Source organism: Bos indicus, chromosome 11 (genome assembly GCF_029378745.1).
Source record: "Bos indicus isolate NIAB-ARS_2022 breed Sahiwal x Tharparkar chromosome 11, NIAB-ARS_B.indTharparkar_mat_pri_1.0, whole genome shotgun sequence".
In the NCBI taxonomy this organism is placed as follows: Eukaryota; Metazoa; Chordata; class Mammalia; order Artiodactyla; family Bovidae; genus Bos; species Bos indicus.
In genome coordinates this window covers 7,152-138,822 of record NC_091770.1, presented here as the reverse complement: position 1 = coordinate 138,822, position 131,671 = coordinate 7,152, and the positions used below count along the sequence as shown (strand labels likewise).

Sequence of the window (131,671 nt, the reverse complement as noted above, 5' to 3'; positions counted from 1 at the left end):
TTCTGCTGGTCACTGATTCTCAACACGTGGAAAGTTGGCTTTTAAAATGCAAAAAAATGAAAGAATGCCCATTTATTTAATTTTCTTTCATCAGAGGTTATAGCTCTCCTCATACAGATTCATGTACATATTTTGTTAGATTTATACCTAGGGTTTTTTTTTTTTGGTCCTCATGTAACTTTTTTATTTCAAATTTCAATTATTCATGACTAGTATGTATGAACTAGTCATGTATGACTAGTATGCTTCAACTTTGCTTTAATTGCTTGTTAGTTCCAGGATTTTTGGTCAATTATTTGGAATTAGCAGTTGTCAAGGGTGGGGCTGGGGGTGGGATAGGGAAGGAAGAATGACTAGGTAGAGCACAGCAGATTTTTAGGGTAGTGAAACTATTCTGTACACAGTGATGAGGGACACATGCTATTGTATATTTGTCCCGAATACAACACAGAGTGAATCCAATGTGAACTATGGATGTTAATGTATTGGTCTTGGTTCATCAGTTGTAACAAATGTACCACACTAACCTAAGATGTAAAGAATGGGGTAAACCGTGTTGGGGGGGCAAGGGAAATTTGTACTTCCCAGTTTTTGTGTACACCTAAAACTGCTCTAAAACAAAGTCCATTTTAAAAAGACTGTTGATAGGGGACTTTTGTGAAATGAAGATGCTCAGGGTTAGTTGGAGGGGAAAAAAGGGTTGGCATTAAGTGCTAAGAGGATACAGAAGAGAAAAAAGCACATTGGTTGGGAAGACTCCTGAAAAGGGATATTATTTGAGCTTTGTCTTGAGGTAATTTCCATTGGAAGAGATGAAGTAAGAGGTAAATGGGCATCATATGCAGACAGAAATGTATCAAGTCAGGAAAATAAAGCACATATTTGAAAAACAGGGAATTGGGGATTTTTTAGTTTTGCTTAATATGATGCCAGTATAAGGTTAATCATGAAAAAGAAATCTCAAAAGGTAGATTGGCCCACGCTATGATAGCCTCACTTGCTTCTGTTTTGGGGAAGGACTGTTTGACTCCTGCCCAAATCAGGGTCTACTTCACAGACAAGCCAAGGGAAGTTCTCTGAAGCCAGACATTTTCCCCAGGGAAGTTGTACCTTCCCCTGTTGTTCATGCTGTTGGCAGTCACCTGCTTTTACACATGAAGCATTACTAGGGGGAAAATTGAATTAAGGTAATAACCTTTCATTGGAGGAAAGGGCTGTTACTACAAAACTCAAAGTATTACCATGCATACTTTTTGACATAAAATGTCCATCGTATAGCAAAAGATAATCAGGCTGCAAAAGGAAATTAAAATGATAGATAAGGGACTTCTCTGGCAGTCTAGTGGTTAAGACTCTGAGCTTCCAGTGCAGGGGGTGTGGGTTCGATCCCTGGTAGGGGAACTAAGATCCCACATGCCTCAGCGCATGGCCAAAAAGAAATTAGCAAAATCAGGAAGCAGGAAAAACTGACCTGAAAAGGCATCAGATACTAGATTTTTCATATAAAGACTATAAAAGGCTATATATGTTTGTGGTAGGTTGATTTCCTCCAGTGGCCCCCGTTCTCCACCTTTCCCTATATCTGCATCCTTTACAATATGACTTTGCCGCTCCTCCCATCCAGAGATGGACTGTATTTCATTTCCTGTTTAATCCTCCTTAATCTGAGTTGGACTTAAGACTAACTAATAGTGTGCAGCGAAAATAGCATGCCACACTATGAAAAACATGATAGAGGTCCCTTAAAAACTAAAACTAGAGTTACCCTATGATCCAGAAATCCCACTCCTGGGAAGATATTTGGAAAAGATGAAAGCTGTAATTTGAAAAGATACACACACCCCTATATTCATGGTGGCACTACTTACAATAGCCAAGACATGGAAGCAACCTAAATGCCCAACGACAGATGGATGGATAAAGAAGTTGGGGTACATATACAGTGGAATACTACTCAGTCGTTAAAAAGAAAGAAGAAATGTCATTTGCAGCAACATAGATGGGCCTAAAAGTATCACACTAAATGAAGTGTTAGACAGAGATAGACAAATACCATATGGTTTTACTTATGTGTGGAATCTAGAAAAAGAAAAGAAATGAACAAACATAACAAAACAGAAACAGACTCATAGATACAAGGAACAAATCGGTGGTTGCCAGAGGAGATGGGAGTGAAGTAAGGGAAGGAGATTAAGAGGTACAAACTTTCAGTTCAAAAATAGGTAAGTCATAGGTTTATAATGTACCGTATAGGGAATTTTGCACTGGGTAATAAATCCTTTGTTGTGAGGAACAGTCTTGTGCATAATAAGATGTTTAGCAACATCCCTGGCCTCTCCCCACTAGATGCCAGTAGCACTCCTTCCACACTTGTGAAACCAAATATGTGTCCAGACATCACCAATGTCCTCTGGAAGGCAAATCATCCCCATAGTGAGAACCACCGGTCTAGAGTGATTAATTCCCAAAGCAGGAATGCTTGGGACATGAAGATAGTTTAATTAAAGTTGAGACAGCCATTTGGCCACTTAGAACTTCTTAGGCCAGTGAATCAACAGATAAAGAAAGAGCTTATTATACTGGCTGGAGTGATTAATTGTAATGATCAAGTCATCCTGCTTGTACAATGAGGTTAAAGAAACTCAGGAGAATTCTTGGAGGTATTCTAATTAATTCTATGTCCTATTATTAAAGTCAGTAGAAAACAAAAACCCATAAGCAGTACTATTAATGGCCCAAACCCTTTAGGGATGAAGATGTGAGTTATTCACCAAGAAGGAGTCAAGAACAGCTCAGGGCAAAGGGAATGTAACAAAAAGTAAAGGGAGGAGGCAGTTATTAAACACAACCGTGTGACCAGTAGCAAAAATGATTGTAACGGTTATGAATATTTCATCCTCGATTTGATATAAATGTGTATAGTGTTAGTCGCTCAGTCGTGTTGGACTCTTTGTGACCATGGACTGTATGTAGCTTGCCAGGCTCCTCTGTCCATGGGATTCTCCAGGCAACAATACTGGAGTGGTTGCTAGTTCCTTCTCCAGGGATAACTGTGTATATGTACACATAAATGTGTGTGAAATATAATTATGTGTACATAAAAAAAAAATATGAAATCTTCCTTCTCTCATTTCCCTACTAACACATAATGTATTAATAGTAGTTAACTTTACTTCTCTTTACTCAAGTTATTTGATATGAAAGGAGGAGTGTGAGTGAAAGAAAAGTTAGAAGAATAAACATAACCCAAAGATGAAAAAGAGACTTTTCATCTTTTTTAGGGAAGAGGGTTAACATGTTTTTGGCTGAACATGGTGTGGTAGGACCATAATAGGCCAAACTATGATTTTGCTATTGTCTTTTCTTTTTTTGGCCATCCTGGGCCTTTGCTGTGGTGCCTGGGCGTCTGTCTCTCTAGTTGTGATGTGAGGGCTCAGTGGTTGTGGCAGGCAGGCTTTGTTGCCTCATGGCATGGGGGAATCTTAGTTTCCCACCTATCCATTCATGTTCAGTCGCTCAGTTGTGTCAGACTTTATTCAACCCCATGGACTGTAGCCCACCAGGCTCCTCTGTCCATGTTTCGGGCTGCCAATGAGTGAGCGGCTTGCCATTCCCTGCTCCTAGTTCCCCGACCAGGGATCAAACCTGCGTTCGTTGCACTGGAGGCAGTGGATTCTTAACCACTGGACCACCAAGGAGGTCCCCACTACTGTCTTTAATCTGGATGGAAGTTAAGTACCAGTGAAAGAGGTACATATGGGTGCCTAGTTGAAGTGTGTGTTGGTGATTCTGTAGTGTGTCGTCTTGGCTGGGCTGCTCTATGTTGTGCAGGATTCCTATTCTTGCATATTTCCAGTTAGAGTGGGCCATAAGAGAGATTTTGCACAAAATTCGGAGGGTGGAAGTGAAATAGCAGTCATATTGTTTTTACGTTCAGAAGGTCAGTGAAGGGGTGACAGATGTTGGTGCAATACATGCACATTTATCTGCTAGTTCACCTTCTTGCTATGGGGCAACAACCAGACCTTTAGCTGACCCACCTTCCCACAGATCTGCCTTTAGCTTCTCCAAATTCTGGGCAAGGTATGTTTAACTTCAAGATAAAGGGCACAAGATTTTCCTTCAGAGCACCCGCATCACAAAAGTTGGGTGTGGTAAGAGATGAAGATAGGTTCTGGTTTGTCTCCTAGGGATTCTAGCTCATTTCTACTCTCCCTCTTTACATCCAACTCCCCTTCCTGAGTCCTTGCCTTGAAGATCTTAAGTTCTAGACTCAGAGAAAAGCTTTACACAGACTATTTTTAACAGTTCCTACGATTGCATAGGGCCAATTGCCTGTAAATCTGTCTCCTAGTGATTCTGCTTCTCTGAGAGAAACTTGATTAATAAGATGGCCTTTCATAGAAAACTAGACAGGACTGAAGGGGAAAGTGGGTAACCGGAAGACAAGTCAGAAGAAATTACTCAGAGATACTCCCCCTTTAATAAAGGAATCTACGAAAGAGACTATTAGATTTAACAATAATAAATCAAAATGTCTAAATATAATTAACTTTAACCACAAGAAGAGAAGAGAAAGAGAAAAAGGTGGATGAAATATTTCAAGGGAAAAGGCTAGGATTTTTAAGAACCGATGAAACACATCAATCTACACATCAAGAAATGTGTATACCATTGTTCATATATGGTTAGCTAATTTCACAGGATGTGTTTTCTGTATTCAGCTTCACATAAATTTAATACTTATTCAGATCTGTCTTGTTAATTCCATGAATATAAGCAAAATCTCTTTATTAGAGACCAGTAAGTGTTGTTTGAATTAGAAATTGTTCTTTCTAGGAAGATGGAAAGATAGGGCTTTGCCATACTTTATAAATATAGTTTACCAAGATGAGCTAATATTGGGCCACACTTAGAAGTTATTAATGTCCTTATGTATCTATATACTAAAACATTTAAGAGAAAAGTTAAAAAAAAAAAAAAAGAAATGTGTATACATCACTCAACAAATACCAAGCAAGATCACTAAATGAAATTCACACCTGGGCACATCTCAATAAAACTGCAGAAAACCAGAGAAAAGTTTTAAAGTAGCCACAGAAAAAGAAGTAAATTTGATGGCTTGATGGAATGTTACTCAATAATTAACTAGGAAAACAAAACAACTTTAAACATCTGTGTACCTAATAAAATATCCTTATAATATATGAAGGAGAAGAACTGGTAACCCCAACATCATAGTGAGGGATTTTTAACATCCTTTACTTGACTGATTTATTAAGTGGACAGAGAAAAATTGGCAAGGATATAGCTAATAAATGTTTCGAAGTTAATAGGCTAGACCTAATGGACAGGTATTAACAGTTCTGCATCCAACAATGAGAGAATTTTATTTTCTTAAGCACACATGGAGTATTTATAAAAATTAATCATGTACATAAAGCATCAACAAATTTTAAATATAGATATTATACAGACCATGGCCTAGGTCACACGATAGTTGAACAAGAAGTGAAGGATGAAAACTTCAGACTGAATCGCAGAGCAAGAACCTAACCAGAGCCTGTGTTTAGTCTTGGACCCCTACCAACAGCTATCTCATCATTAAAGAAACTTAAAACCTGTTTTTAGTTAAGCTGTATAGCTGAGTTTTCATTACATGCAATCAAGTTCAATTTCAACTGAGTAGGTATCCTTGACCCCACTTAGCATTTTGATAAGTGCAGGCTTCACAAGTACAAATTATTAGACTCTAAGCTCCATGAGAATAGACACCCCAGGTAGTATATCTGTAACTTTGCTCAGAAGATAGCATGATATGTCAAGCATAACGATCAATAAATCTTTCCTGAATAAACAAATGAGTGAATCAATGCTCCCAAGATTAAGATGCTGGGGGTGGGATAGATAGAGCTCAGTACATACTTTCACTACTGGAAAAATAAACATCACGTTTCTACTGCAGATGAATGTAAGTGATATCTTAAAATAAAGACTATTTTTGTTTTTTTTTTGCATCAGAAAATGCTTTCACAACTGCTGAGAGCTGCCACCGAGTTCATTATCTTTGCAGAATAATAATGAAGAATTTGGAGGAAGGTATTTAAGAAACAGGCTTCCCTGGTGGCTCAGTAGTAAAGAATCTGCCTGCCAGTGCATCGGACGAGGGTTCCATCCCTGGGTCAGAAAGATACCCTGCAGAAGGAAATGGCAACCCTCTCCAGTATTTTTGCCTGGGAAATCCATGGACAGAAGAGCCTGGTGGGCTACAGGCCATGGGGGTCACATGACTCAGTGACTAAACAAAGATAGTTAAGAAGCAGGTGTAAGGAAGATCTGATATTCTGAAATGCCTTTTTTTTGGTGGGGGGGCGCCCTGTGGGGCTTGGTGATCTCAGTCCCCTGACCAGGGGTTGAACCCTTGTTCTTGGCAGTGAAAGCACAGAGTCCTAATCACTGGGCCACCAGGGAACTCCTCTAATATGACTCAGTGACTTCTGAATTCTACCTTTGAGACATACGCCTGAAGTGTACTATGGACCGATCCCAACCTTTACCATCTGAGGCTGTCAGAGAGCATGAACTAGAGAAGATGGAGCCTGCCATGCGTGTCAGTATCTTCATCTCATTTGGAAGCAACATTTTGAAAGCACTTTTGCAAAGCCAGGGCTGATATCCAGGTGCTTGGGGGGGTTTTGGGAAAATTCCAAAGAGTGTGAATAAAACAGGTATTTATTTGTAACCTTAAAGTGTACCATATAGGGAATCTCCCCACCCCCAAATTAACTCCAACCTGATGTCCCCATTCTGCGAGATACGCAAAAATCATAATTGTATTGGGGTCCCCCCCACCATTACCTTGAGCCCCACAAGCAGTTAGGAACTTGACAAGCTCACAGGAAGATTGAGGAAAAGGCCCCCAAATCCTCCACTTAGAATGATCACCTCGGAGATCGTTTTTGTCCAAGGTTGACCAGTCTCTCAGTCACATCATTTTTGTTATGGAATCTAAGTCATATCTGAATCTTTCGCAACCCCATGAATTGTAGCCTGCCAGGGTCCTCTATCCATGGGATTCTCAAGGCAAGAATACTGGAGTGGGTTGCCATTTCCTCCTCTAGGGACTCTTCCAAACCTAGGGATCAAACCCAGGTCTCCTGTATTGGCAGGCAGATTCTTTACCACTGAGCACCTGGGAAGCCCAGGTCACATTAGACCACTGAAAATTTTGCCATAATTGGGAATATGGTTTACTGAGCTTGTTCTTACTGCCCTGGGGCAAAACAAAGACGTGAATTTTTCTTAACGTTAAACGTATTCTTGGTGTTAAAATGTCCTTTCTTTTACAAAATAACCATAATAAGGTTTGTTAAAGTCTTTATTTGGCAAAACACTGACCCCTTTATGTAAATTACCATTTTCATGTGTGTGTGCGTGTGTGTATGTGTGTGTGCGCGCACGCGCACGTGCATTGGTGATGAGCATTATTGTAAAAAATAAACAAAGCCAGATACTAGTTAAAGCAGTGAAAACATATTTTATTCGGTAACTACTGACCAGAGAGGAAAGAACTGAGCTCCATTTCGACTTGTGCAGAAGTGATTGGGCACGTTAAAGGAAGAATGTAGGATGAAGAAACATATATTGTATAATTCAATTTAGATCGAATGTTTAGAAAAAGCAAATCTATAGATAGAAAGTAGAGTAGTGTCTGCGTCGGGGTAGGGGTGGCAAGACAGGACATAGGCACTTGGGTTGATGGAATGTTCTAAAACGGAATGCTCGAAATGGCTGCACAACTTGGTAAATTTACTGAAAGTCGCTTAATTGTACATTTAAGAATGGGTGGATTTTATAGCATATACTTTACCCATAAAGCTGTTTTTTTTTTTTTTTTTAAACACAAAACTAAGTGGCAGCGGCAGGGGCAAGGCAAACGTGCAAAATTACAAAGGGTTCAGTTCAGTTCAGTCGCTCAGTCGTGTCTGACTCTTTGAGACCCCATGGACTGCAGCACGCCAGGCCTCCCTGTCCATCACCAACTCCCAGAGTCCACTCAAACCCATGTCCATCGAGTCGATGATGCCATCCAACCATCTCATCCTCTGTCGTCCCCTTCTCCTCCTGCCCTCAATCTTTCCCAGCATCAGGGGCTTTTCAAATAAGTCAGCTCTTTGTATCAGGTGGCCAAAGTATTGGAGTTTCAGCTTTAGCATCAGTCCTTCCAATGAGCACCCAGGACTGATCTCCTTTAGGACGGACTGGTTGGACCTCTTTGCAGTCCAAGAGACTGTCAAGAGTCTTCTCCAACACCACAGTTCAAAAGCATCAATTCTTCGGCACTCAGCTTTCTTTATAGTCCAACTCTCACATCCATACATGACCATTGGAAAAACCATAGCCTTGACTAGACGGACCTTTGTTGGCAAAGTAATGTCTCTGCTTTTTAATATGCTGTCTAGGTTGGTCATAACTTTCCTTCCAAGGAGTAAGCGTGTTTTAATTTCATGGCTGCAGTCATCATCTGCAGTGATTGGGTTGGGCAATTCTTTTCATTAATTCTTTTAATTGTAAATTCTTTTAACCCAGCTGGATCTGCCTGCTGGCCATGACGGAAGTTAGACCCCTCTTCCTACAGAGACTCAGCAGCAGAGGCTTATTTTTCTGATGATTACATTTCAAATGAATGGCTTTTAGGTCCCTGAGAAAGACACTCTGGTATTGTGGGAGAACCAAAGGAACACGGGTCAGAAAGAAGCTCCCACTCACCAAAACTAGAGAAAAGCCTGTGCAGCAATGAAGACCCAGCACAGCCATAAATAATTAAAAAAAAAAAAAAAAGAAAGAAAGAAAGCTGGGTTTGGTTTAGTCTTCACCTTAAATGTTTTATCTGACATCTCTGAGCATGTCTAGATTCCAAACACATAGCTTAAAGGAGCATGCCTCCTGCCCTGCCTACCACCCACATGGTCACTCCCATTAGCTACAGTAAGATCTAAGATGGTAAAGAACTCACCTGCAATGCAGGAGACCTGGGTTCCATCCCTGGGTCAGGAAGATCCCCTGGAGGAGGGCATGGCAACCCACTCCAGTATTCTTGCTTGGAGGATTCCATGGACAGAGGAGCCTGGTGGGCTACAGTCCATGGGGTCACAAAAGAGTCAGACAGGACTGAGGGACTGAGCATTCAAATTCTAATGTAACTCCAAAATGCTAATTATTGTTACTCCAGACAAAATGTATCTGCTTTTGAAAGATTTCTAGAAATGTATCACATCCAAAAGTGGGGCATGCCTGCAGAATAATCCACCAGTGTACAACTCCTGTCCATGGCTTCATTCAACTTAGAAAAAAAGAAATGTGATTTATTTTTCAATATGTATATCCACATTTCAAATTTTAAAATCTAATTGCAATTGCTTCTAAATGCACTGTTGTAGCCATGAGTTCCGGGAAACAAACTCATTCAGGACAATGCAGATAGTGGAGTGCAGTTTATTACACCAGCGGGCCCAAGGCAGAGTCTACTCTTAGCCAAGGACCCTGACCAGTTTTTATGAAAACCTTATATACCCTAAGTGTACGTGGCCAAACCCACCTCCCCAAATTCCCTGAAACTAGTCTGAACAAAGGAAGACAAAGATATTTTCAAAGTTAACCCGTGATTCATGTCTTAAGCCTAGGTAGTTAACCGTGGACAATTATCAATAGGCCTGTGGTCATACCCCAATCAGCATAACAGAATTTATGATTCTATTTGGTTACACAGATAATTAGGGTATTCTTTTAGACAATGGAGAGTCTAGGTGTGAGCCCTGGGGTTCTTCCATTCAGGAGGCCTGGTTTTCTAGTTGGTATGTTGTTTCCATAGATACTGGGCATATAGCTCAAAGTCCACAGTCCGGCCCAAGATGGAGTCCTGCTTTCAAGATGGAGCCTGTTCTGTTTCCTCCTACAACACTACAAAACACATTTAACCCACAGGAAGTCAGATATCTGAGAGGACCAATCAATCCATCATGGTAGTGAAAAAAACAAGGACATTTCTTCAAAACTAAGTAGCACACTAGGCCAAAATGGTCATTTAAAAATTTCTTTTCTAAAGACGGGGGCTTCCCTGATGGCTTAGTTGGTAAAGAATCCGCCTACAATTCAGAAGACTCCAGTTGGATTTCTGGGTCGGGAAGATTCCCTGGAGAAGGGAAAGGCTGAGCACTCCAGTATTCTGGCCTAGAGAATTTCATGAACTCTCCGTCCAGAAGTGTAAAGAAATATGATAGCTGTTTTATTTATAAACTATTCATATGTGTTTTGCATATAGAATAGTGATTGTTTTGATTCTTTTAGCGAGTGTTCTGTCATTATTAACCAGAGAGGTAAATTTAGGATTAAATATCAGAAAAGGCTACATGCCAAGCTATTTTTCTCAAAAAATGATTATTATTTTTTTTTAAATGTCGTCTTTCCTTTTGATTCTGCATGTTAAACGTTGTTGGGTTTTGTGTTGTGGTTGGTCGCACAGTAGTGTCAGACTCTTTTCCCGCCAGGCTCCTCTGCCCATGGGGTTCTCCAGGCAAGAACACTGGAGTGGCTGCCATGCCCTTCTCCAGGGGATCTTCCCGACCCAGGAATCGTTGTTGTACAAGAAGAGATATTCATTACAACCTTGAAGGAGAAAGTACATTTTTCCATTACTTAAGCAACGAAGGTTTTTTCTTTTTTTAAATGACGACTCGGCAGCCGCGTGCGGATAATGGCTTTATGGGGCCCGTTCGGTAGGGCACGTCTGTAACTCCCTATCTTCTGGAGGCGAAGTCTCGCAGAGAAAACCGCGAATCGCCGCGGACCGGGCCGGGAGGCGCGGAAGGACAGCGGATCCCCCGGGACGCCTCCCCCACGCTGACTACTCCAGGCGCCGCCCGGCCCCGCCATAAGAGACTGCCTCCTCCGCCACTTCGCAGGGGAAGCGGGAGAGTTCGCTCTCGAAGGTGATTGACGGGCCGCGTCCTCCAATGGCCGGCGCGCTCGGCCCCGGCGGGCTGGGCAAGGGCCGCGGCACGCGGAGGAATCTCTCCTGCCCTTTAGTCCCGGGCTAGGTGTTGCGGCAGGCGCCATTTTATCGAGCCGCCTGTCTCGGGTGCCGCCATGTTGGTGAGGAGAAATCACCGTTACGGCCACTGTCCAAATCCCCGCGTCGCTGCGCGCCGCCCGCCCGCTCCCAAGCCTCAGCCACCGGCGGCGAATAGAGACTAAAGCGGCAGCGCCGGCAGCGCGGGGCCGTGGCCCAGTGTTTGCAGTTAGAGCCCCACCTCTCTGGCGTGGTTGTTAATAGACTGGAAAGTCTGTGTCTGTGTCGCTCACTAGTAACCGTGAGTTTTTACCACTTCGTCACCTCCCGGCGGCGGCCGGGAACAGGTACCCGCAGGCGGCGCAGGGATTCTCCCCGCGCCCCGCCGCCGCCGGCCTCGCAGACCTGCCCTCCAGCCCCGCCCCGTTCTTGACCAAACATGACAGACTCTGAACATGCAGGGCACGACAGGTCGGGAACCCTTCTTGTCTGTCTTTCTGTCGGCGGAGAGGAGGGGTCTGGGGCGGCGGGAGCGGGCCGGGGCCGCGCGCCTCCTGCATGACTTAGACGTCTCTGTGTGGCTCCATCCGTTCCCGTGACGTGCGCCCGGACGGAAAGCCCGGGCCCGCGGCCGCGGGGAGGCCGGCCCGGCCGCGCCCGCCTTCCCGCGCGGGGGCCTTCCCGGCCGGCCCCGCCCCCGGTCGCACGTGCGAGCCCCCCGCCCCCGGGCGGGCTCGGCGGCGGCGCCGGGCGGCTGCTGCGCGCGGCTCGGGGCTGAGGTCCAGCCCGCGCTCGGAGGAGGCAGCACCCGGTGCGGGCTCCGGCCTCCCTGCACAACGAGGACCCGCCAAGAATTGTCAGTAACTGGTGATTTCTTTTGACTTCGACCCTAGCTCCTGAAAATAAACATGCGTGTTTTTTTTTTTTTTTTTTGATCTCTTTTTAGGAAAAAATTTAAGCAATCCCAAAAGCCGTGTATCTGTTACAGGCTTACCTCTCGCAATTGGAAATGGCAAGTTTCAGATGTTGAATACAAAATAGTTAAGATTTTGCAAGCCTGCTCAGTGTAGCACAGTTTTCTCCTACTGTGCGAACTCCATGGATCGTCCAGTCTAGCCCGATTTTCTAAATACTATGTATCATTTAAACATTTATCTGAGATTTGGGGTTTTTTTTAGTTTTTACTGTGACTTAAGAGGCCCATTCTTGGTTCCAAGGAATGGTTTGGGGGTGTTTACATATTTTAAATAGTGCACTTAACTTTTGGTTAGTTTTTTAATTTCTGTTGCTATCCAACTTAATAAAAAAGAAAGGGTGTGCTTTCATTCATTAAAACTGCTGGAACAAAATCCATTGCATCTGATTCTTGTTTAGAATATTTAAAAGATCCAGAACCTCGCAAATTACTCCTTTGCAAATGAATTAATCAAAAGTGTACATTGTACTCTAGGTTGTATACAGATTGCTGAAATTTTACTTGTGGAGTAATGTGACCTGCTTTTGGTAAAGTATACCAAACACTTTAAAATCTAAAAGCAGAAATCACAAACATTCCAGGAATTTGAAATATCAAAACATCTGACAACCTTGAGAGGAATAAAAATGTTATTTTAACAGTTTTGGTACTGTAATAATCAATGTAGGTCACCAGAAAGCAAGTCAAGTAAACATGTAATTTTTAGAAAGTCAAAATGCTCTTAGAAAAATTACGGGCAGGTAAGCTTGCACTTGACACATTTTTCATAATTATTTTCCATTATCCTGTTACTAAAATGAGAAAATTCTTGAAAGGGGTTAATCAATACTTTGACAAGTTTCGCACTCTGAGGATCTGTGGACAAACCAATGATGGGAGTTTTGCTAATGCAGCCTAAAATTCATTCTTTTGTGTGGAAGAAGGAACTCTGTTAGTTCACAGAGCAACTTCAGTATGTAGAATTATGTTTTCTACATAAGGAAGAAGCCATGTTGCCAAATTTACAGATCTTGATTTAATTTGCTAGTAAGGACCAGTGATGCCAGACTTCAAAAAAAATTTGTTTTAAAATACGAATCAAAAAAAAATTACTGAGTCAGAAGTTAAAAATTAAATTTTAAACAGTTCTTTGTAAGATATATATAACCAGATTAGTAGTAGGAACTAAAGATTAAGCAGTACTGTATTTAGTATTTTTTTTTTTTTTTATTGTTTTGTATTAGGATTAAGAAAACTTTTCTGGTGATTTCTGAAGCAGTAAGATTAGCTCAGTTTTAATTTATCCATTTGTTAAATGACAGTATTTTTCTGAGGCAAGAATATAGATTTTTCTTTTTCACACCTGTTTTGGTCAACCTGTACGAAAAATAACTATTTAAAAACAAAGTGAACTAGGAGTTGGGAGAAATGGTTCTAACTCCCAACTTTGCCATCTTCAGCTTTGTGAACTTGAGCAAGCTTAGTTTCTTAATGTGCAGAGGGGTTAGAGGTTCTCATCCTTCTCTGCGGACCTTTTTAAAAAGTATTGAAGTCATTTCCATTGGTCTGAACTGAAGATTTCTTAAAGCTCCTCAGGAAGGTCTGAAAGGTGAAAAGTGAAGTTATTCAGTTGTGTCCGACTCTTTGTGACCCCATGGACTGTAGCCTACCAGGCTCCTCCGTCCATGGAATTTTCCAGGCAAGAGTACTGGAGTGGGTTACCATTTCCTTCTCCAGGGGATCTTCACTACCCAGGGATGGAACCCCGGTCTCCTACCTTGCAGGCAGACACTTTACCATCTGAGCCACCAGGGAAGCCCTTAGGTAGGGCTGCTGCTGCTAATTCGCTTCAGTCGTGTCCGACTCTGTGCGACCCCATAAATGGTAGCCCACCAGGCTCCCCCGTCCCTGGGATTCTCCAGGCAAGAACATTGGAGTGGGTTGCCATTTCCGTCTCCAATGCCTGAAAGTGAAAAGTGAAAGTCAAGTCGCTCAGTAGGTCTAGTATGTACCAAATTGAAAACCAGTCTACGAGATCAGTATTAATCTTAGCTAACCATCAGAATCACTTTGAGGAATAAAGATTTTTGTCCTGCCCAGAGCAACTGAATCAAAATCTCTAGGGAAGGATTGTAATCTGTAGTTTTTATAAGGTCCCTTGGTAGTACTTAAGAAATTTGTGGGAAAAAATGGACTAATCTGTGGAATCCCCAAATATTCTGTTTCCATGTTATAGTTACTTTATACTGTGGGAAAAAATGGACTAATCTGTGGAATCCCCAAATATTCTGTTTCCATGTTATAGTTACTTTATACTGTAGTAAAAATTTCCGTGAATTAGGTGGGAAAGATATATGACTTATGGTATTTGGAGCTTGGTATTTGTCTCAATTCTGATACTTTGAAAATTAAGGTATATTGTGTGAGTGCAGGAAAAAAGTTAAATCTGATTTTTATTTTCAATTGCTATAATCATACAAATTAAAATATTACTATGATAGTTTACATGAAATTCTACGTGTAAGTGGAAATTCACAGAATGCACAATTTTTTTCTTTTAAAAAATTGTTTTATATGGTGAACATTTTGCATAAAATTTGTTTGCCCAAAGAGTAAACTTATTAAAAAATGCCCATTTGTACTTTCCTTTAAATAGTTTCATTCCTGGAGTGAAAACATTGTATTTTTATAAAGTGTTATGAATATAAAAATACCTATAAATAAACTTGTGGCTCTGTAGACTTTTAGTAGAGGACTTCTGCTTAGAATTAAATCATTGAAGGGAGAAGGAGTTGGGCAAGACAAAGGGAGATAAAGTTCTTGTCTCTCTTTGCATTCAGGTCTTCCCTTTCATCCAGTTCTTTTAAGCACAACTCCAGGTGCCTACCTTTATATTTCAGCTGAAATGTTGACCTAATAAAAACAACTCAGAAATAACTCTTAAAGGCTTGATACTGTGAGTCCCTGCTGAACACATCTGCAGTTGAGAAGGAAAGATAAAATATACACCCAAGTAACTGTTACATAATTTTTAGAAATATGCTAAAGGTAAAAAGTTTTATAGGCCCTACACTAGGAAAAAAGATAATTTTAACATGAATTGTATGAAAGTTTGTGAGTCTCAGAGTCTAGTTGATAGGAGGTGTGGGTAGTACTTTGCTTTGTGCTCCTCCTGGGTTGTGTCTGACTCTGCGACCCCATGAACTGTAGGCCGCCAGGCTCCTCTGTCCACGAGTTCTCCAGGCAAGAAGCCTGGAGTGGGTTGCCATTTCCTACTCCAGGGGATCTTCCTGACTCAGGGATCCAACCTGTGTCTCCTGCATTGCAGGCAGATTTCTTCACTGCTGAGCCACCAGGGATTCCCAGTACCTTCCTTTGGAAGGAGGGTATTCTTTGCCCATTAGGAACAACCTTCCCACCTTCCCATTCTCTCCCTGCTTTCCTTTCTTCCTCATGTAAACCCAGAATAGCAAAACTCCAGCTAGTCAGAACTGTACTAGTTTATATGAACTGTTCCTTTCCCTCCCTCACATAGTGATTGAAACCTGACACCAGAGTGTGAAGGGATGAGGATGAAGATGGTTACACTTTTCTTTTGTAACTGGGCTTTCCTTTGATTCTCACATTAATCCCATGAGGTAATACAGTATTGCAATGCTCAGTGATTTGTCTGAGGTCCCACAAATAGAGCCCTGGTGAGAATTCAGGAGTACAAACTCCTACCTAAAATGTTATTTTTAACTCTTCATTAGTTAAGCATGGGGAATTAATTCAATAAATTCTAGCCTTTAGTTCTTGAATTGTTTGGGATTGTAATGTGGTATATTTAAGACAGCCCTGTATTCTGAATAAAACCTTGGTTCTGATCCTAGTTTTTCCTCTAGGTTGGTTAATGCTCTTTTCTTTTCCATGACTATTTTTCTTGTTTGTGAAATAAGGTGGTTGAACTGAATTACTTCCAAACTCTTCTACTTTAAGAAGTCAGTAATTTTAATAAAAAAAAATTGCAGATGGCTTTTCTTACATTGGAATTCACTTTGATGCCTTACACATCATCTGGTTTGCAAATATGTTTACTGGAGTAAGTGTCTCCCCTCACTAGGCAATTAATTAATTTATATATTCTTCCAGTTTTATTGAGTGTGATTGACATACAACACTATAAGGTTAAGCAGTACAGCATAATGATTTGATTGTATATACATGATGAAATTATTATGGCAGTAAGTTCAGTGACCATCTATCATATAAATACAAAATTAAAGAAATAGAAAACAATATTCTTTTCCTTCTGATGAGAACTCTTAGAGTTTACTCTTAACTTTCATATATAACATCCACCAGTGTTAATTACATTTATCTTATTGTACATTACATCCCTGTGCGTGTTCATGGATGCTCAGTCATTCAGTCGTTATCTGACTATGACCCCATGGACTGTGCTCCTCTGGGGTTTCCCAGGCAGGAATACTGTAGTGAGTTGCCATTTCCTACATAACAGCCTTAGTACTTATTTATCTTATACCTGCCTTCATCCGATTCCTCCTCCTGCTTCTGTTTATTTTTAATAAACCCATTTTTAAGTGTACTGTTCAGTAGTGTTAAGTATATTCACATTGTGGTGCAGCCAATCTCCAGAACTCATCTTGCAAAACGGAAACACTATTATTATTTTTGATTCCCGAATCTACTAATTTACTATCAAAACTGTCAAAGTGAGTTTTTCTTTAGCAAATGTAAAGCACTCAAGGTATACCTCATGTTCAGGTTTGATGTGGAAAGCACTTTGACTTTTATGAAGACGTTTTTCTTCTAGCCCCTCATGAATTGTTTAATTCACTTTTAAATTTTGTTCATTAAATTTTCATTGAAAAGACTTCTATGCCAAATATAGTGTTAAGCATTGGTGGAAAAAAATCTGAATATAATATCACTGATCTTGCTCTCCAGGATCTTATGATCTAGTAGGAGAAACAGATTGATAAATACGTAGTTATTTTTAACACCAGAATGGAGGTAGAGACTGCGTGCAGTGGTGGCATAAATGGGGCCTCAGGGAGGTATGAAATAACTGGGTCTGGAGGATGAGTAAAAGTTTGGCTAAGCGGAGGCAGAAATATAAGAGAAGCTTGAAGAAATGAAATGGCATGGTAGGGTCGGGGATGATAAAAGTGTTAGTATGTGAAATGTGGACAACAGACTTTGGGGAATGAGGAAAAGGATGAAACGAATTAGGAGTCAGATCAAGGATGTAAAGATCTCATCAAAGCTTTGTAAGCAGGAAAATGATCAGATGATACGATACCTGGGGGAAAGAAGAAAGTATGGAAGGGGAGATCAGTAGAAGAAGTTAGGTAGCTTTCAGTCATTCTTATTAAATATCAAGCACCCTGTATTTAATATGTATTATTCTGGACAGCAGCAGTAAAGAAAAAATTCTTTACCTAGTGGAGCTTACATTTTCTTTGGAGACAGAGAAAGACACTAAACATTAAAAACAAATGTGTTAGATAAGCAGAAAGGGAGATGGGGCGTCCTTTGCATTTAGGAAGGATGTTTCTATTTTAAATAGAGTTATTTAGGGAAGCACTTAATGAAAAAGAAGCATTTGAGCCAAGCCCTCAAATGAAAGCAATCCAAGTGTAGTACATCTGGGGGAAGAACACTCCAGATAAAGGGAACAGAGACTGGAGCCAGGAATGAGCTTCATGTAATTAAGAAAAAATCAAGGGAGCAGTGTGGCTACGGAGAAGGCAAGGGCACCCCGCTCCAGTACTCCTGCCTGGAAAAAACTATGGACGGAGGAGCCTGGTAGGCTGCAGTCCATGGGGTCGCTAAAAGTTGGATACGACTGAGCGACTTCACTTTCACGCGTTGGAGAAGGAAATGGCAACCCACTCCAATGTTCTTGCCTGGAGAATCCCAGGAACGGGGGAGCCTGGTGGGCTGCCATCTATGCGGTCGCACAGAGTCGGACACGACTGAAGTGACTTAGCAGCAGTGTGGCTAGAGAAATTTTGAGCAAGGGTTGTCGTGCATGCGTGCTGAATTGGTCGTGTCAGCTCTTTGCAACCGCTGGGACTGTAGCCTACCAGGCTCCTCTGTCCATGGGATTCTCCAGGCAAGAATACTGGAGTGAGTTGCCATGCCCTCCTCCGGGGGATCTTCCTGACCCAGGGATCGAACCTGGGTCTCCTGCCTTGCAGGCAGATTCTTTACCACTGAGCCACTAGGGAAGTCCTTGAACATGCTAATAAGAGACAAAGCTAGATGGGCAAAAGGGCAGTTGTGTGGGGCCTTGTAAGCCATTGTAAGAAACTTAGACGTCCCTCTAAATAGTTTGGGGACCACTAGAGGATTTGAGGAGCCTGGTAGGCTGCAGTCCATGGGGTCGCTAAGAGTTGGACAGGACTGAGCGACTTCACGTTCACTTTTCACTTTCATGCATTGGAGAAGGAAATGGCAACCCACTCCAGTGTTCTTGCCTGGAGAATCCCAGGGACGGGGGAGCCTGGTGGGCTGCCGTCTGTGGGGTTGCATAAGTTGGACACGACTGAAGTGACTTAGCAGCAGCAGCAGCAGAGGATTTGAGCAGAGAGGGGCAATAGTGTGGTAAAGAGTGGTTAAAAAAAAAAAAAAGGTGCTGCGGTGACGCCAGGGAGGTGCAAATGGTTGGATTTTGGTATGGTTTGGAGGTAGAACCAATAGGATTTGCTGATGGATGGATGTGTAGCATGAAAGAAGAAAGAAGGCAAAGCTACTGTGAAAATGTGGAAATGCAGAAATTGGGCAATGAAGACCTGATCAAAATAATTGGCAATGAGAAAGCAGACAAAAGGCAACATTCATGAGATTATTTCTTAGAGTTGACAGAACTGGAGATAAATTCCATTAGGCTTGACTCTTGTTCTCCACCCTGCATAGTCCTGTCACTCATACTTGGCACACGAGGTCTGCTTTCCTCATTAGGTAAGCTGCCTGGCCACTTAAGAGATTTGAGTTTGTGACCTCTTGTTATGCAGCGAAGTGTTCACGAGAAAAGACTGGCGATCTAACTACCACAAAAGTTAAGAGGTGGGTGCCTTTGAATTTGCCAGGTCAGTCCTTCAGTCTGGGGCTGTCAGAATATTCTTTTGTGCATAGATGCCCCTGGAGGTGTATAACACCTTGGCCCAGGTTTAGGTTTTCAGATTCAGAAATTGATCAGTCTCAGAGCAGATTAGACATGGGGATGTTAATTCATGCTCAAAAATATTAACAGTGGCTAGCATTTATTTTGGAGAAGGCAATGGCACCCCACTCCAGTACTCTTGCCTGGAAAATCCCATGGATGGAGGAGCCTGGAAGGCTGCAGTCCATGGGGTCGCTGAGGGTCGGACACGACTGAGCGACTTCACTTCCACTTTTCACTTTCATGCATTGGAGAAGGAAATGGCAACCCGCTCCAGTGTTCTTGCCTGGAGAATCCCAGGGACGGGGGAGCCTGGTGGGCTGCCGTCTCTGGGGTCGCACAGAGTCGGACACGACTGAAGCGACTTAGCAGCAGCAGCATTTATTTGGTGCTTACTGTGTGACAGGTTCTGTTCTCTGTGCTTTTCATGAATTTAATCTTCACAACAACCTTGGGGAGTAGTCCCTCTTTTTACAAATGAGGAAACAGATAATAAGAGATTAGTAAATATCCAAAATAAGCCGAGTAGATCACTGGGAGCGCAAATAATCTGACTCCAGAGTCTACACTTTTTGTGGTTGAGTAGACATCTTCATCACAAGAAAATATGTATATATATGAAGAATTCCAGTTAGCTATTAGATAAAAGGAGTCCCAAGTTAATCATTAAAATTACAAAACTACATAAAAATAACAATCTGTTTATGAAAGTGTTACAAAAGTAAAAAGCCTAGATTTAGGACTCATGATACTCAATATTATATATATATTGCTGTTCATAATGAACTCTCATTTGGACCGTATAGACAGAACAGATATTAATGTCTTCATTTTATAATTTAGGAGACAGATTTAGAGGATACAGAACTTGGCCATGGTGACTGAGCAGCTGCATGAGAAACACAGCCTGTGTCTCATAGCTTTCAGTTCACTACTCTGTGTTGCCTCCATTTTCTTATAAAGTTAGGAAATCTGGTATCAGATGCTGGGTTGGGTTTGGGACAACTAAAAGGGTTTTGTTTTGAAGTATTACTTGATCATGGAAAATTTTCATCTGAGTTCATTATAAATTTATCTTACATGACTAAGGGTTTTTCTATGTTTTAAAAGTGAAATTTATAAAGAATACTGTTTTTTCACATTATTTTTAAAGAGATTATGAAATGAGTTAAATGAACTAACTTAAATCTACACATTTTTAACTATAGAAAACACAAGTTTCAAACTGTTACGGGCATTCATTGAAGATTCGGGAATTAATTGAAGATTCGTAAGAGGTCAGAAGAACCAACACCTCTTTGCTTGAATACTGGCAGCTGACAGTAAAATGTTAGATTGCTGGTGCTTGTGTCTGGGGTTAAGTTCTTTATAACCTCTGTGCCCTATAAAGGAGGTTGTGGGTTGATTTCTGTACTCTTGGAGTACTTGGGAATCTGTTTTAAAATTATGTTTTATGCAAGCAAATGAAAAGTAAAATAATGCATGTAAGTTAGAAATACCTACATATTTGACAGTATAAATGCAGATACACACATTATTTTTTTTTCTGTTGCTAAATGTCCAAGTGCGAAAACCAGTATTTGACTAAAGCTAGGGCTGAAGCCATAGATTAAACTTTTGGAATATGTGGATAAATCTGAAATATTGTCCCTTAAATTATTATAATTTGTTATTAGACATTTTGCTGATCTCTCTTTTAAAATAGGACATGGGAGTACAGTAACAATCATTTTAAGCACTGCCTGTTGTTAGGTTGCTCCTGTGACTGCTATTGTAATGCACACGATAGTGAATAGAGGATCATTTTCCACTGAGATTAGTGGAATACAATATAGTTGAGGGAACTTTTTTTTCCTCTAACATTTTCATATATATATATATATATATATATATATATATATATATATATTTAATTATCTGGGGCAAACATGATTGATTATGCTGAATATAACTGGAGTTTTTTCTCCTCATGAAATTCAGTTCAGTTCAGTCACTCAGCTGTGTCCAACTCTTTGCAAGCCCACGGATCACAGCACACCAGGCCTCCCTGTCCATCACCAACTCCCAGAGTTCACTCAAACTCATGTCCATCGAGTTGGTGATGCCATCCAGCCATCTCATCCTCTGTTGTCCCCTTCACCTCCCGCCTTCAATTTTTCCCAGCATCAGGGTCTTTTCGAATGAGTCACTTCTTCACATCAGGTGGCCATTGGAGTTTCAGATTCAGCATCAGTCCTTCCAATGAATATTCAGGACTGATTTCCTTTAGGACGGACTGCTTGGATCTCCTTGCAGTCCAAGGGACTCTCCAGTCTTCTCCAATACCACAGTTTAAAAACATCAATTCTTTGGCATTCAGCTTTCTTTATAGTCCAACTCTCACATCCATACATGATTACTGGAAAAACCACAGCTTTGACTAGATGGAAATTTGTTGGCAAAGTAATGCCTTTGCTTTTTAATAAGCTGTCTAGGTTGGTCATAACTTTTCTTTCAAGGAGCAAGCATCTTTTAATTTCATGGCTGCAGTCACTCACCATCTGCAGTGATTTTGGAGCCCCAAAACATAAAGTCTGTCACTATTACCATTGTTTTCCCACCTGTTTGCCATGAAGTGATGGGACCAGATGCCATGATCTTAGTTTTCTGAATATTGAGTTTTAACCAACATTTTACTCTCCTCTTTCACTTTCATCAAGAGGCTCTTTAGTTCTTCTTTGCTTTCTGCCATAAGGGTGGTGTCATCTGCATATTTGAGGTTACTGATATTTCTCCCAGCCATCTTGATTCCAGCTTGTGCTTCATCCAGCCCAGCATTTCTCATGATGTACTCTGCATATAAGTTAAATAAGCAGGGTGACAATATACAGCCTTGATGTACTCCTTTCCCAATTTGGAACCGGTCTGTTCCATGTCCAGTTCTAACTGTTGCTTCTTGACCTGCATGCAGATTTCTCAGAAGGCGGGTCAGGTGGTCTGGTATTCCCATCTCTTTAAGAATTTTCCACAGTTTGTTGTGATCCACATAGTCAAAGGCTTTGGTGTAGTCAATAAAGCAGAAGTAAATGTTTTTCTGGAACTCTAGCTTTTTCGATGATCCAGCGAATGTTGGCAATTTGATCTCTGGTTCCTTTGCCTTTTCTAAATCTAGCTTAAACGTTTGGAAGTTCACAGTTCACGTACTGCTGAAGCCTGGCTTGGACAATTTTGAGCATTACTTTGCTAGCGTATGAGATGAGTGCAATTGTGTGGTAGTTTGAGCATTCTTTGGCATTGCCTTTCTTTGGGATTGGAATGAAAACTGACCTTTCCAGTCCTGTGGCCACTGCTGAGTTTTCCAAATTTGCTGGCATATTGAGTGCAGCACTTTCACAGCATTATCTTTTAGGATTTGAAAAAGCTCAATTGGAATTCCATCACCTCCACTAGCTTTGTTCATTGTGATGCTTCTTAAGGCCCATTTGATTTCACACTCCAGGATGTCTGGCTCTAGGTGAGTGATCACACAATTGTGATTATCTGGGTCATGAAGATTTTTTTTTTTTGTATAATTCTTCTGTGTATTCTTGCCACCTCTTCTTAATATCTTCTGTTAGGTCTGTACAATTTGTGTCCTTTATTGTGCCCATCTTTGCATGAAAAATTTCCTTGGTATCTGATTTTCTTGAAGAGATCTCTAGTCTTTCCCATTCTATTGTTTTCCTCTATTTCTTTGCATTGATCACTGAGGAAGGCTTTCCTCATTGAGCACTGGAAAAGATCTATACAGTCAGCAAAAACAAGACTGGGAGCGGACTGTGGCTCAGATTATGAACTCCTTATTGCCAAATTCAGACTTAAATTGAAGAAAGTAGGGAAAACCACTACACCATTCAGGTATGACCTAAATCAAATCCCTTATGATTATACAGTGGAAGTGACAAATAGATTCAAGGGATTAGATCTGATAGACAGAGTGGCTGAAGAACTATGGATTGAGGTTCGTGACACTGTACAGGAGGCAGGGATCAAGACCATCCCCAAGAAAAAGAAATGCAAAAAGGCAAAATGGTTGTCTGAGGAGGCCTTACAAACAGCTATGAAAAGAAGAGAAGCGAAAAGCAAAGGAGAAAAAGAAAGATATACCCATCTGAATGCAGAGTTCCAAAGAATAGCAAGGAGAGATAAGAAAAATTTCGTCAGGCAAAGCCTAATTTTGGATCTAAGAAAAGTCTGATCCTACCACACTCACCAAATCCCAGAGCCCTGGTACCTCATACTATAGTTAATCTGGTTATCAATCAATTTGGGATATTGGACAATTACATAGCAGATATCCTTTTTGGATATTATTGGGTCATAGGCAGTTTTACCTGGCTCATCTTACAGATTCATCCAAAAAGATTTCTTCAATTTTTTGTTTTGACATGATGCTGAGAAAATTGTTTTCTGGCTTTCAGATTCTAAGAGTATTTTATTTGCTGAGATTTGTTTCTGTTGAATCTCTAGCTTCTCCGATCTACATCAGAGAAAGGATAAACTGAAAGGGAATGAAAGTAAGTGAATTTTAGCTTAGTGAAGTAGCTGAGATAGGAAATGACATATAAAAAAATTTTAGGGAGAGGCCTAGTGGTTAGGATTCTAGGTTTTCTAGGTTAGGAACCCAGGCCACGGGCCTGGGTTCAATCCCTGGTTGGGGAACTGAGATACTGGAAGTTGCGAGACAGAGCCAAAAAAACAAACAAACAAAAAAAAGGGAATTTAAAAAGTGCAGTCTCAAAAAGAAATATGGCAAGCTAATTCAGTTTTAATGATGTAATAGTCTCTGCTCATGGCATAAAGGATGTTTGAGGAGTGGTGTGTTTTTCTCTCAGGATATTAGGTAAACAAGTTTAAGGATGGATTAAAAATTCTAATTTCATAAGTTAATACACTGCAGTACCTCTTCTGGCGGGCCTTGGATGTGAGCAGGGAATTAAGGGTTGAGAAAGATTTTATAGAAAACCAAATTTGTGAATTTTTTTGAAGGAACCTTTTTTTTTTTTTTTTTTGACGAAACTCTTAAAAAAATGCATAGCATGCCTTCCTGTCTTACTCGATAGACTGTTACTGATTTAACCTTTTTTTGGTTGCTTAACATGAACATGTGTTGTTGTCATTATCTCTTGAAATACTAGGTATTCTACTCCATCTTGTATCTTGCTGAATTCAGGAGACTTTGGAAATTCGGAAGCTTTCACACAGACTGTTGTTGCTGCCTGTTGCTTAATGATAGGATAAGTATTATAGAAATACCCTCAGGAACAGACTTCAAACTTGGTCTAGCTTAGATTCCTTTCCCCTTTTACTTGTTTTGGATAGTGTTTCATTGTTATTCTCTGAAGGAAAATAAAAGAAATTTCCCCTTAGAATCCATGCTCCAGGGATTTATAAGCCTTCCCAATTTGTGTGGAAGTACCTGTAGTCTTGTTGTAGCCACGCGTTCCGGGAAACAAACTCACTCAGAAGGACAGTGCAGATAGTGGAGTGCAGTTTATCACACCGGCGGGCCCAAGGCGGTCTCCTCTTAGCCAAGGACCCCGACCAGTTTCTGTGAAAACCTTATATACCCTAAGTGTACATGCCGAAACCCACCTCCCCAAATTCCCTGAAACTAGTCTGAACAAAGGAAGAGAAAGATACAATCAAAGTCAACCGGTGATTCTTATGCCTTAAACCTGGGTAGTTAACAGTGGACAATTATCAATAGGTTTGTGGTCCTTCCCCAATAAGCATAATAGACCCAATAAGCATAATAGAAAGTATGATTCTATTCGGTCACACAGATAATTAGGGTATTCTTTTAGGTGATGGAGAGCCCTGGGCCTCTTCCTTGCAGGGGCCTGGTTTTCCAGTTGGTATGTCGTTTCCATAGATAGTGGACATACAGCGCAAAGTCCACAGATTGCCCCAAGATGGAGTCCTGCTTTCAACATAGAGCCTATTCTGTTTCCTCCTTCAGTCTAGCATACCCATTTTATTCACATGCCAGTATTTCAGGTAGATCACAGAAGAAATGGAACTTTTGTTGAGGGCTGTCTAGTAGGTACAATGCTAACTTATCCAGTTCAGTTCAGTCGCTCAGTTGTGTCTGACTCCTTGCGATCCCATGAATCGCAGCACTCCAGGCCCCCCTGTCCATCACCATCTCCCGGAGTCTACTCAAACCCATGTCCATCGAGTCGGTGATGCCATCCAGCCATCTCATCTTCTGTCGTCCCCTTCTCCTCCTGCCCCCAATCCCTTCCAGCATCAGGGTCTTTTCCAATGAGTCAACTCTTCGCATAAGATGGCCAAAGTACTGGAGTTTCAGCTTTAGCATCAGTCCTTCCAATGAACACCCAGGGCTGATCTCCTTTAGGATGGATTGGTTGGACCTCCTTGCAGTCCAAGGGACTTTCAAGAGTCTTCTCCAACACCAAAGTTCAAAAGCATCAATTCTTTGACCCTCAGCTTTCTTCACAGTCCAGCTCTCACATCCATACATGACCACTGGAAAAACCATAGCCTTGACTAGACAGACCTTTGTTGGCAAAGTAATGTCTCTGCTTTTGGATATGCTATCTAGGCTGGTCATAACTTTCCTTGCAAGGAGTAAGCATCTTTTAATTTCATGGCTGCAATCACCATCTGCAGTGATTTTGGAGCCCCCAAAAATAAAGTCTGCCACTGTTTCCACTGTTTCCCCATCTATTTGCCATGAAGTGATGGCACCAGATGCCATGATCTTCGTTTTCTGAATGTTGAACTTTAAGCCAACTTTTTCACTCTCCTCTTTCACTTTCATCAAGAGGCTTTTTAGTTCTTCTTTGCTTTCTGCCATAAGGGTGGTGTCATCTGCATATCTGAGGTTATTGATATTTCTCCTGGCAATCTTGATTCCAGCTAGTGCTTCTTCCAGCCCAGCGCTTCTCATGATGTACTCTGCATATAAGTTAAATAAGCAGGGTGACAGTATACAGCATTGACGTACTCTTTTTCCTATTTGGAACCAGTCCATTGCTCCATGTCCAGTTCTAGCTGTTGCTTCCTGACCTGCATATAGGTTTCTCAAGAGGCAGGTCGGGAGGTCTGGTATTCCCATCTCTTTCACAATTTCCACAGTTTATTGTGATCCACACAGTCAAAGGCTTTGGCATAGTCAATAAGGCAGAAATAGATGTTATTCTGGAACTTTTGCTTTTTCGATGGTCCAGCGGATGTTGGCAATTTGATCTCTGGTTCCTCTGCCTTTTCTAAAACCAGCTTGAACATCTGGAAGTTCATGGTTCACATATTGCTGAAGCCTGGCTTGGAGAATTTTGAGCATTACTTTACTAGCGTGTGAGATGAGTGCAATTGTGCGGTAGTTTGAGCATTCTTTGAGATTGCCTTTCTTTGGGGTTGGAATGAAAACTGACCTTTTCCAGTCCTGTGGCCACTGCTGAATTTTCCAAATTTGCTGGCATATTGAGTGCAGCACTTTCACAGCATCATCTTTCAGGATTTGAAATAGCTCAACTGGAATTCCATCACCTCCACTAGCTAACTTTATCTCACTTAATCCGTAACTCTGGTGGTAAATTGATTAATCCCTTTTTGTAGATGATGTTCACGTCACTCAGTGGTGTCTAATTCTTTGTGACCCCATGGATTGCAGCATGCTAGGCTTCCCTGTCCTTCACTATCTCTCGGAGTTTGCTCAAACTCAGGTCCTTTGAGTCAATGATGAGGAAATGAATATTAGGGGTTGAGATAATTTGTTCAAATTCATATACCTAGTGTATAACTGAGAAGCAGAACTTGAACCCACATCCTTCTGGCTCTAGAGCTTTTCTTCTACACTACTATGATTTTTTGTTTGTTTGTTTAAGTATTTGGTTGTAAAATGCCACAAATTTAAAGCATTAAATTGTCCTTTTAAGAAGTCTGTTGTTGGTTATTTTTCTTGTTTAACACTCCTAATTTAATTTCCAGGTTCAGGTGATCTCACTTTGCCAGAGTCCTGGGTTCTCGTTAAATAAGAAAGGTTTTTGTTTGTTTGATTTTGGTTTGGGTCAAAGCCAACTACCTTAAGTATTTCATGTTCATTTCTGGATGTTTGTGTTGGGCCCCTTCTTGTTTTAATTGAATGTGGAACCTTGGTAATAACATAGCAATTTTCATTTTTTCCAGCATTCCTCTCTTTTCTTCCCCTCTTCTGACTTTGATGTAGAGAATTTCACTTAGTAGGCTGTTACCTGAACTGCACCACTTTTAACAACTTGCTGAGGACCCTGAAATGAAATAGGGAGACCATTTTCCAGTGCTCATGATTTGATCAAGTCTTTTTACCTCTTTTTAAAAATCTTTTCAATAAATTTGCTTTTTTACTCTTACCTTTAGAGCACTTGAAAACATAGTATTCAATAAAAAGAAAACCCTATAGCATTTCATAACTCCAAGCTCTGTTCTGTTACTCCAACTGGCATAACATGGTGGCTCTGTTTCCTGACAAATGTTAAAATAATGCCTGTGGAATTGAAGTAACTCATGTTTACTGGTTTTTTAGTTAATTTTTATTGGAATATAACACATTTACTTTTACATGTCAGAAATGCAACTTCTGGACCTCAGTAGTTTCTCTGTATCATATCTTAAAACACCACCTAAATCATGAAGTTTCTTTTTCCTAAAATTTAGTATGAAAAATTTCAAACTTACAAATATGTTGAAAAAATTTTACAGTAAACACCTTCATATGCTATGTACCATTTGTAGCTATTAGAGCAACAAAGTTAAGAAGATATTAACTGGGGTATTATCTGGGAATCAGATGGCTTAGACTGGATTCTAGCTGTGTCATCTGTTGGGCTGGCCAAAAAGCTCCTTCAGTTTTTAAGTAAAATAAAAGACACATTTTTCATTTTCACCAAGAACTTTATTGTACAACGTATTCACCGTTTTGTTCCACTGTGCCGTGCAGTGCTTAGTCACTCAGTCATGTCCAACTCTTTGCAACCTGGTGGACCATAGCCCACGGCTCTTCTGTCCATGGGATTTTCCAGGTAAGAATACTGACGTGGGTTGTCACTTGCACCTCCAGAGAATCTTCCCAACCCAGGGATCAAACCAACGCCTCTTGCATCTTGTGGGTTGGCAGGCATATTCTTTACACTGTGCCACTTGGGAGTCCTTGTCATTTTCCAGGCGACTTCATAATTGCATCTTCCCAAAAGTTTTTAATTTTTTGAGCAAAGAACTGTTCCAGGTGCCTTTTATAGTCAGGGTATTGAAATTTTTTCCATTAAGAGAATTTTGTAAAGACAAAAATAAATGGAAATTCGAAGGTGCAATGTCTGGTAAATGTGGCTGATGAATCAGAACTTCCCAGCCAAGCTGTAACAGTTTTTGCCTGGTCATCAAAGAAACATGGTCTTGCGGTATCCTGATGGAAGATTATGCATTTTCTGTTGACTACTTCTGGATACTTCATGCCGAATGCTGCTTTCAGTTGGTCAAATTGGAAGCAGTACTTTTTGGAATGAATCATTTGTTTTCCGGAAGGAGCTCATAATAGAGGGCTCCCAATCCTACCATATATACACCATCATCGTCTTTGAATGAAGGCTGGCCTTTGATGTGGTTGGTAGTAGTTTATTTTGCTTGCCCCATGATCTCTTGTGTTCCATATTGTTGTACAGTATCCACTTGTCATTGCCCATCACAATTTGTTTTAAAAATGGAATGTTTTCATTATGTTTAAGTAGAGAATCACAAATAGAAATACAGTCAAAAAGGTGTTGTTTGTTTAACTTATGTGAAACTCAGATATCAAAGTGATTAGCATAACTTAGCTGATACAAATGATTTTCAATACTTGATTTGGATATTTTCAGTATGTAAATTTATCTTCTGCGTGGTATAACGTTGGTTGTTCTCGGTTAATATCTTGATTTGATCACCATCAACTTCAACTGGTCTACTTGACCATGAAACATTGTCCAGCAAGAAATCTCTAGCACGAAACTTAGTAAACCACTTTTGGATGTGTTCACTCAGTCACAGCACCTTCTCCATCCACTGCACAAATCTTTTTTTGTGTGTTTCACTTGCATTTTTACTTTTCTTAAAATAATAAAGCATAGTATGCCAAAAATGCTGCTTTTTTCTTCCATATTGAAATGGCTACACAAAAATTCACCGGTGTTGATTTTTTTTTTTTTTTAGTGCATGCTGATATGTCACCTGTCACAATGCAGTCTAGGGGAATTGTTTCTAATGAAGTTAATGACAACTCAGCATTACTAGAGCCATCATACGGAAAAAACCGAGCAAACCTTTTGCCCAACTTAATACTAACAGAGTTAGTTAAGCTCTTTGTCTCCCTTCTTCACTAGTTATATGGGGATAATAATAGTTATATTTGGACCTTGAACAAACCTGGTTTGAACTGTGTGGGTACATTTTTACTTTTTTTTTTTCAATAATAAAGACTACGTACTATGCAAACTTAGGTTGGTTGAATCTGCAGTTATGAACCTTGAGGTTTCAAAGAACCTCTGATATAGAGGGCCAACTGTAAATTATGTGCAGAGGGGTCACATCACACATTGTTAAGGGTCCACTTTATTTCATAGAGTTAACATGAAGGTGAAGTGAACTGATCCAGCATGCATGGCAGCCTTGTAAGTGCTCAGTAATTGTTAAATATCATATTATATATGATGATATAAATTTTTTATTTTTTCCTACAAATTTGGATTAAGATATTACTTTACTTCAGAATTAATACTAGTTTGTTATGAACACAGCTGGAATTGAAGATAGGTAAATAGTGAAATAATTAGATGATAGAAAGTATAGACTAAAAATTGCTGAGAGATATTTTTATCTGTTAAAGTCATGTATCCATAATATTCTGATAGCCCCAAGCTTTTTAAAGGTTCTGGTTCAAAGCAATATTTTGGCCTTTATGGGGAAACAGAGTTAACTTATTACAGCTAAAATGGAATCATTTACATTTTCTGTTTGTTCATATCTAAATTTGAATGATTGCGGGACTAAAACAAACTGGTACTGTAGTAATGCTTCTTTAAAAGGTAGCCTTTTAAAGAAGGCTTTATTTGTATTTTCTATTGTTTTTGTTCTCTATTTTGATTTCTGTCCTCACATTTATTATTTTCACTCTTCTTATTATTTTCAGTTTTCCCCTTTTTTAGTTCTTTAGTTGAATGTAGAGTCCATTTGTTTTTGATCTTTATTATTTCCTGAAAACGTATTTAAATAAAAGCATAAGTCTCCCTCTGCTGCTGCTGTTGTCATTGGCTTCTCCGAAGTCTCCCTCTAAGGACTCTTTTTCTTTGCTCAGGTTTTTTAATTTAATGACTTGGTGGTATGCTCTGTAAAATGGTAGTATGCACAGTATAAATTTATACTGGGAAGTTCACTGGTATGTTACATTGTTTGAATTTAGATGTTTCTTTATTATGTTACTGATATATTAATTACTGCATCAGATAATTATGTCTTCTTTGAATACTTTAAGGCTTAACTGATCGGGATTATGTGCTGCTGTGATAGAGAAGATTAGCATATTATTTATTCATATCCTTTACTATATTTAAGGGAAATCTTGATCCTGTTCAAAGGAATGGGCTCAGCAATAATGAGATGACATTTTAAAGGTATAATTCATGGGAATGTTTGTAGTATTCACAGAGGGTTGCCTGAAGGATAATCTATTCATTTCTCTATATGAGTAGTTTTCAGCATTTTTGTTTGTTTGTTTGTTTTGTTTTGTTTTTGTTTTTTGCCTCAAGACTGTTGGAGAAAAAACATTTCCATTAGTAATAGTGTGTATACTCGAGTGTAGTGCTCTAGTGTCAGAATTCCCATATATGTTCCATTCTTCTTTTGGACTCATGCTGGATTGTCACAGTGGCATCCTGCTTTTCCTGCACCTGTTTTGTCTCTCCTCTAGATCTGTTTTTCACTCTCAATTAAATGTATATTTCAGAATAGAAATCTAGTTGTGAAGTTGCTCAGTTGTGTCCAACTCTTTGCGACCCCATGGACTGTAGGCTTCTCTGTCCATGGGATTTTCTCGGCAAGTGTACTGGAGTGGATTGCCATTTCCTTCTCCAGAAATCTAGTTACATAGCGTCCTTTCCTAGAAATACTTCCAAATGTGTTTTCATTTCTCTAGGATACCCTCCAAACATGGTAAAAGTAGTGCATGACCTAGTGCTACCCCATCACTCCAGTGTGATGAGCCAGCTTCTGCCCTTTTCTCTATGACCCAGGGACACTGGCCTTGTCTCCCTTCCTATCTCAGTTCTACAAGGAAATGTTGTTTATCCTGTTTTCTTTGTCTGCCAGAGACCCTCCCCTACCCCTTACCTCCTAGGCTGACTCTTCCTCTCAATTCATTCATGGCTCCCTCAGGGAAAGCCTTCCAGACTTCCCTGACAGATGATTTCCTCCTATTGTGTCTACTGGTAGCACTTTTATCTCCTTCATGTTAATATATGGCTATTATATTTATTTGTATGATTCTTTGATTGATGTTTGGCTCCCCCATCACTAGATTGAAAACTTCATGAGAGAAGAAAAGCGTATCTTTTTTGTTTACCATTGTATCCCCAATTAGCAGTGAATAAATATGTTGAATGAATGAATGGTGCTTTTTTTTTTTTTTTTTTTGCTAGGAGGACAAAAGATTCTTATATAATTTTTGAAAATTGTTGCTCTAGCTAGATGTTGTGGTTCTCATCCCTGGCTTAAATCAAAACATCAGATGGTTGTGGTTGAACACTTGGACACTATTACTTTATTTCCTCATATAATTGCTTTTTCTCAGTTGAAGTTTGGCAGTATGACCTTGGTTCAAATTGGGGTATACTGTAAATGATAAAAGGTTGTATTGGTTGTATGGACACTATTGAGGATACTGTCCATTACATCAAGTACTGCCTATTGTATCCAATGATATTGTCTTTATAAGGGCTCAGAGGAGAATTTCTCTTTTTTCCCCCAAGTGTTTAAAATTCTTTTTTTATTTTTTAAAATTTATATTTTAATTAGAACTTTATTAAAAAAGAAAAATTAATCTGTTAATCTGCTTGCTGGGTAGGAAACAATTTCAGTGTGTCTCCATGCTGAAAGTGGAAGGGATAAAGAGGGATATAAAATGTTTATTACATGTTGGGAGGAATTCTGGGTATTAAGTTCTAATTGGTTAATTTGGGAAATGGAAGTCCTTTTGATTTTTTTTCTGCTTATGTCACAAAAGCACAGGCATTACTTTATGAGGCTGTCTTAGGAGGGTTATGAAAGTATCTGTTAGGCTCAGGGGCATACAGTTTAGCTCTTCTGTATATACATGCTGGGAGCTTGGCAAAGTTTTAACAGAAATCTCCCCTTACTCCTACTCAGATAAACAGCAAGTTACATGTTTACTGCTGTGTAGGTTTTGGTCTTTGTGGGAACTCTGCCTTGGTTTAACTGAATTCCTTTGTCTTCTGTTATAAAAATTGATTTTTGTATCATCTGATGAAATAACAGCGGTGCAGTGGCACATCTGTCTTTGGAGACAAGGCACTGAAGGAAAAGTAAGAGTAGCCATGACTGTTAGAAGGAGAAACTGAAAGGCACTTTAGAATGATGACCAGAGACGCCTTTCCTGGCCAGCGGGTCAGATGATAAAACTCCCTTCTGAGTTCACTTTTGACAGCCAAGTTGTCTTTTAGTTTGAGTATAGATTGATCAGCTTCCACTACGGAATTATTCCATGAGAAGCAGGAAGTGCTAGCTATATATTATATATTTTTCTTGGCTTGCCAGGAAGAAATCCAGGGCTATGCAGTTATCTACAACCACTTGGATCAGTGACTTTAGTTTGTTGTTCTTTTAGGACTTTACGATATTATCTTCTCAGTCAATGTAAATAACACACTTTTTATTAATTTTTCTAATTATATGACCCCCTTAGTTGAAGACAGAGCCCTAATGATTCCGACTTTAAGGGAGTAACTTTTTTTTTCACTGTAGGGTGGTTAGTACCCCTTCAGATCAATGTCCATTCGTCCCAGAGAAGAATGGTCTCCTGAAGGAGATGGGAAGAAAATATCTAATTATTTCATTGCTATATATATATATATATATATATATTACCTATATATGCAAGTTAGGTTATTCTTCCTTTCTTTTTTTTTGGCCCCTCTGGCATGCAAGATCTTGGTTCCCCAACCAGGAATCTATCCAGTGCTCCCTGCAGGAAGTGCAGTCGAACCACTGGACCACCAGGGAAGTCCTGCAAGTGAGGTTTTGATGAAGTAAATATGATAAAGAGTGTTGTTGATACAGGAAATAAAGATTAGAAGGACCACATATAGTTTTAAAAACAAAAGAACAGTTACTTATAACAAAAGTAGGGAAGGAATTCTGTTATCTCTGGAGTACAGATAACATATATAGAACTAAACAAAATTTGCAAAGGTTGTCATATGACTATGAATGATATTAGGCTAATTAAATATGTAATTTTGCCCATATTTTTGTATAAAGTCCCATTCCTGAAAGAATTTGTATTTTGTTAGAGACAGACTAAGTGCTAAGACTGACTTGGAGAAAAAAACAAGCCAAGTGAAAATTGTCATGGCTGTAGATAGTCTTTTAAAGGAATAAGCTAGTTTCTGTAAGCCAAATACATTCTAGAGGGTGTAAGAATGTATTGGGTGAAGGATAAGCATAGAAGTGATCTGAAGGCTTGTAGATATACAGATTTTACCACTGGTAATTTGTAAGGAGAAACCTTTTTCTGGAACACATAAGATAAACCATCTAGTTTTTTAAGTGTTTAAAACATTTTTTAAATGTTCAAGGTCCAGTTTGGGACCTTAACCGTTTGTAAACAAACAAACAAACAAAAAATCACAAAAACTCAGGTCAGGGAGCTCTTCCATGACACCAGTATAGCCAACCAGTATTTTCTTTAAGGGAAAATACCTAGTTTTGGAGGTTAAGGTAGGGATTTAGGTTAAAGCTTAATCATTAGAGGATCATACGTAAGCCATACAGGTTGAAGGAAACAGAGTAGGCACAGGCAAATGCCAAACTCAAGCAAGCTTTTTGTGACACCTGCTACAGCTTCAGCAAGTAAGATTCAGACTGCTTATTTCATACGCAGATGACACATGCCCAATCAGCATGGGGTCAGCTCCTCACCTCCCTTGTCTGACAGGTAACACTGAGACCAAAGAGGACAGAGAGGCGTGGGCAAGGTGGGTGACAGGGCACTGTGTCACTGAGGAGCAGTTTCTGTAGTGCAACTTTGCAGTTTCTTAGTTTACAGCTATATGGTAAGAGGTGGGCAAAGTGGAAAATCTAAGGCCTCACTGAAACCAGGGAAGGTGGATGAGAAATTGCCTTACAGCAGCCTCCCTCCACATAAGGAGGCAGGTGAGAAATAGCCTTGCAGCAGCACTTTCCTTTTCATAATTGGGAGGATCACAGGGCGTCTGCTCAGGCTTACATCAGCCTGTGATTAAGCCTTGCCTGTGTGGCCTGTGTGGAGACATGTATGGTGGTCAGGGGGGTGCTGGCGCAGAGCAGTTTCCCAGCATTATCATCTATGCTGAGGGAGGAAGTGACAGAATGAATTAGAACAAAGCAGGAAAAGTGCTACAGGCAATAGTTTTCAAGTATCTAGAATTTGTGTTCTCTTGGTTTTAGGATAAGCAGTCTACTTCTGTCAGGTTGTCTACTCTGAAAAATGTCTTTTTTTTTGTTGTGAACAGCTTATCCCAAAGAGCTGTGTTCATGAGTTGCTGCTGCTGCTAAGTCGCTTCAGTCGTGTCCGACTCTGTGCAACCCCAGAGACGGCAGCCCACCAGGCTCCCCCGTCCCTGGGATTCTCCAGGCAAGAACACTGGATTGGGTTGCCATTTCCTTCTCCAATGCATGAAAATGAAAAGTGAAAGTGAAGTCGCTCAGTCGTGCCCGACTCTTAGCAACCTCATGGACTGCAGCCTACCAGGTCCTCTGTCCATGGGATTTTCCAGGCAAGAGTACTGGAGTGGGGTGCCATTGCCTTCTCCATGTCCATGAGTAATATCTTTGTAATATCATCCCTCCAGAGTACTTGTATACTCTTTTATTGAGGTTTTGTGTTTCTTCCAGAAGACTCAGCAGGATCCTTTGTGTCTGTCTGCTTAATCGCAGGAGCCTTTCAGTTCAGTTCAGTTCAGTTCAGTTGCTCAGGTGTGTCGGACTCTTCCCAACCCCATCGACTGCAGCACACCAGGCCTCCCTGTCCATCACCGGCTCCCGGAGATTACTCAAACTCATGTCCATTGAGTCGGTGATGCCATCCAACCATCTCATCCTCTGTCATCCCCTTCTCCTCCTGCCTTCAATCTTTCCCAGCATCAGGGTCTTTTCAAATGAGTCACTTGTTCACATGCCAAAATATTGGAGTTTCAGCTTCAACATCAGTCCTTCCAATGAATATTCAGGATTGATTTCCTTTAGGATGGACTGATCTCCTTGCTATCCAAGGGACTTTCAAAAGTCTTCTCTGACACCAGAGTTCAAAAGCATCAATTCTCCGGTGCTCAGCTTTCTTTATAGTCCAACTCTCACATCCATACATGACTACTGGAAAAACTACAGCTTTGACTAAATGGATCTTTGTTGGCAAAGTAATGCCTTTGCTTTTTAATATGCTGTCTAGGTTGGTCATAACTTTTCTTCTAAGGAGCAAGCATCTTTTAATTTAATGGCTGCAGTCACCATCTGCAGTGATTTTGGAGCCCCCCCAAATAAAGTCTGTCACTGTTTGCACTGTTTCCCCATCTATTTGCCATGAAGTGATGGGACCAGATGCCATGATCTTAGTTTTCTGAACGTTGAGTTTTAAGCCAACTTTTTCACTCTCCTCCTTCACTTTCATCAAGAGGCTCTTTAATTCTTTTTCACTTTCTGCAATAAGGGTGGTGTCATCTGCATATGTGAGGTTACTGATAATTTCTCCCAGCAATCTTGATTCCAGCTTGTGCTTCATCCAGTCCAGCATTTCTCATGATGTACTCTGCATATAAGTTAAATAAGCAGAGTGACAATATATAGCCTTGACATACTCCTTTCCCAATTTGGAACCAGTCTGTTCCATGTCCAGTTCTAACTGTTGCTTCCTGATCTGCATACAGGTTTCTCAGGAGGCGGGTCAGGTGGTCTGGTATTCCCATCTCTTTAAGAATTTTCCACAGTTTGTTGTGATCCACACAGCCAAAGGCTTTGGCGTAGTCAATAAAGCAGAAGTAGATGTTTTTCTGGAACTCTAGCTTTTTTGATAATCCAACGGATGTTGGCAATTTGATCTCTGGTTCCTTTGCGTTTTCTAAATCCAGCTTGAACATCTGGAAGTTCATGGTTCATGTACTGTTGAAGCCTGGCTTGGACAGAAATTTTGAGCATTTCTTTGCTAGCATATAAGATGAGTGTAATTGTGTGGTAGTCTGAACATTTTTGGCATTGCCCTTCTTTGGGATTGGAATGAAAACTGACCTTTCCAGTCCTGTGGCCACTGCTGAGTTTTCCAAATTTGCTGGCATATTGAGGGCAGCACTTTCAGAGCATCATCTTTTAGAATTTGAAATAGCTCAACTGGGATTCCATCACCTCCACTAGCTTTGTTCATAGTGATGCTTCCTAAGGCCCACTTAACTTCGCACTCCAGGATGTCTGGTCTAGGTGAGTGATCACACTATCATGGTTATCTGGGTCATGAAGATCTTTTTTGTATAGTTCTGTGTATTCTTGCCATCTCTTCATCGTATCTTATGCTTTGTTAGGTCCATACCGTTTCTCACCTTTATTATGCTCATCTTTGCATGAAATGTTCCCTTGGTATCTCTAATTTTCTTGAAGAGATATCTAGTCTTTCCCATTCTATTATTTTCCTCTATTTCTTTGCATTGATCACTGAGGAAGGCCTTACCACTCCTTGCTATTCTTTGGAACTCTGCATTCAGATGGGTATATCTCTCCTTTTCTCCTTTGCCTTTAGCTTCTCTTCTTTTCTCAGGTATTTGTAAGACCTCCTCAGACAACCATTTTGCCTTTTTGCATTTCTTTTTCTTGGGAATGGTCTTGATCACTGCCTCCTGTACAGTGTCACTAACCTCTGTCCATAGTTCTTCAGGCACTCTATCAGATCTAATTCCTTGAAGCTAGTGCTCACTTCCACTGTATAATCATAAGGGATTTGATTTAGGTCATACCTGAATGGTCTAGTGGTTTTCCCTACTTTCTTCCCTGCTTTCTTTAATATTTTCAGTATCTCTAGTCAGAATTCTAAATATGAATGAGTGGTTTTAAGATATAAAAGGTCTTAACACATTTAGGAGCTTAAGCTGGTCGAGACTGGTGGTAAAAGAAAGGATGCACACCTCTAGGTTTTATTATTTGCATTTAGAATTTTACATACAGACAGTAAAATACACACTTCTTAATTGAATTTTTCAGACTTGATGAATTTTTACATGTGTGTATGTAGTAATCACCATTCCCATCTATAGAGAATATTTTAATGTACTATACAGGCTCCTTAGTAGTCTTTTTTTTTAGTTATAAACCTCCAAGAGGTAATTACTATTCTAACTTACGTCACCATCGATTAGTTTCTTGAAGTGCATATAAATGGAATCACACAGTAGTCTCTTATGTCTAGCTTCTTTTGCTTATGTCTGCAGATTCATCATATTGTGTTTAGTGGTACAATATTTAATTTTTTCTTTGCTTTATGGATTCCATTATATAAATAAAGCACTGTTTATCCATTCACTTGTTGATGGATATTTGGGTTTAAAATTTTCTACCATTATGACTAAAAGTGTTAAAAACTTTCTTATGCTTGTCCTTCGGTGAATATATGCACTCATTTGTCTTAGGCTGTAAGATACTATAGTATTATAAAAGCTCAAAACTTTTAAAATTAAAATAGCCAGTATGCTGAACCTGTCTCACATGAAATTTTCACATCAACCTAAATTAGACATATACCTCTGATTTTATGATAGAAACTGGGGAAGAATAACACGGACTTCACAATCATCTTAGGGTGATATTGTGTGCCTATTCTAAACTGCAAGGGTTATGGATATTTTCCATTCAGTCATTCAGTAAACAGCAAGGCACTGTGCCAGAGCCTAGAGATACAGCTATGAAAGACACAGTCACATACTCTGCTTCACCAAACAATAAGCGAGTCATTCATATATAATATATAGAGAGTGCAGATATAAACAACTGAGAATTGTTAGGCGAGTACTTAAGATGGAGGACTTCCTGGTGTCTCAGCGGTAAAGAATCTGCATGCAAGCAGGAGCCACAGAGAGGTGAGTTCGATTCCTAGGTTAGGAAGATCCCCTGGAGAAGGAAACCGCAATCTCCAGTATTCTTGCCTGGAGAATTCCATTGACAGAGGAGCCTGGCAGGCTACAGTCCCTGGGGTTGCCAAGAGTCAGACATGACTGAGCAAGTAACACACACACACCTTCTATGTACATCAGTTGATTAATTTGCATTTTAAAATGTTGTTATTGAACATTTGGGTTTCTATAAGTATAAAAATGTCATAATATAAAAATTTGTAGATTTTTGCTTTTGCTGTGAATATTTTTTACAGATTTAAGTTGAGGTATTTATTCTGCTTTTGTGGTTCATGTTTTATTACTTATCTACTATTAAAATTTGTTTTCTTATTAAAGTTTACTCTTATCATGAGAACTAATATACATAGCTGTCTGTGGGCCAATAAATTAAAAATTCCTTCCAGTAGTTAGAATGTTTGCTTCCTAAAATATTTTAGTTTCTCCCTTCTGTCCTTCCTTCTTTTCTTTTTTATGGTAGCTTAGTAGATGGTATTTGGTTGATGCAAATGTAATTGCAGTTTTGGACTGTGAATTTTAAATCATTATAAGTAGACTCCACACATCTTTATTAAAAAGGGAACCATTACAATCAACACTTTTTTGCCAATGAGAAATGAGTTTGTTTATTCCTTTAGTATAGAAATCCACGCTTAAGCATTCAATGAACTCTTAGAAAACATTTTATGCATCCTGCTGTTTGTGGGTGTTTTCCCTGCAAAAAGTTGTCTAAGTGCTTGAAAAAGTGGTAGTCAGTTGGTGAGAGGTGAGGTGAATATGGCAGATGAGGCAGAACTTCATAGCCCAATTCATTTAACTTCAGAAGTGCTGGCTGTGGGACATGCAGTCAGGTTGGGCGTTGTCACTGAGAAGAACTGGGCCCATTCTGTTGACCAAGGCTGTCTGCAGGTGTTGTGGTTTTCAGTGCATCTCATTGATTCGCTGAGCATACTTCTCAGATATAATGGTTTCGTCCTGATTCATAGTGGACCACCAAACAGTGACCATCACATTTTTTTGGATGTAAGTTTGCCTTTGGGAAATGCTTTGGAGTTTCTTCTCAGTCCAGCCATGAAACTAGTTGCTGACTGTAATATAAAATACACTTAAATGGTTTGTTGTTGCATACAATAAGAGAAGATGATACTTCAAAACGATAATTTTTTTTTTTGGGTCACCCACTTATCAAGCCTTTTCACTTTTCCAACTTACTTCAAATGCCAAATGACCATACAATGGTCTATGTTGAGTTCTTCGGCAGCTTCTTGATTAGTTGTAAGAGAATCAGCTTCGATGATTGCTCTTGGTTTTTCATTGTCAACTTCCAGTGGCCATGCTGTTCATCTTTGAGAGTCTCGTCTTTGCAAAACTTCTTGAACCACCACTTCATGTACATTCATTAGCAGTTCATGGTCCAAATGCATTGTTGATGTTGCGAGTTGTCTCCGCTGCTTTATGACCCATTTTAAACTAAAATAAGAAAATCACTCAAATTTGCTTTTTGTCTAACATCATTTCCATAGTCTGAAATAAATATAAAATAAGCAGCAATAAGTCATTAGCAAAGAAACATAAAGTGAGAAATGTACATTAAAATTATGTATAACATAGCCACATTTACTTAAGAATGTATTCCAGTATCAAATGGCAAATTTCAACAATGCAAAACCACAATTGCTTTTGCAGCAACCTAACAATTATTGCAGTGTTACTTTTGAACAGTATTGCATTATACATTCATTCATTTGTTTGGTGAGAGTCAATGCTTTTAATCTAAATCAAAGTTTGGCAAACTATAGCTGCTTAAATTGCTGCTTACATTCTTGAAGGGTGTTTTTAAAAAAGGAGGATTTGCAATGGAAACTATATGTGGCCTGCAAATTTAAAATATTTACTATCAAAAAATAAAAAATAAAAAAATAAAATATTTACTATCTAACCCTTTATAGCCCACTCCAGTACTCTTGCCTGGAAAATCCCATGGACGGAAGAGCCTGGTGGGCTGCAGTCCATGGGGTCGCGAAGAGTCAGACACGACTGAGCCACTTCACTTTCACTTTTCACTTTCATGCATTGGAGAAGGAAATGGCAACCCACTCCTGTGTTCTTGCCTGGAGAATCCCAGGGATGGAGGAGCCTGGTGGGCTGCCGTCTATGGGGTCGCACAGAGTCGGACACGACTGAAGCGACTTAGCAATAGCAACCCTTTATAGAAAATTGGCCAATCCCTAATCTTACTGAGTATAACTTAAAATCTTGACTCATTTTTCTTTTCTTTTGGAAATGTTTCTATAATATTCCCTTTAGAGTTGACATTTGAAAATTGACACTTTCATTGCCTTTTACAGAGAAGATGGTGAATTAGAAGATGGTGAAATAGATGATGCAGGATTTGAAGAAACACAGGAACAGGAAGCAAAAGAGGATGAAAAGCAGAAAAATCAGAAAGCCTACCGAAAATCAAGGAAAAAACACAAGAAAGAAAAAGAGAAGAAAAAGTCCAAAAGGAGAAAACGTGAGAAGCATAAGGTTAGTTAGAATCTATTTTTTGTTTCTTTGGTAAATTTTTATGAAATGTAAAACACTACACTGAAAATTAGTGAGTATAAATCATTGCCTATTTTCTTATATATGGATTAGATCTTTTGATTTATGTGCTTAATAGATTTTCTTAATATAAAGATTATGTGAAATATCTTAAAGATTTAAAAATAGTCAAAGTAAATTTTTAATACAAATTAGAATAAACCTTTTAGATTGATAGAAAATTGTGTGCAAGAATACTGAAAGCTTAAGGAAAGAAAATTTCATTCTCCACAGATGTAGATTGTCAGCACTGGCCTTGTTTGCCCATTCATTTATTTATTCATTCATAAGTATTACTACATGCTTGCTGTGGACATCTCTGTGCTGTATGCTGGGGGTTACAGTCATGAATGAAACAGTCTCTGCTCTTACAGAGGTTACACTGAAACGAGAAGGAGAGAGGCATGAAACAGCTGAAAGCCAAATGCTATCAAGAGAATAGTTGAGTGCTGGGTACAGAATGATGTGGATTAGGGTTGAGCAGAGAGAACTTATATTGACAGAGAACTAATGTTGGCAGTAGTAGTGGGGTAGTTTTTTTAAACTCCCCGAATTTCCCCCATAAAAACAGCAGTTAGGATGGCAAAACCAAAAATGCATTGGCAACATCTACCGAAAAATGAAGTAACAAGTTACCTCCACAAACCTCAAAAGTACAAAAGGATAAAGCTAAACCACAGACTCAAGACTAGAGTAGGATCAGCAGCTGTGTGAAATGAAGCAGAGAAAAGGTAAAGAAATTTCCAGAAAACAGATTACCAACAGGTATTCATCTCAAATGAAAGAGTCCCCAGTGAATGTGGAGAGCCTGTTGGCCAAACTGAGACACCTCACTGGAAACCGAGAGGGGCCTGTACTAGTTTCCAATTCCTGTGTGCGTATAAGGTGACCGGGTAAAACTGGATGGGGCTGGGATGGTCTGGGTCTCATGAACTCATAATGCTGATCAACTAGATTTCTTCTAGAACAGAGTCCCACCCTGAAGAGACAGCTGCTGGGAGTAGAATCTAGATTGAGAGGATAAGAATAATAGGGCTAAGGAAGGAAAAATGGGTTAGCGAGCAGGGCTGGCTTATCTCAGAACATATACAGCCATATTTTTTCGTGCTTCATGTTAACAACATGAGAGTGAAGCTGGGGCAGTTTTCCTGGTCCATTCTTACTTTGATACGTGAGCAGCAAGATTGGACCATGATCACATTCCACACAAGTTACTGTTATTAAAAAGAAGGAGGAAAATGGAGAGAATGACATTCTTCCAGAAAAGAAAGAGTGCCCACAAAGCACGAAAAACTTAACCTAATATTTCAAAATGATTTTTAAAAATTACGAAAGTAATACAAACTATGATCAGACAGCATCAGTAGAATTTGCAGGGGGATCCTTTGATCATTTAGGCAAAAAGACCAAGTCACTGATTAAGAAAGGGAAATCAGATTTATATAAAAAAATTTTTGATGTCACCATTTTGTGCCAGAAGATCATGGAATAACATATTTGAATAAAATGTGAGCCAAGCATTTTATATCCAGGTACATACCAAATTTCAAATATAATGTCCTCAGAAAAACTGTATATAAAAGAAATCAGGAAACAATGTCATAAGCCTTCTCATAAACTCTACTAGAGAACAAGTTCAGATATCCAAAATGACTGAGTGATAAAGCAAGAGTGATCTATATACACTGCATATTTGTCTATAAAACTAAAAGTAAATACTGAACATAAGCAGGGCAGAATATTATGTATCGAAACATTATGGCTATAGAAGGTGTCAGGAAAAGCAGAAGAATACATCGTAAGCAAGATAACTTTATTGGTAGCTTTATAGTTATTAACTGAGAATTTTAAAATATACCTCAAATTATTATCCTGAGAATGAAAGAGAGGAAAGAAAAGAAGAGGTTACTACCTAATGTCAACATTAGTTCTTCTAGTAAACAAATAATATGCAAAGAAGGGACAGGGACTCAGGTTATTGGAAAAAAGCAGTCTGAAAGAAGTAATTGAAACAAAAATACCAATACCTAATACCAAATACCTTCCTAATACCAAAAGATACACTCCCCAACAATGCAAAATCTAATTCTAAGCTATGTAAAAGAGAAAGATTTAAAAAATGGGTAAAGAAATACCAGGCAAATGCAAAGAAAGAGAAGGCAGAAGTCACAGTGTTGATATATGAAAAAGTCAAGGAACTTCCCTGGCAGTCCAGTGGTTAAGACTCCATGCTTCCAATACAGGGAGCATGGGTTCGATCCCTGGTCTGAAAACTAAGATCCTGCCTGCTGTAGGGGTGTGGCAGAAGAAGAGTCAAATTTAGGTCAAAAAGGTATTGAACAGAGTGCCCTGTTGAGGTGGGTAGGGGAGGGGATTCAAGAGGGAGGAGACATATGTATACTTACGACTGATTCACATTGTATGGCAGAAGAGAACAGAATATTGTAAAGCACTTATTCTCCAACTAAAAACAATTTTTTTAAAAAAGGCATTGCAAGAAGCAAAGAAGGGTATTTTATAATGTTAAGGATTATAATTCATGAAGCTATGTTGCTAATATTTTATATTCCCTTAAATATCAATTTTAATAAAGTAGGAACTATAGGAACTGTGAGAAGAAATAGGAATAGTAATATAAAGGAGATACACTAGTAACCTCTCTTATCCCAAAGACATCAATCAAATGGATGAAGAGTTGATAAGGATATTACAGAAATACTATAAACATATAGTAAGCTCTGAATCCTGAGAATATATCTTCCTCTCAAGTATACTTGGAATATTCACAAAAACAGACCATGTCATAGGCAACAAACTCCAGTTAATTCAGTAGAGTATAAATAATATAAAGAGCAATCTCAAACCACAGTGCAATAAAATAAGACATTAATAACAAAGTCAGAAACCAGAAATGCCTTTGAACACAGATTAAAACTGCAGAATTTCAGGAATATAATGATAAAACTTTGACATATGGAGGATAACTAAAAAATTATCAGAAGAAAAATTATTATGGTATTAAAATCTAGAAAACAGAAAAGAGAGAAACAAAAAGGAAGAACTTAAAATTACAAGCAGAATTTAACAAATTAAAATGTAAAGTCAGTTTTATAAAAGAATCAGCAAGATATATAAATTATTGACCAAACTAGTCAAGCAAAAGGGGAAGCAAAAACAAAGTTAGATATTTTGAGGCTGCTGCTGCTGCTGCGAAGTCACTTCAGTCGTGTCCAACTCTGTGCGACCCCATAGACGGCAGCCCACCAGGCTTCCCCGTCCCTGGGATTCTCCAGGCAAGAACGCTGGAGTGGGTTGCCATTTCCTTCTCCAATGCATGAAAATGAAAAGTGAAAGTGAAGTCGCTCAGTCGTGTCCGGACTCTTCGCGACCCCATGGACCGCAGCCTACCAGGCCTCCTCCATGGAAAATCCTCCATGGGATTTTCCAGGCAAGAGTACTGGAGTGGGGTGCCATTGCCTAAGAACTTTTGAAACCATCATGCCCTGGTTCATTTTTAACAGTTCTTCCTTTAAGTTATCTATCTTCGCTCATAGAGAGGTACTTTCAACATTTTGCTTGAAAATCTTGAAAAAACTTGAAAAACTTGAAAAAGTTCATTAGGCTTATTTCCTACTTTCCGTTTTACTGAATGTAACAGTGTTGCCAGGTTTCTGCACTATAGAACGGAGATCTTCCTTTGCCACTCCTTTATTTACTTTTGACTGTGCTGGGTCTGTCGGAGAAGGCAATGGCACCCCACTCCAGTACTCTTGCCTGGAAAATCCCATGGATGGAGGAGCCTGGTGGGCTGCAGTCCATGGGGTCGCTAAGAGTTGGACAAGACTGACGACTTCACTTTCACTTTTCACTTTCATGCGTTGGAGAAGGAAATGGCAACCCACTCCAGTGTTCTTGCCTGGAGAATCCCAGGGACAGGGGAGCCTGGTGGGCTACCGTCCATGGGGTCGCACAGAGTCGGACACGACTGAAGCGACTTAGCAGCAGCAGTGCTGGGTCTGTGGCTGCATGGGCTTTCTGTAGTTCCGGCAAGTGGCGGCTGGGGCTGCAGTAAACGGGCTTCTCATTGCTGTGCCTTCTCTTGCAGAGCACAGGCTCCAGAGTGCGTGGTCTCAGTAGGCGTGGCCCCCGAGCTCTAGAGCACAGGCTTAGTACTTGTAACACTCCGGTTTAGTTGCCCTATAGCATACGGAATCTTCCCAGACCGGGGATCAAACCACTGTGCCACCAGGGAAGCCCCTCCACTTTTAATAAGATATCTCTCTTTCCTTTAAGTTACCCCAAATTTCAGAATTTTACTAATGATCATTAAGGGTGATCTAGGCTTTCACTAGTGCTCCTTTAAGGTCATTCCAGTATCTATTCCTTGCCTGATTCCAAAACCAGTCCTGCCTTTTAGATGTTTGTACTGGCAGCACCACATTTCCAGAATCTGTATTAGCTAACTATTGCACAGATTGCTACTCCAAACTTAGAAGCTTAAAACAATGAAAGTTTGCCTCTCTGTTTCTGTGGGTCAGAAACGTGGGTATGGCTTAACTTTGTGATTCTGGCTCAGCACTTCTTGTGAGGTTGCAGTCATTTCCTCGTCCAAGTTCAGTCACGAGGCTCTTGGCAGCCTCAGCTCCTCAGCATGTGAGCCTCTTTACATGTCACAGCAGCGTCCTCATGGTTTGGCTCACTTCCTCCAAAGCAAGTGAGCCAACAGTGAGAGCAAGCGAGAGCACCCACGATGACAGCTACAGTCTTCTTCTTAACCTAAGCACTTTGGACAAAATCTGTTTACTAGAAACAAGCTTCTAAATTTAGGCCTCACTCAAGGGGAGAAGAATTAATCTTTACCTCTTGAGGACAGGAGTAATAATTTGTGGACTTTACCTTCAACCCCCAAAGGAGGAATATATGGGGTGACCCTAACATATTAAAGCACATTAATGCTCTGTCATTAAAGCAGTGTGATACTGGTACATGGAAAAATAGACAGTGAAACAGAAAACTATTTTCCTCATTTGTGGTAGATTTTTGAAGGACAGGTAGGAATTAGTTGGTTGACTGAAGAGACACAAAGAATACAAAAGCAAAAAGGTGTGAAAAGGCTGCCATGTTCAGGGAAGTCACTGAAGTCTCTAAAGTCTTTCTGGCACTGAATATTTGAAGGGTTCACTAAGTGGCTGTCCTGTTAATTAGCTTTCTACTATCCGTCTTTTGCCCTCTTTACTCACCAGGATGTGGTATCATGCTGTTAAAGAGTCCCACAGAAAACATAATCATTTAGACTTGAACTTTAGTACTTAGCAACCAAGTGGATTGAAAGAAATAATCCACCAGTGTATTATAAGTAAAAAACAAAATTAAAGGAACACTTTCAAACACTAAACAGATACTAAACAATACCCCAAAAAAAGAAACACAAAAATTCTGAAATAAAAAGTATACTATCCTTTTCACTTAAAAATGTAATAATTTTAATTACTCTCTTCTATTTCTAGCTATTTTTAATGTAGTCCAGTTGCTAATTTCAGGTTAATAATTACTCTTATTTATTACTATATATGAACCACATAGTGTATTTTTTTTTTATAATAGCCTACCTAATGGCTTCTTAAATCTGTATTCTAGACTCATTTTGCGGGGGGATAGCCTGAAGAATGAGAAGGCAATGGCAAGCCACTCCAGTAGTCTTGCCTAGAAAATCCCATGGATGGAGGAGCCTGGTAGGCTGCAGTCCATGGGGTCGCTAGAGTCGGACACGACTGAGCAACTTCACTTTCACTCTTCACTTTCATGCATTGGAGAAGGAAATGGCAACCCACTCCAGTGTTCTTGCCTGGAGAATCCCAGGGACGGCAGAGCCTGGTGGGCTGCTGTCTATGGGGTCGAACAGAGTCGGACACGACTGAATCGACTTAGCAGCAGCAGCCTGAAGAATCTTCTTCTTTCAGCAGAATCTTCTCTTCTCTGATGGCTCTTCCTGAAGCAAGGCCCTTGTTTGAACTTCTTCTTAGGCGAGTCTTCTAAGTGTTTTTCAAATGAGAAGTGTTGTCTTGAGCCAGAGCTGACTTCTGCTAGTAACACAGCAAATTTGGCCTTTAAATCAATAATATTTATTTCAAATCCTAACCAAAAAGATTAGATACTTAAGCTTAAAGTGTTTCATAGCATAATTATAAAAAGATCTTCATATCACCTATGATATCAACAGAAACAGAGCAGCACCACAAAACTAAACCCTGGAACGTTTAAGAACAATGTAGAGGAAAACAGTTAGTCATCTTAAGTGAGCATGTAAGAACGGAATAGAGGAAAACAGATCCTTCCATCAAAAGTATCAAGAGCTCAATTTAGTTTGGCACATTTTTACTGAGTTTGTTCTAGACCTTCATGCTGGAAATGCAAGGACGATAAAATATAGAGCCAGTGTCTTTGTTGATAAGAACTTTAAAAAAATTTTTTAAAGAGGATGCTCAACCTGGGAAGGTAATTGAAATGAATGAATAATTCATTTGGAATAATTGGAATGAATGAAATTGCATTCATACTTGAAAAAACTTATTCATGATATTTGTCAATCACTATCAATTACTTGTGGTTTGCATTTCATCTTTGTTCAATTTTGTGGACTGGATTTATTTTATATCTATAATTTGGAATGTTTTGGTATCTTTTAGATTTAGAGTACTTATACAATAGATTAAGAACTCTAAAGCCGTTTTAGGTAAAAAAAATAATAATTCATACTCAATTCATGTTCTAGGACCTTTTTGGTGATGAGGAACCAATTTTATTTCCTTTAAGATTAACTTAAATTTAAGATACCTTTAGAGCATATTTTCTGTTTTAAGTCCTTGGGCCAAACGGATGATGGAGAAAATGCTGCCATAAAATCTCTGAGAAAAGAGGAATATGTACTTTCCTTCAGAAAATTTTAGAGAAGCTGGGGTGGAGGTGGTCTTTGGAGCAAGAATTTTTCAGTTAATACTTCAGAACCTACTAGGATAATACAATCTATTGGTTGGCCCCTCTGGTTGAAATAAGCTTATTCAGTTACTAGTTAAATTTTCTTCCTTTTGTAAATTTAACAGTTTTGGTTTTTCCTTCTTTTAGCATAATTCTCCATCCAGTGATGATAGTTCAGACTATAGCCTTGATTCAGAGGTCGAACATACAGAAACTTCCCACAGAAAAAGATCTGGTTTCTACAGAGATTATGACATTCCATTTTCTCAGGTATTTCTTTATTTTTATTGTAAAATATATGTATATAATATGTATATAAAATATACATAGCATAGAATTTACAGTTTTAACTATTTTTCTTTCTCTAAAAATTGAAGTAGAATTGACCTACAACACTATGTTAGTTCCAGGTACACAATGTATTATAATAATAGCATTCATTATTTCTGTACATTACAAAATGATACCATCACAAGTCTGGTTACCAGACTTTCACTTATTTCACTTAACATGATGCCCTCTAGGATTTCATTCTTTTTTATGGTCAAGTAATATTCCATTGTATATGTGCTACATATCTTTATCCATTCATCTCTGCTGTCACCTACAGAGATATTACATTATGTTTTCCCTGTGCTGTACATTTCATCCCTGCGACTCACGTATTTTACAACTGGAAGGCTCTACCTCTTAATCTCCCTGGCCTATTTCTTTTATCCGCATTCCCCTCTGGCAACCACCTGTTTGTTCGAATCTGTTTCTCTTCCGTTGTTTGCTCATTTGTTTGGTTTTTAGATTCCACATATAAGAGAAATAACACGGCATTTATCTTTCTCTGTCTGGGTCATTTCACTTAGCGTGATGCCCTGTAGGTCCATCCACCTTGTTGCACGTGGCAAGGTTTCATTCTTCCTTATGGTCGAGTAATATTCCATTGTATATGTGCCACATATCTTTATCCGGTCATCCATTAATGAGCACTTAGGTCGTTTTTGTATCTTGGCCACTGTAAATAATGCAGCAGTGAACACAGGGGTGCATATATCTTTTCAAATTAATGTTTTTATTTTCTCTGGGAAAATATCCAGAAGTGGAACACTGGATCATATGATAGTTCTATTTTTTTAATATTTTGAGAAACCTTCGTACTGTTTTCTGTGGTGGCTGCACCAATTTACATTCCCACCAACAGTGTACAAGTGTTCCCTTTCCTCTGCATTTTCACCAATACATGTTATTTCTTAGCTTTTTGATGATGGCCATTCTGCCAGGTGTGAGGTGATATATCCTTGTGGTTTTGATTTGCATTTCCCTGATGATTAGTGATAGTGATATTGAGCATCTTTTCATGTGTCTGTTGACCACTCATATATCTTCTTTGGAAAAACTCACTATTTTCACCATTTTAAAATAACAGTTGCTCAGTGACATTAAGTGTATTTACCGTGTTTTGCAATGATCACTTCTATCCGTTTCCAGAACATTTTTGTCATCCTAAAGAGAAGCAGTATCTGCCAAACAGTAATGCCTCATTTCTCCCCTCCCCCCTCCTGGTATCCACTATTCTTTCCATCTCTGTGAATTTGTCTGCTCTGGGCACGTCACACACTGTCCTTTTGTGTCTGACTTTTTTTACTTAACATAATTTTTTCATCTTTGTTGAAAAAAATTTTTCCATCTATGTTGTATAGTATGTATCAGAATTTCCTTATGTTTTGAAGCTGGATAATATTCCATTATAGGTATATACCACATTTTGTTTATTTATTCCTTTATTGATAGTTATTTGGATTGCTTCCACCTTTTGCCTGTTGTCTATGAATACGGGTGTATAGACATCTCTTTGAGACTCTGCTGTCAATTCTTTGGGGGTGTAGACCTAGGAGTGAAATTGCTTGATTATATGTTATTTCTGCATTTAACTTTCTGAGGAACTACCAACTGTTTCCCACAAAGGCTGCACCATTTTACATTTCTGCCAACAATGCTTGAGACTTTTCTAATTGTTCCACATCCTTGTCAAATTTGTTATTTTCTGTTTTTTGTTTGTTTTGTTTTGGATAAGAGCCTTCTTGTGCATATGTGTGCAGTCGCTAAGTTGTGTTTGACTTTTTGCAACCCCATGAACTATAGCCCACCAGGCTCCTCTGTCCATGGGATTTTTCTGGCAGGAATACTGGAGCAGGTTGCCATTTCCTCCTCCAGGGGACCTTCTCGACCCAGAGACTGAATCCTCATCTCCTGGATTTCAGGTGGATTCTTTACCACTGAGCTGCCTGGAAAGCCCAAGAGCCTTCTTAATGGGTGTGAAATGATATCTTTTGAATTGCTGCCTTTTAAAGAGAAGAATTAAGCTTTCAATTTCATTCTTTGCTTTCTGATATTAAAAAAAATATTCTATAAAACATGCTACAAATTTCAAATCTTTGAACATAAAGAATACATCATGTATTTGTTTGCTAGGGCTTCCATAACAACATACCACAGACTAGTGGCTTAAACAGCAGAAATTTACTTTTCTCACAGTCCAGAGGCTAGATCTGAGTTCAAGATTGAGGGGCTGGCAGGACTGGTTTTCTCTGAGGGCCACAAAGAAAGGATCTGTTTGGCTTTTCTTCTTGGCTTGTAGACTTGTAGACCTACTCACTGCTTTGTCCTTGTATGGTCATCCCTCTGTGCACGTGGACCCTTGGTTCCTCTGTGTGTTCAAATTTCCTCTTAGACAGAGAGCAGTCAAATTGGATCAGGACTCACCCTAACATCTTCATTGTGACTTAATCACCACTTTAAAGTCCCTTTCTCCAAACACTCACATGTTGAGGTATTGAGGGTTAGGGCTTCAATATACAAATTTTGTGCCATCTACCTTTTCAAGTGCAAATGTTATTTGATGTATTTTAAACAGAAAAAAAAAAGTAAAACATGATATACTTTATATCTTCCTTAAGTATATTGCACTGTATGAGCAAAACTTCAATATAAATAATTACTTTGTGCTGGAAAAATCCTGGCGCTCTCAGGAGTACTGAGGAGTATTCACGTCAGTGTGCATAAACCTCAAAATCCACAGACTTACTGGGGATTTCTAAGGTTTCCACTTTTTCCAGACTCTGGACTTCTCCTTTTGTTCCCAAAGGTTAAAAGGATAGTCAAAAGTATTGTTGAACCTGTCAGATGATTTTTTATGATGGGCCAATGCTTTCAGAGCAAAAACAGCTCCAAGTACTGCTCACTTCTGGGGATTTTCAGCTACTCTATGAATAATGGTCCAGAAATCCTTCACTAATTTGTTAGCTCTCTGATGTCTATAGTAGTTTGAAAAAAAATTTTTTTTCTGCATTTTTCTTAGGAGAAGGGCTGATCTGAATTAAATTACCTAATCTGGCATTAGAAAAGAAAGTTCAGGATCATTTCCTTCACATACGCTTTAGGGTTGACTCACTGATATTAGAAAGTATATCCTAAAAATCTTATTTAATGAGATAAAAAGTAGGTACTATATGTAAGTTTTACTCTAAAAGGCAATAATAGAATATAGTATTAGCATCTAACTATGAAATTGAAATGCTTAATATGTTTTCCTTTTTCCTCATCCTTGTTCAGGGTCTCCTGTACTCTTATTTCATGTTTATAATGATAGCCTGTATTACAGAAACCAAATCTGCCCCCACAGACATTCTAGCAGGTATATAGCCTAATAATCAATAAGCAAAATGATTGGAGAAATTATATCTTTTGGTAGAATTTATAGTCTTTTTCGTTTCTTTTATCTTTAGGAGGGGTTTTAAAAATACTTGCTAGATCCTTGCTGCTGAGTACATTTTGTTCATTCCAGATGATGAACTTGTGAAGCACGAGGAGCTCTTCTTCTCTGGGGCTGCTCTGTAACCCCTCAGTCCATTTAGCACTTCCAGGAGAGCTTGGGTGGTGCCCTGATGTAAACACTAAGCACTGCAGCAGGCATGTTAGAGTCTGTCACTGCAGAAGGAGCCCTGAGATGGGAGATTTGCATCATTAGAGGGATAGGATTATTTGCAGTTGGGAAATCAAGTGAGGGATGAATTGAAAGTTTAGGGGTAATTCTGCTTGAAAAACTAGGAATTATGGAGATTATTTTTGTAAAGGCTGTGAAAAAATCAAGAGAACTGGATTACTATTAATGCTTAAAAGCTTTTGTGGAAAGCATCTAATTTCTAGAGAAAAATTCAAAGTTGTCCATTAACAGTAATCTTTAGTAATTAAGCATTGAAATATATCATTGAAAAATTAATATAATCACATTTTTAATAAAAGGAAATGTAAGTACCATTCAATGAATTAATCTTCAGCTTAATCAAAACAATTCTTTTTTTGTTTTAATAGTGGGTTTTTAAAAAATGTAAGAAACACTGCCTTTTGGCTATGATCCTAAATCCACTTCTGAATTTCTGAAGTGCTAGACTGAGAACAGTTGATAAACTTTAAAAACGTTGCTTTAGGAATGTTGGAAGTCACGGGAGGCCGGAAAGCCGGCACCTGGCACCATGTGTACTAGGGGTCCACTGGAAGGCGAAGGCCGGGGCTGACTGGGCCGGGCGTGTGCGGTGAGGGGCTGGCCGGGGCTTCGTTGCCATGGAGCGGGATGAGGATCAGCTGTCCGTGTGGCCCACTCTCAAGACCGAGGGGCTGTGTTTCCTTCATGTAAGAGAAATTAAGGAAACAATTCCATTCACCATTGCAACGAAAAGAATAAAATACTTAGGAATATATCTACCTAAAGAAACAAAGAACCTATATATATAAAACTATAAAACACTGGTGAAAGAAATCAAAGAGGGCGCTAATAGATGGAGAAATATACCGTGTTCATGGATCGGAAGAATCAATATAGTGAAAGTGAGTATACTACCCAAAGCAATCTATAGATTCAATGCAATCCCTATCAAGCTACCAATGGTATTTTTCACAGAGCTAGAACAAATAATTTCACAATTTGTATGGAAATACGAAAAACCTCGAATAGCCAAAGCAATCTTGAGAAAGAAGAATGGAACTGGAGGAATCAACCTGCCTGACCTCAGGGTCTACTACAAACCCACAGTAAAGACAGTATGGTACTGGCACAAAGACAGAAATATAGATCAACGGAACAAAATAGAAAGCCCAGAGATAAATCCACACACCTACGGACACCTTATCTTTGACAAAGGAGACAAGAACATACAATGGAGAAAGTGAAGTGAAGTTGCTCAGTCGTGTCCAACTCTTTGTGACCCCATGGACTGTAGCTTATCAGGCTTCTCTGTCCATGGGATTTTCCAGGCAAGAGTACCGGAGTGGGTTGCCATTTCCTTCTCTAGAGGATCTTCCCGACCCAGGGATCAAACCCGGGTCTCCCACATTGCAGGCAGCTGCTTTACCCTTTGAGCCACCAGGGAAGCCCAATGAAGAAAGGACAATCTCTTTAACAAGTGGTGCTGGGAAAACTGGTCAACCACTTGTAAAAGAATGAAACTAGAACACTTTATAACACCAAACACAAAAATAAACTCAAAATGGATTAAAGATCTAAATGTAAGACCAGAAACTATAAAACTCCTAGAGGAGAACATAGGCAAAACACTCTCCGACATACATCACAGCAGGATCCTCTATGACCCACCTCCCAGAATGTTGGAAATAAAAGCAAAAATAAACAAATGGGACCTAATTAAACTTAAAAGCTTCTGCACAACAAAGGAAACTATAAGCAATGTGAAAAGACAGCCTTCAGAATGGGAGAAAATTATAGCAAATGAAGCAACTGACAAAGAATTAATCTCAAAAATATACAAGCAACTCCTGCAGCTCAATTCCAGAAAAATAAACGACCCAATCAAAAAACGGGCCAAAGAACTAAACAGATATTTCTCCAAAGAAGGCATACAGATGGCTAACAAACACATGAAAAGATGCTCAACATCACTCATTATGAGAGAAATGCAAATCAAAACCACAATGAGGTACCATTTCACACCAGTCAGGATGGCTGCTATCCAAAAGTCTACAAGCAATAAATGCTGGAGAGGGTGTAGAGAAAAGGCAACCCTCTTACACTGTTGGTGGGAATGCAAACTAGTAAAGCCACTATGGAGAACAGTGTGGAGATTCCTTCAGTTCAGTTCAGTTCAGTTCAGTTGCTCAGTCGTGTCTGACTCTTTGTGACCCCATGAATTGTGGCACGCCAGGCCTCCCTGTTCATCACCATCTCCCGGAGTTCACTCAAAGTCATGTCCACTGAGTCAGTGATGCCATCCTTCCATCTCATCCTCTGTTGTCCCCTTTTCCTCCTGCCGCTAATCCCTCCCAGCGTCAGAGTCTTTTCCAATGAGTCAACTCTTTGCATGAGGTGGCCAAAAGACGGAATATCAGCTTTAGCATCATTCCTTCCAAAGAACACCCAGGACTGATCTCCTTTAGAATGGACTGGTTGGATCTCCTTGCAGTCCAAGGGACTCTCAAGAGTCTTCTCCAACTCCACAGCTCAAAAGCGTTAATTCTTTGGCGCTCAGCTTTCTTCACAGTCCAACTCTCGAATCCATACATGACCACTGGAAAAACCATAGCCTTGACTAGATGGACCTTTGTTGGCAAAGTAATGTCTCTGCTTTTCAATATGTTAACTGAAAATAGAACTGCCATACGACCCAGCAATCCCACTGCTGGGCATACACAACAAGGAAACCAGAATTGAAAGAGACACGTGTACCCCAATGTTCATCGCCGCACTGTTTATAATAGCCAGGACATGGAAGCAACCTAGATGTCCATCAGCAGAGGAATGGATAAGAAAGCTGTGGTACATATGCACAATGGAGTATTACTCAGCCATTAAAAAGATACATTTGAATCAGTTCTAATAAGATGGATGAAACTGGAGCCTATTATACAGAGTGAATTAAGCCAGAAAGAAAAACACCAATACAGTATGCTGCTAAGTTGCGTCAGTTGTGTCCGACTCTGTGCGACCCCATAGATGGCAGCCCACCAGGCTCTGCCGTCCCTGGGATTCTCCAGGCAAGAACACTGGAGTGGGTTGCCATTTCCTTCTCCAATGCATGAAAATGAAAAGTGAAAGTGAAGTCCCTCAGTCGTGTCTGACTCTTCGCGACCCCATGGACTGTAGCCCACCAGGCTCCTCTGTCCATGGGATTTTCCAGGCAAGAGTACTGGAGTATACTAACACATATACATGGAATTTAGAAAGATGGTAACGATAACCCTGTATGCGAGACAGCAAAAGAGACACAGATATATAGAACAGTCTTATGGACTCTGTGGGAGAGGGCGAGGGTGGGATGATTTGGGAGAATGCATTGAAACATATATAATATCATATGTGAGACGAATCGCCAGTCCAGGTTTGATGCCTGATACAGGATGCTTGGGGCTGGTGCACTGGGATAACCCAGAGGGATGGGATGGGGAGGGAGGAGGGAAGGGGGTTCAGGATGGGGAGCATGTGTACACCTGTGGCGGATTCATGTTGATGTATGGCAAAACCAATACAATATTGTAAAGTAATTAGCCTCCAATTAAAATAAATAAATTAAAAAATAAATTTATATTAAAAAAAGAATGTTGGAAGTCTAATACAATGTCTTCAAAATTCAAAATCGATGTTAATTGATTTTCTTGATTGCTTCAGTTAGTATTTACTTTTTCTCTATTTTATAATTACTAGAAAGGACTTAATATTTCTCTGTATTTTATTAAAAATGCAGTCTCATGTTGGTATTCTGCCAGGGTAGTATTTTATATCACATTTAAAATGTACTAAACTGAAAATGAGTCATGGTCTGACTTTTTCTAGATCCTCAAGTTGTAATTATGTGCAATTTTTTTCTTGCTTTCTTATAAAAAAATTGACAAGATATGATAGAAGTAATGAAAATATTTCGGTGAATAGAGAAGTACTTGCATACTATCACTAAATAAACTTCTAGGACTACAATGTATTTTTTATTTTTACATGCTTTAGTAAAAAGCAATAAAATTCATAATGGATAAATGCAATTAATAGTTTCTAATGAGCAATTTATTCATTAGATATTTTTCATTATTAGGGACATCTGTATTTTTTTCCTATTAAATCTCATATACAAGTGTTTCCTTTTTACAAATTTGACCTTACATAATTTTTATTAAATATAATATGCTTAAACATGTCATTTGGGAATTTTTCAATCTTAAGGAGACTCTGCATATTTTCTACCCTTTCTCCAAGCTATTTTACTATTTTTTTTTTCTATTTTCAAAAAGACCTCTTTGGGTTTTTGGAGAAGGAATTCGTGTATGTTGATACGGATTTTAAAGTACTCTTGTGGATACAAATATTGAGGTATGGAGCATGAGAAATGTAAGACATGGGCATGGAAAACAAAGTGAACAAGACACACTCACCAGCAAGGTTTTATGAACATTACAGTGTTTAATAACATCAGAGTAGCATTTAGCTTTTTAAACTTAGTTTTAAATAGTTCCATAGATAAATTCTAACCACAAGACAGAACAACTCTTTTCCCTTTTTTCTCCCAGCTTTCTGGGGATGGAGGGGTGGGGGAAGATGTCCTGTGTTACGATCAACTCCTCTATATGTAACTGAAAAATCCTGACAATGGTTATTCATTTTCACTTAGCATGGACATATATCAGGAAGCTACATGGCATCAAAGAAGAGTCAACATAACAGAAAATTTAAAAGTAAAGACTATGATGAGTACAGTACCTACAGTGATGACAACTTTGGTAGCTACAGTCAGGAAACAGAGGAAGATTTTGCCAGTCAGCTGAAACAATACAGGCAAGCTAAAGAAACCTCAAATACTTCTTTAGGATCATCTTTTTCTAAAGAACCAGGGAAAAAACAAAGATTGAAAGGAATTCAGCAAGGTAAGTTTGAAATTGTCTGGTTTTGACTATGAAAACTTTATTAAGATAAACAGGTAGCTATGAAATAAAAACTTAAATTTCTTAGCCCTTTGTAATGGTCAGTTTATTCCTGTGGTTCCTGAATTTGTTTTTCTTTATTTGGTAGACCTTGAGGACAAAAATCTATAGATATTTCAATCTGCATGATATCTTAAAATTTGCATTTAATAGATTTCCTAATATTTTTAAAGTATATAAAATGTAGAACAACTTTCCTGTTATGTCTTTTCCCCTCTCTTCTATATGGTATCAGTATACTGAAAAAAAAATTACCTACACTTTTCAACAGTTACCTTGTGTTACTTTATATTTTAGACCCTATAAAGACAGAATCCTAGAAAGCTATTCTTTTATTAGAGTTTAAAATATAGTGATCCTCTTTGCTGTTTAAATATACTCAAGACTATAGACTTTTTAAAGAATATATGTATTTTATTGAAATATAGTTGACTTAAAATGTTGCAGGTACACAGCAAGATAATTCAGTTATACAAATACACAAATACTATTTTTGAAATTATTTTTCATCATAGGTTATTACAAGATACTGATTATAGTTTCCTATGCTATACAGTAAACCTAAATAAATGCTAGAAATCTAGCATTCTACTCATACTAAGCCAAACAAGTGAAATCAAAATGTCATAATTTTTTTGTTATGTAAAAATTCATAATTTTCTAAACTATATGTATTATACATGTTTATACATATGTATGCAAAAGCTTTTCTACTATACTTGATAAAGGCTTGAGAAAGAACATCAAAAAATAAAAATAAAAAAGAAGAGATCAAGAAATTGGAAAACATAAACTAAATGAAATGGGGGCACTGAATATGAAATACAAAAAGTGAAACAAACTAGATAAAAATAAAAGATCATCATATAGTCCAGTTTAGTCAGTTCTGTCACTCAGTTGTGTCCAACTCTTTGCGACCCCAAAGAGGAGGACTGCAGCATGCCAGGCCTCCCTGTCCATCACCAACTCCCAGAACCTACTCAAACTCATGGGTGATGCCATCCAGCCATCTCATCTTCTGTCATCCCCTTCTCCTCCCACCTTCAATCTTTCTGATCATCATGGTCTTTTCCAATGAGTTGGTTCTTCGCATCAGGTGGCCAAAGTATTGGAGTTTCAGCTTCACCATCAGTCCTTCCAATGAGTATTCAGGACTGACTTCCTTTAGGATTGACTGGTTGGATTGCCTTGTAGTCCAAGGGACTCTCAAGAGTCGTCTCCAACACCACAGTTCAGAAGCATCATTTTTAAACACAACTGCTCATTAGAAACTTATCTGGAGCTCTGGAGAAAAAAAGCAATACCTGAGCATTTGTATTTTTCAAAAAGTTTCAAGATAACTCTGATATGCATCTGGAATTTAAAAAGTGATTACAGGTCTTTTTGTTAGATCCTAGTTTGGGTGATATGGAGTTCTATTATTTTTCTGTTGACCAATCATGATATAATGGTATTAAGTGAGTAACAGTTACATAATCACAAGAGTAAAAGATGTTTATCAGTTTTCACAATCAATAGCCATACAAAAAATAAAAGAATTACAATTGCAAGCCATAATGGGAACAATGGAAACATAATGGATTAACTTAACAATGTAAAATAACTACAATTTGCCGGGCAGGGGGGGGGGGGGTGGGAGTCAAGCAGAGTGGTGTAGTAAATGGAAGTGCATACATGCATATGTTTTCATCCACCCAACCAAGGACTATACACATTTTTCTGAATCAGAAATAAGAACAAAACCTAAAGAAATTTTTGGAATGATAACCTATTCATCTGTTATATTGAGGTACATCATCCCTGGGAAAACCAGGACAAGTTTCCATAGAAATTATGGATCACATAAGGGTCAAATTAGCCTTAAAAATTGTCTAGTTAGCATGTCTGGTTCAAGAAAACTGGTGCAAGATGAGGCTGAGGTGAAGTGGTGAAACCCAAACCCTACATAACTTTTTTTTTTTAATTTTTAAAAAAATTTTAAAATGTAAATTTAAAATTTTATTTATTTTTATTTTATTTTTTTAAAATATAAATTTATTTATTTTAATTGGAGGCTAATTACTTTACAATATTGTATTGGATTTGCCATACATCAACATGAATCCGCCACGGGTGCACACGTGTTCCCCATCCTGAACCCCCCCTCCCACCTCTCTCCCCATCCCATCCCTCTGGGTCATCCCAGTGCACCAGCCCTGAGCATCCTGTATCATGCATCGAACCTGGACTGGTGATTCATTTCACATCTTTTAATTAGCACTGAAAAAAAGAATCCATTATGAGTAAATTTGGTTATTTTTATGGCTTTATTTTTTCTTGATTTCCTAGCAAAATTCCTTTGAAAAATGTGAACCAAGGCTTTGTTGAACTAAAGAGAAAGGAATTTGTCTATACATGTGCTATTGTAATTAGCACGTTTGTTCTGGAGTCAGACATAGTGGTGTTGGGGATCATTCCACTTGGGGAATAAAGGGAATGTGGAGTCCTTGTTCATCCCTTCCTACCTGGGGTTTTTCCTTTCAGACTCTTTCTTTTTGTTCTGTTAATGAATTGACTATTGCGATTTATTCTGAATTTCATTTTTTCCCCCAGAATTATGAAAGTAATATATGGACAAATGCAGAAAACTTTTTCTATGTGTAAAAAATGATAACACATAAAGCAAAGACCAAAGATAAAAACAATTTGAATCTCTACACTCAGGGACAATTACTATTAATATTTTTGGCAAACATTCTTCTAGAATTTTTGAGAATTATTTTTAACAAAAAACTATACACTGTTAAAACTCATTTTTTTTTCTCTCTGTGAATTGTATTTCTGTCATTCTTACATTAATGAGTAGATTCTAATGCCTACATTCTAATAGATGCACCATAATTTATCTATTAAATTGCTAAATTTGTTTGTTAGTAATTATTTGAGATTTAAGTTGCATCCATTTTTTAAAAATTCTGTGATTAACCCTGCATATTTATACATATCTCATCTTGGCAAACTTTTTTCCTAATAATAAATGCTGAAATGTAGAATTGAGTCAAAAGGCATAGGCACATTTGAAGATTTTTGACCCATATACCAAGCTGATATTCAAAAAAGTATTATAGCAATTTATAACACTTCTGCCAGTGTGCAAAAATGCCAGTTTCTCCAAATCCCTACTACCGTTATTCTTTGAGGTGAAAATTGGTATGTTAATTTTTAATTTCTTTTAATGAAGTGAAACTTTTTTTCATGCATTTATTGGCTGTTTTGTAGATTTAAGATCATTGCAAAACTTAATAGTTCAATATGACTTTGGTAAGATGAGAAATCACTTTGTATTCTAACTTACTGCCCTAATATATAATTTTTATAATTTAAGTATTTTTATAATTTAAGTATAATTTAAGATACTTTTAAACATCAAGTTTTTCAAAAGTAAAAGACAAGTATGAATTTTGCTTGGCAATATATGTGATATCCAGAATTATCAATAGAAACAATTTGCTACAAATTAATCACTAATAATATTTCATTGTCTTCCTTAGAGAGGAATGTAATATTTAATTCTCTTAAAAAACAGAAACCCTCCTTAATTGTGTATTCTAAGGAGCAATGAGAAGGATAAAACTAGATTTGACTTCTCCAGCCATGTGTATCCTTGTTCCTTGCCTTCCTTACGTTGCTAACATCACTTGAGAAACAAAACAATAAGGAGCAGTACCTTAAAGTAAAATGTAAAGATGGAATTAGTTTTTTCATTGAATCTAGAGGGAAAAAAGAATGCACTGTACATTGTAGACTATTTAAAATATGCTGTTCTCTGTAAACTAGTAGGTTGGTGTGCTGTTTTATTTATAATGTCTAGAGTACATTTTAACTTTTGTAGGTACTGAGCAGAGGGTTAAAAGTTTTAATGTTGCTCGTGGACGAGGTTTGCTGAAAAAAATCAAACGCAAAGACCGTGGCGGAAGGGTCAACAAAGGGCCAAATGTGTTTTCAGGAACTGATGACTATCATGAGGTAATGAGAATTTATATATATTGAGGATTGTACCTTTTAACTTACGTGGCTGCAAATAAAGCATTGTGATTTTAATGCTACTTTCCTAGTAAGTGAAAAATTTCTAGTGCAGATCAAATGAATATAGATGAATTTCCAAATAAAAGTTTTGTTTTACTTAGTTACGATGCTAGTATACAGGTGCACGTTTAGGTGGCATTGAAATAAAACTGCTAAACTCGAGAGCACTTCAAAATAAAATTGATACGTCTGAAAGCAAACATTTTTGTTCTGTAGGTTCTCTGTTGCACTTTTCCTTCCTAGGGGTCATCTTCCCTAGATGGAAATGGCAGTAAAATGCTTGGTAGCTCAATACGTGGCAGGACCAAGAAGGGAGACAGTGGTAAATTCACTTACTTACTAGCATTGAAATCCTTGAAAGAGAAGAAAGGAGGTATTAATGTTTGGAAGGGTCAATTTATGAACCATGTGTATAGTAGAGACTGAATAAATGTATGTTGAATTGAACTGAACTCTGAACAAATACATTTCAACCTTGTAGTGACTTTCTAGATTAGAGTGATCCAGTTTCTGTATTCTGCCATTGTTCCAGTAAGATTTGATTGAATTATGCAGAGCAAGGGTGGGTTATCAATAGCTGTAACCCTGATTGATAGAAAAGGGATAGTAACATTGTAATTGGAAAATGCTCAGTTTTCTAATCTCTGGGTTTAAAGATAACAGGCAAAGATTTTTTAATATACTCCTTAGTATACTGTTTAGGGAGTTGCTAGCAAGTATGATCTTAAAACAAAGTTTAGGACCAAATAAATGTGTGAAACCCAGCACATACTACTCTACTCCGGGTGATTCTTAGTCAACATGAACTTTAAAGATCTGAGCAGGTTAGGCAGAAAGAAGTCTGTATGACTTTGTTCAACCCATCATTTCTAAAATTTACTTCACCATGAACTTTTTTTTCCCCACACACCTACAAACATTCACTCTTAACTCACTATTCTGTGGAATAACAGCTTTGCAAATAAGCTTAGAATTTCTGGGAAACTAACCTGCCTCCCCATCTTTCTAGGCAGCTGTGGTTGTCTAGGATGTGCTGCTTTCTCTAGACCAAATCCATGGGAATACTTTCTGAGTAAACCTTCTCCTACATTCAGTACTTATACCCCATACATGAAAAAATGTTAGCTTCCAAGAAAGTATGGTTTTGAGGGAGTTACTGCCTATCTCTGAGCTTCAGTTTGCTTAACCTGTTGTATTAGAGTACAGTATTAAATTAACTCTAATGGCCCCTTCAAGCACTAACATTTTAGATGTTTCCAGATCTAGCTCGCAACTAAAAAATTTCTTCATCTTGTAATAGAAAATCAGAATAAATTCTTTCTTGTGCATTTATCAGATTTAGGACATTTTTCCTTTCCTGAAGAATCTGCCTGTCAAGCAGGAGACGCGGGTACTGTCCCTGGGTTGGGAAGATCCCTGGAGAAGGAAATGGCAACCCACTCCAGTATTCTTGCCTGGAATATCCCATGGACAGGGGAGCCTAGCTCACTATAATCCATAGGTCACAAAGAGTCAAACATGATTGAGCGACTAAAGGGGTTCCCAGTTGCTGCTACTGGTAAAGAACCCACCTGCCAGTGCAGATAGACATAAGAGACATGGGTTTGACCCCTGGGTTGGGAAGATCCCCTGAAGGAGGGTGCAGCAACCTACTCCAGGATACTTGCCTGGAGAATCCCATGGACAGAGGAGCCTGATGGGCTACATAGTACACCTTGGTGCATTTTTCAGTGGGTTTTACTGGGGGGGGTCATTACCTAATATTTTTACTTTTTGATTTCAGAGTTATATTCCTCAAGTTGGCTTTTTGACTTCTCATGGTGCACTCTTTGGCTGCCTATTTATTACAGCCACAATCCTTGTGGAGAAGGCATATATGAACTGGTCATTTATATCTACTTGTTCTAAGTGAGCCTAGAAATAGAAAATGTTTCTAAAAAAAGTTTTAGTTCAGTTCAGTAGCTCAGTCACGTTCGACTCTTTGCGACCCCACTGCAGCACGCCAGGATTCCCTGTCCATCATCAACTCCTGGAGCTTGCTCAAACTCATGTCCATCAGTTGGTGATGGCATCCAACCATCTCCTCCTCTGTCATCCCCTTTTCCTCCTACCTTCAATCTTTCCCAGCATCAGTGTCTTTTCAAATGAGTCAGTTCTTCACATCAGGTGGCCAAAATATTGGGACTTTAAGCTTCAGCATCTGTCCTTCCAATGATTATTCAGGACTGCTTTCCTTGAGGATTGACTGGTTGGATCTCCTTTCTGTTCATGGGACTCTAAAGAGTCTTCTCTAACACCACAGTTCAAAAGCATCAATTCTTCGGCACTCAGCTTTCTTTATGGTCCAAATCTTTCTTTATGGTCCAAATCTCTCTTTATGGTCCACATCCATACATGACTACTAGAAAAACCATAGCTTTGGCTAGACAGACCTTTGTCGGCAAAGCAAGGTCTCTGCTTTTTAATATGCTGTCTAGGTTGGTCATCGGAGAAGGCAATGGCACCCCATTCCAGTACTCTTGCCTGGCAAATCCCATGGACTGAGGAGCCTGGTGGGCTGCAGTCCATGGGGTCGCTAAGAGTCAGACACAACTGAGCGACTTGACTTTCACTTTTCACTTTCATGTATTGGAGAAGGAAGTGGCAACTCATTCCAGTGTTCTTGCCTGGAGAATCCCAGGGACAGGGGAGCCTGGTGGGCTGCCGTCTATGGGGTCACACAGAGTCGGACACGACTGAAGTGACTTAGCAGCAGCAGCAGCAGGTTGGTCATAGCTTTCTTCAAGGAGCAAGCGTCCTTTAATTTCATGGCTGCAGTCACCATCTGCAGTGATTTTGGGCACCCCCCAAAAATAAAGTCTGTCACTATTTCCATTGTTTCCCCATCTGTTTGCCATGAAGTGATGGGACCGGATGCCGTGATCTTCGTTTTTTGAATGTTGAGTTTTAAGCCAACTTTTCACTCTCCTCTTTCACTTTCATCAAGAGACTCTTTAGTTCCTTTTCTCTTTCTGCCATAAGGGTGGTGTCATCTGCATACCTGAGGTTATTGATATTCCAGGTTATTGATATTCCTCCTGACAATCTTGATTCCAGCTTGTGCTTCATCCAGCCCAGTGTTTCGAATGATGTACTCTACATAGAAGTTAAATAAGCAAGGTGACAATATACAGCCTTGACATACTCCTTTGCCAATTTGGAACCAGTCTATTGTTCCATGTCTGGTTCTAACTGTTGCTTCTTGACCTGTATACAGATTTCTCAGGAGGCAGGTAAGGTGGTCCAGTATCCCCATCTCTTTAAGAATTTTCCAGTTTGTTGTGATCCACATAGTCAAAGGTTTTGGCATAGTCAGTAAAACAGAGGTAGATGTTTTCCTGGAACGCTCTAGTTTTTTTGATGATCCAACTGATGTTGACAATTTGATCTCTGGTTTCTTTGTCTTTTCTAAATGCAGGTTAAACATGTGAAAGTTCATGGTTCACATACTGTTGAAGCATGGCTTGTAGAATTTTGAGCATTACTTTGCTAGTGTATGAGATGAGTGTAATTGTGTGGTAGTTTGAACATTTTTGGCATTACCCTTCTTTGGGATTGGAATGAAAACTGACCTTTCCAGTCCTGTGGCCACTGCTGAGTTTTCCAAATTTGCTGGCATATTGAGTGCAGTGCTTTCACAGCTTCATCTTTTAGGATTTGAAATAGCTCAACTGGAATTCCATCACCTCCACTACCTTTGTTCGTAGTGATGCTTCCTTAGGCCCACTTGACTTCACATACCAGGATGTCTGGCTCTAGGTGAGTGATCACACCATCATGGTTATCTGGGTCATAAAGATCTTTTTGTATAGTTCTTCTGTGTATTCTTGCCGCCTCTTCTTCATATCTTCTGCTTCTGTTAGGTCCATACTGTTTCTCACCTTTATTGTGCTCATCTTTACATGAAATGTTCCCTTGGTATCTCTAATTTTCTTGAAGAGATCTCTAGCCTTTCCCATTCCATTATTTTCCTCTATTTCTTTGCATTGATCACTGAGGAAGGCCTTACCACTCCTTGCTATTCTTTGGAACTCTGCATTCAGATGGGTATATCTCTTCTTTTCTCCTTTGCCTTTAGCTTCTCTTCTTTTCTCAGGTATTTGTAAGACCTCCTCAGACAACCATTTTGCCTTTTTGATTTCTTTTTCTTGGGGATCGTCTTGATCACTGCCTCCTGTACAGTGTCACAAACCTCTGTCCATAGTTCTTCAGGCACTCTGTCTATCAGATCTAATACCTTGAATCTATTTTTCACTTCCACTGTATAATCATAAGGGATTTGATTTAGGTCATATCTGAATGGTATAGTGGTTTTCCTTACTTTCTTCAATTAAAGTCTGAATTTGACAATAAGGAGTTCATGATCTGAGCCACAGTCAGCTCCTGGTCTTGTTTTTGCTGACTGTATAGAGTTTCTCCATCTTTGGCTGCAAAGAATATAATCAGTCTGATTTCAGTATTGACCATCTGGTGATGTCCGTGTATAGCGTCTTCTCTTATTTGTTGGAAGAGGGTGTTTGCTATGACCACTGTGTTGTCTTGGCAAAACTGTTTGCCTTTGCCCTGCTTCATTTTGTACTCTAAGGCCAAACTTGCCTGTTACTCCAGGTATCTCTTAACTTCCTGCTTTTGCATTCCAGTCCCCTATGATGAAAAGGACAGCTTTTTTTTTGGTGTAAGTTCTAGAAGGTCTTGTAGGTCTTCATAGAACCATTCAACTTCAGCTTCTTCAGCATTAGTGGTTGGGGCATAGGCTTGGATTACTGTGAGATTGAATGGTTTACCTTGGAAACGAACAGAGATAATTCTGTCATTTTTGAGATTGCATCCAAGTACTGCATTTCAGACTCTTTCGTTGACTACAAGGGCTACTCCATTTCTTCTAAGGGATCTTTGGCCACAGTTGTAGTTATAATGGTCATCTCAATTAAATTCACCCATTCCAGTTCATTTTAGTTCACTGATTCCTAAAATGTCAATGTTCACCCTTGCCATCTCCTGTTTAACCACTTCCAATTTGCCTTGATTCATGGACCTAACATTCCAGGTTCCTATGCAATGTTGTTCTTTACAGAATCAGACTTTACTTTAATCACCAGTCACATCCACAAATGGCCATTGTTTTGCTTTGGCTCTGTTGCCTCATTTTTTCTGAAGTTATTTCTCCACTTTTCTCCAGGAGCATGTTGAGCACCTACTTACCTGGTGAGTTCATCTTTCAGTGTCATATCTTTTTGTCTTTTCATACTGTTCATGGGGTTCTCAAGAAAGAATTCTGAAATAGTTTGCCATTCCCTCCTCCAGTGGACCACGTTTTGACAGAACTCTCCACCATGACCCATCCATCTTGGGAGGCCCTACACGGCATGGCTTATAGTTTCATTGAGTTAGACAAGGCTGTGGTCCATGTGATCAGTTTGATTAGTTTCTGTGATTGTGATTTTCATTCTATCTGCCCCCTGATGGATAAGGATAAGAGGCTTATGGAAGCTTCCCATGGAAATAGAAAATGTTTGTAAATAAAATTTATGTGGGTTTAAGACATTTATTTCTGCTTTATTGACTATGCCAAAGCCTTTGACTGTGTGGATCACAATAAACTGTGGAAAATTCTGAAAGAGATGGGAATACCAGACCACCTGACCTGCCTCTTAAGAAACCTATATGCAGGTCAGGAAGCAACAGCTAGAACTGGACATGGAGCAATGGACTGGTTCCACATAGGAAAAGGAGTACGTCAAGGCTGTATATTGTCACCCTGCTTATTTAATGTATATGCAGAGTACATCCTGAGAAATGCTGGGCTGGAAGAATCACAAGCTGGAGTCAAGATTGCTGGAAGAAATATCAATAACCTCAGATATGCAGATGACACCACCCTTATGGCAGAAAACAAAGAACTAAAGAGCCTCTTAATGAAAGTGAAAGAGGAGAGTGAAAAAGTTGGCCTAAAGCTCAACATTCAGAAACCTAAGATCATGGCATCTGGTTCCATCACTTCATAGCAAATAGATGGGGAAACAGTGGAAACAGTGGTTGACTTTATGTTTTTGGGCTCCAAAATCACTGCAGATGGTGATTGCAGCCATGAAATTAAAAGACACTTACTCCTTGGAAAGAAAGTTATGACCAACCTAGACAGCATATTTAAAAGCAGAGACATTACTTTGTCAACAAAGGTCAGTCTAGCCAAGGCTATGGTTTTTCCAGTAGTCATGTGTGGATGTGAGAGTTGGACTATAAAGAAGCTGAGTGCTGAAGACTCAATGCTTTAGATTGTGGTGTTGGAGAAGACTCTTGAGAGTCCTTTGGACTGCAAGGAGATCCAACCAATCCATCCTAAAGGAGATCAATCCTGGGTGTTCATTGAAAGGACTGAAACTCCAATATTTTGGCCACCTGATGTGGAGAGCTGACTCATTTGAAAAGACCCTGAGGCTGGGAAAGACTGAAGGCAGGAAGAGAAGGGGACGACAGAGGATGAGATGGTTGGATGGCATTACCGACTCAATGGATATGGGTTTGGATGGACTCCGGGAGTTGGTGATGGACAGGGAGGCCTGGCGTGCTGTGGTTCATGGGGTCACAAAGAGTCAGACACGGCTGAGCGACTGAATTGAACTGAAGACATTTAAAATAATCCTATTGGAGTAGAGTATAATCAGTTTCTTTGCGTTTTCATGGGATACACACGTGTGTGTATATGTGTATATATATGTATATATGTGTATATGTGTGTATCTGTATATACTTTTTAAAAAGAAACTCAAAGATTATGTTTTCCTGGTATTCTGATACTTTTTTTTTTCCCCAGACATCTGGTGAATTATATCATTCATCAGTTGTGAGCTCTGAGGATCAGATTTAACTTTACCTATCTATTGCCTCAGGCATTTGCTATGAGAGATTTCAGTAGATTGTGCTTTGTTCTCCATAGTCTAGCAAATTGAGGAAAAAGGGAAAACTGATATCAATTCAGAAAAGTAAATAGTTATGAACCTCCTACAGTGTGCAAGGCACTGTGCCTGCTAGGAGCTTGAAAAGCAGTGCTCTTTTATAGAGCTCGTAATTTGTTGTTAGTCAGCCTTCTTGTACTTGCAGCAAAAGTTGAATAGGGGCCTGAGGAGAACTAAGGAAAGCAAGTAGGGCTGTGAGATTTCCTATCATATACTGCTGCTGCTGCTAAGTCACTTCAGTCGTGTCCGACTCTGTGTGACCCCATGGACGATAGCCCACCAGGCTCCCCTGTCCCTGGGATTCTCCAGGCAAGAACACTGGAGTGGGTTGCCATTTCCTTCTCCAACGCATGAAAGTGAAAAGTGAAAGTGAAGTCGCTCAGTCGTGTCCGACTCCTAGCTACCCCATGGACTGCAGCCTGCCAGGCTCTTCCTTCCATGGGATTTGCCAGGCAAGAGTACTGGAGTGGGTTGCCATTGCCTTCTCTGTATCATATACTAGTTTTTCTTAATTTTCTTAAATTTAAAAGTTAAAGGTAATATATCCTCAATTTTTTTCCCTAAAGAAAATACAAAATAACCACACGCACAAGCAATCTATAACTCTGTAGAAATTCATCTAGAGGTACACAGTCTTAAAGGTAGGGGTATATTCTTTTAGTTGTTTTTTTCTTTGTCTTTATTATTATAAACTCGGATCACTTTTTCACTTGGTAAGGTATTGTGAACATTTTGTGTCCCCAGATTGTCTTTCCATCTCATGATTTTTTAAATGACTTTATAATATTCTAAATGTACCATAATGTGTTTTATTTGTGTTCTAGTTTTAGATGTGTAGAGTATTTCCTGCTTTTGTTTGTTTTACTTGTAAATAATTCTGCAATGGTTATTTTTGTGGATAAATCTTCATGTGCCTTCCTGGTAATTCCTTCAGAATTTCATGCTGAAAAGTACAAATTTTGTGTCAAACAATATCGGTATTTTAAGTTTTCAACCAACTATACATGAAAGTGCATATTTTATTGTGTCTTTGCCAAAACTGAGTATTATTATTAAGTTTAAAGTTCTCACAATTTTATTTTGAAAAATGTAGTTAGATGTCTTCATTAAATTAGAGACAGGGTTGTTTGCAACTACCAGTACCAGTAAGCAGTTTTCCAAAAGCATGCTTTCATGCATCGCCTCTCTCCAGATAAATAAATAGCATCATAATGTTCAGTGTTCACCACTTTTAATGATCAGTGTGTACTGCTTTCTAGATCCATTTCAGTATGAATTTTAATGTCTTTTTAAATACTTCATATGTTTTATTTAAGTAAATTTTTTTCTTGCAGTATAGTAAACCAGGGAAAAAATGGAAGATTATGACTCAGGAATTTATTAATCAACATACAGTGGAACATAAAGGAAAACAAATCTGCAAATACTTTCTGGAAGGGAGATGTATTAAGGTAAATTTATAGGGGTATCATAAATCACTTTAACTTCTGAAACAATCTTTAAAACTTAAGGTCATTTTAGGGGGTAGTGAGTGTTTTCTCATATAGTTGGAATAAAACTAGTTCTTCAAAATGGATCTTGTATTGAATACTGTATAATTCATATAATTATATTCTGGGACAATAATATAGCTTGTTGAAATCAGATTTTATTTTACTGACACATGATGCTATGTGGCACGTACTGCTCAAATTGGCTTACTAATATTAAATGTTTTCATGTTTACAATGATGCAGTAAAGTTCAGTTACTGTTATTATTCTCATTTTAATCATGGTCAAACCAAGAGGTTAAATGAGTCCCCAGGGTAGCTCAGCCAGACATGGTGAGTGCTGGAGCCAAGCAGTGTCCTCTGAGGTCATGTTCACTGTTCTGCCTCTCCGCCCAAAGCCACTTCCACTATCCTGGGCAAGAATTCTAAGGGATTGTTTGAATTACTGAGCTCATTATTTAAAGATTGGAGATATGACCATGGTTCTACCATGAAACACCACAGAGAAAATTCAACTCAATGGTTTCTTTTTTTTTCTCTTTTTTTGTGAACAGGGAGATCAATGTAAATTTGATCATGATGCAGAGTTGGAGAAGAGGAAAGAGATCTGCAAATTTTATTTACAAGGATATTGTACCAAAGGAGAGAACTGCATTTATATGCATAATATCCTTTATTAAAAATGTTAACCAAAATATTGCAGTTTTCTAGTGTCATTGAGGCTTTAAAAATCTTAAGTACAATCTGGAAAGCCTAGTTTGGTTTTATTTATTTATTTATTTTATTTTTTAACTTTACAATATTGTATTGGTTTTGCCATATATCAACATGAATCTGCCACAGGTATACATGTGTTCCCCATCCTGAACCCTCCTCCCTCCTCCCTCCCCGTACCATCCCTCTGGGTCATCCCAGTGCACCAGCCCCAAGCATCCAGTATCGTGCATCGAACCTGGACTGGCGACTCATTTCATATATGATATTATACATGTTTCAATGCCATTCTCCCAAATCATCCCACCTCTCCCTCTCCCACAGAGTCCAAAAGGCTGTTCTATACATCTGTGTCTCTTGCTGTCTTGTATACAGGGTTATTGTTACCATCTTTCTAAATTCCATATATATGCGTTAGTATACTGTATTGGTGTTTTTCTTTCTGGCTTACTTCACTCTGTATAATAGGCTCCAGTTTCATCCACCTCATTAGAACTGATTCAAATGTATTCTTTTTAATGGCTGAGTAATACTCCATTGTGTATATGTACCACAGCTTTCTTATCCATTCATCTGCCGATGGACATCTAGGTTGCTTCCATGTCCTGGCTGTTATAAACAGTGCTGCGATGAACATTGGGGTACACGTGTCTCTTTCAATTCTGGTTTCCTCAGTGTGTATGCCCAGCAGTGGAATTGCTGGGTCATAAGGCAGTTCTATTTCCATTTTTTTAAGGAATCTCCACACCATTCTCCATAGTGGCTGTACTAGTTTGCATTCCTACCAACAGTGTAAGAGGGTTCCCTTTTCTCCACAGTCTCTCCAGCATTTATTGCTTGTAGACTTTGGATCATAGCCATTCTGACTGGCATGAAAGGGTACCTCATAGTGGTTTTGATTTGCATTTCTCTGATAATGAGTGATGTTGAGCATCTTTTCATGTGTTTGTTAGCTATCTGTATGTCTTCTTTGGAGAAATGTCTATTTAGTTCTTTGACCCATTTTTTGATTGAGTCATTTATTTTTCTGAAATTGAGCTGTAGGAGTTGCTTGTATATTTTTGAGATTAGTTGTTTGTCAGTTGCTTCATTTGCTATTATTTTCTTCCATTCTGAAGGCTGTCTTTTCACCTTGCTTATAGTTTCCTTTCTTGTGCAGAAGCTTTTAAGTTTAATTAGGTCCCATTTGTTTATTTTTGCTTTTATTTCCAATATACTGGGAGGTGGGTCATAGAGGATCCTGCTGTGATATATGTCGGAGAGTGTTTTACCTATGTTCTCCTCTAGGAGTTTTATAGTTTCTGGTCTTACATTTAGATCTTTAATCCATTTTGAGTTTATTTTTGTGTATGGTGTTAGACCTAGTTTGGTTTTAAATTTAAAATAACACATTATGTAAACCAGATCTCTTCAGCCTTTGCACTTCAGAAGGTCAACTGAGTTTTTTTCTTTAGGGAAATGAAATAACTTCCCTTTGGAAAAAAAAATCTGAAATAAACATACTTTAAATAATATTTATAAGTATTTCAAGAGGCTGTGCTTTCTGAAGGAGTTGGCAACATATTTATTCTGTGAATTATTATTTAGTTGCGTTCATAAGTAATAAATTATCATTATTGGAAATTATGAAATTCAAGTATTGTCAAATCTTACCACCTAATGATAAGCACTACCCTGTATATTCTTCCCTACTTCTGATACATTTAAATTGTATTCCTGCCTCTACCCATGTGGCATTTCACTGTATATGGTCCATATATATATATATGATTCGTGTTGATGTATGAAAACCAATTTGTAAAGCAGTTATCCTTCAGTTAAAAATAATTTATATATATATATATATATGAAACATTTCCTTCGGTAAAGACCTTATTATTTCCCAAATGGTTAGTTCATTGTCTCCTCTTCACAGATTTAAAAGGTCACCTGCCCATATTCTAAGTTTTCAGCGAACATAGTTCTGTTTCTCTACTATACCATTATACCTGGTGCTATCTGACCATTCTGCTCTGTAATAGTATGTTTGATACTTACTAAGGGCAAATACTCCTTTTGTATCAAAATGTTATAATAAATTTGTCTTATTCAAACAATTTATTTTTTAAGATTTGATGTATTTCTTTAGAAACCAGACACCTTATTGAACTGTTTCTGAAATCTTTCCATGTATTCTTATATTTTTCTCCATAGTCATGCCATCTGTGGCATGACAATTTTAATAGTATTGGCTACACTTCCAAAAAATGTTAAATACTAGGTATTGTGAAGCATAAAACATGTTTCAAAGGTAATGCCCTTTTGCTTTGGCTTGTGGCTACAATTTTAAGATTGATTTTTTAAAAAATAGAGTTAAGTATGTAAATCCTTCGGCTTCCTAGGTGTCTCAGTAGTAAAGAATATGCCTGCCAAGCAGGAGATTCGGGTTTGATCCCTGGGTCAGGAAGATCTCCTGGGGAAGGAAATGGCAACCCACTCCAGTATTCTTGCCTGGGAAATTCCATGGACAGAGGAGTCTAGCAGGCTACAGTCCATGGGGTTGCAAAGAGTCAAACATGACTTAGAGACTAAACAACAACATCTAATATATATCCTTATTTTACTAAGAGGTTTTAATATTAAAAAAACTTGAATTTTATCAGTTGTCTTTTGTATCTGCTAAGATAATCACATGATTTTTCTTTCTTGACCTTATCATTGTGATGATTTCAGTAATAAATTTCCAGAAACTACTCAGAAATTCCCAGAACATATACCAGCTGAAATGGTATATTTTTCCCTATACTTCTAGATTTAATATTTTCTTTAGATCTTTGTCTCCAAAATGTTAAGATTAGCCTGTGGTTTTGATTGTTTGGATATTTAACTTTAACATTACATATCAGACCCCTTTATTTTCTTCATAGATATAAACATTTGCTGAAAATTTATTTGTTCAGTATTTTGTTTTATTGTGGAAAGTAACAGAGTTTACATAATTAAATTATACCATAGCCATTATAAATAGCTATAGCCATTTTTACTTAAAAAATTGTTTTCTTGAAAGAGAGTAGAGATATATATATATATATACATATGTATAACTGAATCACTTTGCTGTATACCTGAAACTTACACGACATTGTAAATTAACTATACTTCAATTTTTAAAAAATGGTTATTGAAGAAACCTCAGTGTCCATTGCAGCTCTACTTACAATAGCTAGGGCATGAAGGCAACCTAGATATCCACTGACAGATGAATGGATAAAGAAGTTGTGTTACTTATACACAGTGGAGATTACTCAGCCATGAAAAGGAACTCATTTGAGTCAGTTCTAATGAGGTGGGTGAATACAGAGTAAAGTAAATCAGAAAGAGAAAAACAAATATACGTGGAATCTAGAAAGATGGTACCGATGAACCTATTTACAGGCGATGGAGACACAGACACGGAGAACAGACTTGTAAACACAGCAGGGGAAGGAGAGGGAGGGACAGATTGAAAGAGTAACGCAGAAACATATACATTATGATATGTAAAATAGATAGCTGGGGGAATTTGCTGTGTGACACAGGGAGCTCAAACCTGGTGCTCTGTGACAACCAAGAGGGGTGGGATGGGGAGGGAGGTGGGAGAGAGGTTCAAGAGGGAGCGGACATAATGTATACCTATGGCTGATTCATGTTCATGTACGGCAGAAACTAACACAATTCTGTAAACCAATTATCCTCCAATTAAAAAAATAAAATTGGTGTAACTAACAAAAAAGAATCCACCAGCCAAGGCAGGGGACACAGGTTCAATCCCTGGTCCAGGAAGAGTCCACATGCTGCGGGGCAGCTAAGCCAGCATGCCAAAACCACTGCGCCCCGTGCTTTGCTACTGCCTAAGCCTGCACACCCTAGAGCCCGTGCTCAGCAACAGGAGAAGCCAGCGCAGTGGGAAGCCGGTGCCCCACAGCTAGAGGGCAGCCCCCAGTCACAGCTAGAGAGAGCCTGCACACGGCAGTAAAGGCCGAGTGCAGCGAAACATGAGTGTAAGTAAATGAGTGACATTTTAGAGGAAGTACTAGTGGAGTTAGCTAACTATCCAAGCTCTATTTATATGTAACATTTTCCTAGCATGGTACTCTCAACAAACTATTGAAACCCTAACATGACTCTCTTGATGAGTGGTGAAAACAGCTAGAATTTGCACTAAATTTTAGACATAATTTATTTACAATGGTAATTTGGGAGATGATTTGTAAATCTTGATCCAGAGCTCTTTTTAAGGAAGTCTGTGTTAATTACCCACATTACTAACTCTACTATTATAGAAGACATATATATCTATCACTGACAGAAAAAATAATACAGTTTGTACAGTCAAGTTTTTTAAAACAAAAAAATTAAGCTCTTAAAAAATTGTTTTCTAGTTCTAATAGAGTAGAAGAGACTTAAAATTTCTGAATGTTCTGCGACAGCATACTTAAAATATTTAATCTTAAAATTAAAAATTAAATAATCTGTGACTTGAAAATTTAGTACAATATATGGTAATAAAGTTATATTGATTTCACAGTTGTATTTTTTGTTTTAAAATATGAGAGTTTGATTTTACTTGGTCTGTTCCTTAATATTTTTATTTACATGAATTTCCATGTAAGTTTTATCATAGTGGAGCAAAATGTTACCAAGGAGACAACTGTAAATTTTCACATGATGATCTGACTAAAGAAACAAAGAAACTTTTGGACAAAGTGAGTAATATTTTTGCACCTTGATTACAGATTCATTAGACTTTAATCATGTTTTATAAGTCATATTTTATGCCTGGAGAATCCCATGGACAGAGGAGTCTGGCAGGGTACAATCCATGGGGTCGCACAGAGTCAGACACGACTGAGCAACTTCACTTTCTTGCTGAGAAAGCAAGGACTTATTATTTTATGTTTTATTTTGTTAATGTAGTGTGTTAGAAAAGCAGGAATATTGGACTAAGAATTAAGAATATTTTGTTCTTATAAGATTCAATTGTGATGTACATGAAACACTTTGTACCACTCCTAGTAAAGAGTAAAAGCTCAGTTAGTGGCAACTATTACAGTTCTTTACTTATTAATGATAGCAAATAATATAATTGCCTTAACCTTAAAAAAAAAAAAACTTTTGTTCTAATCATTGTTCTGCCATTAAAAAACAGTCCATCACAAATTTTTTCAACCAGTCCATCATAAATTTTATTTTTCTTGGTTGAGCTCTTGTTCAAATGTCATTTACTTTCCAATTTTATTTAGATATAATTGGTATACAACACTGTATAAATTTAAGGTGTTCAACATAATGATTCAACTTACATACATCATGAAATTATTGCAAGCTTAGCAAACATCCATTATCTCAAAGAAATATGAAATTAAAGAAACAGAAAAGATTTTTTTCCGTGTTGAGAAGGGTGTTAGGACTTAACACCCTCAACAGATTTCGTGTGTAACGGTCCAGCGCTGTTAATTATACTCACCGTGTTGTGCCTCACATCCCTAGTACTTACTTACCTTATAACTCGAAGTTTGTACCTTTTTAGTGCCTTCATCCAGTTCCTCTGCTTTTGGTAACCACAAAATGTGATCTCTAAAAAAGCTAATTTACTTTGAGAACTATCCTTTACCTCTTTGAACCTCATATTCTTTATAAAAAAGTAGTTCACTATCTCCGATCTATTTCAACTTTAATACTATATTTTTCTGTTAACAAAACTAGTTTATTCAAGTCTTCTCAGTTTTAAATGTGAGGAAGAAAGCTTGTTTGGAAATAGTAAATCTTGGCCAATTATCTTTAGGTGTTGAATACTGAAGAAGCTGCAAATGAAGACGAAAGAGAATTAGAAGAACTTAGAAAGCATGGCATAACTCCTCTTCCCAAACCACCTCCAGGAGTTGGACTTCTGCCAACCCCACTGGAGCATTTTCCCTTTTCTGATCCTGAAGATGGTTTTCAGACAGATCTCTCTGATGATTTCAAGAAAATTCCATCTCTTTTTGAAATAGTTGTAAAACCTACTGTGGATTTAGCACATAAAATTGGAAAGAAGTAAGTTAAATTTGCATTCCTTCCAATGAATATTCAGGGTTGATCGCCTTTAGGATTGATTGGTTTGATCTCCTTGCTGTTCAAGGGACTCTCAAGAGTCTTCTCCAACACCACAGTTCGACAAAATCAGTTCTTCAGCACTCAGCTTGCTTTATGGTCCAACTCTCACATCCATACATGACCACTGGAAAAACCATAGCCTTGACTAGGCAGACCTTTGTCAGCAAAGGTCCAATATCCATTTAGAGATGTAATGCTCTTATTTGCCTCTTTTCTTTGAACTAAGAAATATTCTTTTGTCCACAGGCCACCAGCATTTTATAACAGTGCCTCACCACCAGGACCACAATTTCAGGAAAGCAGCCCACATCCTCAACATGTCTATAGTTCTGGGTCCAGTCCAGGTCCTGGCCCTAACATGTCTCAGGGACACAACAGTCCTGTGATCCACCCAGGCTCCCCCGGACACTGTCCTGGCCTACCAGTGCCACAGAGCCCACCTTTGCTGCCTGGCCCCCCAGGAACTGTGGGCCCTCACGGTCAAGCCGGAGTACTTGGTCAACCGGATACGCCTTTGACACCACCAAATATGAGTGGTGCTTACCACTGCCCGGGCTTTCCAGAACACGTGATGAAAGTACCTAGAGAGAATCACTGCTCTCCAGCCTCATCGCACCCACCTGGTGAAAGGCAACTCAGTACCAGCTATGAGTCCTTACAAAATCCCGCTGAGTTTTATGATCATTACTATTCACAGCATGCTGTCCATAATTTTCAGCCACCCAGTCACTCTGGTGGTAAGTTTACCTTTCTAAATAATTCATTTCTAACTTAAAATATCTGGAGTCCTATGTTTCTTTAGCAACAAGAAAGGCATGTGTGTTTTAAATAAAGGAGAATATGATGAAATTGAAATATTAAAATGTGTTTTCAATTTAACCAAATATTTGTAACAGTAGACCTTGAGATAACTTTAAACAGTGCTTACTGTTACATGATAATCTGATAATCAAATGTGATATTGTTGTAACTCAGTTTCTTACAAGGCTCAGCAGTATTTGCCTCCTGGAGTTTTGCACTCAATCAGTGTCTTGTGTCTTTTTGTGCTGTGTATATAGACGGGGTGTGGCACGGTGACTTTGCCCAGCACCAGGCTCCAGTTGTTCCAGACTCACCTAACCGCGGAAGTGGGTCTGACAGCAGCAGTAAGGTGGCAGGCCATGGTGCCCTGCCTGCGCTGGGTCTCCTCCCTGCTGTCCAGAGAGCTCTTTTTGTCAGACTTACTCAGAAATACCAAGAAGATGAAGAGCCAAGCAGCACCCAGCCTCAGAGGGCACCGAGCAAGGAAGAAGGTGCGTCAGGTGTCACGATAGTGTCATATCTATTTGGATCTACATATTCTATTTCCAGCTACCGCTACTGTCTTCTTGGGATTGATTGTCATTTCCAGTGCCATTGATGCATTAGTAATTAATTGCAATAGGTTTGATTTGAAGCAATAAATCAGACTGGAGTGTGAGGCCTTGGAAGCACACTTGTTATTAAGCTTTGCTTTTGAAGAGAAATAGAACAGAAACAAGATAGCCTTGAGTTTAAGAATTTTAACTTGTAACTCAAGTTCAAAATTATTTGGTGATTAGATTTTTATGGGCAGAGGCTGTTTCCTTCAGGTTCTGCTATACTATTAAAGGATATTATTTTTAATATAAAATATTATATTTTAAGTTTCCCTTAGTATTTTTGATACTGATAAGTCTACAGCAATTAGTTAATTCAGTTAAGGGGAGAAAACTTGAAATCAACCAGTTGTTATTATGAGTTAAAAAATTGATATGTTTGGCCACTCTTAAACATGAAATTAAGGGCTTCCCTCGTTCCAGTGGTTAAGAATCTATGCTTCTGCTGCAGGGATCAGGGAAGTTCACATGCTGTGAGGCATGGCCAAAGATGAGCAAAACATGAAATCTATGAATGACTATGTAAAACTGGATAACGCTAGTAGTCACAAGTTATATAAACATTGTTACATTTGGAAACATAGTATTAAACCTTCATTTATTTACCATGACAGGGAAATGAGGAATTTCTAATAAGTTAATTTCCTGTATAATTTATATTTACTCCTTTAGGTGCTAATTTTAAGAAATAATCATTTTAATGTGAATCTTTCTTTAAAGTGTAACAAAGTCTTATATTTTCATAAAGAAAAAAATTAAAACTTTTCTAAATGACATAACATTTTATATATAATACTATAAAATTGGTAATGTTTTATAAGGCTTGTTTTCTCGGAATCAGAAAAGATCTTAAACAGATTTTTTTGTGTTTGTGTTCATTCTTGCAAATTTTATTGCCTTTGTGAATTTATTTGTCCTTTGATAAAAAGCTGATAGGAACCTTTTAATCATTTTCTAATACCTGCTTTCCACTGACTTCTCTGCTGTTCTACTTTCTTTCTGTTCCATCTTCATTCTTATTCCAAAAAGAATTTAAGACTGTTTATAAAATATGTTTATATGAAAGTGAAAATTAAATAGCATCTTACCTATTTGGATCGGATTTGGATTAAGTACTAAATTCTATGAGGAGTGAAACTCCTACACAGAAATGTTTAAAATAACTACAGTTATTTTAAATAACAACAGTTGAAAGTGAACCACAGGTTTAGCTCTAGACTTCCTGGAGGTCAGAGAAAAAAAAGAGAGATCCAGTGTCTAGAAGTAGTTTTTTTCAGACACTGAGGTATGAATTAAAGTTTTTGCCATTGTGATATAGTGTATACTATTTTAAAGGCACATCCTCCCCTAAATGAGTGCTTGTTCTGTAGCATTCTTCTGTTCAAACTAACTGTGTAATGCTAAATTTCCATATGACAGAAATGCATTGGTGAGCAGTGAGATAAAAGTGAGAATATATGTGCTACTCTATTGATTCAAGATGTTCTATGATACACATAAGGGTGTGTGTGTGTGTACATATATATATGTACATGGCTAATTCAGAGATAATCTATGTATGTTTTAATGGAGAGGAAGGAGACCCACCCTCCTGAGGCATCAGTTTTTATTTCCTTTTCTACTAGAGGGAAGACCTCTGATGGTTAAGCTTCTTAACATTATGGCTTATGCTGAAGTTACATAGGCTTTAAGAGTAAGGCCCAAAGTTCTTATAAAGTTAAAGTATGTAAATGTTATGGTGTTAGTTGCATTTTTTGCTTTTAATTTAGTGTTTGAGTAATATATTCACAAGGTCAAACATTTAAAAATATATGAGAGAAAAGCCTGGGGCCCATATATGCTCAGTTCCCTTTGCTTTCCTAACCATCATTGTTAGTGTTTTGTTTTCTTTCCAGGTTTTTTTTTTTTTTTTTTAAATAGCTCTCCCTTGTTATCTGATAAATCCAGAGGTATGAAATTTAAGGGGTTGCTTGAACTAAAGAGGGCTTCCCTGGTGGCTCAGATGGTAAGGCGTCTGCCTGCAATGCAGGAGACCCGGGTTTGATCCCTGGGTTGGGAAGATCCCCTGGAGAAGGAAATGGCAACCCACTCCAGTATTCTTGCCTGGAAAATTCCATGGATGGAGGAGCCTGGTAGGCTACAGTCCATGGGGTCGCAAAGAGTCGGACACGACTGAGCGACTTCACTTTCACTTTCACTTTGAATTAAAGAGAGCCATTATCTGGAGAAGGCAATGGCACCCCACTCCAGTACTCTTGCCTGGAAAATCCCATGGACGGAGGAGCCTGGTAGGCTGCAGTCCATGGGGTCGCTAAGAGTCAGATACGACTGAGCGTCTTCACTTTCACTTTTCACTTTCCTGCATTGGAGAAGGAAATGGCAACCCACTCCAGTGTTCTTGCCTGGAGAATCCCAGGGACCGGGGAGCCTGGTGGGCTGCCGTCTATGGGGTTGCACAGAGTCGGACATGACTGAAGCGACTAAGCAGCAGCAGCAGCAGCAACACATTTTGGTATTTCTCTTTTAGAGTGTTTTCCCTTCTCCCTCACCCCTGTCTTCCCACACCTTTCTGAGTTCCCTTTGGCCAGCTGGAATGAAAGGTCCAGAGTTTTCTCTGACTGGAAGGACATTTTACATGTTCTGATGCCACACTTCTTTCTTTATCGAGTGCAGTGACTGAATTGTTAGTTGTTATATCACATCTTATCTTGTTCCGGTGTTGAAACTGTCATTTCTATGATGCATTGTCTTGAAGTTAGACTACCCTTATTTCAGAAATAGTCTATGTGTTTTTTAATCTTAATTAAAGCCAAATATGAATGCTTCACTCTTTACAATAGTTTTTGTCTGCATTTAGATGAAACTGTTAACTGGTACTCCAGTAGTGAAGAGGAAGAAGGGAGCAGCGTCAAGTCAATACTGAGAACGTTACAGAAACAAACAGAGACTTTGAGGAGTCAGCAGCAGCCTTCCACAGAGCTTGGCACTCCTACTGACCCAAGACTTGCTAGAGAGAAGAATAAAGGAAACCAAGTCGTCGACCCTAGACTCAGGACTATCTCAAGGCAAGACATTAGAAAATCTTCTGAGTCTGCCCCACTGGATCTCAGACTTGCATGGGATCCCAGGAAATTAAGAGGGAATGGAAGCGGTCATGGCAGTTCTTCTGCTGGTGGAGCCAAGTTTGATTCACACCATGGCAACACTGGCCCTAACATCAGACACAAAAGAGGAGATGATGATGATGAAGATACAGAAAGAGAACTGAGAGAAAAGGCTTTCTTAATACCTCTGGATTCTTCCCCTGGTGTGATGCTGCAGGACCCAAGGTCACAACTGAGACAGTTTAGTCACATTAAAATGGATATTACCCTAACCAAACCCAACTTTGCCAAACACATCGTGTGGGCTCCAGAAGACTTACTACCAGTTCCTTTACCTAAACCTGATCCAGTCTCTTCAATCAATTTACCTCTGCCCCCTCTTATAGCTGACCAGAGGCTCAGTAGGTTGTGGAATACAAAAAGTGATCTTCGTCAAGACACCGTGCCCACTGATAGAAAACTAGTAGCCAAAGCCAAAATGAACACAGCAAACAGAGAAGGCTACCCAGACCAATTTGGAGACTCACATAGTTCAGGAAGTAAATTAGGAGATCCTAGGCTGCAAAAAAATTTTGATCCTAGACTTCACAGACTGCACAATACAGAGCCTCATCAAGCAGTTATGAAGGACCCCCATATGTCTAAGACTGCCCCTCCTTTAGGGACCAGGTCAAACCTGGGGTCATCACAGCCCTCAGGGGCAGTACCTAGCAGTTCTGGTCCTGGGGCTTTACCTCCATATGCCCCCAAACTCTCATCTTCAACTGGCCTTCCCCTGGGAACTCCGGGTTCAGTCCTTAGCGGTATTAGTTTGTATGACCCCAGGGAGCAAGGTTCATCCTCTACATCAGAGCTAGCAGCAGAAAATGTAGAGAACCAGAAAAAAAGCAGGAGTTTAAAATGTAGCGACAAAAATGAGCCTCCTCCTGGAGAATCAATCCTACCACAGAAAATGGCTCCAAATGTGGACGTCCCTGTTGACCGCCCAGCTGACCCACAGACGGATGTTCGCCGGAGTTCCGGTACCGTTCAAGTCCCAGCAGTGCACAGCCTTCCAATCCAGGCATTAACAGGCTTAATCAGACCCCAGTACAGCGATCCCAGGCAGTCAAAACATCTGGGACAGGTGAGCCCCACCCCCGGTGATGATCCCAGCAAAGAAACAGATGACAAATCTCTGAAGGAGGTTTTTAAAACTTTTGACCCAACAGCTTCACCATTTTGTTAGCTGTTGTATAAACAAGCAGTTCTTTTCTCTCTCCTGACTGTTGGCAGTCCCCTGCTGTTTTGTAACTGTTTTACCTCTATAGTTTATTTATTTTTAAATTATAAACACTTTTCAGCTGCTAGTATCAGAACCACACGAAGTTATATCCTCCAAAGCCTGTGGTATTTTATATAGTATTTTTATAATTTTAAGAGACTGTAGTCATTGACATAGAAACCTATATATCATGTTAGTTTCAGTAAAAGTACTTTTATTGTAAATAAACCATCATGAACTCAACACTTTGCCTGAATATATGCCACTTGTCTTTCATAATCAGTGTTTAGATAAATGATCACCACTTTTATATGGTTGTTAGTTTCAAGCAATATAATGTACATTACTTTTCAGAAACAGTATTTTGACTAGGATCCTCTCAAATTTGTCAACACAGAACTGACTAATATGTAATGCTAACTGCTAGCTAAAATGTAAAGTGAAGTAAAGAAAACATTTTTTTAATCTAATATTAGCAGAGCAGTTCATGTTTAAGGGCATCACTTTTATTATTACTGGCAATATTATTTGTGTAAATGAAGCATTTGAATGTCATATCTTTTAAATGTATTTTATGGTATACTGTATCATAGAAGTTGGAGATATATAAATAGAATGTTTTGCTAAAGTAAAAAATTTCCAAATTCTCTAACATAACTTTTTAAATTTAATTTTTCATAATAATAGTTATGAGTTATTGCTGTTAATGTTATGATGTTTATGCATTTTGATGTCTTTGTCTTTAGCAGCATAATTTATATTACTTTTTCAAATTGTGTAGCTGCAATAATTGTATTCATCATGACTTTGGCAGTTTTAAACAAAATTTTCAAAGATCCAATGTGTCTGTAGTGATTTATTGCACTGATAATGTTTTAAGTGTGCAGGTTCTATATTTTTTCTTAAATAGCGAGAAAACACAGAGATGGTATAGTCAACTGTATATGGCTATCAATAAAGACTCTCTTTCGGATCTTACCTGGCTGGCATTCTATAACAGAGGAGACTGCTTGGTGTTTTAATGTATTTAATGTCCTCATAGTTTGGAAACCACCTCAGTGGATTCGAGATTGTACTTTTATGAAAAATAATTTGTATTCATTCTTGTATATTTATTGCAGTATATAAATAATGGCAACCCTACTTACTTTATACATATATTATTTATAACTAAAACTAAGAATTACACTTAAGTCTCAGGCTAAGTGTATATATTAATATCTTCAACTAGAGGTATTGGACAGTGTTTGCTAGTAACAACTCCAGTAAGTAATTTAAAAGGAGCATTTCATTGTAAAAGGTAATGGAAGTAGAGGAAATCAGCTCTTGAGAAGTGATTTTTAAAATATACAGCCAAATTTTTGTGTGGGAACCTAAGGCTCAGCACATGGCTTAATACTAATGTATATCTTTCCTATTCCCGTCTTCACTTTTTGCTTTTTTTGCTCTGATTCCATGCTGAAATGAGGTTGCAGTTAAGTGAACAAGAACAATGCCTGTCTACCTCAGAAGTTCATTGTGTTCTAAGTGGAAGGACAGTTGTTCAAGGGAATGTGAGTTCCTACTATTTTTACTTTGGTTACGTTGTTGCCTAAAATGATTCTGGATAACATTTTATAGTTAAAAAATGAAATTTACAGCTATTATAGAAAGTATTTTCTGACTTGCTGTCCTTTGGAAGCAAGTCGAAGGATAATTGATTAGTAAAAAAATCCTTTATGAATGTTCATATAAGCTACTTGCTGAATTAATTAGAAGAGAGAGAGGGAGGAAAGAACTTATGAGGGTTAGAGGTTTATGACAGGGAATTCATATGCTTTTTCTGAACTGATTTATAGGTGTTTTATCTCAGCGTCTAGTTTGTTATCTGTGAAATGGGTATGATTATGACTTCACAGATTTGATGTAAGGAGTGAATGAATTATTATTTTAAAGTATTTGTAAATATAAAATTGATTTATGACTTTCATACACATAATCATTACATTCCCACTGGGTTTGCATTAAGTTGTACAGATTCAAAAATAATATAATGCGGTTTGTGTGGTTCATCAATTCTGTGAAGTTTCAGATGATAGTAAGACACAGTAGAATTGCCTGAGAAGTTGTTTCAGGGAGTATTAACCCATCAAGTTAGTAATTTCCTTGAACATTTTGTGTATCAGTAAGTCACAGGACTTTTTCTACTTTAGAGCTCTATGGGCTTGCAGTGTCTATTCAGGGTCTGACATCCATGTTCACTTTAGACAGGTTGGATGTTGACAGAAGGTGAAAATCCTGTGATGGTCTGTGTTGTGTTTTCCTCACTTACGTGTTATGACTTCGTGTTCTGTGACTCACGTGTTTGCTTCAATCGTAGCATGTGTGGTGTGGGTGAAGTGGCCACCTCAGTCAGTGGGGGGCTGTTGGCTTTTAGAAACAATGAGGATATTTACTCCCACCTCTTAATATGTATTTCTGCACGCATGCGACATTGAGATCTTTCTTAGTGATCACTTGTTGGAAAAAGGTGCATTTTTCTTTGGTTAATGGCATCTTGAAGTTTGGAAATTCCCAGAGACCTGGAGGTTAGGGCTTGTCAATGTATTTCCATTTGCACAGCACAGAGTCTTGTGATAGAGACGCTGTCCCTGAGTTCACTCTTCTGGGCTGAGGACTGCACCTCGCAGAGGCTGTCTGGGTGAAAGGCTGTACCATGGAGGGCTGATCTGCAGTCAAGCAGTCTACTGATAGTGCCCCTGCCTCCTTCAGTATTGGGCCTTCTGGGAATTTCTAGGATGAAGAGTTATAATCATCTCTTCAGAAATGGTTTGGGAGCACTTGATAATATTATGTTCAAAGTTTAGTAATCATTAGTAAATTTGCTTAGTTTAAATAAGGCTTAGTTTAGGAAGTGTAAGCCTTGACAAAATGTAACCGAAGAGTGTCTGAGTGTTTGAAGTTGTTTCTTCACTAATGTCTTATGACTTCGTGTTTGTGTAATGCCTTCTCCCCCAAGGAACTTCATGTGATTTGCAGAACCAGCGTCAGTAGTTACCAATTGCTGTACTGCTGGGGTTATGTTTCTGAGTATGTTATTTATCAGCAGGACCTACCAGTTGTAACAAAACCCAAATTTAACCTGGCTTTCTTGAAAAGGATACAGACCTAAGAAAGGACTTTAAGTTAATGACAACATAACATTTAGAATTTCTGATTTTAAAATAAGAAATGAAAAGTATGTCTTAAAATTTATGCTTTTGGAGGCTGAACCCATATGTGTCTGCTTGTTCTTCTGTTTCCGCACGGCAACAAGCCTAGTTCTGTGCACACAGTAGGTGTTTTGTTAAGTGCTTCTTGATTGCTTCCCAACGTCCATCTGAGTTTAGATTTTGCAGGTGCCTCCATCTGTCAGAATAGATGTGGTAGAGCCACTCCAGGATTGTATTAGAAAGAGTGTGGTCATTAATTATGCCTCTTTGATTAGACATAGGGCACCAGCCTTCTCTTTTCTTGTCTCTTCTCCCCACCACCCACCCAAACAATGTGAGCGTAGGGTTAAGGCAGCTTTTATTTAAGAGTTAACATGTTTCTACAATAATTCATGATTCTAAGAGTCCTCCAAGCTTTACAAGATGATTTTACTACTTCATTGTGGAAGTTTGACTAGATCAATAATTTATTCCCATAGATCTATGAAGGATTCTTTCTGTACTTTGAAAGAACTGCATACGAAAGTCTCATGTTTTCATTTTAAACTTTGTTTCTCTAATTTTCCCCTTCCGATTCTCCTCAAAATTCAACCAGAATTATGAAGATATGCCCAACCTAGTGAATTTCCAATAGCATTTTATTCTAACACCATGAATAAATTTGAGTCTTGTGTTTTGTCCTTAAACACGCTTCATTACCCTTTGGAATACAACAGTCAGTTGTTACAGTTGGGAAAATCACTGTGGGCATAAAGAAAATCTGTTTGTCCCAATGACTGTGAGTTCTTGGAATAATATATTATAGCTTGGTTTATCATTGAATCTCTTGTTTTTTAAACTTAGAATTTATGAGAAAAAGGTTATTATAGAGCTAGTTATAGCATTTTAGAAAAAAAATCAACCTTGTAAATTATCAAGCTCCTTGTTCCTTGGCTTAGTGAAAGTGAAAGTGAAGTCGCTCAGTCGTGTCCGACTCTTTGCGACCCCATGGACTGTAGCCTACCAGGCTCCTCCGTCCATGGGATTTTCCAGGCAAGAATACTGGAGTGGGTTGCCATTTCCTTTTCCAGGGGATCTTCCCTACCCAGGGATTGAAACCAGGTCTCCTGCATTGTAGGCAGACGCTTTACTGTCTGAGCCACCAGGGTAGTCAGGACTCTATTAATTTTAACACCTCTGTGAGGGTGTTAAGGTTGAGAGGAGTGATGAAATTTGCATTAGGTAGTATTATTTTGTCAGGAGTCTGATATATAGATTATTGTAAAGGAATTAAATACATAGAGGCCCAGTTTTTAAAAAATTAATTACGTTTCCAAACTTCCATTACAAGCAAGGTCTTGGGGATTTGTCATTAATGATAGACTCTACATTTTATATGCTTTTTAAATAGAGAACACATGTATACCTGTGGTGGATTCATTTTGATATATGGCAAAACCAATACAATATTGTAAAGTTAAAAAATAAAATAAAAAATAAATAGAGAAGGTGGCAAATAATTAATTATTACCGATAAGAGGTTTTAGTCCACCTCTATTTTATAGGAATTTGCCCTCCAAATATTTGAGAGAGAAGTCAAATAAGATAGGAGAAAGTCTTTTCCTGAGGTAGAATATTTCCTTTAAAAGTGACAATCGAGAAATAGTCATTTCTATACTTACTTGCCAAAGTTTAAAAAATTTTTTATGTTTCTTATCTTAAACCCACTGCTCCCCCACCAAGGATTCAGAAAGGGCTCAGTGTTGATCCAGGGTCCCAGTGCCCAGTCATTTCACTTTTGTCACTTCTAGGCTGCTGTGCTTGCCCATGGTGAGGGCACTGATGCACTTGTGTCCTAGGGTGGAGTGTGTGTTTGGTAAGGGGTGGTGCCATGTCCAGATTTCTGGTCACCCTTTTTCTATGAGCTTTATAAGCACCATCTGTAAGCTGAAATCCAGATTAGACCTATTCAGTATGAAGTAGTGTTTTTTAATAAAAAAAAACTTCCTACAGTTATTACTTCAATTCCCCATGTATCTCAAATGTTGGGGAAATGCTTTCTTGACTGTTTGGCTTTGGAGGATTTCAGTAGCTATTAATTTAGTAGATTAACTAAATCATTAATCTATTGTCTGTTCAAAAGATACCAGCAAAGGGTATACTTTGCTGAACTGATAAATTATTCTACACCAGGACTAACGAATTCCTTGGTAACATCAGGAATATCTTTTTTCCCCCTTCTCATTTACTAGTAACTTTTCCAAGTTGCATTCTGTTGTTGCAAGTTTCTGTAGTTTTCTTCTGTGACATCTTTCTATTGTCTGACTTTAAATAAAAATATTTCTAATAATATCTGTCTCACAGTGCATTGCTTTGCTTTAATATTAATAAATATTCAGTAGTTAAAGCTGGACTGTCAGGGATCCATGTCCTCATGAGAGTTTGTAGATGGAAAACCTCTAGGCCTTCCTGAAAAAACATAGCAGTAAGCCATCCTTCAGTTTATTCTTAGTGCACAGAGATTGTACTTTACTTAATCACACAGATAAACAGCATTTAAGGTCCTTTTCTATGTAAGGAAGTGTATCTTACATTAGCTTATTAATTTTCTGTTAAAAAGATCTGAATCTGAGAGATTGCTAGCAAGTGTAATGCTCAGAGTAGAAAAAGAACTCTTTAGGGTCAAAATAGCTGTGAAAAGAAGAGAAGCGAAAAGCGAAGGAGAAAAGGAAAGATATACCCATTTGAATGCAGAGTTCCAAAGAATAACACGGGGAGATAAGAAAGCCTTCCTCAGTGATCAGCGCAAAGAAATAGAGGAAAGCAATAGAATGGGAAAGACTAGCGATCTCTTCAAGAAAATTAGAGATACCAAGGAAACATTTCATGCAAATATGGGCACAATAAAAGACAGAAACGGCATGGACCTAACAGAAGCAGAAGGTATTAAGAAGAGGTGGCAAGAATACACAGAAGAACTGTACAAAAAAGATCTTCACGGCCCAGATAATCACAATGGTGTGATCACTCACCTAGAGCCAGACATCCTGGAATGAGAAGTCAAGTGGGCATCACTATGAACAAAGCTAGTGGGGGTGATGGAATTCCAGTTGAGCTATTTCAAATCCTAAAAGATGATGTTGTGAAAGTGCTGCACTCAATATGCCAGCAAATTTGGAAAACTCAGCAGTGGCCACAGGACTGGAAAAGGTCAGTTTTCATTCCAATCCCAAAGAAAGGCAATTCCAAAGAATGCTCAAACTACCGCACAATTGCACTCATCTCACACACTAGTAAAGTAATTCTCAAAATTCTCCAAGCCAGGCTTCAGCAATACGTGAACTGTGAACTTCCTGATGTTCAAGCTGGTTTTAGAAAAGGCAGAGGAACCAGAGATCAAATTGAAGCCTGAAGGACAAACTGGAATCAAGATTCCTGGGAGAAATATCAATAACTTCAGATACACAGATGACACCATCCTTATCGCCGAAAGTGAGGAGGAACTAAAGAGCCTCTTGATGAAAGAGGACAGTGAAAAATGTGGCTTAAAATTCAACATTCAAAAAACGAAGGTCATGGCATCTGGTCCCATCACTTCATGACAAATAGATGGGGAAACAATGGAAATAGTGACAGACTTAATTTTCTTGGGCTCTAAAATTACTGCAGATGATGACTGTAGCCATGAAATTAAAAGATGCTTGCTCTTTGGAAAGCTATGACAAATCTAGACAGTATATTGAAAAGCAGAGACATTACTGACAAAGGTCTGTCTAGTCAAAGTTCTGTTTTTTCCAGTAGTCATGTGTGAATGTGAGAGCTGGACCATAAAGAAAGCTGCATGCCAAAGAACTGATGCTTTTGAACTGTGGTGTTAAGACTCTTGAGAGTCCCTTGGACAGCAAGGAGATGAAACCAATCAATCCTAAAGGAAAGTAGTCCTGAATATTCATTGGAAGGACTGATACTGAAGCTGAAACTCCAATACTTTGGCCACGTGATGCGAAGAACTGACTCACTGGAAAAGACCCTGATGCTGGGCAAGATTGAAGGCAGGAGAAGGGGATAACAGAGGATGAGATGGTTGAATGGCATCACTGACTTGATGGATATGAATTTGAGCAAACTCCGAGAATTGGTGATGGACAGGGAAGCCTGGGGTGCTGCAGTCCACGGGGTCCCAAAGAGACACGACTGAGTGACTGAACTGAACTGAACTGAACTGGTGGTCCATTGGTTAAGAATCCATCTTCCAATGCAGGGAACGTGGGTTTGATCCCTGGTTGGGTAATTAAGATCCCACATGGTGTGGGGCAGCTAAGCCCATGCACTACAACTGCTGAGCCCATACACTCTGGGGGTCATGCAGTACAACTAGATAAAAGCCTATCAGGATCAACAGAAGATCCTGCATGCTACAGCTGACACCAAGACAGCCAAATAAATAAATTATATATACATATTTAAGGTGATTTTTAAACTGAAATCTGATGTCTGAGTGGGCCGGAAAGAGATACATTCTTTTTTTTTTTTATACTAGCTTTATTTTCAGAAGTCAAATTCTAGAAACAAGTCAAATACCCATAAAGAGAATGGATAAACTAACCGTGGCATATTGAAAAATGTCATATTTTTGTCAGTCAAAAAACAAAAAGCACTATATATCACTGATGAATCTCAAAGTAATTATGATATATAAAGGAAAGAAAAATATGGTAAATAGCATATGATTCCAATAATATCAATTCAAGAAAATGCAAGTTATATATTTTAAGGAAAGTAAATCAGTGGTTACTTGGAAAGGTGGGAAAGGCAAGGAGACTATAGAACAAATGAGGTAAATACACCATGACAGATACGGTGACTATCAGGACTATGTGATAGTCTCAGAGGTTCACACCTGTGTCAAAACTTGTCAAGTTGTACTTTAAATACACTCGGTTTAGCAAATGTAAATTATACATTGTGTGTGTGTGTGTTTGTAGCTCAGTCGTATCTGATCCTTTGTGACCCAGACCGTAGCCTGCGGGGTTCCTCTGTCCATGGAATTTTCCAGGCAAGAATACTCTAGTGGGTTGCCATTTCCTCTTCCAGGGGATCTTCCCAACCCAGGGATTGAACCCTGGCCTCCTGTATCTCCTGCATCTCCTGCACTGCATGCAGATTCTTTACCGCTGAGCCATCAGGAAAGCCAGGGATACTATACCTTAGTAAAGCTTTAAAAAATAGCTCAACTTAAAGATCTCTATGCCCCAGTCTTTTTGACAGAGAGGTATGGCAACCATACACTCCATCTCTCTTTATGCTCTGGGGGGCGGGGGTGGTTGTCAAACTTGCATCAGTGCCAACAAATATGGTGAGTAATAGAGAACATTTCCACTGAGAGTCAACGGGAATGCTGTCTGGGTCACAAGAGCCACAGCCAGGGACTGCTGCTGCTGCTGCTGCTAAGTCGCTTCAGTCGTGCCCGACTCTGTGCGACCCCATAGATGGAAGCCCACCAGGCTCCCCTGTCCCTGTCCAGACAAGAACACTGGAGTGGGCTGCCATTTCCTGCTCCAATGCATGAAAAGTGAAAGTGAAGTCGCTCAGTCGTGTCCGACTCTTAGCGACCCCATGGACTGCAGCCCACCAGGCTCCTCCATCCATGGGATTTTCCAGGCAAGAAGACTGGAGTGGGTTGCCATTGCCTTCTCCTGGAAAGAGATACATTCTAAGGAATGGTAACAGTTTGTGCAAAGACCCTGAGGCAGGACTTCTGTATCTGAGGAAGTGAAGTGAGGGTAGTGTGGTTGGATCAGAATAAGAGAGAACAGGGTGTGAAAGGCTGAAGGTGGAGAAGGAGGCCAGAATGAGGTCAAACATGTCTTCTCACAGATTTTGTTGAGAATTGGGAGGAATTGGTGAAAGAAAAGGAAGCATACAGGAGGGGCTTGTTGCTTCGAGTACAGTTGTTAATGTGTGTCTGGGTTAGAGAAATGCCTCCTACATTTAGTGGGTGCCCAGTTGGCACTTGGCAAAGGCAGCCATCATCAAAAAAGAAACTGGTAGCTACAGTGGCCACCTAGTCTTGTAAATAAAGTTTTTTGGGACAAGGGCCAGCATCGGAGTGATGCAAGCAGTCAGGGCTATGCAAGGGTGGAATCTGATCCTGTCTTTATTAAAAATGTTGATGTCTGTTTCATTATACATTTATGAGTTCATTTTGATTCTTAACACTACTGTATTAAAATGTTTAAGTGAAGTGAAGTGGAAATCGCTCAGTCATGTCCGACTCTTTGTGACCCCAGGGACTATACAGTCCATGGAATTCTCCAGGCCAGAATACTGGAGTGGGTAGCCTTTCCCTTCTCTAGGGGATCTTCCAACCCAGGGATCGAGCCCAGGTCTCCTGCATTGCATGCGGATTCTTTACCAGCTGAGACACCAGGGAAGCCCATTAAAATGTTGTGTATCTTCAAAAAAACATGCCTAATAGAAAAGGATACAGTTAATCTGATTTCTTTAAAATAAATATGTTTGTTAGATGGATTGGAGCAGGGATTTATGAAGAGGAAAGGGTGAGAGCAAAAACATGGAAGTATGAAATAGAAATATCTATTCAGATGTCTACAAGTGACTTTTTCTTACTGGTCTCATAAGGCTAGAGCACATATGGAAATTAAGTGGAATGGTGTGTCTGTCTGTCTGGGAGGCATGGAGAGTAGATAACATAGTTATTTCATGGCGAGTCTGGGAAGTCCTGCAAAGGATTTTGGGCTGTATCTCATATGCAGTTAAGGTCACTGAAGGATTTGAAGCCAAAAGGAGGCATGAATAAAGTTGCCAATCAGAGTGGTTAAAATGGCAGCAGTGTGGAAGAGATAAGCAGTGCAGGTGGAATGAAGCAAAAGGGCGTCAAAGGTCATAGACAGCAAAGATGAAAACTGCAGAAAGGAGGCCAGTGGAGAACAGTGTCAAGAAGGGAGTAATCATTAGGGTTGCATGGGTCAAGAACTCTTAAGAGACTGAATTCTGAGATCACATTTCATCTGACAAGTTGGAAAAAGATGAAAAACTAAGCCAGATTCTTGAAGACTTTATAGATGGTAATAAAAACTGCAAAGATAGATTAAGTCTACTTATAGAAACGTAGTTGTAACTGGAAGGAGAAAGTCCAGTGAATGTTACCCAAGAAAAGAGAATTGAACATAAACCAAAGGGAAGGTAGTCCAAAAAGAGAGAGTAAGTACTTCTGCTGGCCAAGACTGAGCAAAATATACAAAACATTGGTCTTCAGATATTGGACATTAGGCAGCATAAGACAATGATTCTTCTTCTTTTTTAATTGGAGGATAATAACTTTATGGGCTCAGACGGTAAAGAATCCGCCTGCAATGCAGGAGACCTGGGTTCGATTCTTGGGTTTTAGAAAGATCCCCTGGAGAAGAGAATGGCAACCCACTCCAGTATTCTTGCCTGGGGAATCCCCATGGACAGAGGAGCCTGGCAGGCTATAGTCCATGGGGTCACAAAGAGTCGGACATGAGTGAGCAACTAAGCATAGCACAATCACTTTACAATATTGTGTTAATTTCTCCTGAACAACAACATGAATCAGCCATAAATATACATATATCCCCTCCCTCTTGAGCCTCTGACCCACCCCCAACCCCATCCCATCCCTCTAGGTTGTCACAGAACACCAGGCTGAGCTACCTGTGTTATACAGCAGCTTCCCACTAGCTATCTATTTTACACAACAAAGGTCCGTCTTGTCAAGGCTTTGGTTTTTCCTGTGGTCATGTATGGATGTGAGAGTTGGACTGTGAAGAAAGCTGAGTGCTGAAGAATTGATGCTTTTGAACTGTGGTGCTGGAGAAGACTCTTGAGAGTCCCTTGGACTGCAAGGAGATCCAACCAGTCCGTTTGAAGGGAGATCGGTCCTGGGAGTTCATTGGAAGGACTGATGCTAAAGCTGAAACTCCAATACTTTGGCCACCTCATGCAAAGAGTTGACTCATTGGAAAAGACCCTGATGCTGGGAGGGATTGGGGGCAGGAGGAGAAGGAGACGACAGAGGATGAGATGGCTGGATGGCATCTCCGACTCGATGGATGTGAGTTTGAGTGAACTCCGGGAGTTGGTGATGGACAGGGAGGCCTGGCGTGCTGGGATTCATGGGGTCGCAAAGAGTCGGACACGACTGAGCAACTGAACTGAACTGAACTGAACTGAAGTGTATATATGTCAATGCTACTTTCTCAATTTGTCCCACTCTAGGGCAACAATTCTTAACAGAAAAAAAAAGATGAGCCCTTGACTAAGCCAGCTTAATTCCTGGAAAGTTTCCAAGCTGTGGTAAGCTGAGGGGGAATCCAGGGAGAAGCCAGCAGTCTCAGCATGAGAAGACCTAGTTGGGAGTCCAGGGAACACAAGGGAGCTCTAGTCTGTAGGGTGGAGAGTGAGAAGATGAGAGATACACAGAGAGAAAGCTCAGAAAGCCACACGTCTTCAGCTATGTACTCATCAACACATGTGTATGAGAAAACTTTCCTGGGGTCATGAAAAGGATTAGAGGAGACATTCCCCAGAGCTTACAACAGAGGTTTCTTGCCATCACCCAGAATGGATAAATCATGTAAGCAAAGTGATATTGGAAAAGGCATTCAGAAAAACACTGCTTCAGTAGTGAGGCAAATAAGTTCTAGAAGAAACACAGCATTGATCCTATCCAAAAAAAAAAAAAAAAGGCTTAAAATTAAGACTTGAAAGGACCAGACTGTTTATAGATAAATTAACTGCATCCCAGACTTCAAGAATACTTACAGGGATATTAAACCCCCCAGCACATATTCAAGTTAAAGGTCACAATGACTGGCATCCAATCACAATTACTGGACATGCAAAGAAACAGGAAGTGCCCAGGAAGAGTCTAGAAGTTTCCTTAAATGAGACAAAGCTGAAAGACCTGGGAAACCAAAGGATTTTGCAGAATAGAGTACCAGAGAGGAGAAAGCTGCACAAAACTTTGGGGGATCTGCAGCGGTTTCAGGGAGTACTGATGAGTGTATATCTGTGAGGAAACTACCAGGAGCTGAAAAGATTGGAGATAATTGTGCCTCGGGCTAGTACAGGGCCAAGAAAAGCACCTGTTCTCACCAGACAGAATGGAAAACCGCATGATTCACAAAGTGTTGGACAGAGTACACAGAAGAGTCTTGCCTCAGAAGCAACTATTTCACCTTAGACTGAACCGTACTCTCATCCCACTTAACAAATCTTAAAAGCAAGACAGAAAATAGGAAACTGTTTCCAAGTAACTGTCTCCCAGAACCAATTCAAGAATATTTATAGGAACACAGAAATAGCCAGCAACCCAACAAGACAAGTGTCTGGCACACGGTAAAAAGTCACCAGGCATGCAAAGAGTCAGGAAATATTGCTCACAGTCAGGAGGCAAATGAATCTATTGAAAGCAATCGAGAACTGACACAGATATAAGAATTTGTAGAGACAAAGATATTTTAAAAAATTATCAAAATTGTATCCCACAAGTTCATAAGTAAAGGCTTAGGAAATATTTTAAAAACCAAAGTAAATTTTAGAGCAAATAATATTGCCAGGAATGAAGAGATTGCTTTATTAATGATGAAAGATTTAATTCATCAAAGTGATATAAATGTTTACACACCTTTAAAAATAAATGAAGCAACTCTGATAGAACTGTAACATAGAAAATTCACAAATACAGTTGCAAATTTCAATATCCTATTTTAAAAATTGATAGAATAAGTAGAAGGAAAATCTAAGGACATCAAAGACTTGAGCAACAGTGTCAGTCAACTTGACCTAACTGGTTTTTATAGAACACTCCAACTAACAATAGCATAATGTACTTCCTTTTCTAGTGTACATAGAACATTTGTCATGATAGGCTGTAATCCAGACCACAACACAAGGCTCAATAAATTTAAAAGGATTATGAACTACAAAGTATGCTTCTTGACTGCAAAGGAATTAAATCAGAAATCAAAACAGAAAATCTTTGGAAATTCCACCCCCCACACACACAAATATTTTGAAACTAAGTAAGTACAGTTCCAATTAACCCATGAGTCAGCAAATAATTGTAAAAGAAAATTAGATTGTATAATGAGAAAGGAAAAAATAAAAATTGGTGGGAAGAAGCAAAAACAGAGCTTAGAAATCTACAGCAGTAAAAGCCTATATTAGAAAAGAATGCCACAAAATAATGACCTTACCATTGACATTCATAAACTTGAAAAAGAAGAGAAAATTGAAACAGAAGAAATATCAAAAAGAAGGAATTCATGAAATAGAGAAAAAATCTTAGACAAAGCTAAATAAAAAGATAAAATTGATAAATCTCTATATAGACTTATCAGGGAAAGAAGAGTGAAGACAAATGACCAGTATCAGGAAAGAGAGAAGTGACCTACATAAACTTCTGCAGTTTCCGTAAAAGTTAAACGTTCACTTATGCTACTATTCAACCATTCCACTATTTAAAATTTTCCTGAAGGAATGAAAGCATAGAAGGTTTATCTGTTACAGCTCCAAACTGTAAGCAATACAAATGTCCATCAACAGGTGAGTGGATAAAAAGATTGTCCTACGTCCATATAATGAAATACTACTGCTGCTGCTAAGTCGCTTCAGTCGTGTCCGACTCTGTGCGACCCCAGAGACGGCAGCCTACCAGGCTCCCCCGTCCCTGGGATTCTCCAGGCAAGAAAACTGGAGTGGGTTGCCATTTCCTTCTCCAACGCATGAAAGTGAAAAGTGAAAGTGAAGTCGCTCAGTCGTGTCCAACCCTCAGCGACCCCATGGACTGCAGCCCACCAGGCTCCTCTGTCCATGGGATTTTCTAGGCAAAAGTACTGGAGTCGGGTGCCATTGCCTTCTCCATGAAATACTACTAGGCAATGAAAAAGAATGAATCATGATATACATAGTATTATGGATATCAAAATAGTTACACTGAATGAAAGAATCCTGAGGGGGGAAAAGAACACCTATTGTATGAATCTATTTTTACACAAGTCCTATATACTGCAAACTAATCTTTTTAATTGAAGTATAATTGATTTACAATATTGTATTAGTTTCAGATGTACAATGTAGTGACTCGATTTCTTTCTACATTACAAAATGATTACCACAGTAAGGCTAGTGTCCACTGTCACCATACAAAGTTAGCACAATATTACTGACTATATCCCTTATCATGCACATTAAGTCTCTGTGGTTTATTTATTTTGCAATTGAAATTTATACTCTTGATCCCCTCACCTGGGTTACTTATCTCCTCACCCCTTCCCTCCGGTTCTCACCCATCTGTTCTCCGTAGCTATGAGAGTCTGTTCTCATTTTGTTTGGTTTATTTGTCTTGTTTTGTTTTTTTAGACCCCATGTATAAATGAAATTGTATGTGTTTGTCTTTATCTGACTTATATCCCTTAGCATAATACCCTCTGTGTTGCAAATGGTAAGATTTCATTCTTTATTATGACTGAGTAATACTCCATTGTGTATGTATATTTATCCATTCTTCTGTTAATAGACACTTAGGTTGCTTCCATATCTTGCCTATTGTAAGTAGTACTGCAGTGAACATAGGGCTGCATATAGCTTTTCAAATTAGTGTTTTCGTTTTCTTTGGAAAAATACCCAGAAGTGTAATTGCTGGACATTTGCTAGTGCTATTTTTAATGTTTTGAAGAACCTCTATATTGTTTTCCATAGTGGCTGTACCAGCTTTCCTTCCTACCGACAGTGCATGAATGTTCCCTTTTCACCACATCCTCACCAACACTTATTTGGTTTTTTTTGTTTTGTTTTTTTATAATAGCCATTTGACAGGTGTGAGGTGATATATATCCTTGTGGTTTTGAGTTGAATTTGCCTGACAATTAGTGATATTGAGCATCTTTTCATGTGCTTGTTGGCCATCTATATGTCTTTGGAAAAATGTCTGTTCAGGTCCTCTGTCCATTTTAATTTTTTTTTATACTAAGTTGTTTAAGTTCTTTGTAGATTTTGGATATTAGCTCTTTATCAGATATATTGTTGTTAGTGTATGAAAATGCAACATATTTGTGTTATATTAATTTTGTATTCTGCAAATTACTGAATTCATGTGTCAGTTCTGATAGTTTTTTGGTGGTGTCTTTGGGATTTTCCGGGACTTCTCTGGTGGCTCAGATGGTAAAGAGTCTGCCTGCACTGCAGGAAACACAGGTTCAATCCCTGAGTCGGGAATGTCCCCTAGAGAAGGGAATGGTTACCCACTCCAGTATTCTTGCCTGGAGAATTTCATGGACAGAGGAGCCTGGCGGGCTACAGTCCATGGAGTCGTGGGGTCAGCCACAACTGAAGTGATTTAGCACAGCGCAGCACAATCAAACTCATCTTTAAGTGACAAGGCAGATCCATCGTTGTAGGACACTGGAGGAAGAAACCGAGGGGTAGGAGAGAATAAGGACATTTCTGGGGTTATGGATATATTCATTAGAGCTTCCCTGGTGGTTCAGCGGTAAAGAATCCGCCTGCCAATGCAGGAGCCATGTGTTCGATCCCTGGGTTGGGAAGATCCCCTGGAGAAGGAAATGGCACCCCACTCCAGTATTCTTGCCTGGAGAATCCCATGGACAGAGGAGCCTGGTGGGGTATAGACTATGGTGTTGCAAAAGAGTCAGACGTGACTGAGCAAACAACAAATACATTCATTATCCCAACTGTGGTGATGGTTGAATGGGTGTATATAAGGCAAAACTCAACATATTGTATTTTTTTTAATGGAAAGAAATCCCTTTATAAACTGCAAATCTGAGCCATGATCCCACTGGATTATGGGAAATTCAGCCTCATCTAGTGTCAGCCCTCCTCCCTGTGGGCGGCACCAGAATCTAAGAGGCTGGCACGGTGTCCCCCAAACAAGCGGGACCTCAGCCCCCAGGGCACCCCTGCTTCCACGCCCACAGTCCCTGTCTGTGGCCCCCTCCTCCAGACTCAGTTCTCCACTCTTGGCCCATGCAGTTCAACCCCCGAGGTGAAGGTCACTGCTCGCCTCACTCTCCTTTTCCTCATTCCTTTACCAAATAGGTTTTGTGAAAGATACTGAGAATTGGAAAATACCCACTGACTGTCCAAAACCTTAACACCCAGCTCTTCCTCTCTGTCCCAAATGCTAAACCCAGATTCACCAAATCACAGCTCAGGGCCTTCAGATTCGCAGATTCTTGCCCTCTGTCCTAAACGAACACATCTTCAGTTTTCCCACACCTTGAGTATCTGAACACTGCCAAGTTACTCAAGCTGGGTGTGCTCTGACTGCCTGCCAAGCTCATCCATACATCTTTTAGTTCCTGGCTCCCTAAAGAACGTACTGGGGCTGTTCTCACATTGAAGTATCTTAATAAAGGCTTCAGATAATGGGGCCTGGATGTTTTTTCCTGCATCCTTTCACAATCTACATTTGAGGTTCCTTTTGAAGCCAGAAAGCTAAATATCCTTCCAGGAGGACAGCAGTCTCACCAGGGACCCAGAGCTGTCCCCTTAACTGAGAATGCTGTCTGGACGGCTCTGCTCAAGGCCTGGCCCTGGCCACCCTGCACCCACGCAACCCCCCACTCACCTTATGTCCCTACAGGCTGCTTTGGCCTAAGAGGCACTTCCCAGGGGCTCCCAGAGTCCTGGGCCCAGTGCACACAAGCTGGAGAATATCACTCGGCTTTTACAGTGCTTTTTAAAGCAGGGCTATGAGTGTTGAGGGCCCTTTGGTGCTGGTCTTTCGCAGGCCCAGCTCATCACAGACCAGGTTTGAGGTTTCTTGAAGTCTGTGCCTTAGCAGTTTTCTTCTCCACTGCATGCAAAAGGCAGCAACTTCCGGTTCCTCTGGGTCTGGGGAAGTTTGTCTGAAACCCTGGAGGAGAGAAAGATGATTAAGTGCTAGGAGACGCTTGTACTCTTTCCTGGTGTCAGCCGATCGGAGTGCCTAGGCCATTCTTCTGAGTGATATTGGGGCTGGTTTTCTGATGGCACCCCACTCCAGTACTCTTGCCTGGAAAATCCCATGGACGGAGGAGCCTGGTGGGCTGCAGTCCATGGGGTCGCTGCGAGCCAGCCACGACTGAGCGACTTCACTTTCACTTTTCACTTTTATGCATTGGAGAAGGAAATGGCAACCCGCTCCAGTGTTCTTGCCTGGAGAATCCCAGGGATGGGGGAGCCTGGTGGGCTGCCATCTTTGGGGTCGCACAGAGTCGGACACGACTGAAGCAACTTAGCAGCAGACCTAATTTAATGGAGAGCAAGGAATCACGACTGGAGAGGTCCTCTGAATCGCAGCCCACTCATTCTTAAAGGAGAAGCACAACAGAGCAAAGGATCTTGTCTATCAGAATGTTGTGGGACAGTAGTCAATTAAAAAACATTCTCTCTATGACCGAAATTCTGTCTCATTCCGGATCTTGTTTTATTCATTTTGCTTTATGCAAACAATCCGTGGGTCTTTGGCCAGCAGCCTAAGCAGAGTCAGGACGCAGGTGTACACTGCAAGCATTCAGCCTCACTCTCAGGTTCTCCTGCACTCGGATGGTCTGGGCACTGGAACTTGGGGTCTGGCCCTGCCCTGGGTGATGCCGCTGGATCAGTGGGAGTCTGTGGCTGTGGCCGTGCCGGCATGCTGGCAGGACAGACATGGATCCATAGGACCAGTCCTGAGCTTTTCTGCCAGCCTTCTTTATAGTTGAGAAATTCTGGAACTTGTAGTTCAAACACATTTTTCAAATGCTTTTCACTGTCTATTTTATGTACTCTTTAATTTTAATTGGTACGAAAAGAGAGACAAAGCGATAAAAAAAAATAAGATTCAGATATAAGCCACATGTTAAAACCATCAGATAGGAAATTAAAAATAACTATGATTAATGTATTAATGACTTTATTGGAACAAGTTGGAAGTCCTTTTCACATGATTGATATATTAATGACTTAGAAAAAGTAGACAAAATGCATAAACAGATGGAGAATTTTAGCAGAGACACAAAACTACTAGAAATAATTGAATGGAAATGCTAAAATGAAAAAAATAGATGGCAACAAACGGAACAACGCTTTGATAACTCATCAGTAGACTGGACACAACTGAAGAAAAAGTGCAGCTGAAGGTAGGTTGATAGAAATTAGCCAATCTAAAGCACACAGGAAGTCAGGTCACAGGTCTGGGTTAGAAGTGAGGTTGAATTTAGTAGCTAGGAAGCTGGTAGAGTTTCCTCAGGAATGCTGCAGTTTCCCGTGTTCCTCTCAGCCTGTGACCTGAGTCATGGTCCTGTGAGTGTGTACTCTATGCCAGCGTCCACCCACCTGAAGACGTGCAGCTTCTGTCGCCCTCACAGTCTTAGAGACAGCACGGAGGAGCTGCTGTGCATTTTCCACCAGGAGCTCTTCAGAGGACTTGCTTCTTGTCAGGGAGGCTTTTACACTTGGGAGTTGGCAGGAAGAAAGCCATTAACATGATACCAGGTAAAGGCATAATCTCAAATAAATACCAGAATTTACAATGGAAGCCTCTTCCAGGAAAGTAGGATGCCTTTGTGGGGACCATTCAGAGAAAGTTCTAAAGGTATATTTTAACATCGCATTTTAATTTTGATACTAAAAAAAGTATGAGTCATCTTGAAATTAACAAGAAGTATTTTTTTTGTTTTTGTTCAAGTATAGTTGATGCACAATATTATGTTACAGGTGTACGATAGAGTGATTTATAATTTTTAAAGGTTATACTCCATTTATAGTTATTATAAAACATTGGCTATAGTCCCCCTGTTGTACAGTATATCCTTGTAGTTTATTTTATACATAATAGTTACTCCCTTACCCTTATATTGCCCTTACCCCCTTCCCTCTCCCCATTGGTGACCGTTAGTTTATTTTCTATATCTGTGTGTCTAAGAAGTATTTTTAATGAAAATAGCTGAAGAGAACATGAAGGATAAATGCTGACATCCATATGTAATGGAAGGGGACAAAAAATTTTGTTAGAATTGCAGGCAGGACTTAAAGTAAAAGTTGTAATCAAAGATAAGACTGGTGGTTCTTTTTTTTTTTTTTTTAATTTATTTGGCTGTGCCAGATCTTAGTTGATGCGGTGAGCTCTGAGTTGTAGCATGCAGGGTCTAACTTGCCAGCCAGGGATGGAACCCGGGCTCCCTGCATTGAGAGCATGGACTCTTAACCGTTGGACCACCAGGGAAGTCCCAGACTGTTATTTCTTAATTGAATTACACATTTCAGTGATATTTGCTTTAAACTGAGTGTAACTGAATTTAGTGAGACAAGTTATTTTTCAGCAATGAAAATGAAGATGCTGTCTATAAAATATGTAAACAAGGACCTACTATGTAACAGGGAACTGTACTCAATATCTTGTGATAACCAATGGTGGAAAAGAATATGACAAAGATAGATAAATGGATGTAACTGAGTCACTTTGCTGTACACCTGAAACTGACAGAAAATTGTAAATCAACTGTATTTCAGTAAAAACAATTAAAAAGAAAATGAAGATGCTGTGAAATGTAAGTGACTAACTTTGGTAAAAATCTCAGGACTTCTGGATCCTTTAGAGTACTGAAAGCTTGATAAATATACCTGTGTTAATCACACCTTTTCATTTTCTATATTTCTGATGTTGTACATTAGGGACATCTGATGTTGGAAAGACTGCGCATTCCCAGGGTTAGCCAAGGTGGCTCAGACAGTAAAGAATCTGCCTGCAATGTGGGAGACCCAGGTTTAATCCCTGGGTCAGGAAGATCCCCTGGAGAAGGGAATAGCTACCCACTCCACCCCACTCCAGTACTCTTGCCTGGAAAATCCCATGGACAGAGGAGCCTGGTAGGCTGCAGTCCACGGGGTCACTAAGAGTCAGACACAGCTGAGTGACTTTACTTTCACTTTTCACTTTCATGCATTGGAGAAAGAAATAGCAACCCACTCCAGTGTTCTTGCCTGGAGAATCCCAGGGACGGGGGAGCCTGGCGGGCTGCCATCTATGGGGTGGCACAGAGTCAGACACGACTGAAGCGACTTAGCAGCAGCAGCAGCCAGTGTTCTTGCCTGGAGAATCCCATGGACAGAGGAGCCTGGCGGGCTACAGTCCATGGGGTCGCAAAGAGTCAGACATGACTGAGCAACTAACACTTTCAGAGGTAGTAAACCACTTGGCTACAAGTGCACTTACACATGCAAACCAATTGATCCCAAGCTCACACCCTCAACCATCTTCTTTATGGACTCTTATACTCCCCAGGGCCACTATTCCCTTACCCTAATCAGCCTGGGCAGTTTTCCCCCAGAGCCATTTTCTACCTGGAGAAGATGTGGAGCTGGCTGCTCATTGTCTCAGTCTGCTCTACCACACACAAGGGCTCCTGGGGACATCTGTGGTCTACACAGTTCTTAGCAATGATATGGATAAGTTTGGCAAAGGTCTGCCCAAAAGTTGCAATTTTTCTAGCAGAGGCAATGAGCTGATCTTTGGTCTGTACCAAAAGAAGCGAAAGAATTAGAAGTAGGCAGAGGTGCGGGTTTGATCCCTGGGTGGGGAAGATCCCCTGGAGGAGGCTGTGGCAACTCACTCCAGTATTCTTACCTGGAGAATCCCATAGACAGGGGAGCCTGGTGGGCTACTGTGCATGGAATCACACAGAGTTAGACAGGATTGAAGTGACTTAGCACTCACACACATGCAGAGATAAGAGACCACCAAATGCTATCTTCCTACATGAGTTTCAACGTGTCTAGGAGGACAGTATGGGCAGAAAGTTCTGACTGCCAGTCCCCCACCTATCTTTATCATACATTTTTTTTTTTAAATTGAGGTATATTCTCCATAAATGGAGAAGGAAATGACAACCCATTTCCAGTATTCTTGCCTGAAAAAACCCACGGAGAGAGGAGGCTGGTGGGTTACAGTCCATGGGGTTGCAAAGAATCGGACCCAACTGAAGCAACTTAGCACGCATGCAGGTCAACAACACCCTCACAGGTTTTCCCTAGGAAATCGGTGACAAATTGTAAACATCCCAAACTCACTTGGCACAACTGGTTTCAGCCCCAGAATGAACATACTGGGCTGTTCATTGATGAACATCCATGGGATGTTATGGGAAAACCTGAACGAACTTTTTGGCCAATCCAATATTGCATTTGGTCTAAAACCATGATCCTGAACTTGTGCCACAGGCTTTAAGTCCAGCCACTCTGGGTTAATAAGAAGCTTATTCTCCTGAAAACCACAGAACGAGGCGGTTCAGGCCCATCTGTCCGTGGGGGGCTGCTGAAGGGAGCCTGGCCGGGCCCCCTGGTCTTGATCTAGACTTTCTCCACAGGAGCTGTGGCCTGCATGAGCTCAGAGACAGTTCTCACCAGGCCCAGGGCAGAAACGAGGCCCCTGGGAAAGGCCAGGTGTGGGGAAAATGCAGCTCGAAGATCTTGGCTTGACCAGAGGGGCAAAGGATAGCAGTGATGCGTAGAGCTGGGAATTGATGAATAATGTGCAGCAGCAGCAGCAGCGTTGGTGACAGAAGCCACCTCTTACCTGATTCGAAATTTTGATCATTTTGGACCTTATTTTTCTTCACTTGAAGATAGAAATTTGGACACTATCAGCAGTTTCCTTTCTTCATCTTAAAAAACAAAACAACAGAACACTTTATTCAAAGAAAATCTTAGGGACTTCCCTGGTGGTCCAGGGATTAAGAATCTGCTTTGTAATGCAGGGGATGAAGGTCTGAACCCTGGTGGGGGAAGCAAGATCCCACATGCCTCAGGGCAGCTAAGCCCATGCCCTGCAGCAATGACTGAGTCCTTGCACTCCAGAGCCCACGGCCCGGCCCACAGCTACAGAGTCCCTGCTCTGGCAACGAAAGATCCCACATAAAATAAGTAAATAAATACTTTTTAAAAGATTTTAACAAAGATCTTAAACATAACGGTAAATGTTGAGGCAACTAATACAGATAAAAGATGGGCTATTCCAGCAAACGTGAAACTCAAACCAAAACTTCAGCTGCTTGTCTGGGTTGAGCAGATAAGTGGCCAGAGGAAAGTAGATGTAGCTTGGAAAAGGAAAACCCAGGAAATGTCACAGGTCCTGCTGTTTTAGCCACTCTGCCAAGACAAGGATGGACCCTTCCTCTGAGAATTTGGTTTGGATGATGCCAAACATGAAGCATGAAGGTATAAAAAAGCCTTGTTACACAGACGCTGAAGGTTTCAGGGGAGAGTGAGGAGGGCAGGCTCCTAACCATCTGAAGAGGCTTGAGAGAACAAGGAAAGGAGACTGGCCTGGCTTTGTTGTGGGCAGGGGATGGGGCCAGGGTGAGGGTCTCCACTCACAGGGCTCGTGTGGTCTGAACTTCTGGCTGGCACCAAAGGAGACCATGCCTGGGCTTTTTTGTTGACTTCCCTTTTGGAGCTCAAGGAGAAGGAGGCGTGGGTGGGGCTTGGAAGCTGTCAGCTGTCACTTCTGACCTAATGCCTTCAGGATAAGTGTCCCATGAGAAACTAGCTGAGGTGGACCGGAGTTGGGAGAAAGATGAGGGCAGTGTCTGTGGTGCTGAGGCTGGGATGGGAGCTGCTGGGTTTCCCTTTGCACTCACCTAATCTGGAGGTGCCCCCTTCTGTACCCCTTGGGCCCAGCCGTGGGTTTGGGGACCAGTAGTTAACCTGGCAGACCTGTGCCGGAAGGCATTTTCTAAATGGCTCTTGATGGCATCCTATCTCATCCCTTCTAGTGCTCACATTCAGTAAATGGACTTTTTCCACTGTTGGTGGGTTGATGGTAAACGATGCTTACACTGAATCAAGAGAAGGGCTAAAGACGTTTGCAGCAACATGGGTGAACCTAGAGACTGTCACACTGAAGTAAGTCAGCCTGAGAAGAAGTATCAAGACACCCCCTACATGTGGAATTTAAAAAGAAATGATACAAATGAACTGACTTACAAAACAGCAAGAGACTCACAGACTTACAGAACGAACTTACGGCTGCAGGCGGTGGGAAAGGATGGAGAGAAGGGATAGTTAGGGAGTTTGGGATGGACAGTTACACACTGCCATATTTAAAATGGATAAACAACAAGAACCTACTGTACAGCACAGGGAGCTCTGCTCAAAGTTATGTGGCAGTCTGGAGGGGAGGGGAGTTTGGGGGAGAATGTGTGTGCATGCTAAGCCGCTTCAGTCGTGTCTAACTCTTTGTGATCCCACGGACTGTAGCCCAGCAGGCTCTTCTTTCCATGGGAGTGGGGTGCCATGCCCTCCTCCAGAGGGTCTTCCTGACCCAGAGATGGAACCTGCATCTTTCGTGTCTCTGCATCGGCAGTTGGGTTCTTTACCACTAATGCCACCTGAGAAGCCCTTTTTTGGGAAATGAATACATGTATATGTATGACTGAGTCCCTTTGCTGTCCACCTGAAACTATCACAACATTGTTAACATTATCCAGAGAATGACAATAGCTGACTTGTGGTTGAAGTTGGAAAGCAGCCCCTGACCTCCAGGATGTGCTGGGCTGAATGGCCATCCTTCAGATGCAGGCCATCCTGCAGCCCTGTTACTGCTATGTTGGGGGAATTTTTATAGACATAAATGGTCCCTTCAGTTTATCCTCTGGGATATGAAAGAGTCCTTGACTTTACTAAGTTGCAACTTCCAGCAAATCATCTTCCCTGATGGACCAAGACAATGTCTTAGTAACAAGCCCACAGGAGGAGGGAAGAGAGAAATGAGGTGAGCTCTATGATACCCCCAGATAGAGAAGACAGCATCTAACAATGCTATGTGCCCCATAGCCCCGAGCATGGCTGGGAGCTGCCTGGCTGGCCTGGCTCCTGTGGGGCAGCAGCTGGGACTCCTGTTTCCCCAGGAGTGTCCCATCCTCCCATCGCCTGTTGAAGGTCAAGTACTAAGATGCATTCTTTCCTCCTCAGACTCTGAGCCATCAGGAACACCTCCTTGGCCATCTCCTGGGTAATCTGGGTGATTCTATTTCCACTGTTGGTTGGAGCTGTCCTCTGGGAGAGGTGGGTCCATTTCTGCCTGCAACCAGGCTGGGCAGCTGGGGGTGGCTGCCAGGGGTGCCACTCTGCTGCTGCTGTAGGAAGAAGACAGGGTGAGACTGATGACATTCCAGGTGCTCAGACCTTTGGACTGCAGTGGGGGTGTTAATGGCCTTTTTGTCATTTTAAAAAATAACTATTTTTTGGCTGTGCTGGGTCTTTGTTGCTGTGCTTAGGCTTTCTCTATTTGTGAAGAGCAGGGGCTACTCTCTAGTCACTGTGTGGGGCTTCTCATTGTGGTGATCTCTCTTGGTGCAGAGCCCAAGGCTCTAGGGCTCTAAGGCTCAGTAGTTGTGGGGCACTGACTTAATTGCCCCTTGGCATGTGGGATCTTCCCAGACCAGGGGTGGAACCCTTGACCCCTGCATTGGTAGGTGGATTCTTAACCACTGGACCACCAGGGAAGTCTGGTTCTCCACCATTTTTAAGAGTGGGAATCAAGAAGGTATCCTGATCCCCACATGCCAGCGGCTCTTGGCAGTCTCCTCCAAATACTTAGGAAAATACTGAGAAGAGGAAACAGTGAATCCCTATTAATTCTGTGCTCCATGCATCTGGAATCTGCATAAACTGCCACCCAGCAGACTGAATCCCAGTATAGTTAAAACATCACGTTTTCTTTCCCTTGGTGAATTTTCAGGCCTTACCTGGGAGAAAGGAGAATCTCTACCTTCTTGAAGAAATTCAGGAATCCTTGAATGTCCCAACTTTGGGATAGTTTCATATCAATTATTCTATGTCATAGGATTTTACAGTTCTGATATGAATAATTATTTTTCCCCATTAACTTGCTTGTTATTTTCTAGTGAGAAAAACTTCCGCCATTGTGGAAGAGGCTGTGTTATTCTTTTTTGGATGCTGGGTGGGGCCTCCCCTCAGCCTTTTCCAGACTCTGGAATTGAGATGAGATGTTCTGCACTTGAAGGTAAAATGTTAGTCCCTCAGTTGTGTCCAACTCTTTGGGACCCCATGGACTGTAGCCCACCAGGCTCCTCTGTCCATGGGATTCTCCAGATAAGAATACTGGAGTGGGTTGCCATGCCCTCCTCCAGGGGATCTTCCCAATCCAGGGATTGAACCTGCATCTCCTGCATTGGCATGTGGATTCTTTACCACTGAGGCACCAGGGAAGGTAAATCCAAAAGCAAGAATATCTTTGATCATCCCTCGGCCTCACCCACCAGATCCTGAGCTCCTGGATGCAGATGGAAAGGAGAATAGGGGTGGAAAAAACTTCTGGGCCTTCCTGTACCCCAGCTTCTCCTGCAAGACCCCATCGTAGCACACTAATACCTCAGAAGGGCCACAATATAATTGTTGGAGAAGTGCTAGTGTGATAGCAAATTCTATTTACATTGGGAGATACACATTCATGATTCCATTTGATCTGAGGCTGTATATGTAGCAAATATTTCACCAGAAGGAGAAAGGAAATCAAAGGGTAACTGCTCCAGGCACATGTCCTCTTCACCCCCACCCTGTTGGCTACTCTGTTCAGTCTTTGTCATGCTCTTCTCACTGCCAAGCATGCAGGAAGGTCACTGGGCTAACAATGCAGAATCAGGAGACCAATGACCCAAGGAAGGGTTGGGTGAATTGCATCCATTGGCTGTAGCTGTAGAGCTCAGGTGGGTGTTTATGTGAGCATTTGCCATATGACAGATGAGGGGACATGTGTGAGTCTGGGGCCAGGAGACCATGGAGGCTGGGATCTAGGTGACCTGCCTGGGACATGGGTCTCCAAGCTTGGCCCTGGAGCAAGCAGAGGCAACAGCTGCCAAGCATGGGGGAAGAGTCCTGATCACTCAGGTTCAACTCAGAAGTTGTCCAGAGGCTGAGAACAGCAACCAGCCAGGTGGATGGATGGCTAGAGGTGGTGCAAGGTATCCATAATGACGGATTAACTATAGATTGTTTTCCTCTCCAACCATTAAGTATTAACTTCTACATTGGGAGCAAAGATGAGCACAGGTATGCACGCCGCTGCCCCTGCCACTCCCCCCCACCCCCCACCCAGACTCATAGGCACTTGTAAACCGGAGCTATTCAGAGCTATTATTGCCTAGAATGTCCTTCCCATCCTTCCTGGAAAATGCAAATCCCAACTTTCTTTGAAGCTCAACTCAAGACCACACTCCTTTCAGGACATATCTAGCATATTTGCTCCATGCTTCCCATGACCATTTTGCCCCAAATTTGAATGTTGTCTGCACTTCTCAGCTTTTCTAGCATCTTAACAAGCAATCTAAATCACTCACTGTGCACCTGTGCTTGTCCTGAAGGATCTAAAGATGAGTAAGATGACATCCTGGAACTTGAGCAGCTAAGAGTTTAGACTTTCTGTGCTAGTGTGTACTGGGGAGTCACCTGGCTTTTTTTGTGTTTCATCTTCAATGATTCCCCACCCTCTGAAAACTGTTGACCTTGCTTTAGACAGATTGGAGTGCCCCTGAATGCTGGGAGGGGCAAGCCAGAGCCCTTCCTGGAGACAGACCTATACACTGAGGGCCAGTAGGCTGCCCAGATAGGGTCCCAGAGTAGGTGACACAAAGAGAAAGGAGAGAACGCAACTGAGACTAAGACTCAACCACAGTGATTAAGAGCAAGGGCAAAAATGGCAAATACGCGATTTGGTGGGCCTTGAACTAAGGGATAGGAAACGAAATATTCAACTCATGTCTTATATTCAACTCTCAGGGACCCTAAGCATCCAAAATAAGAAGTGTCTCTAGGCTCTTTAATAGTGAAGGAGGCTAGGACTCTGTCGGAGAGCCCACAGCTGGAATAAAGAATTTCCAGGTTAGGAACTTCCCCGGCAGTCCAGTGGTTAAGTCTCTGCACTTCCAATGCAGGGGGCCTAGGTTCAATACCTGGTCAAGGAACTGTGATTCCACATACTGCCATTAAAGATCTTATATGCTGCAACTAAGACCTGGCACAGCCAAATAAATCAAAAAGGAAAAAAATAATTTCCGGGTTGTGACAAGTGTCTAGAAGATGCATGAGCTCATTTCCAAAGCCTCAGGGGCTCACTGTTTGAAGTTATATTCTGGGCCATGTGGAGGGCGTCTCTGACCCCTGCTAGGGAGTGGCCAGTGGAGCAGAAATTTATGGATGGTGACTCTCCCTTCTCCAGTTGCCATCCCACCAGGACCACCATCCCCCTGTCTCCAATGCACTGAGCTTGTGTGTGTGTGTGTGAAGGAGAGTGCTTCCCTGTGGTAGGAACCGTGAAGTGTGAGGCCTTGCTCTTCATCCTGGGGAAAGCAGCCTGCAACAGGAGAGTGGACAGTCCTCCATGGACAGGAGCAGTAACAGGGGCTGAGTGAGCCTGCTCTTCTCCCTGTCTGAACGCTGGCCAACCTGGGAAGTCAGTTCTGGGAAATGCTTGTGTCAGAAGGCTTTGATGAGAAGGGGACTGTGTCAGGTGAACTCAGAGAAACAGAATGTGTTATCAGTGAAGTTAGTGACAACAGAGGAATGGGTAAAGAAGATGTGGTTTATGTATGTAATGGAATACTGGTGGTGGTGGTTTAGTCGCTAAGTCGTGTCCGATTCTTGCGACCCCAAGGATTGTAGCCCGCCAGGCTCCTCTGTCCATGGGATTCTCCAGGCAAGAATACTGGAGTGGGTTGCCATTTCCTTCTCCAGGGGATCTTCCCGACCCAGGAATCAAACCCCAGTCTCCTGCATTGCAGGCAGATTCTAAAAAGGAACTAAGTTGGGTCACTTGCAGAGATGTGGATGGAGTTAGAGACTATCATACAGAGTGAAGTAAGCCAGAAAGAGAAAAACAGATATTGAATATTAACCATACATGTGGGGTCTAGAAAAATGGAACAGATGATGTTAGTCACAAAGTAGAAATAGAGACACAGACATAGAGAACAAACATATGGATATCAAGGAGGAAGGCAGGACTGGGAGGAGCTGGGAGATTTGGATTGACATATATACTATTGATACTGTATATAAAATTCATGGGCTTCCCAGGTGGTTCAGTGGTAAAGAATCTGCCTGCCAATGCAGATGTCAGTTTGATCTCTGGGTGAGGAAGATCCCCTGGAGAAGGAGATGGCACCCCACTCCAGTATTCTTGCCTGGAGAATCCCATGGACAGAGGAACCTGGTGGCCTACAGTTCGCTGGGTCACAAAGAGTCGGACACAACTGAAGCTACTTAGTACACGAGCACATAAATATCCAAGGGGAATTAGGACATCTAAGTTGATGGAGGAGTAGGTACTAGACCGATGGAATCTAAGACATTTAAAAAGTTTCCCAACACAAATAATACTAACTGATTTTTGACAAAGGTTCAAAATCATTCAATATATTTAAGAAAAAATATATTGTCTTTAAAAAGTTATTAAAGCATTGCACATGCAAATCCAAAGAAACAAACAACAACAACAACAACAAAACCCCTGAACTTCTATATAAACCATAAAACCTTATTTAAAAATTAACTCAAAATTGATCGAATGAGGGAGAGAAATGGTGATGCCATCCACCCATCTCATCCTCTGTTGCTCCCTTTCCCTCTTGCCCTCAGTCTTTTGCAAACATGCACACACACACACACACACACAGATGCGTTTCCAGAAACTGGATGTATGATTCCAGGGGCTGTGTGTGCACGTGTGTGTGCTCAGTTGCTTCAGTCCTGTCTGATTCTTTGTGATCTTCAGGCTGCCCCAATTGGTTTGCTGTAGTTTCTCATTAAATTTAACAATTGAATATTTTAAAATTAATATATATTAACAGATACAGAAGACTCTTGAGAGTCCCTTGGACTGCAAGGAGATCCAAACAGTCCATTCTAAAGGAGATCAGTCCTGGGTGTTCTTTGGAAGGAATGATGCTAAAGCTGAAACTTCAGTACTTTGGCCACCTCATGCAAAGAATTGACTCATTGGAAAAGACTCTGATGCTGGGAGGGATTGGGGGGCAGGAGGAGAAGGGGATGACAGAGGATGAGATGGCTGGATGGCATCACCGACTCGATGGACGTGAGTTTGAGTCAACTCTGGGAGTTGGTGATGGACAGGCGCTGCGATTCATGGGGTCCCAAAGAGTCGGACACGACTGAGCGACTGAACTGAACTGAACTGAACATACACAGACATAAGTTAGATATCTAGATACAGATACAGATAGAAATATTCTGTGGCTTCCCAGGTGGCGCTAGTGGTAAAGAATCCATCTGCCAGTACAGGAGACCTAAAAGATGCAGGTCCAATCCCTGGGTCGGAAAGATCTCGATAGTCTGTGAGCTTTGAGGAATCAGTCCATTTCATCTTATTGACAATTTTATACACACAGAGTTATTAAAAGCATCTTTATTAACCCTTTAATAATATCTATAGATTTCAATGTGCCAACTCTCATTCTTTGTGTTTAATACATGTGATATGTCTTTTTTCATTGTCTATTTTAAAAAAATCATATCTACTTTATAAAATTTACAAAGTATCAGCTTTTTACTCGATTGCCCTTCTCTATTTTTTTTTTTTTTAGTTTTGGTGACTTCTACTCTTTTTGTTTTTCTTCCTTCTGTTTGATTTGGATTTATTTTACTATGACTTTTAGAATTTATTGTGGTGAAAATTTAATTTATTGACTTAAGATGTTATTTTAATGTTCTAAGTGTTCAGTACTATAATATTTTATTTAAGTACTGCTTTGGCTGCATCTCATAGATTGTGATGTTACATTTATATTAAGTAAAAATGTAGATCAATAAGAGGAAGACCTCCAGATACTTGAAAAGTTACATAACATATAACCATTCAATAGTGATTGCTTTCAATGCATGGACAAAATATTTCTAAAATGTATTGTTCTGACCCTCTTTCCATTATTCCTTATACAAGTCTGTTTATTCCTGCTTACGTGTGTGCATGCTTAGTCGTCTCTGGGACACTTTGGACTGTAGCCCACCAGGCTCCTGCTTTCAGCTCGTACACCTGAAAAGGAATAAGTGTGTGTTCCCCTTCCCCTCACTCCCCTTTCTATAGTCTAGGAGACGGTGAGGTCTACCTGGTTAGTGTGAATGTGGAGATGGAAAATTCATGTTGAACATGATCTAACTGTCCCAAATCTTCTAGATTTCTTACTTTTGAATTGTTAATGACAAAGACAATTCTCTTCAAGACATTGTTCATTTACATCTTTTTTAGAACATCTTTATTTTATAGCATCAGTAATATGCAATCATAAATTTCTGATTTTACAATGCTCCCATTTCTTAATAATCACAAAATATAAGCAGAGAGGTAGAAAATTTTAAGGAATACAATGGACAGATATGATTTTGCTTGTCGTACCAAACTCCTCCAGTGGCAGACAGAAAGGTTTAGTTTAATTAAGAAGAGACATGGGGAATAAGCCGATCCAACCCACTCCAGTGTTCTTGCCTGGAGAATCCCAGGGACAGGGGAGCCTGATAGGCTGCTGTCTATGGGGTCACACAAAGCTGGACACGACTGAAGTGACTTAGCAGCAGCAGCAGCAGCAAGGGTAAAGAATATTTTCTATTTAAAGAGCACTATTTTTTATGACAAGGAATATATTATAGACTGTGGTTAGCCTCTGTTCCAAATAAATGTAAATTGCCTAATTGCCAAAACAAAAAAGGTCTCATTTTTTTCTGTCTTTTAACTCTATCTGTAAAGGTAAGCATTGCATTTAGCTTCAATTCGAAAAGGTAAGCATGAATCATTTTTTCCAATAGCAAATTTAGCTTTACAAATATCTATGTATATTTAGCATCAGCAAAAAAGGCATTCATTTCAGAAGAATTAAAAATAGATCCTTTCTCCTTACTGTTAATTAATTTAGAAAACCCTGATTCAGATAATCTTTTTACTTTTCTCGTTCTCATAATTATATTATCAAGTGAGAAATTACAGAGTACTGTGTAATACACATGTGCGCTCAGTCGCTTCAGTCTTCTGAGTCTCTGGGAACCTATGCACTGTAGCCTACCAGGCTCCTCTGTCCATGGCATTCTCCAGGCAAGAGTACTGGAGTGGGCTGCCATGCCCTGCTCCAGGAGATCTTTCTGTCCCAGGGATCGAACCCACCTCTCTCATCTCTTACATTCCAGGCAGATTCTTTACCACTGAGCCACCAGGAAATGTCTTGTAATATATCTGGCCAATATATCAAAGATTACAACCTCATTATCATTATCATCAGTCATCTTAAGTATTAAGATTTATTAAGTAATTACTACAGAGTAAGCATATATTTAAGTAGTTTGCATGTAGCATTAAATCAGGATATATCACAAAAAATTTTTTTAAATTATTTAACTAAGTTGTATGATAGTAAAAGAAGTTATTAAAATGTGTTCTCATCCAATACCAAGGGAATCATTTGTTTGTTAAAATTAAATTCTATGGCAAATGAATGAGAAAACATTAAAGTAATATTGGCATGTTTTCCTTTTTATCCAAAAGGAAGCAGGCTCTGAACTGCATTCACCAATTTTAGGTTTCCATTTCCTATTTCAAATTGATTTCATAAACTTGCTCTAAACAGTATTAAATGCATTGTGATATAGCTGATTTACAGGATATCATAATCTCTACATTAAAGAAAATTGTCATTTCAGTGGAAATACCAGAACAATAAACATGAATTATTTGAGGGAAAAAAAAGTGGCTCTATTTAGCTGAATTGACTATGCCAAAGCCTTTGACTGTGTGGATCACAATAAACTGTGGGAAATCCTGAAAGAGATGGGAATACCAGACCACCTGACCTGCCTCTTGAGAAATTTGTATGCAGGTCAGGAAGCAACAGTTAGAACTGGACATGGAACAACAGACTGGTTCCAAATAGGAAAAGGAGTTCGTCAAGGCTGTATATTGTCACCCTGTTTATTTAACTTATATGCAGAGTACATCATGAGAAACACTGGACTGGAAGAAACACAAGCTGGAATCAAGATTGCCGGGAGAAGTACCAATAACCTCAGATATGCAGATGACACCACCCTTATGGCAGAAAGTGAAGAGGAACTCAAAAGCCTCTCGATGAAAGTGAAAGTGGAGAGTGAAAAAGCTGGCTTAAAGCTCAACATTCAGAAAACGAAGATCATGGCATCCAGTCCCACCACTTCAGGGGAAATAGATGGGGAAACAGTGGAAACAATGTCAGACTTTATTTTTGGGGGCTCCAAAATCACTGCAGATGGTGACTGCAGCCATGAAATTAAAAGACACTTACTCCTTGGAAGGAAAGTTATGACCAACCTAGATAGCATATTCAAAAGCAGAGACATTACTTTGCCAACAAAGGTCCATCTAGTCAAGGTTATGGTTTTTCCTGTGGTCACGTATGGATGTGAGAGTTGGACTGTGAAGAAGGCTGAGCGCCGAAGAATTGATGCTTTTGAACTGTGGTGTTGGAGAAGACTCTTGAGAGTCTCTTGGATTGCAAAGAGATCCCACCAGTGCATTCTGAAGGAGATCAGCCCTGGGATTTCTTTGGAAGGAATGATGCTAAAGCTGAAACTCCAGTACTTTGGCCACCTTATGCAAAGAGTTGACTCATTGGAAAAGACTCTGATGCTGGGAGGGATTGGGGGCAGGAGGAGAAGGGGATGACAGAGGATGAGATGGCTGGATGGCATCACTGACTCGATGGACGTGAGTCTGAGTGAACTCTGGGAGTTGGTGCTGGACAGGGAGGCCTGGCGTGCTGCGATTCATGGGGTCACAGAGTTGGACAGGACTGAGTGACTGATCTGATCTGATCTGATATAGTGATTTTCTCTTTGAGTTGTATAAAGAGAAGCATTGACAGTTTTTAGAAGTCAGAGAAACCAACAAATATGTCACAAGATTTGAGGAAATCTTTGAACCTGAGATTGAGTTTAGAATATAAGTACAGTTTGTATAGAATTTGAATAATTATAGTATTTTTTACTTTAGAAATGGTTTTATACTGACAATTCCATTTACTGTTCATAAAAAGTTTCCATTTGACAAATAAAAAGTTGAAACAAAAAATATTTCAGTAAATGTGGAACACTCCATTCTTGATATTAAGTTTTGCTTTCTTACTTTTTCGGGCTTTTCCTTGACATCTTAGTTTCAGTATGCTTTTCAAATGTACTATTCTACCTGAACAGCAAGGAATACTTTACAAAGGGGATTAAAAAATGAGAGAAAACCTTACATACATAAACAGCAGATACAATAAAAAGAATAAAGCAGATGACAGTTTCTGCGGGAAATGGGTGGCTCATCAAATGTAGGTGCATGCTGCTTGCTGAAAAGATTGATGATTCATTCAATAAGCAGTTTTAATCAGTATCCAAGTACTAGACTCTCCATTGATTTAAGTATGTGAATAAAATTTGGTAAAGGTGTTGGGACAAGGTATTGAAAAAAGGAGGCATGATTGCATAGACTCATGTGTAATGCATCTGTCAGCCACTAGCTTCTGACCATTTAAAAGACTCATTCCTAGCAGTTTTGCATTTCTAACAGTCACATTTTTATTGAGAGAATTGTATAATAATGGAAAAGTTTGAATATCTTTAGTACTGTAATGTGTAGTTTAGGATATTGTAGATGGTACATATATAAATATTATATGGCTTCCCTGATGGCTCGGACAATTAAGAATCTGCCTCCCACGCAGAAGACCTGGATTTGACCCCTGGGTGGGAAAAATCCCCTGGAGAAGGGAATGGCAACCCACTCCAGTATTCTTGCTTTTGCATGGACTATTGGTTTTACCCCATGTTTGTCTACATTTTTGCAGCAGAAATCTTGACTTTTGTCCTCACTTAATACCCTTAGAATATGTAGTTAGTTGTGTATCTTATTTTCAGTGATTTATTTTCTATTGGCTTTCAAATAAGTTAACATATAATATGAAAATACATGTATAACATGCTGAAAACAATGAAGCAATTTGCTACTTCTGCAAGAATGAGTAAAAAGAGTATAATTTCTAAATATACATACACACATGCATGCCCCATGAAAAGTATGTTTGATCTCTAACAGGAAAGAGAGGAAGGAGAGATTTACATTTTCACTGGGAATCCATGTTTATACTTTGGAAGTGAAGTGAAAATCTCTCAGTGTGTCTGGCTCTTTGTGACCCCATGGACTATACAGTCCATGGAATTCTCCAGGCCAGAATACTGGAGTGGGTAGCCTTTCCCTTCTCCAGGGGATCTTCCCCACCTAGGCATCAAACCCAGGTCTCCTGCATTGTGGGCAGATTCTTTACCAGCTAAGTCACAAGGGAAGCCCAAGAATACTGGAGTGGGTAGCGTATACCTTCTCCAGCGGATCTTCCCAACCCAGGGATCAAACCACGGTCTCCTGCATTGCAGGCAGATTCTTTACCAGCTGAGCTATCAGGGAAGCCCAAAATAACCTCCGCCTGAACAGGGACTTGAGCCCTGGACCCTCAGACTAAAAGCCTGATGCTCTACTGACTGAGCTATTTGGACTCTTATACCTTGGGGGAAATTCCAAAGAAGCAGTCAAATTGATTCATCTTTAATGTATTCTAGAAGTTACTGAATCACACTTAGTGGAAGAAATGTACCAAGTATTGCCCAAAAAGATCTACAGGAAAAACAAAAGAAGCTAGTAATATAGTTAAAATAATAAGAAAAATGCAAAAAAGATGGAAAATCTCAACCTATTGCATTCACATGCGTGACTAACACAAACACATCCAAAAAAGAAAGAATGAATAAGTTGAATGGGATCATCAGTAAAACAGCAATATTGAGGATGTGGGTAATTTAGGAAGATCTCACAGATGAGTTGTGGGTGGTGTCTCTTTCATGCAGTTAATGAGTGAGAGGTGAACATTCTGGCTAGAACTGCTTTCGTGAACATAAACCTGGATGTACTTGCCTCTTACGTCTAGAGTGTTCCTGGGCCAAAAGAACAGCTTAAAATTCCTTTTCTCTCAACTGAGAAATCTGAATAGAACTTATCACTACTAATTTATGGACTTTACACTGAAATACACATGTTTGAAAACTAGTAACATCCCATTATATTATATAGTCAGCTCATCAATTTTATTTATAAGAAAAAAATGAAATATGTAGAATGTCAGTGCCAAACAAGACTTTGGAAATACCACAGGGAAACCAACACTTTAAAAATTAAATATATTCATCCCTAAAACTATCTTAAGTCACTTACAATATATTTCACCATGCAATCAAATTAACTTTCAATTGATAATAATTAAACACAGAATTGAGAGGTGAAGAGAAAAACACAGGCTGTAAGAGCAAAATCACTAATATAAATGAATTTAACTCAAATTTTTGCGTTTTTGAGCATTCAGGTGAAGAGCAAAATTATAATCACCTATCTTCAGAAAAAGTGATAATTCACGGCAGAAAATAAAGATTAAATGGATAACTTTTCTTACAAATTGATTTAATAATAATGAAAAATGTAATCCACAACCTGTTAGACACCTAGCAGTTATAGGTTTGTTTTCTAATGGAATTGGAAAAAATGAATGGTGTACCATCGTTTATATATATAAGGAAACAAAAGCCAAAGAAAGTGAAATAACAGTACCTTTGATTGAATCATTCCCACAGATGAAATATGAAGAGATGGAAGCAGAAGACAACATGTCCACAGTGATGCAATTTGTACTCCTGGGGTTTTCTGACCTTCCAAACCTTCAAGGGCCATTATTTGGGGTGTTCTCCATCATTTACATCATTATCTTAACTGGAAATAGTCTCATAATAATACTAACTAGGCTTGACCCTGTGAAGAAGGCAATGGCACCCCACTCAAGTACTCTTGCCTGGAAAATCCCATGGACGGAGGAGCCTGGTGGGCTGCAGTCCATGAGGTCGCTAAGAGTCAGACACGACTGAGCAACTTCACTTTCACTTTTCACTTTCATGCATTGGAGAAGGAAATGGCAACCCACTCCAGTGTTCTTGCCTGGAGAATCCCAGGGACGGGGGAGCCTGGCGGGCTGCCATCTATGGGGTGGCACAGAGTCAGACACGACTGAAGCGACTTAGCAGCAGCTTGATTATTGCCAGCTGAGCAGCATGATTCGTCACAGCTGAGGTCCCTGATTATTGCCTGCTGATTGCGGGATTCGTGCCTGCTCAGCTCTTTGATTATTGCCTCCTGAGGCACATCATCAGTGCATGATAGACACGTGATCAGTGCATGATCAGTCACGTGATCAGTGTATGATCTGTCACGTGATCAGTGTATGATATCCACGTGTGCAGTGCATCCCCAGTCACGTGATGAGTGCATTATATCTACGTGATCAGTGCATGTTCAGGCATGTGATCAGTGCATAATAGCCACGTGATCAGTGCATGATCAGTCACGTGATCAGTGTAGGTTCAGCCGCATGATCACTGAATGATAGCCACGTGATCTGTGCATGATCAGTCAAGTGATCATTGTATGATCAGCCACGTGATCAGTGCATGATAGCCATGTGATCAGTGCATGATCAGTGAAGTGATCTTTGTATGATCAGCCAGGTGATCAGTGCATTATAGGCACGTGATCATTGCATGATAGCCACGTAACCAGTGCATGATCAGTTTCGTGATCAGTGCAGGATACCCAAGTGATAAGTGCATGATCAGTCACGTGATCAGTGCATGATCAGTCACGTGATCAGTGTATGATGAACCACATGATCAGTGTACGTTCAGCCACGTGATCAGTGCATGATAGCCCCGTGATAAGGGCATGATCAGTCAGGTGATCAGTGCATGATCAGTCACGGGATCATTGCATGATCATTCACGTGAGCAGTGCATGCACAGTCTCGTGATCAGTGCATGATAGCCAACTGACAAATGCATGATCAGCCACGTGATCAGTGCATGTTAGCCACGTGATCAATGCATGGTCAGCCACATGATCAGTGCATGATCAGTCACGTGATCAGTGCATCATCAGCCACGTGATTAGTGCATGATCAGCCACGAGATCAGTGCATGATCATCCACGTGATCAGTGCATGGACAGTCACGTGATCAGTGAATGATAGCCACGTGATCAGTGCATGATCAGCCAACTGATCAGTGCATGATAGCGACGTGATCAGTGCATGATCAGTCACGTGATCAGTGCATGAACAGCCACCTGATCAGTGAATGATAGCCACCTGATCAGTGCATGATAGCCACGTGATCAGTGCATGATCAGTCAAGGAATCAGTGTATGATCAGCCACGTCAACAGAGTATGATCATCCACGTCATCAGGCCATGCGCAGTCACTTGATCAGTGCATGATCAGCCACGGGATCAGTGCATGATAGCCCCGTGAAAAGTGCATGAACAGTCACATGATCAGAGTATGATCAGTCACGTGATCAGTGCATGTTAGCCACGTGATCAGTGCTTGAGAGCCACCTGATCAGTGCAGGATCAGTCACGTGATCAGTGCATGATCAGCCACGTGATTAGTGCATGATCAGCCACGAGATCAGTGCATGATCATCCCTGTGATCAGTGCATGCGCAGTCACGTGATCAGTGAATGATAGCCACGTGATCAGTGCATGATCAGTCACGTGATCAGTGCATGATCAGCCACGTGATTAGTGCATGATCAGCCACGAGATCAGTGCATGATCATCCACGTGATCAGTGCATGGACAGTCACGTGATCAGTGAATGATAGCCACGTGATCAGTGCATGATCAGTCACGTGATCAGTGTATGATCAGCCAGGTGAACAGTGCGTGCTCACTCACATGATCAGGGCCTGCTGAGCTGCGTGATTCCTGCCAGCTCATCTGCTTGACAATTGCCAGCTGAGCCGTGTGATACCTGCCTGTTAAGCTGCTTGATTATTGCCAGCTGAGCAGCATGATTCGTCACAGCTGAGGTCCCTGATTATTGCCTGCTGATTGCGGGATTTATGCCTGCTCAGCTCTTTGATTATTGCCTCCTGAGGCACATCATCAGTGCATGATAGACACGTGATCAGTGCATGATCAGTCACGTGATCAGTGTATGATCTGTCACGTGATCAGTGTATGATATCCACGTGAGCAGTGCATCCCCAGTCACGTGATGAGTGCATTATATCTACGTGATCAGTGCATGTTCAGGCATGTGATCAGTGCATAATAGCCACGTGATCAGTGCATGATCAGTCACGTGATCAGTGTAGGTTCAGCCGCGTGATCACTGAATGATAGCCACGTGATCTGTGCATGATCAGTCAAGTGATCATTGTATGATCAGCCACGTGATCAGTGTATGATGAGCCACATGATCAGTGTACGTTCAGCCACGTGATCAGTGCATGATAGCCCCGTGATAAGGGCATGATCAGTCAGGTGATCAGAGTATGATCAGCAACGTGATCAGTGCATGTTAGCCATGTGATCTGTGCATGATCAGGCACGTGATCAGTGTTTGCTTAGCCACGTGATCAGTGCATGATCAGCCACGTGAACAGTGCATGATCAGGCACGTGATCAGTGTATGCTCAGCCACATGATCAGTACATGATCAGCCAAGTGATCAGTGAATGCACAGTCCTGTGGTCAGTGTATGATCAGCTTCGTGATCAGTGCATATTCAGCCACGTGATCAGTGCATGATAGCCAGGTGATCAGTGCATGATAGCCAGGTGATCAGTGCATGATAGCCACGAGATCAGTGCATGATCAGTCACGTAAACAGTGCATGATCATTCACGTGATCAGTGCATGATAGCCACGTGACCAGTGCATGATCAGCCAACTGATCAGTGCATGAGAGCCACGAGATCAGTGAATGATCATTCACGTTAGCAGTGCATGCACAGTCTCCTGATCATTGCATGATAGCCAACTGACAAATTCATGATCAGCCACATGATCAGTACATGATAGCTAAGTGATCAGTGCATGATCAGCCACGTGATCAGTGCATGATAGCAACGTGATCAGTGCATGATAGCCACCTGATCAGTGCATGATAAGTCACGTGATCATTGCATGATCTTTCATGTGATCAGTGCATGCCCAGTAACGTGATCAGTGTATGATAGCTACGTGATCAGTGCATGATAGCCACGTGATCAGTGCATGATAGCCACCTGATCAGTTCATGTTCAGTCAGGTGATCAGTGCATGATCTGTCATGTGATGAGTGCATGCCCAGTAACGTGATCAGTGTATGATAGCTACATGATCAGTGCATGACCAGCCACGTGATCAGGGAATGATGGCCACATGATCAGTGCATGTTAGCCACGTGATCAGTGCATGATCAGTCACGTGATCAGTGCATGATCAGTCACGTGATCAGTGTATGATCAGCCACATGATCAGTGTACATTCAGCCACGTGATCAGTGCATGATAGCCCCGAGATAAGTGCATGATCAGTCAGGTGATCAGAGTATGATCAGCCACGTGATCAGTGCATGTTAGCCACGTGATCAGTGCATGAGAGCGACCTGATCAGTGCATGATCAGTCACGTGATCAGTGCATGATCAGCTACGTGATTAGTGCATGATCAGCCACGAGATCAGTGCATGATCATCCACGTGATCAGTGCATGCGCAGTCACGGGATCAGTGAATGATAGCCACGTGATCAGTGCATGATCAGTCACGTGATCAGTGTATGAACAGCCACGTGAACAGTGCGTGTTCACTCACATGATCAGGGCCTGCAGAGCTGCGTGATTCCTGTCTGCTCATCTGCTTGACAACTGCCAGCTGAGCTGCATGATTCCTCCCTGTCATCTGCTTGACAATTGCCAGCTGTGCTGCGTAATTCCTGCCTGCTCAGCTGCTTGATTATTGCCATCTGAGCAGCATGATTCGTCAGAGCTGAGCTCCGTGATTATTGCCTGCTGATTGTGTGATTCGTGCCTACTCAGTTCTTTAATTATTGCCTCCAGAGCCACATGATCAGTGTATGATAGCAAACATGATCAGCGCATGATCAGTCACATGTTCAGCGCCTTTCAGTCACGTGATCACTACATGATAGTCAAATGATCAGTCCATGCACAGTCATGGTATCAGTGCATGATCAGCCACGTGATCAGTGCCTGCACATTCCCGTAATCAGCGCCTATCAGTCACGTGATCACTGCATGATAAACATGTGATCAGTGCGTGATCAGCCACGTGATCAGTGCATGACCAGTCACGTGATCAATGGCACGATAGCCTCGTGATCAGTGAATGATAGCAACGTGATCAGTGCATGATCAGTCACGAGGTCAGTGTATGATCAGCCATGTGATCAGTGCATGATACCCAAGTGATAAGTGCATGATCAGTCAAGTGATCAGTGCATGATCAGCCACAGGATCAGTGCATGATCAGCCAAGTGACCAGTGCATCCCTAGTCAGGTGATCAGTGCATGATAGCCAGGTGAGCAGTGCATGATCAGTCACGTGATCAGTGTATGATGAGCCACGTGATCAGTGCATGATAGCAACGTGATCAGTGCATGAGAGCCACGTGATCAGTGCATGATCAATCAGGTGATCAGTGCATGATCAGCCACGTGATCAGTATACGATCAGCCACGTGATCAGTGCATGGGAGCCCCGTGATAAGTGCATGATCATTCACGTGATCAGAGTATGATCAGCCACGTGATCAGTGCAGGATCAGTCACGTGATCAGTGCATGCTCAACCACGTGATTAGTGCATGATCAGCCACGAGATCAGTGCATGATCATCCCCGTGATCAGTGCATGCGCAGTCACCTGATCAGTGAATGATAGCCACGTGATCAGTGCATGATCAGTCACGTGATCCGTGCATGATAGCCACGTGATTAGTGCATTCGCAGTCACGTGATCAGTGAATGATAGCCACGTGATCAGTGCATGATCAGTCACGTGATCAGTGTATGATCAGCCACGTGAACAGTGCGTGCTGTCACGTGATCAGGGCCTGCTCAGCTGCGTGATTTCTATCTACTCAGCTGCTTAAAAATTCCCAGCTGAGCTGCGTGATTCCTGCCTGCTCATCTGCTGGGTAATTGCCAGCTGAGCTGCGTGATTCCTGCCTGCTCATCTGCTTGATAATTGCCAGCTGAGCTGCGTGATTCCTGTCAGCTCATCTGCTTGACAATTGCCAGCTGAGCCGTGTGATACCTGCCTGTTAAGCTGCTTGATTATTGCCAGCTGAGCAGCATGATTCGTCACAGCTGAGGTCCCTGATTATTGCCTGCTGATTGCGGGATTTATGCCTGCTCAGCTCTTTGATTATTGCCTCCTGAGGCACATCATCAGTGCATGATAGACACGTGATCAGTGCATGATCAGTCACGTGATCAGTGCATGATCTGTCACATGATCAGTGTATGATATCCACGTCAGCAGTGCATCCCCAGTCACGTGATGAGTGCATTATATCTACGTGATCAGTGCATGTTCAGGCATGTGATCAGTGCATAATAGCCACGTGATCAGTGCATGATCAGTCACGTGATCAGTGTAGGTTCAGCCGCATGATCACTGAATGATAGCCACGTGATCTGTGCATGATCAGTCAAGTGATCATTGTATGATCAGCCACGTGATCAGTGTATGATGAGCCACATGATGAGTGTACGTTCAGCCACGTGATCAGTGCATGATAGCCAGGTGATCAGTGCATGATAGCCAGGTGATCAGTGCATGATAGCCACGAGATCAGTGCATGATCAGTCACGTGATCAGTGCATGATCAGTCAGGTGATCAGAGTATGATCAGCCACGTGATCAGTGCATGTTAGCCACGTGATCTGTGCATGATCAGGCACGTGATCAGTGTTTGCTCAGCCACGTGATCAGTGCATGGTCAGCCACGTGAACAGTGCATGCACAGTTACGTAATCAGTATATGATCAGCTTCATGATCAGTGCATGATCAGCCACGTGATCAGTGCATGATCAGGCACGTGATCAGTGTATGCTCAGCCACGTGATCAGTGCATGATTAGCAACGTGATCAGTGCATGATCAGCCAAGTGATCAGTGCATGCACAGTCCTGTGGTCAGTGTATGATCAGCTTCGTGATCAGTGCATATTCAGCCACATGATCAGTGCATGATAGCCAGGTGATCAGTGCATGATAGCCACGAGATCAGTGCATGATCAGCCACGTGATCAGTGCATGATCAGCCACGTGACCAGTGCATCCCCAGTCACGTGATCAGTGCATTATATCTACATGATCAGTGCATGTTCAGGCACGTGATCAGTGCATAATAGCCACGTGATCAGTGCATGATCAGTTACTTGATCAGTGTAGGATCAGCCGAGTGATCACTGCATGATAGCCACGTGATCTGTGCATGATCAGTCAAGTGATCATTGTATGATCAGCCACGTGATCAGTGCATGATAGTCACGTGATCAGTGCAAGATCAGCCACGTGATTACTGCATGATAGCCACGTGATATGTTCATGATCAGTCAAGTGATCATTGTATGATCAGCCACCTGATCAGTGCATTATAGGCACGTGATCATTGCATGATTGCCATGCAATCAGTGCATGATCAGTTTCGTAATCAGTGCAGGATACCCAAGTGATAAGTGCATGATCAGTCACGTGATCAGTGCATGATAGCCACGTGAGCAGTGCATGATAGCCTCCTGATCAGTGCATGATCAGTTACGTGATCAGTGCTTGATCTGTCTCGTGATCAGTGTATAGTATTCACATGACCAGTACATGCGAAGTCACGTGATAAGTGCATTACAGGTACATGATCAGTGAATGTTCAGTCACGTGATCAGTGCATGACCAGCCACGTGATCAGTGTATGATGAGCCACGTGATCAGTGCATGAATGCAACGTGATCAGTGCATGAGAGCCACGTGATCAGTGCATGATCAATCACGTGATCAGTGCATGATCAGCCACGTGATCAGTATACGGTCAGCCACGTGATCAGTGCATGATAGCCCCGTGGTAAGTGCATGAGCAGTCACGTGATCAGAGTATGTTCAGCCACGTGTTCAGTGCCTGTTAGCCACGTGATCAGTGCTTGAGAGACACCTGATCAGTGCAGGATCAGTCAGGTGATCAGTGCATGATCAGCCACGTGATTAGTGCATGATCAGCCACGAGATCAGTGCATGATCATCCACGTGATCAGTGCATGCGCAGTCACGTGATCAGTGAATGATAGCCACGTGATCAGTGCATGATCAGTCATGTGATCAGTGTATGATCAGCCACGTGAACAGTGCGTGCTCACTCACATGATCAGGGCCTGCTGAGCTGCGTGATTCCTCTCTGCTCATCTGCTTGACAATTGCCCGCTGAGCTGCATGATTCCTCCCTGTCATCTGCTTGACAATTGCCAGCTGTGCTGCGTAATTCCTGCCTGCTCAGCTGCTTGATTATTGCCATCTGAGCAGCATGATTCGTCAGAGCTGAGCTCCATGATTATTGCCTGCTGATTGTGTGATTCGTGCCTACTCAGCTCTTTAATTATTGCCTCCAGAGCCACATGATCAGTGTATGATAGCAAACATGATCAGCACATGATCAGTCACATGTTCAGCGCCATTCAGTCACGTGATCACTACATGACAGTCAAGGGATCAGTCCATGCTCAGTCATGGTATCAGTGCATGATCAGCCACGTGATCAGTGCCTGCACATTCCCATAATCAGCCCCTCTCAGTCACGTGATCACTGCATGATAAACATGTGATCAGTGCGTGATCAGCCACGTGATCAGTGCATGACCAGTCACGTGATCAATGGCACGATAGCCACGTGATCAATGAATGATAGCAACGTGATCAGTGCATGATCAGTCACGAGGTCAGTGTATGATCAGCCACGTGATCAGTGCATGATACCCAAGTGATAAGTGCATGATCAGTCACGTGATCAGTGCATGATCAGCCAAGTGACCAGTGCATCCCTAATCACGTGATCAGTGCATGATAGCCACGTGAGCAGTGCATGATCAGTCACGTGATCAGTGTATGATGAGCCACGTGATCAGTGCATGATAGCAACGTGATCAGTGCATGAGAGCCACGTGATCAGTGCATGATCAGTTATGTGATCAGTGTAGGATCAGCCGCGTGATCCGTGCATGATAGCCACGTGATCTGTGCATGATCAGTCAAGTGATCCTTGTATGATCAGCCACCTGATCAGTGCATCATAGCCATGTGATCAGTGCATGATCAGTGAAGTGATCTTTGTATGATCAGCCAGGTGATCAGTGCATTATAGGCACGTGATCATTGCATGATAGCCACGTAATCAGTGCATGATCAGTTTCGTGATCAGTGCAGGATACCCAAGTGATAAGTGCATGATCAGTCACGTGATCAGTGCATGATCAGCCAGGTGATCAGTGCATGATAGCCACGTGATCAGTGCATGATCAGCCACGTGATCAGTGCATGATACCAAAGTGATAAGTGCATGATCAGTCACGTGATCAGTGCATGCACAGTCACGTGATCAGTGTATGATCAGCCAGGTGAACAGTGCCTGCTCTCTCTCGTGATCAGGGCCTGCTGAGCTGCGTGATTCCTATCTGCTCATCTGCTTGACAATTGCCAGCTGAGCTGCATGATTCCTGCATATCATCTGCTTGACAACTGCCAGCTGTGCTGCATAATTCCTGCCTGCTCAGCTGCTTGATTATTGCCTGCTGAGCAGCATGATTCGTCACAGTTGAGCTCCAAGATTATTGCCTGCTGATTGTGTGATTCGTGCCTACTCAGCTCTTTGATTATTGCCTCCAGAGGCACAGGATCAGTGTATGATAGCAAACATGATCTGCCCATGATCAGTCACAAGATCAGTGCCATTGAGTCACGTGATCACTACATGATAGTCATGTGATCACTCCATGCTCAGTCACCGTATCAGTGCATGATCAGCCACATGATCAGTGCCAGCACATTCCCGTAATCAGCGCCTCTCAGTCACGTGATCACTGCATGATAAACATGTGATCAGTGCGTGATCAGCCTGATCAGGGCCTGCACATTCCGGTAATCAGCGCCTCTCAGTCACGTGATCACTGCATGAAAAACATGTGATCAGTGCGTGATCAGCCACGTGATCAGTGCATGATAGCCACGTGATCAGTGCATGATCAGTTACGTGATCAGTTCATGCGCAGTCAAGTGATCCTTGCATGATAGCCACATGATCCGTGCATGATCAGTCATATAATCAGTGCAAGTTAAGCCACGTGATCAGTGAATGACAGCCACCTGATCAGTGCATGATAGCCACGTGATCAGTGCATGCGCAGTCACGTGTCCCGTGCATGATAGCCACGTGATCAGTGCATGATCAGTCACCTGATCAGTGCGTGATAGCCACGTTATCAGTTCATGATCAGTCATGTGATCAGTGCATGATCAGCCACGTGATCAGTGAATGATAGCCATCTGATCAGTGCATGATAGCCACATGATCAGTGCATGATCAGTCACGTGATCAGTGCATGATCAGTCACGTGATCACTGCTGGATCAGCCACGTGATCTGTGAATGATAGCCACCTGATCAGTGCATGATAGCCACCTGATCAGTGCATGTGCAGTCACCTGATCAGTGCATGATAGCTACGTGATCAGTGCATGATCAGCCACGTGATCAGTGAATGATAGCCACCTGATCAGTGCATGATAGCCATGTGATCAGTGCATGATCATTCACGGGATCAGTTCGTGATCAGTCACGTGATCAGTGCATGATCAGTCACGTGATCAGTGAATGATAGCCACCTGATCAGTGCATGATAGCCACCTGATCAGTGCATGTGCAGTCACCTGATCAGTGCATGATAGCTATGTGATCAGTGCATGATCAGCCACGTGATCAGTGAATGATAGCCACCTGATCAGTGCATGATAGCCACGTGATCAGTGCATGATCATTCACGGGATCAGTTCGTGATCAGTCACGTGATCAATGCATGATCAGTCACGTGATCAGTGAATGATAGCCACCTGATCAGTGCATGTGCAGTCACCTGATCAGTGCATGATCAGCCACGGTATCAGGGCATGATAGCCACGTAATCAGTGCATGATCATTCACGGGATCAGTTCGTGATCAGTCATGTGATCAGTGCATGATCAGTCACGTGATCAGTGAATGATAGCCACCTGATCAGTGCATGATAGCCACCTGATCAGTGCATGTTCAGTCACGTGACCAGTGCATGATCAGCCACGGGATCAGGGCATGATAGCCACGTAATCAGTGCATGATCATTCACGGGATCAGTTCGTGATCAGTCACGTGATCAGTGCATGATCAGTCACGTGATCAGTGAATGATAGCCACCTGATCAGTGCATGATAGCCACCTGATCAGTGCATGTTCAGTCACGTGACCAGTGCATGATCAGCCACGGGATCAGGGCATGATAGCCACATAATCAGTGCATGATCAGTCACGTTATCAGTGCATGCGCAGTCACGTGATCCATGCATAATAGCCACGTGATGAGTGCATGAGCAGTCACGTGATTATTGTATGATCAGCCACGTGATCATTGCATGATAGCCACGTAATCAGTGCATGATCATTCATCTGATCATTGCATGATCAGTCACGTGATCAGTGTATGATATTCCACGTGATCAGTGCATGCGTAGTCACGTTATCAGTGCATGATAGCCACATGATCAGTGCATGATCATTTACGTGATCAGTGCATGCGCAGTCACGGGATCAGTGCATGATAACCACATGACCATTGCATGATAGCCACGTGATCAGTGCATGCACAGTCAATTGATCAGTGAATAATAGCCATGTGATCAGTGCATGATCAGTCACGTGATGAGTGCGTGCTCAGTCAGGTGATCAGGGCCTACTGAGCTGCGTGATTCCTGCCTGCTCATCTGCTTGATTATTTCCAGCTGAGCTGAGTGATTCCTGCCTGCTCATCTGCTTGATAATTGCCAGCTGAGCTGCGTGCTTCCTACCTGCTCATCTTCTTGATAATTGCCAGCTGAGCTGAGTGATTCCTGCCTGCTCAAGTGCTTGATAACTGGCAGCTGAGCTCCTGGATTCCTACTTGCTCACTTGCTTGATAATTGCCAGCTGAGTTGTGTGATTCCTGCCTGCTCATCTGCTTGATAATTGCCAGCTGAGCAGAGTGATACCTGCCTGCTCATCTGCTTGATAATTGCCACCTAAGCTGCATGATTCCTGCCTGCTCATCTGCATGACAATTATCAGCTGAGCCGTGTGATACCTGCCTGCTCAGCTGCTTCATTATTGCCAGCTGAGCAGCATGATTCATCACAGGTGAATTCCATGATTATTGCCTGCTGATTGCGTGATTCGTGCCTGCTCAGCTCTTTGATTATTGCCTCCTGAGGCACATCATCAGAGCATGATAGCCTCGTGATCAGCGCATGATCAGTCACATGATCAGCGACATTTAGAAACGTAATCACTGCATGCTCAGTCACGTGATCAGTTCATGATCAGCCATGAGATTAGTGAATGATCAGCTACATGATCAGTGCATGCACAGTCCCGTTATTAGTGCATGATAGCCAGGTTATCAGTGCATGATCAGTCATGTGATCAGTGTATCATCAGCCACGTGATCAGTGCATGATCAGTCACGGATCAGTGCATGATCAGTCATGTGATCAGTATATGCTCAGCCACGTTGTCAGTTCATGGGCAGTCAGGTGATCAGTGAATGATAGCCACGTGATCAGTGCAAGATCAGCCAGGTGATCAGTGCATGATAGCCACGTGGTCAGTGCATGATCGCCACCTGATCAGTGCATGATCAGTCACGTGATCAGTAGTTGAGCCTCGTGATCAGTGCCTGCAGAGTCACGTAATCAGGGCCTGCTGAGCTGCGTGATTCCTGTCTGCTCATCTGCTTGACAATTGCCACTGAGCTTCGGGATTCCTGCCTGGTCACCTGTTTGATTATTGCCAGTTGAGCAGCATGATTCGTCACTGCTGAGCTCCATGCTTATTGCCTGCTGATTACGTGGTTTTTGTCTGCTCAGCTCTTTGATGATTGCCTCCTGAAGTCCCTGTTCGGGCGCCACCTGCTGGGGACCAGCCCCAGCTGATCCAGGGTATTCGAAGGAGAGATGGCCTAGGCGAATATTTATATGCTAATCAGAGATATCAAGAATAATAGTATGAGGATAGCTCAGTAGGAAAATTCAGTGGAGAAAAGAGACTGAGTAGCTTGGTTTACGCGGGAGACCAATAAAACTTCAAGACAAGAAGTTTGCACCACTTACATAGGCCGCAGGCGCCCTCTCGAAGAGCGGAAGGTGCCTCACCCTAGACACCTTCTCGAGTGGGTCTTAGAAGCCCAGGCATAATTAGTAAGTGTGGTGGGTTCCGCCCTCCAGATGGAAACTCAGCTGGAAGTTAAAGGGAAGAATGACATGGGGAGACCAAGCGTTGGTGAGCAAGGCCCGTAGCTTTATTTTCAACAGGGGTTTTTGTACCCTAAATTACACATAGAGGATAATATTGGATGCAAAGTCAGCAGTCTTTGATTCTTATCAAAAACCAGGGTTTCTTTCCTGCAAATTTATCGTTTACAAATGGTTTAGGTGATTTACATAATCTTCTGGCCAGAAGGCCTACTAACATTTTATGACTCTTGACAAGGACTTGTCAACAAAGTCTTATTTTCTCTAAGAGTAATTATTTTAAGGTTTGGCGTCATGTTCCAAAGATAAAATTGCATTCTTATAGGGTGGATGTGTAATGGTTTACAACAAAGGAAAGAATGTATTACCTTAAGGGTCTAAAGTTACTAACACCAAGACCACTACTTATTTTTTCTACATACCAATTATATTAATTAATACACATTCAAGGACACAATTCAGGGGATGTAAAATCTTGGCAGCAAGAATTGGATCATCAATGAAATCTTTTACTAGTCTTATTCTGACAGTTTCTAACTCTCTGAGAGGCTCTAAGCTATTTGAATATCTTCAGCTTCGCGTGCCTCTGGAGGCTGGGAGACTGTAAACAATCATATGCATAACTGTAGGAGTCCGGGTAAATTTGTCAGGCGAGTTAGAGAGCCATCTGAGGGGTTTGGATTTAAACACTCCTAATTGCCCAGG

At 40.5% G+C, this 131,671-nt stretch overlaps 1 protein-coding gene across 2 annotated transcripts; it reads left to right on the top strand.

Annotated features, from left to right (window-relative positions):
• Nucleotides 1-10,554: 10,554 nt before the first annotated feature.
• On the top strand, nt 10,555-87,795 carry ZC3H6 (zinc finger CCCH-type containing 6). 2 transcript variants are annotated; one of them, XM_070798160.1, is made up of 12 exons: nt 10,693-11,539; nt 40,952-41,132; nt 48,312-48,434; nt 56,822-57,074; nt 61,003-61,136; nt 69,526-69,642; nt 70,237-70,350; nt 75,013-75,120; nt 76,200-76,450; nt 76,757-77,247; nt 77,569-77,802; nt 80,765-87,795. In XM_070798160.1, exons 1-12 carry the CDS (start codon nt 11,508-11,510, stop codon nt 82,237-82,239), a joined length of 3,513 nt encoding a protein of 1,170 aa, XP_070654261.1. In that variant the 5' UTR covers nt 10,693-11,507; the 3' UTR covers nt 82,240-87,795. The 2 variants fall into 2 exon arrangements, with proteins under 2 accessions (XP_070654262.1, XP_070654261.1); XM_070798161.1 differs by lacking the exons at nt 56,822-57,074; nt 61,003-61,136 and having other exon boundaries at nt 10,555-11,539.
• Nucleotides 87,796-131,671: the final 43,876 nt, after the last annotated feature.

What these genes read in the sequence shown, in the direction of transcription:
- ZC3H6 (XM_070798160.1), top strand. Translation starts at nt 11,508, where the DNA reads ATGACAGACTCTGAACATGCAGGGCACGACAG. An exon ending in TGGAAGGGAGATGTATTAAG is followed by an intron (nt 69,643 to 70,236) that starts GTAAATTTATAG and finishes TTTTGTGAACAG; the next exon opens with GGAGATCAATGTAAATTTGA. An exon ending in ACTGCATTTATATGCATAAT is followed by an intron (nt 70,351 to 75,012) that starts ATCCTTTATTAA and finishes TTTTATTTACAT; the next exon opens with GAATTTCCATGTAAGTTTTA.